The sequence below is a fragment of the Schistocerca serialis genome, chromosome 4, assembly GCF_023864345.2.
Source record: "Schistocerca serialis cubense isolate TAMUIC-IGC-003099 chromosome 4, iqSchSeri2.2, whole genome shotgun sequence".
In the NCBI taxonomy this organism is placed as follows: domain Eukaryota; kingdom Metazoa; phylum Arthropoda; class Insecta; order Orthoptera; family Acrididae; genus Schistocerca; species Schistocerca serialis.
In genome coordinates this window covers 796,648,400-796,792,578 of record NC_064641.1, presented here as the reverse complement: position 1 = coordinate 796,792,578, position 144,179 = coordinate 796,648,400, and the positions used below count along the sequence as shown (strand labels likewise).

Genomic DNA, 144,179 nt, shown 5'->3' with positions numbered 1-144,179 from the left:
CGACATCTCCAACAATCCGATGCCATGGATTCACTGTCGTCGATCATGCGCCAGACGGTCCCGGATTGGCTCAATCCGACTTTCATCTGCTTCCAAAACCTGAAGAGCACCTTCGAGGACTTCATTTCGATAGTGATGAAGCGGTGCAAGCAGAGATGAGGTTGTGGCTACGTCAACAAAGTAAAACATTCTACAGTGGCGACATCAACAAACTGGTCTCTCATTGGGAGAAATGGGTTCATCGCCAGGGTGACTACGTTGGAAAATAAATACGTAGTAAGCAGTATAAAGACGTAGAATGTTAACAAAGTTTATTTTATTTACTAATCTTTTAGAGTTTTCACGCAAATTAACCCGAAGCATCACTTTTCATCACGCCCTTGTATTTCATATTTCTGTCTGACGGGATGAGATTATCGTTAGTTAAAGTAACGTTTCAGGTGAAAATCTACTTTTTTTTCCATGATACACCCTTATTTAGGAAGTGAATATCGGAACTAGATATCTTCTGACATTTATTCACCAGTGGGAAGCCCTTTGGTCCACTCCTAGTTCCCTGGAACCTGGCAGTAAAGTCTACAATCCCCCTTGCCAAACTGGCTTGCCAACGAACAGCACGAAGAAAAAAATACGGTGGAATGCACTGAGATACACTTCAGTGCAGGTCGCACAAGTAATCAACGTTACTGTTTTCGCGCAAATCTACAGCTGTACGCACATACGCCATGCTCAGATACTTCTCTCGGGAAATGAATTGAAAAAGCGCGAACACAATACCTCGAACAAAATTTCATGGATTTTTTTCTCAAATGTAAGGGAAATTTCACAAATCGAAGTACTCTTCGCAAAAATTGTCTGTAGGGTTTTTTCTTTCCCAGTCTCGCTGAAACTAGACGGCTAACGTGAAGTGATTCACAAATACAACAAACGCCTCCTTTATTTTGTGAACTTTCATCCAGAATTTGCATTCAGCTTTTTAATCTTCGCGTGGCGTGGGTGAATTTGTTTTCAACTGGTCAGATCTAAATAACCACTAAGTGTGTTTCACATTCAGATCATTTTCGTATTCATTTACGTACAACTTTACTTTTCATCTATTCCTGTTATGGTTGTTATTGACTCGTCTTACGCTTCTATGTAATTTACGTGCTGATGTGATTCGTTCATTACTGCTTTGCTGGAATTGAACGTGACGCCGAGAATCTCCAATCAAGAAAAATGATTCAGTATATTTTCTGAAAAACTCTCCTAAAAATAATAACTCTACTGTAAAATGTACCATACACACAAACATTAATCCGAACCTACGGTTCCACTAATTGTGGCCATAAATAACGTCATTTATTAACAATAAGCAGTGCTCAAACACCTTCGCCCAAAAGTAAGATCCTTTTCTCCCCGATACTGAATAGTCGATTACACTGGTTTCTAATAGAACCTAAACAATGTTCTGAATCTTTGTCACGTGTTGAAAACTCATTTATCCAACTGTCTCTGTGTTCATCATCGTACTGTGTTGCGGTTGCGTGGACAATATGAACACAAACATCACCTCAGGGTGATCCACCACTGCTGAAGCCATGGTGTAAAAGGAGTTAGCAGGGACAGAATAGATAGGATATTCAGTGATATAAGTCCAATAGTTTGGGCCATGTTTGTACTTGCTGCTCAGTTACTCAAACGAAGCGCCCACTTAATTTGCAAAATCATTAATTTTTTTGTGGGCTTTTAATTTATTTGTTTTACGGTTGCTGAACTGGATAAACGGTAGCACTGTGCATCTTGACACACTTCGTTCTGAATGGTTTATTGACGCCAGAAATACATAAAAAGTTGGTTATGACTTCTAAAGACCGCGTCCTTTCAGTTTCAACCAAGAAGAAGTGGGTGATCAAATTTAAACGCGCTGTGCTTCATCTCCCTTATCTACATTCTAATAAAATTCCTTTAATATATTTTAGTGTCGTGGATGTTTCTGTGAGAAGGTACAATAAAGAAATCCATTCGTGTCCGTCGTCAATTCTTTTGTATCTAACTTCCAAGGGAATTCCTTTCCTGCAATTAAATGCAGTAGCTCGCTTGAATTTCCGCTACGATTCTCTTCTATGCGCTCGTTAATGAGTCTTCTTAATCACGCGTCTCATTTGGTCCTCTAATAAGCCTAAAAGCTCATTCCGTGCTCCACTTCCTGCAAAAATGCTTCACTGCTGATTGACAATGACTCAGTTATTTTGGGTCCAAACAGTAACGATTTCTTGAGCTATAGAAATTGTGGTTACAGCTAATAATCACATAGAAATAAGATAAGCCAGGGAACAACTATTGAGATTTATATTTTCAGCTGATGATATTGACAGGTTTAAGCTAGCGGTCCCGTTACAGAGTTCACAAGGTAACATACGAGGGTCGTTCTACAATCAATGCTCCACAATTTTTTTCTCAGAATACATTCATTCTTAGGAGTTAGAATTTGGTGTCAATACCAGTTAACATTTCTTTTACATGTCCTGCTTTTCTACGTAGTGTCTGCCACAGCCTATGATGTAACAGCTGCATTGTGTAACAGTATGTATTCTCGGTTGGTAAAAGCCGTTGACCTATGCTCGTAGCCATGTTTTCACTGCGTGAATTACGAACTCATCATCTTCAAAGCGTGTGCCACGTAATGAATCCTTAAGTGGTCCCAACTGCTGGAAATTCGAGGGCGCCAGGTCTTGCGTGTAGGGTGGATAAGGCAGCAATGATGTGCAATAAAACTTGGCGATCTCTTTACGGATTGCGACGGATTGTAAGATTTCTGTCTTGACGTTCTTTGTCATGTTAGAGCAAGTTTTCTTTTAATTTTTTGATTTTTTTTATTATTTTCTTTTACGCCAGGAACGGTTTCTGATTTTGTTCAGTGGTTTCGCATATGCCCCTGAATTACCGCTTGACGCTTTTGGCAACACATCCACGAGAATGACACTTTCAGTGTCTCAAGACAGTGCCATTATCGCTTAGCCAGCAGCAGCAGCAGCTGCCTAGAATTTCTTCCTTTCCGGTGATTGCGGGTGATGCCACTCCAGTGACTGCCTTTTTGTTTCCGAGTCATAGTGATGCACTCAGGTCTCGTCACCTGTAACAATCCTTGTCAGAATGGCCTGTCCATTGACTTCAAACAGCCCCAACAGTTCAGATGAAGTGGATTTTCTTTAAATCTTGCGGTCTGTTCTGAGCATTCGTGTAACCCATCTTGAGCACACATTTGAATATTCAAGGGTCTCAGTCATTGCACACACCTACTTACAATGCTCACCTATAGGTGTAAGGTCATTTGTCGAGTTGAAACGCGACTGTGAGCGCGAATGACGGCATCCTCACGATTCAGCTTGTTGGGAGGAGCGGCTGTGACACGACGACCCGAAGGTGACTACTAATCATGGAGCTCAGTTTCTGCACTTCCTCACGCTTTAAGACCCTTTAGCCATTGCCCAACCGTACTCCTGTCACCTACATCAAAACCATACACTACATTCAAACGTTTATAGGTCTTCTGTCTCCGCAACCAAGAATTCAATTACGGCACGTTGATTATAACAAGTGTCTAGCGTAATTTTTTAAGGGTCCCTATGGTTCTACCATCTGCCGGACTAAGTACACGTCCAGAGCAAACAACATATTTAAAGTACCTACATAGACGTGTTCCTAAATGTAGACTGATGAGCCAAAACATTATGACCACCTGCTTAATAGCTTGTCTGTCCGTGCTTGGGACGAAAACCATCATAGATTCTGCGTATCAGGGATCCGACAGTTTGTTGGTAGGTTTGTGGAGGTGTGAGACATTAGATGTGTACACACAGGTCCTATAATTCCCGTAAATAACGGAGTGCTGATTCCCGTATGCGCTGATGGCGCCCTATAGCGATCCAAATGGGTCCCGCAGAATTTTCATCAGGCGAATTCGGTCGCCGAGACATCAACGTGAGTTCACTATAATGATCCTCAAACCGCTGTAGCACGGTTCTTGCTCAGAGACATGGACAGTTATACTGCTGAAAGATGACATCGCCATCGGGGAAAATAACAAGCATGAAAGGACGGAGGTGGTTCGCAGCTGTACGCATGTCCAATGCAAGCGCAGAAGAATGTCTTCCATAACATAATACTGCTCCCATCACCCTGCGTCCGTGGCGTGCTACACGTTTCGAGCCACCGTTCACGTCGATGACGCTCTTTGTGGAGACGACCGGCGATCTAGTGTAGCAAAAATGTGACTCACCCTAAGAGCCGACACGCTTCCATTGATCGACGGTCGAATCCCGATTGCCCTGTGCCCACTGCAAACGTAATCGACGATGTCGTTGGGTCAACATGTGAACACGTAGGGGCGGCCTGCTGCGGAGCTCCATGTTCAACAATGTACGATGAACGGTGTGCTCCCAAACACTTATGCGTGCGCCAGTATTGTGCTCTTTCGGCAGAGATGCTGCAGATCACAATCTGTCCTACTTTACACAGCAGACAACCCTCCGAACCCGAAGTTCTGTGAAGAGTCGTGGACGTCCATCCATTTAGCGCCTAATGGTAGTCTCACTGTCCTTCTAGCTCTTCCCATAGATGCTCACGACAGAACCACATGAGCATTCGATCAGCTTCGCCGTTTTCGAGATACTTGTTCACAGACCTTGTGTAATAATAATCTGCCCTTTGTCAACGTCGCTTATCTCAATGTATTTCCCCATTTGCGACCCATATCTTCGCTAGGGTGATGCCCCGTCCGTGTCTGCCCAGCTTACATAGTTTTGATACCGCGTCACGTGCCTGCAAAACCAACAGGCGGCATCCAATGTCGCGGTGGGCGGTGGTCATAACGTTCTGGCTTATCAGTGTACTAGACTGTAAAAGAAATTGGAGCATTGTGTATTGAACGATACTGGTAGTAATTAAGGCAGTTGTTATTATAAGCTCACTACTCCTCCAAAACACTGATCACTGGTACAATCCATTAGACAGGAAATCGTTAGTACATAGGTCGGGCCAAAAATCACAGATATGTGCCATGTTATTAAAATTAATAACACTGCGGTAAAAACGTAAATAATTTTGACAGTAAAATATTAGCTGTATGCTGTCTCGATGATGTGGAACGAGTTAGTTTATATTATTTGGTTGTATTTACGGCTGTATGCTGGCCATTTAAAAAATGGTTCAAATGGCTCTGGGCACTATGGGACTTAACATCTGTGGTCATCAGTCCCCTAGAACTTAGAACTACTTAAACCGAACTAACCTAAGGACATCACACACGTCCATGCCCGAGGCAGGTTTCGAACCTACGAATGTAGCGGTCACGCGGTGCAAAACTGAAGCGTCTACAACCGCACGGCCACACCGGCCGGCTGGCCATTTACAAAATGTGTATCTTACATTGGAACTAGTATTTAAATACACTGTATATTTATATTTCTTGTATACTACACATGCTGTTTTTGTTGTGGTCTTCAGTCCTGAGACTGATTTGATGCAGCTCTCCATGCTACCCTATCCTGTGCAAGCTTCCTCATCTCCCAGTACTTACTGCAACCCACATCCTTCTGAATCTGCTTAGTGTATTCATCTCTTGGTCTCCCTCTACGATTTTTACCCTCCACGCTGCCCTCCAATGCTAAATTTGTTATCCCTTGATGCCTCAGAACATGTCCTACTAACCGGTCCCTTCTTTTTGTCAAGTAGTGCCACATACTCCTCTTCTCCCCAATTCTATTCAATACTTCATCATTAGTTATGTGATCTACCCATCTAATCTTCAGCATTCTTCTGTAGCACCACATTTTGAAAGCTTCTATTCTCTTCTTGTCCAAACTAGTTATCGTCCATGTTTCACTTCCATAAATGGCTACACTACACATGCTACAAGTGTTTAATTAAACATTCCTCTATGAATTACTTTTCTAGAAGAAATAATTTCAAATTAGGTTTAAGATTTGCTTCTGTACCGCTCAGATATTTTATATTAGTGGATAAATGTGTTGAAATCTTTGCGGAACCACTCACAGCTGACAGCTTTAGTCATGGGCAAGTAAAGTTATTTATTTCTCTAGCGTTGCCAATCTGGACGTTATTGTTCTTCTCAATCTGCAGCTGATTATTTATGACGAGTCTCATTATCAAATGTATGTTATTATCAACATAGTACGATTAAGTACAGTGCAAACGATTATGACAAACAGTCAAAATACTCGTTTCGGCAGCGATATACGGAACTGAAAGGCCGACGAAAGTATATTTATTATTGATACTTTTTATAGAACTCAGACACTTATGGAGCTAAGACTCACATTTTGTTTGTGTAATTTGTGTTATTAGTACTTAGGATTCCAGAGCTTAAACTCTGGATGTATTGCAGTTGCAATTAATCTGTATAAATATAATAGCAACTACAGAAACTCGGTATTACCTGATATTTAAGCGATAAAGACTTTTGAATAAAAAAATTTCCGTATTTTCACAACCTCTTCCGATCGTGTCACAAATAAAATAACATTTCATGGTTTCCAGGAGTTTACTGCAATTTCGAAACAATGATATTGCGCCTGAAGTCTATGAATAGACCGAGCTCCGGGAAACAAACCCGACGAATTCTTCAGTCTTTTCCTGGATTGTTCGACCAGAAATTAGCTGTCATGGAAATCCTGATCCGAAACCACAGAAACGTAGTCAGTGACAAAAGAAAATTTGCACAGTTATTAATTGCAGTATTGTAGTTTAAATTCACTTATGACGTCAATACTCTTGTGATGTGAAGACGTTAAATAGATTAAGCACCAGTTGGAACACTGTTCCTGGGAAACAGCGATCAAACAATTAGAATGAAAGCTTTTAAACACAGTCTAGCATTGCATGTAAGCTGTTAAAGTTTGAAATTTATTAATCAGGTGACCGGTTTCGATCTTGGTACTATTATCATGACATTATTAAAACTCTGTGAAAAGAGTAATGCAAAATTTCAGATGACAAGAGTTAGGTACAACATTAATAATGTAACTAATCTAAGGTACGATTCCATATTCGTTCAAGACAACGGCTTGAGGGATTGACGAGGGGCAGCCCGCTACGTAGCGATGATAAACACTGCTGACCAAGACACGCGGTCCTAGATTATTTGTGTTTTGAAACTTTTAGAGAAATAGATTGTTTTCATGAAACGTGTAAAATATGTTCCTGTTTACATAACTAATGCGTCAAAGCGTGTGAGTAATTCTGATTGTATACAGAAAGAAGATCGAAGGCAACCACTGAAACACAGACGTCATATTCCTTAAGTAAGCGAACAGACGCACGTTTCATGTAACCCAGATAGGTAGTGTGTCTACTGTCACGAATGTAAATATTTTATTAAAATTAGTGTCTGGTGTTATTTTCGCTCCATCGCGCTCACGTGAAGTGTCTAAACCTTGAAAGCATGGCACAGGTGCTACTCGCGATGATAAAGACCTTGTTGTTAATACGCTGACGATATGTGGCATCAGTGGAAAAACATTGTCTGTCCCATAAAATTGACATCGAAAAAGGAGAATGGCTTGGTTGCACCCACGAACAATCTCGGGTACAAAAACTTTGGTCGACTCGCTGTTGATTATCGCGTGTGTGGTTCCTTTTGTAAAGCATAATTGCTGAAGTCTGGTTGCGTAATTCGTATTGCGATTACTTTGATTACACAAGAGATGTGCGCAAGCCAGATGCAGCATTTTCCTGAAAGCTAACATTAAATTTTCGTGAAGTTTCCTTCAAATAGCTTTTTTTATCTTCTGATTACATACACTAATGATCCAAAACATTATGACCGTCTGCTTAGTAGCGTGTTGGTGTACCTTCAGAACGCAGTATATCAGCGATTTTGCGCGAAGTGGAATCGTCAAGTCCTTGGTAGCTCTCGTGAGGTAAGTGGCGCCAGCGGTCTACGCATAATACACGCAATTCCCGTACAGTGCGGCCGGTGCTTTGTGAGTGCAGAGCTGTTGCCGGATGTCGTGCCAGATGTGTTCCATCGGGTTCAGATCAGGCGAATTAGATGACCAAGATATCGACGTCGGTTCACTGGCAACCTCCTCAAACCAATTGCAGCGCGTCTCTGGCCTTGTGAAGAGAACAGTTATACTGCTGAAACATGCCACCGCTGTCGAGGAATGTATCAAACACGAACGGATGCAGGGGATCCGCAATATCATCATCATCGTAGTCTTCGTAATCTTCCAACTAGCCGGGTGGCGTGTTTATGAACAATTTGCTTCCATTTTGCTCTAACATGGTATAGGGGTAAGGTGGCCTAACATGATATAGGGGTAAGGTGGCCTGTTTTCGGCTACGTAAAGAAATCTAAGGGTTACGGTTAGTTAAAAAGCTCCTAAAAATGACTGACGTATGTACCACATAATAGATTCTCGGTATACATCGCCTTTTACAGCAAAAGCCAACAGATGACGTTCAATAATTCGTCAAAGAAACTTGTGCATTTTAGAGAGTGTATTAAAAGTGTGCGCATTTAAAGTAGTGTGGTTCCTAATTTCGGATAGAATTATTTCATAGGGAAAATTCAAGATTGCGTACCTATAAGAATATTGTTTGATTACAAAAAGTAATGTTGGCAAATTCCAATACGTTTACAATAACGACACATTTAATAACTACATTGAGGCTATCATCTGCAGCTTTCACATTTGTACACCTTCCAGCCATGTTTCTCGGTCCCAGCAGATAGTTCATGTACCCAAAGCAAACATCCTAAACACCGTATCGTCATGTTTTCCGCTGCCCAACACTTTCTTTTGTTCCCGGCGTTCACCTGAAAGGAAATAAAAACCGAAATCTGTAAGGGGGCCCATTTCTCAGATGGTCGAAGTTAGACACGTTAGCAATATCGGAAATTAGGCACCTATACCACTAGACAAACAAGTTTGAATTAGCGAAACATGTCATGAATTATTGCAATTAAAAGCTACTCACAAGTTTCAATAAATATATCACTAATAAACTAGACTAAAATATCGAACTAATTGCATTCGAAGTTAGGAACCTTAGCAATATCCGAAATTGGGCACAGGTACCACTTGAAAAAGAAGATTGAGCTACCGAAACATCTAACGAATTTTTTCATTTAAATGCTGCTCACAACTTTCATTAAATATTACATATCGGTGGTAAACAAGACTAAAATATCATTTAAATGCTGCTCACAACTTTCATTAAATATTACATATCGGTGGTAAACAAGACTAAAATATCAAACTACTTACCATGCAACTCTGACGCTTAAGCAGTGTCTACAAATTATTACATTCAAGTGTAAGTTCTTAAGAAAAAAAATCAGCTGCAAGCACGGAACGCGACTGGTGCGCTTGGTGGTTAGCGGAACGCTAAAATGGCGGAAGCACAAGGAATTCAGCCAGATTTCGAATGGGCAGCACTGTCCAGGGAGCAAATATCCACCAGTCTGGAATTCGGCCACCAGCCGAAAGTAGTGCATCTTGTCTTGTTATTGTTTCCCAGATTTTCCCTACAGTCTTAAGATTTTCCTTAATCTGATTCAGCCATCTTTTTTTTCGGTCTTTCTCCGTGTACATTTCTGTCCAACTATTATTTTGGCAAGCAGTTATCCTTCTTATTCTTCACATGTCAAGACCACCTGAGCTGTGCAGTACTCGGCCTCCCAGCCACTGACAGATCCACTTGCATCTCTGCTCTGGTGTCTCCGTTCCTATTTTTATATCTTCCTTTCTTCTGCAAGGCTGAACGCAGAGTGTTCATTTTGCATGCTTGTAACTTGCTCAGATCTCCCTTAATATTTACTCAACACTCCTAGCTGTATGTCGTAGTCACCAGGAGATACGTTTGCTCTCACAGGAACTGCCTTGTCCCAAAAAAGATTCCGCACTTGAAAAAAATTACATCACATTCTTACTCTGTTTCTTACTTCTAGTTTGGAAGTTCCATTTCTTGATATTGTACTTCCCAGGTACACTATTGGCCATTAAAATTGCTACACCAAGAAGAAATGCAGATGATAAACGGGTATTCATTGGACAAATATATTATACTAGAACCGACATGTGATTACATTTTCACGCAGTTTGGGTGCATAAATCCTGAAAAATCAGTACCCAGAACAACCACCTTGATACGCCTGGGCATTGACTCAAACAGAGCTTGGATGGCGTGTACAGGTACAGCTTGCCCATGCAGCTTCAATGCGATACCACAGTTCATCAAGAGTAGTGACTGGCGTATTGTGACGAGTCAGTTGTTCGGCCACCATTGACCAGACGTTTTCAGTTGGTAAGAGATCTACAGAATGTGCTGGTCACGGCAGCAGTCGAACATTTTCTGTATCCAGAAAGGCCTGTACAGGACCTGCAACATGCGGTCGTGCATTATCCTGCTGAAATGTAGGGTTTTGCAGGTATCCAATGAACGGTAGAGCTACGGGTCGCAACACATCTGAAATGTAACGTCCACTGTTCAAAGTACCGTCAATGCGAACAAGAGGTGACCGAGACGTGTAACCAATGGCACCCCATACCATCACGCCGGGTGATACGCCAGTATGGCGATGACGAATACACTCTTCCAATGTGCGTTCACCGCGATGTCGCCAAACACGGATGCGACCATCATGATGCTGTAAACAGAACCTGCATTCATCCGAAAAAATGACGGTTTGCCATTCGTGCACCCAGGTTCGTCGTTGAGTACACCATCGCAGGCGCTCCTGTCTGTGATGCAGCGTCAAGGGTAACCGCAGCCATGGTCTCCGAGCTGATAGTCCATGCTGCTGCAAACGTCGTCGAGCTGTTCGTGCAGATGGTTGTTGTCTTGCAAACGTCCCCATCTGTTGACTCAGGGATCAAAACGTGGCTGCACGATCCGTTACAGCCATACGGATAAGATGCCTGTCATCTCGACTGCTAGTGATACGAGGCCGTTGGGATCCAGCACGGCGTTCCGTATTACCCTCCTGAACCCAACGATTCCATATTCTGCTAATGGTCATTGGATCTCGACCAACGCGAGCAGCAATGTCGCGATACGATAAACCGCAATCGCGATAGGCTACAATCCGACCTTTATCAAAGTCGGAAACGTGATGGTACGCATTTCTCCTCCTTACACGAGGCATCACAACAACGTTTCACCAGGCAACGGCGGTCAACTGCTGTTTTTGTTTGAGAAATCGGTTGGAAACGTTCCTCATGTCAGCACGTTGTAGGTGTCGCCACCGCCACCAACCTTGTGTGAATCCTCTGAAAAGCTAAGTATTTGCATATCACAGCATCGTCTCCCTGTCGGTTAAATTTCGCGTCTGTAGCACGTCATCTTCGTGGTATGGCCCGTAGTGTACAAGGGCTGAGGCGGGAATATTCCGCTATGTCACACAGAAAATTTCGCATGTTGCCAACAGAAATTGGCAGTGAAAAAGTGTTACATTACTTATTGAAAGCCCCTCGTATCTCTGAAAATATACTGAATGTTAATTCGCAATTCTTGGGATAAATCAAACTGGAGCTGCTTTCTCCTGAGACTATTTCACTAGTAGCGTGGAGGAAATATTAATACTGTTGCAATTATCAGGGCTGTCGACGACTGTTCATCTGGTGATACTATGGCAAATAGATGCTGACTACTAATGTTCCAACTGTCAAGTCTCTTGTCGATATCGTATCTCAGACTACTTCTGCTTTCCACGCACACAACACATTTAAATAATTACCGGCGAAAAAAATTCGCATTTCTTCTCCGACTTTCGAATCTCCTTTTCTTATTTAATCCAGCATAATCCTCTTACGTTGGAGCTAACTTTTAATTTCACAGCGAACAGGCAGCTTGTTATCTCTCAAAGCGGGCATAAAACCTCCTGCATTCATTCTTCATTTTATGCAGTTATTTGACGTTTCTAGAATGCGATATGACCTGCAGAAGCTCACAAAAGATTCCAGAGAGCGGAGATCTCGCTTTAATGCACGTGATGTTCTGTCAAAACACTCGTTCGTTGAGAAATGCGGAGGGAAATGTACTGATTACGGTGGACCAAATCTGTTGTTCTAGCAACGCAGCTGACTGCATTACACAGAATTAGCACTTCCCCTACTGAAATAACAAGACTTTTCTGGTGGATTTTTTACATAAACTCTGCTGTGTGATGAAACTAAAAATGAACGCTTCACTCTGTGCTTGAATTTCGTGCTTTGTTATCAACGTCGTTCTTTCCTGAAGGAAAGGACAGCTAAAAACAATGCACGACGTAACGTGGTTAGACATTGGTAAACACAAAGGAAATTAAATGATGTAGATGAAAAAACTGATCGTTTTGTCATTTAGAAGTACCACTCAACGTACGGTAAAAGCTATTCACTCCCACGCCACAAATACACTTTCTTCGGCTCTTGAGGTCTCTCACTAACCAGTATTTTTCAGACTCCCAATGAGATCACTGTCATCTCGAAACTCTCACCCACGCAGATGACCATACATCTACATAAGTAAAAGTTTGATGGTGTTTCATCAGGTCTGTATGGAGTTGTAGTACCAGCGTCCATCTCCATTGGTCAATTATCTGAAGTATGCAGCTTGATAATTTGATGTCCCTTAAAGTTAAGCTCGGGACTCTTTCAGTACAACGGAAAATCAGTCCGAAAACGGAAATTTTAGGTTTTTTATTCACTTGGTGACTAGTTTCAGACCGAGACTCATTTTAAAATCAGCTTAACATAATCAAAAATGGTATTTCCCGAGATGTGGAAACCATGTCAAAAATAGGTAACGAACAGTTACAACGCATATAGTTTTATGTATGAACTGTAAGTTTTCGTTGCACAATTGTGACATGATTTCCACATCTTCGGAAATACTTTTTTTACTATGTTACGATGATTTTAAAATGAGTCATCGAGTGAATAAAAAAAGTAAAATTTGCGACTTTGGACTAATTTTTCGTTGTACTGATTAACAGAAGTTGCTGAACCACAGCTACTCCACTATGTTGGAAGTTCGTCGAGAATCTTTATCCGTAAGCTGGTCCTAAGACTAAAAATATAGCTTTTTTGGTCTATAAAACTCAGCCGCCACTGGAATCCCTGTAGCCATCAATTTGTTGCGTAACCTGGCCACTCACGGATTCTCTTCACGCGGTGGCCCTGAATGCCTGAATGACGATGATTTGAAAATGGGTCTCGGCCCAAAACTAGCCATCGACTGACTTTTCCACTCTGGATCGCAATGAAACATCACACGTAATGGATCAGTGAAAGCATAGTACCCACAGGAACTTCAAAAACCATCACAAACGTTCTTCCCGTCATGCGTCATGTCTCTTGTCAAGAGCTGCTCCGACTAGCCATCACAACCATTTTTGCACCAAAATCGTTCATTTACGCTTAACTCAAATCTTTCTGAGATAGCGCGTGATTAATTATCTTTCTTCCTGTGTTGCATCTGTCTCCTTGAGTGACTTCGTCAATGACTGCCCGTTTCTGCATCTAGTGGGATTTGAGAATGTACCTTGCTGATCACCGACGCTGCCGCTAATAGACCGGATCGTCTGAAGCTAACAAAATCCAGAGTAGCAACAAGTTGACTGCGCATTCATATTGCCGATTAATCACATGATTTGTCGAGGAACTTGTCTCTATACATTGGCTGAGTGCGGTGTCACGTCGTAAATCCATGGTGGCTTACCACGAACAACAGGAAACGAGAATGAAGTATCGCTTAGGTACTACTAAGCAACAGTAGATTGTGCGTTGCGTTTTAACCGACTGTCACAGATATTTTACAGCAATACTCCATCTTCATTACGTGATTTTCGCAACTCACAGCCGTATGTCCACTTTTTCCATTCGCCACTTAATTTGTTAGATTATTCAGTACAAAAATGAACTGTCGCTACATTACCACAATTCTTCCCCCGCCACTCTTACTTACCCCCCACCCAAATGAGTGACTTCCAAATGTGCTCTTGCTTAATGAATGCAGTATCTTTGTCTTCATGCAGAATTGTGACTTGTCAGTCGCTCTTGATTCGAACCTATTCATCCAACGAAATGTTATACATCTGGTAGCTCTAAACGAAGAATCACGTCATCTGCGGTAAAACTGATGTAAGTTCCCAGCTGCAAAACATTTTGAAAATACTCTTTTCTGCCTTCGATTGCTACCTGTTAAGAAAAAAATACCATAACCTGGAAATCACCTCGACAAAAACACAGTGCATGCCAAACTAGGTGCGTCGTAAATGAGGAGAATATTTTGGGCATAGTCTCAACCACTAAACTACAAGCACCTTTTTTTTCTCGTTCCTATGCCAATAAATGACGCTGTCAGCGAATTCCAAAACATGAAGGGAACTTCTGAGTGTTCCTCTGTGGCTGCTTAAGTCAGATGGGAAGAACAGTACCACTGTCGGCAATGGATGGTTTATAGCTTCGTATACGATTGCTCGTTCTCCATGTCGAGATGGGCCTTTCCCACAGTTACTCAGCGCAAAATGATACAAATTAGAACTCTGGTGTGTCATGCAGTTTATGTGTGAGACAATAATACGTCCAGAGCTTGAGGCTCTCTAGTACCTCGTCAAATGATGACTATTTTTCTATATTTTGTAAAAAATAAGTGCAGGATCTGACCTGTTGTGCATAACAACAACCAATTCTCGGAACATTATTCTTCATTTCACTCACCACGTGTGTGTATAGCGAAGTTATTCAATCAAAATATTTTTTATTGTAAGCTACAATCGGTGGCAAATATTCCTACAGTGTCTTCAGAAAACGTACATGTAGCACCAGTCTGTTGCAGCAGTCGAAAGTATTACGTAATAACTCTTTTTACTATCACCTGCTCCTTCAAAAACATATGGAAGCTATTTAATACTGAATTTCCGCTGTCTTCCCATGAGCCCCGTTTCATATATTCACTCCACCGTTATCTCTGGTCCTATACCTAGAGCATATTTTGCGTATCGGAGCTGAACGCTCTTTATGACTCTCTCAGCCGACCTGATTAACCCATCTTCCCTCTTTCGTCAGCTTCCATTTCTCTCTCCTTCACTTCCTATATCTTTCCTGAGAGTGAAATAGGCCGAAACATTTACGCTCGGTTGGGTACGCCCGCTAGTATTCCACAATCTCCGCTGATTTCGAGCACCTTAAATTAGCTGAACGGTGAATCTCGGCCCAGTGACACGGTCTATTTTTCTGGAGGCGATGTAGGACTAACGGATCTGCGGGTGAGTTCACGCCACTGCTAGATCACCACGGCTGCAAAATGCTATGCTCGCAGAGGACATCTATTCATTTAATTTCTTGGACTGTGATAACGGATATACAGTATATGTTAGTAAATACCGACTTTCCTCGATCTGTTCACTTATTTTGAAATCCGCAGCTGATATTACTGTACCTGACCATTAGTCTTAAGGTTTGTATACATTCTTCTTTTAACGCCATTGGCTACGCAGTCACAGAACCAACTGAACTTGTTTCTTGTACTACTTTCGAAGGTCACGTTAGTTGGACATGGTGTTTGAAAAAGGTTCGTCTCATTCCACAAGACTATACCTTCCATACGAATAAAGATGGAAACTTAATGTGAGTTTTAGCTTTCGCGTTAAAGCACAAATTTTGGATAAAAATGGAACTGCATTACCAGCAGTCCGCTTCTACCAGTGATGTAGTGAACATGCGGAAAACTAAGTAAACAACATGGCGACTTTAACGTCATACCATTGACGATATTTTGGAAGATAAACAACACAAACAGTTTTGATGAACGATGAGCAGTTATTTCAGGAAAAAATAGTTCACATTACAACTATTAAATCTTAGCTATTGGAAGTTTGAATTAATTATCGCTGTTGACAAAGATTGGGTAGTATTTCTACTAGTCCGACTGACGAACGACGGCGGTTCGAGCAGGTCAAGATATGGACGGGGATTGCATTATTGCCGGTTCCAAACGACAGCTGCGGTACGCACATACACGTGCTTTGTGGCTGACGAAAGCGCTTATCCTGCAAATTATGTCTCTCGCTTCCTTGTGTAGATTTTGATGCTTACCACCTCTATCAGCCATGACAAGTCTCAACAAATGGAATAAAAATTCACTAAATAATTCGCTACGATCAAGTATAATGCTGGTATTGCGTACAACATTCACAGAAGAGCGCCACGAACACTCCTGAACGCTCACTGGCTGTCGGAGAACACGTGACGTAGGTACGTAGAACAAGCCTTAACTCGACCCCCCCTCGTTCGTAGCTCCAGCTATAATGGAGCATAGCGGACAGCGACGCAAGAGCTGTTCGACAGTTGAAACATTAGGCTTTCAGGTCTATGTGTGACTTTCAACTGGAGTGAAAAGAACATACGTATTCAGTGTCCAGAAATGTCGAGTTTTGTACCTGCAATACAGCATTTGCGGGAAGCGTTACTCTTATGCTTCCATTTCGAGACAGCTGCTGTCGAAATTCATCGTTTGCTACTGGCAGCATACGAGGAACAAGCTCTGTCGGATACAAATTGCAGATATTGGTTTCGACGATTGAAAGACAACGATTTTTGGAGTGAGTGACAAAATGCGGCGTGGACGGTGTGGTATACCACGAGCAGCTGCAACCAGGACAAACGGTGAGTTCTATACTCTACGAAGCACAATTACTCATGGTCAGTATGAATCACGCACGTAAATACAAACGCCCGGAGTAAGCTCAAAGACATGACAAAAACATTGTGCTTCGTGACGACACCAAACCACGTGTTGTGCACCGAGTGAAGGAAACCTTGAAGGGACTTTGATGGAATGCTTTATCCCACCCACCATCGGCCCCTCCTAGTGTTTGTTTCGGTCCTTGCAGCATGGCCTTTCTCAGTGTTCCGGCGTAACGACAAGCGACGGCACGAAGATGAAGAATGCAAGAGCAGAGAAGGATGTGACACGACTTCAGCCAATAGTACGCTGGCTAGGACCGTACCACGACAGCACCCACTTGTCTCTCCCGTCCTTTGCCACCCCAATCCGCTGCCGCGCCTCTACTCCTGCATCCCACCCGCTTTCCATCTTACCACCATCCATACCTTTGCCCTAGGTGGATACCGCCAACTCCCCCTTTCGGATGATGCGCTCGTCCCCTCCATCTACCCCTCCTACCAGATTTGATCCTCCCCTTCCTCCTCCTGAGCTTTTCCTCCAGGGCTCCCTCTTTCCCTTCTCTCCCTCCTAACTTCCTTCCCCCTCCTCTCTCCCCCTCCTCACCCCACCCCCGGGCTTCCACGCCCAACCCTACCCTCTCCTTACCTCTCATTTCCTCTGTCCCACTGGCGTCCTCTCCACCTCCCTCCTACCCTCCCCTATTCCCTATGGCAGCCCCCCCCCCCTTTTTTTCGTGCAATAGTGTGTGCAGTGCGCCGAAGATCATCGTCAATGTTTTCTGTGCAGGGTTTCTCCATTCCAGTGCAATTGCGTCTCTTCAGTGTCCTCCACCGTTCGACAGTGTACTCATTGTGCCTTCGTGTACAGTTACACTTGCTTATGTAATTCAGTGTCTTCAGTTCCAACGCCTTCGTTATTATCATTATGTGTGTCACCTGTTGTTTCGTTTTCATATTTTCTGTATATATGTATACATTCTATCTGTTTTATGGTTTTCTGTGACCGAAGAGCGGCGTAGATAGCCCGCTGCCGGCCTATCTTTTGTACAAGATATTAAAATAACAATAAAGAATAAAATCCAGCCTAGACCGGAGATTAGAAGATGGACACCAGTAGACTCAGACTAGAAGAGAGCACTAGAAGAGCTGTTACTTCTGATCTATACCCATTACTTGCATGAACATTCCATGTAGAGAAAGACATTGATTATTTGCATGTCGCCAATAGCTTGCGACATGACATTGTAAACCAAAGTTAAATACTGTCGATCTACTTTTTTGTAATAAAACCCATTAATGTGATTTGTTTGAATTGTTGTATAGGTATCCGAGAAAGCAGCATTGTTTAGGACATCTATAAGAGACGAGTGGGCAGGACACCACACTCAGTAACATTAAACATCTTTTACGATTTCGAAAAGTGGGCCCATCAATGGATCACATCAAAAGAACCTGAATTTTTTAACGGGGAATCCATTTGTTGGCGGCAGAAAGTAGGAAAAGAATGTAGCTGCTGAAGAACACTAATCTCAGTAAGGGCTCTTATATCATTCTAGTAAAATAAACATGTGTCTTCTATCCATGGACAGCGCGAAATAATTCATGTAGCCAAAATATATACATGAGAAAAGGCGAGCTTCTTACCCAAGATTGCTTGTAAACGACCTTTATTGTTGATTACCGGTTTCGGTGAGCATGTTTGCCATCTTCAGATCTGTGAATTCATTGATACAATGTGAAATTATACAGAGATAAAATTCAGTATCCAATTGCAGATACCTTGTAACTGTGTTATATCTCGGTAAAAAGTTATTACGTGTATCCTCTTCTAGCTATAGAAGCATTCTTTCGGAACCATTGCCAGGTATGTGAGGAACGAGATGAATCATACTCGGCCAGTCAAGGTTAAAACCACACTATACAGGATAATTCGCCAAATACTCGTGTCTCACACCACACACTGCCGCCGACTTAACTGCAGCCACGGCACCGTTAGACGGGCCAGGGGGTGGCCGATACTAGCCGGAAAGTTGACAATTGCACCGACGGGTAAACTAGTGTATCCATGTGCTTTTCACTTAAATTATTAATTTATTTTAATTACAGCATGATTCCTGTTATTATGCGTCAATAAAAGATTCCTAAACACTTTTTTAACATTGTTGTTCAATAGTCACGAAAACAGAAATTAAAAATTATTCTCACAACGGTCACTTGCACAAGTGCGCTTATGTAGAAGCTGCTTCACAAGTTGGTGCAATTTCCACACACTGATATACGAGTCAATAAATTTCTATATCATAATATTTTGTAATTTATCAAGAATTGCAGCCATAATTGTAAAATTATTAAAACTACGATAAAAATTATAAAAATATGTAGTAGTAAAGTTACAGTTCACTTAGCAACCTATACCACGGACGACAATCTGAATAATTAAATAACAAAATAATTACAGTGATAGCAGCGGAGGAGACGGACAGAGAGGGAGTGTAGGAGATCGAAAGTTAGAGGGAGAAGGAGGAGATGAAGCAATAGAAGAGCGGAATAAATACATATCTGCGCAACGCTGGGTACTCAGTATGATAATAAATAGCGCTGTAATGAAATGCAATTCGAAATGCGCATCAATAGGTGACGTCACACCAGCCATTACCATTACATCATTGGCCAAAGCCGACCATTAGTATCGCAAAATCTTCTGGATCTCATTCTTTTTACTTACAACCGTTCACTTTTACAAGGATGTACCTTTCGCAAGCGGGCACGCGCAACCTTGAGGCGCGTTTTACAGTTCCCTTCAGGTCCGAAATATTCATTTATCTTTCACAGGTGTTCAATGTGTATGCCACCGGACACAATACATTCATTCAGATGATAGCCAAATTCATTTCATATTTTGGCCAATATGTCTGGAATCTGTGCACTCACTGTTGTTGCTGAGAGGCATCGCAATTCACCCAAAGAAGAGATGGTTAGACAGAGTGTTTAGTTAACCCCACAAAAAAGCCACATACCTTGGGGTCAGGAGACTTGGAGGTTAATGGTAGAATGCGAGACACGTACACTCTTAACGGGCGCTCGCTAGTAAAAAAGGAGGAAGGCTGGGTTTAACGTCCCGTCGTCATCGTGGTCATCAGACACGGAGCATAAGCTCGGATTGTGTCAAGGATGGGGAAGGATATCGGCCGTGCTCTGTCAATGGAACCGTCCCGGCATTTACCTGGAGTGAATTAGGGAAATAACGAAAAACCTAAATGTGGATGATGGTCGGACTCTGATTTGAACCGTTGTCCTTTCGAATGCGGTCCAGTGTGCTAACCACTGTTCCACCTCGCTCGGTGGCTCATTGGTTACAAAGGCACGCCGCACAGGTATCACAGAATTCCACCTGTTGAAACGGAGAATGCAAAACGTCACACACTGGCTAATCGACGAGCCGGTGGGGGAACTAACTCCACCATGTAGGCCTTTACCGGCGACAAAATAAACTTACAGTTTCGATGCGTAGCCTAAAATTCACCAACTTTCTACCTTCATTCTTGTGGAACTGGGTTATTCTTTTTGAAATCCATGAATAAAATTGACAAAAACAAAATCATAAGTTGAAAGGTATGTGCTAAGATCTGATCAGGGTAGATCCAGAAAATAAAGAAGTTAGTTGCCAACCGCAAGGTGGAATGAGCGTAACATCTTTTAGTGGGACTATCTTTGATGGTTAAGAGAGCTGGCTCTCTTAACCATCAAAGATCCTCCTACTCAAAGATGTCATACTCTTTCTACCTTGCGGTTGGCAACTATCGACTTTATTTTCTGGATCTACCCTGATCAGACCTTAGCACATACCTTTCAAAGTTATTTGTCATAAGGTATTTGCACACAGTTTATTTGACTATACACAGTGTCCTTACGCTCCAACAATAAACTCACCCACAGTGGACAACTAGTTTGCCACAGATGTGTTCTTGCGCTCCGCCGGTAGAAAACATGGGTAGAGCTGAAGAGCTTAGCACATCCAGGTTTTGAACAATGAAAGAAACGACTCTCGACGTGAATAGACTCAGTGTATGACTATCTGCCGGTTAAGAGACGTATTGCATCCTCGAGTAATGTAGCGCAGTGCAATATATGGTGCATACCGACCGGTGTTTGCCTTGAAACTGCAGCGTGCAGTCAGCAATGGGTCCCACCCCTTTGAGTATACTGGAATAAAAGGATCAGGGACGAGCAATGTAAATGATACCACCTCCAGCGAACGAGGCAGGAGCTACTGTTGCCCGTCCATTACGTGATGAGAATCCCGACTCATGTTACCGGAAGTTTGTTTTGTGAAACTACGGTTACACTTCACCGACGTCTGATACAAATACCAACTGCACTGTGAAAGACAGCTGAGAAATACGTACTGCTACGGCCGATACGCTAGCATGGAGGAGCAAATAATACACACGCGGCGAAGTGTGCTAAACTTAGTAACATGATACAAGAGTGAAAGGAGTTTCTCGAAGTGAATTGAACTCTTCTGAAAACGTGTCTCCGGTCTGTCAATGGAATTTAGTTATTGCGACTTCAGTTTCGAATGCCACCTACCTTTAGATAGATGAGTAATACTTGGAATAGCAGTCGTAATGAACAGAATCATGCTTGACAGCCATAAGTAGAAACGACCATGCTCAATAATTACATGAAACCTGTGGAACCATTCCATACCAGCCTATTGCATTTTTAATATCCCCCTTAGCAATGATGTTATACTTCGCAAAACCACCGTCCATCCTGTGCAACGGTGCAAGCCTCACGTGCAACTGATAACTATAAAGTAACCCCTTGTGCGCCTTCTCTGAAGATACACCGGCAGGGCAGACTATAAGTACGCACTTAGACTGTTAAGACAGAACAACAACATTAAAACTACCGGTATATTGAAACCGAAGTATAAGGGTAGATATTAGTGTCTGGGCCTTTCATCGAAAAACCTACGAGGCTCTTCAAACGAAAAGCATCTGGTGCTACAGTAAAGGAATTTCCATTTACTGAAAATGATCTGCAGATGATATTTCTTATACATGCGTAGTATACTTTCTGAATTTTCGAAATTATGGTCAAAAAACCGAAATTCTGATAATAAGCATCAAAACTGAACGAAATAAAGTAGAAATTTCTCCTTTATCACAACAGATGCAGTATGGCAGCCAGAAAGAATTACAACGAGTAAACGTGCTTCAGTGAACAGAGCCAATCTGTTTGATGCAGAAAAAAAATTCATTGAGACATTGTTGGTGCGAGTTCTTGTATGGCTGTGAAAGCTGGATACTGTTGAAGACAGACATAAAAGCGTGGAAGTGACGTGAGAGCGGCGCTGGAGAAGATTAACAAGTCCCTGCAGGATAAAATCCGATTTAGGGGTTCTGAAAAGACAAATGAGCAGAGAAATCTCGTAGAAACTGTCCCAAAACGAAGAACAAAACTTTTCAGCATTTATCGAGACACAATAATTATTGACAGACATGTTATTGTTGTGGTCTCCAGTCCGAAGACTGGTTAGAGGCAACTCTTCATGCTACTCTATCCTGCGTAAGCCTTTTCATGTCTGTGTAACTACTGCAACCTACATCCTTCTGAATCTGCTTACTGTATTCATCTCTTGGGCTCCCTCTACGATTTTTACACCCCACGCTTCCCTCCATTTCTAAATTGGTGATCCCTTGAGGTCACGTGGCGAAAGGTCCAAATTGTACGGAGGATGTTGTAGTGTTTCCCAAATAAATCGCTGAAGCGCAGTCTTCGTCCGATTGGTAGTGTGGGGACGGGCGTTACCGTACAGTAGGGTGATTCCGTTCGACAGCATTCCTGGGCGTTTTGGCTTTATGGCGCGTCGCTGTTTCCGCAAAGTGTCTTCAAAGCGCTACGCTTCAATTGTGGTTCCATGCTCGAGGACCTGGAAGAGCAGAGGCAGCATCTTGTTGCACGATAACGCCCTCCCCAACACTGCCAATCGGGCGAAGACTGGGCGTCAGCGATTTGGATGGGAAACACTGCTACACCCTTTGTACAGCCAGTGTTTCCATCGTGTGATTTTTACATCTTTGGCGACCTTAAGAAAGACAGGCGTAGGCGTCGACTTAGGTCGGACGAAGAAGTGGACGCGGTTCTGAATCCGTCAGCGACCGACCGCTTTCTAAAAAATGGTTCAAATGGCTATGAGCACTATGGGACTTAACTGCTGTGGTCATCAGTCCCCTAGAACTTAGAACTACTTAAACCTAACTAGCCTAAGAACATCACACACATCCATGCCCGAGGCAGGATTCGAACCTGCGACGTAGCGGTCGCGTGGTTACAGACTGTAGTGCCTAGAACCGCTCGGCCACTCCGGCCGGCGACCGCTTTCTACTAAACAGGAATTAATCGTTCCGGCTCTCAGAGGGATAAACTTCTTAACGCATGTTGCGATTAGTTTTGAATGGAACATTTCCATTGTGCCGCTGTGATGGGTGTTCGATTTTCATTCGACTACGCTTTATAGACGAAAGGGCAACAGTTTCTGTATCTTTTCAACCATTGGTGACGGGCAGTTTTATGTCACACTCTGACCAATGACGTTTTACGAGGCATCCAGCACCAGATGAAACATTGCATGCAGTTCCCTTCGCAAAGTTCTGCCGGAACTGGGTGAGATAGACCTGTATTCACTGGCAGCAGTACGTCATGTCAGGTTTGAAATAGATTCTCAGTGACATGATCTGATACTCGTCTCTGATCCCTGTCGTTTATGATCTCTTTAAGACCATTGTTCTCACGCCGTGTTACACGGCTGCTGATGGTACACGTTCCCCCGCAAAAAACGTTGGACACTGTATTGATGACCAAGTAACGGTCTACATCTACATCTACATTTATACTCTGCAAGTCACCCAACGATCTGTGGCGGAGGGCACTTTACGTGCCACTGTCATTACCTCCCTTTCCTGTTCCAGTCGCGTATGGTTCGCGGGAAGAACGACTGCCGGAAAGCCTCCGTGCGCGCTCGAATCTCTCTAATTTTACATTCGTGATCTCCTCGGGAGGTATAAGTAGGCGGAGGCAATATATTCGACACCTCATCCAGAAAAGCACCCTCTCGAAACCTGGACAGGAAGCTACACCGCGATGCAGAGCGCCTCTATTCCGGAGTCTGCCACTTGAGTTTGCTAAACATCTCCGTAACGCTATCACGATTACCAAATAACCCTGTGACGAAACGCGCCGCTCCTCTTTGGATCTTCTCTATCTCCTCCGTCAACCCGATTTGGTACGGATCCCACACTGATGAGCAGTACTCAAGTATAGGTCGAACGAGTGTTTTGTAAGCCACCTCCTTTGTTGATGGACTACATTTTCTAAGGACTCTCCCCATGCATCTCAACCTGGCACCCGCCTTACCAACAATTAATTTTATATGATCATTCCACTTCAAATCGTTCCGCACGCATATTCCCAGATATTTTACAGAAGTAACTGCTACCAGTGTTTGTTCCGCTATCATATAATCATACAATGAAGGATTCTTCTTTCTATGTATTCGCAATAGATTACATTTGTCTATGCTAAGGGTCAGTTGCTACTCCCTGCACCAAGTGCCTATCCGCTGCTGATCTTCTTGCATTTCGATGCAATTTTCTAATGCTGCAACTTCACTGTATACTACAGCATCATCCGCGAAAAGCCGCATGGAACTTCCGACAGTATCTACTAGGTCATTTATATGTATTGTGAGAAGCAATGGTCCCATAACACTCCCTTGTGGCACGCCAGAGGTTACTTTAACGTCTGTAGTCGTCTCTCCGTTGAGAACAACATGCTGTGTTCTCTTTGGTAAAAACTCTTCAATCCAGCCACACAGCTGGTCTGATATTCCGTAGGCTCTTACTTTGTTTATCAGGCGACAGTGCGGAACTGTATCGAACGCCTTCCGGAAGTCAAGGAAAATGGCATCTACCTGGGAGCCTGTGTCTAATATTTTCTGGGTCTCATGAACAAATAAAGCGAGTTGGTTCTCACACTATCGCTGTTTCCGGAATCCGTGTTGATTCCTACAGCCTCATTCATACCGTCACGTCCAGACACGATTTCTGCCATTTTGTCACGTCTCCACATCGAACCATCTCACAGTGCTGCTTGCCACTCTACTGTCAAATACAAACAATTTTATTGTCATGACAGCAGTGGAGGATCACATGCATAGGGAACTGGTACCAGATCTACACTTTTTCCAATGCTCCAAAGCGACTAGTGTGCTATTTCAATAGGAATGAGTAATATTCTGTCCGATGAGATTAATGGTCTAAGAGGTACGTGAATCCACGAGTTTCACATTACGAGATAGCAACGCCGTACAGCATAATCGTCCGATATGAGCTAGTGTTCTGTGAATCTAGGCGTCGACGGGAATTTAAAATCTGACGGCCTATCATTAATTTTTGTGCGTCATCGCGATCCGTCTTGCACGTACTGACTTTAATTCCACAAATTACGCATTGTCTCTTCACATCGGTTATCACCAGTGCCGTATTCTATACACTCTGTCTCGGGCTATTGATGATGTAGAGGCCCCAGTAGCTTTGACGTCAACGGAGTGAGAAACGTTTAGCGGCTGTCAACGCAGAGCTGCAGCTTTGGGAACGGACTCGCGCCTCGCAATTACGGTCGTTTTAGAGGCGTGGAGTACTGCGCTCCCGGGAGAAGGCTGCGCTCTTTAAGGCTCGAGCGTCGCTTGGAGGGCGGCCATTAGCGCCTCTCGTCAACCCCGGACCCACAATGCAGCGCGCGCCCGCTGCCCGCTGTTGTGGGCCTTGGTGCGCACCAGGGAGAAGCTAGGTTTCACCCGAAGCTTAGTGGAAAGTGCGCTTGTCCAGCATATTTTTGCACTGCCATAGAGTTTCCTGCTCGCATCGAGTTTTGTGGAAGTAAGGTGTGTGAAAGGGGGGCTTAAGGTTGTTTGAAGGGGGTGGAGAGGGGGTGTCGGGTTTTGCTCGAAGCTGACTAGGTACTGAAGTGGACTCTATTCGAACGCTAAAGGCACTGTGACCGTGTTGAAACACTGCCAGCTCGCAGGGAACATTTTCTACGGCACAACCTAGAGTCACTTAAAGCTTACAATTAAACAGCATACCTGTAGCAAAAGCCTTCAGGAGATGATAAGAAGCTGTTTAGGTTCATCACACCGTAGCAGACAAAGGAATGAGGTTTCGTATTCCTGCCATATTCAAATTTATTTTTTTTTACTCCTATATCCACATTCATAGGACGTAAGTAAATACGATGAAATGCAATATCGTGTCTCCAGATTTCTTCAGCTGACGACTGCTACCGAAATTCGTAGTCGCAGAAAAATTCGGAGTAGGAATTAAAATCCGTGGAGAAGAAATAAAAAAAAAATGGTTCAAATGGCTCTGAGCACTATGGGACTCAACGTCTGAGGTCATAAGTCCCCTAGAACTTAGAACTAGTTAAACCTAACCAACCTAAGGATATCACACACAACCATGCCCGAGGCAGGATTCGAATCTGCAACCGTAGCGGTCTCGCGGTTCCAGACTGCAGCGCCTAGAACCGCACGGCCACTTCGGCCGGCAAGAAATAAAAACTTTGAGGTTCGCCGATGACATTTTAATCCTGTCAGAGGCAGCAAAGGACTTGGAAGAGCAGCTGAACGGAATGGAGTGTTGAAAGAAGGGTATAAGATGAACATCAACAAGAGCAAAACGAGGATAATGGAATGTAGTCGAATTAAATCGGGCGATGCTGCGGGAATTAGATTAGGAAATGAGACGCTTAAAGTAGTAAATGAGTTTTGCTATTTGGGGAGCAAAATAACTGATGATGGTCGAAGTAGAGAGGATATAAGATGTAGACTGGCAATGGCAAGGAAAGCGTTTCTGAAGAAGAGAAATTTGTTAACATCGTGTGTAGATTTAAGTGTCGGGAAGTCGTTTCTCAAAGTATTTGTATGGAGTGTAGCCATGTATGGAAGTGAAACATGGACGATAAATAGTTTAGACCAGAAGAGAATATAAACTTTCGAAATGTGGTGCTACAGAAGAATGCTGAAGATTAGGTGAGTAGATCACATAAATAATGAGGAGGTATTGAATAGAATTGGAGAGGAGAGAAATTTGTGGCACAACTTGACTAGAAGAAGGGATCGGTTGATAGGACATGTTCTTAGGCACCAATGGATCACCAATTTAGTATTGGAGGGCAGCGTGATAGGTAAAAATTGTAGAGGGAGACCAAGAGGTGAATACACTAAACAGATTCAAAAGGATGTAGGTTGCAATAGGTACTGGGAGATGAAGAAGCTTGCACAGGATAGAGTAGTATGGAGAGCTGCATCAAACCAGTCTCTGGACTGAAGTCCACAACAACATCGAGTAGTTTCACGGAAGACACTTTCTGACGTCACACACCAATATTGTGCGACACAAACGGAAGTTGGTTGGCGTATTTCTACATCTGAAAGATGATGTCTATTCATTTAGGAGAATACAGAAGATCCAAAGCAGCGCGTTTCGATACCGGTTCATTTAGCAAGCGCGCGAGCGTCACGTAAGTCTTCAACCAAGGCCAGAGGCAAGCGCTGCAAGGGGGGCGCCGGCCGTAGTGGCCAAGTGGTTCTAGGCGCTTCAGTCTGGAACCGCGCTGCTGCTACGGTCGCAGTTTCGAATCCTGCCTCGGGCATGGATGTGTGTGATGTCCTTAGGTCAGTTAGGTTTAAGTAGTTCTAAGTTCTAGGGGACTGATGACCTCAGAAGTTAAGTCCCGCAGTGCTCAGAGCCATTTGAACCATTTTTTGCAAGGGGGCGTTCCGTCTCACGGCATGGTATACTGATAAAGTTCCGAGAGAGTACGCTCCTAGAAGAGTCAACCAATACACAGGGTGCTTCCATAAGAGCGTGTAAAAATTCAACAGGACATAGAGAATGCTCCACTGAACAATTTGTGGTAGGGAACCTGTGGTCGGACAAGCCAGCTTAAGGAGATAATAGGACTAAAATCACATTACTCGTGCTTTTTTACTTACATTAGTTACAGTTAACTGCAAATACCAACACTGACACAGTAAACGTACATTTGTAGTGTATCTTACAAAACGTGCTTTAACTGATGGCCGTCAACCTCAATGCAAGCGTAACGTCGGCAAATAAGATTCTGACGCACCCTGTCAAATATCTTTGGTGTGTTTCGAATCGCATCACAGACAGCTACAATTCTGGCAACTAGTTCCATCTCCGTATCCACTGGTGTCTCGTACACAGATGACTTTAGATATCCCCATAGAAAATAATGAGGGGGATTTAGGTCAGGTGATCTCGCAGGTCACGGATCTCTCTTTCCAGTTAAGGGACCAGGAAATACAGCACTGAGATGGTTGCGGACATCCATTTTGAAGTGAGGTTGTGCACCGGCATGTTCAGTCCAAATCCTCTTGCGAACAGCCAAGGGTATGTTCTCCAACAACTCAGGTACAATTCTTTGCACGAACCTCAAGTACAACTTCCTAGTAATCAGGCTCGTCCTAGTTGTTTCCTTGCCCGAAATAATGAATGTACACGTAAATAAACAGCACAGTTCGTGTAAACATGTACGCATGTCAGTTGAAAATAAGATGTAAAACAGTTTAGCAGTAATGCTAGATAAGTTTACTTTCACATCTCCCTAAGCTGGCTTCTCCGACCCCAACGTTCCCTACCTCATATTGTCCAGTGGAGTATTCTCTACGTCCTGTCGCATTTTTGCACGCTCTTACAGAAACATAGTGTGTAACTATCTCTGGCATAGACCTCGCGAAAAGTGCATGAAGGTAAAATAAGAGAGATTCGAGCCTACACAGAGGTTTACCAGCAATCGTTCCTCCAGCGAACTATTAGTGACTGTAACAGATAAAGGAGGGAAGCAACCGTGGCAACCACCATCATAGACGGAAAGGTGGCTTGCTGAGTGCGGATGTTAACGTAGATATCGAGAAAATCCCGCCAACAGTAGTAGAGGACTAAGGTGTTCTGAAGGGACCGTCTTTTGCTCCTACACTACTGGCCATTAAAATAGCTACACCAAGAAGAAATGCAGATGATAAACGGGTATTCATTGGACAAACATATTATACTAGAACTGACATGTGATTACATTTTCAAGCAATTTGGGTGCATAAATCCTGAGAAATCAGTACCCAGAATAACCACCTCTGGCCGTAATAACGGCCTTGATACGCCTGGGCATTGATTCAAACAGAGCTTGGCTGGCGTGTACAGGTACAGCTGCCCATGCAGCTTCAACACGATACCACAGTTAATCAAGAGTAGTGACTGGCGTATTGTGACCAGCCAATTACTCGGCCAACATTGACCAGACGTTTTCAATTGGTGAGAGATCTGGAGAATGTGCTGGCCAGGGCAACAGTCGAGTATTTTCTGTATCCAAAAACGCCCGTACAGGATTTGCAACATGCGGTCGTGCATTATCTTGCTGAAATGTAGGGTTTCGCAGGAATCGAGTGAAGGTCGTAACACATCTGAAATGTAGCGTCCACTGATCAAAGTGCCATCAACGCGAACAACAGGTGACCGAGACGTGTAACCAGTGGCACCCCATATCATCACTCTGGGTGATACGCCAGTATGGCGATGACGAATACACGCTTCCAAAGTGCTTTCACCGCGATGTCGCCAAACACGGATGCGACCATCATGATGCTGTAAACAGAACCTCGATTCATCCGAAAAAATGACATTTTGCCATTTGTGCACGCAGGTTCGTCTTTGAGTATACCATCGCAGGCGCTCCTGTCTGTGATGCAGCGTCAAGGGTAACCGCAGCCATGGTCTCCGAGCTGATAGTCCATGCTGCTGCAAACGTAGTCCAACTGTTCGTGCAGATGGTTGTTGTCTTGCAAACGTTCCCATCTGTTGACCCAGGGATCGAGACGTGACTGCAGGATCCGTTACAGCCATGCGTATAAGATGCCTGTCATCTCGACTGCTAGTGATATGAGGCCGTTGGGATCCAGCACGGCGTTCCGTATTACTCTCCTGAACGCACCGATTCCATATTCTGCTAACAGTCATTGGATCTCAACCAACGCGTGCACCAATGCCGCGATACGATAAACCGCAATCGCGATAGGCTACAATCCGACCTTTATCAAAGTCTTAACGTGATGGTACGCACTTCTCCTCCTTACATGAGGCATCACAACAAGGTTTCACCAGGCAACGCTGGTCAACTGCTGCTTGTGTATGAGAAATCGGTTGGAAGCTTTCCTCATGTCAGCACATTGCAGGTGTCGCCACCGGCGGCAACCTTGTGTGAATGCTCTGAAAAGCTAACCATTTGCATATCACAGCATCTTCTTCCTGTCGGTTAAATTTCGCGTCTTTAGCAAGTCATCTTCGTGGCGTAGCAATTTTATGGCCGGTAGTGTATATAATCAAAGGTACCCTACCGATTTCCTGTCGTGTAGCTGTCGGAAGGATGATACCATCGAGCACTGAGCAAATGGCTCGGAGCTGGCTTGTACGTGAGGCAGCTATCCACGCTACCACTACACCAGCGTACGAGTACGTTTTGGCTGACGTGTTGCCGAGAGCGAACAGAGCCAGTGGCAATCGGCCAAGGTGGTGGCGAGGGCAGCGGCGGTGGCGGCGACAGGTCGCTGCGTGGGCGGCGGGCGGCGGGCGGCACGGCGGCAGCAGGGAGTCCCGAGATCGATGCCGGGCTGGCCCGGGACGCGCCAGGGACGCCCTCCAGGAGGGCACCGCCTGCTGGCGCCGCACCTCTCCAGGCCCGTCCACCGCTGGAGGCTCCAGTCTAGGCTATATGACACCGCTGCGGCTCCTGTAGATCCGCGTATGTACTGGAAGAGAATGCTGCCACGTGCCATTTGGAGCACTCGGTTTCTCACACGCGTATCCCACGTACTTCCAAATCGCGGAGACCGATTTGCTGCCTCTTCTTCGTCGGATTTTACATCATCGTACTCGTCTGTAAATAATCTCGCAGCCTAAAGAACGCTGAATCCTAACCCCCATTCTTCTCCCTTAACTTTTTGTCTACCATATTGTTACCAATCCGTACAAGCCCGTCAACAGCCAGTCCAGTCACATTAATATAACTGGATAGTGTACGTATAACGCGATATGGTAAAGCATAGTCAGAAAGAGAATACTCACACTACAGGAAGAATATTTCACACAGAAGGCCATAAATAAAAATCCAACGGTGCTAAATGACAAAAAATCATACGAGAAGAACAATAACATTCTCTTTAGTTTTGAAAAAATCGAGACGCCCAGCCACACTCACACATACACACACACACACACACACACACACACACACACACACTCTGTAAGTAGGCTGTTTAGGTTTTTATGTTGGTAACGCCACATAGCGCTCTGTATGAAAATCACTGTGCTGTGTGCAGTCTGTGGCTGGTTGGAGTCATAGTTGGAATATTTGCTATTGTAGTGTTGGGCAGTTGGATGTGAACAGCGCGTAGCGTTGCGCAGTTGGAGGTGAGCCGCCAGCAGTGGTGGATGTGTGGAGAGAGATGGCGGAGTTTTCAGAGCGGATGATCTGGACGTGTGTCCATCAGAGAGAGTAAATTTGTTAGACTGGATGTCATGAAAAGATATATATGATGACTTTTGAGCACTATTAAGGTAAATACATTGTTTGTTCTCCATCAAAATCTTTCATTTGGTAACTATACCTATCAGTAGTTAGTGCCTTCAGTAGTTGGAATCTTTTGTTTTCCTGGCAGTATTGGCACACGCTGTATTGCAGTAGTCTGAGTAACGAAGATTTTTGTTAAGTGATTCATGAAAGGTATAGGTTATTGTTAGTCAGGGCCATTCTTTTGTAGGGATTATTGAAAGTCAGATTGCGTTACGCTAAAAATATTGTATGCCAGTTTAGTGAATGTCCGAGTACGTTCAGTTTTGCTCAGCTGTTTGAAAATCAAATAACGTAGAGGTTTTCCAGCACTGTCATTTATAAAATTTTTCTAAGGGGGTGTTTCAACACACACACACACACACACACACACACACACACACACACACACACACACAGTGGCCCTTTACCTTCCCTCCTTCGGTCCCCACCCAACGCCCCACTGTATAGGTCCCACGATCTTTCACTCAGCCCTCCTCCACATAAGTTAGAACATGTGCAGTTCACTACACGGTTATGTGCAGTGAAATGTTTGCATGTAACCTTTCAGTTGGATACCGGTACTATGTTCATCTAATACGTACAGAATAACATATGGATACATAAAAAGGGGATAAAAATGAAAGTAAGTGTAAAAAATAGCCATATATTTTAATTAGATAATTTAAGTGAGATGCCAAGAACCACTACAAAAATGATTCATGTGGCTCTGAACACTATGGGACTTAACAGCTGAGGTCATCAGTCCCCTAGAACTTAGAAATACTTAAACCCAACTATCCTAAGGATATCACACACATCCATGCCCGAGGCAGGATTCGAACCTGCGACCGTAGCGGTCGCGGTTCCAGACTGAAGCGCCTAGAACCGCTCGGCCACACCGGCTGGCAGAATCACTACAAATCACCTATCTAAACACGTACAGCTAAATAATTTTCTTTATATTTTAGACCACTGAAGATGCCTTGCGTGAAGAGGCGAAACGTGCTTCCTAGACACAAATGAAACATCCAGTGGCAAAAGGCGGCCTTTTTCTTATCTCCATGAAAATGCGTAACTGTAGTGGCAACTGAGGAAAAATGGCTTCAAGTGCTAAGAATATCACTCAGCAAAATTTTACAATCGAAAAGAAGGCTTATGATTCACAGCGACTGGACACACACAGAACAGAACAGAACAGTTCTTTTATTTTCTTTCTTACAGTTGCTACCAGAGGGAGTTTTCACCCTTTTTTTTTTTTTTTTTTTTTTTTTTTTTTTTTTTTTTTTTTCTGTCTATCCTCCTACAGCATCACGTTTCAAATATCTTCAGACGCCTGTTGTGTGCACCAATATTTCACTTTTCTGAATCTTACAACATCACGCTCGAGGCAAAGCTTTTCATGAATTTCTGTTTAGTCCTCACAGTTAAATTCCTGATGAAAGTAGCGCCTATTTATTGTAAAAGCCTTGCCAACACAGTTCCGCACTTTATGTCGACTTAACTTTTACCATCTGTAATGGTTCCACTTCCTAACTAGTTAAAGGTATTTGCTTGTCTACGTGGTATATTGTTGATTTTAATATCTACTGCAATATTTTGGTGGTTGCAAGCTGTAATTTCCGCCTTCCCTGTACAAATTTTGGCACTAAGTTTCTCTATATGCTGAATACTAGTATTGGTAAATACCTCCGCATAGCAACCAGTCACTCTTGCCACAGAGCTACGGAGGCAGACTCCATCTCCACTTAACAAATACCAGAATCTGTAACAAGTGTGTCCTGAAAGGTTGGCAGCACTTTCTTCTTACCCTCTCTATATGCGATCATTCTGTACACGATCAATTTCTGAATGAAACGAGAAGGAAACTTAATATGAAAATATCTTCTGAATTAAATTTTCAACGATTCGTAGAATGTTGATGTGTAAATTACAAACACTAGTTCAATAATTTGTTACTTTTTTATTTAGCCTAAGCAGATTAGGGCCTTAAGGCCCTCTCAATTAGGTGAGGAAACATGTCAAATGTGTTTCTTGGGAGGAGGAAATCGGCCGTGACATTTGTGGAAGAACCATCGCTTTGTTATGTTCAACTTATCTATCAAAAGAACAGTAAATCTAAATGAAGATGGTTGGACAGGTAAACAACTCCGCTCCTGGCGAAGAAAATTCTAGCGTCTCCAAGAACGCAACTACTTTTTGAATGAGCTAAATCGAACATATAATATTTAAAGTAGAAAAAACGTGCGCATCAGTACTACTTACTGTACCTCGTTAACGATCGTCTTATAGTTGATGCAGGCAGCAGAGAAGCGTTTAACAAAACGCCGACTACGTCTTGTAACTGAACGACAGCACACAACCTTTCTTACAAAGTCCAGCGTATTGAAATGAGACACGATGTATTTCAGTCCGGGTTTTAATGGATCCGAAATGGTCACGGATAAATCACTCAATTTGTAACGCAGCCAACAGGACGTAAATTCTACACCGAGAGTTCTTGCACGAGAATCCGCCATTTCATTTTTAGCGTCGAACAGCTGTGTCTGCAGGTCTGTAGCGCCTCGTGTTCCTTCTTATTGTGTACATCCCTCTTCGTTTGCTCCGTAACAAAGTAATATTATGACTTTCTCCTTTTAGAAAACCAAGCCTTGCGCAAGTTGTAACGAAATTCCGCGCTCCGTTTACGAATAGTAGCTGAAATGAAAAGACGCACCCTTCTTTACGCGAAAAAATTTCATAAAAAATAAAAACAAAAAAATTCGCAGAAACGGTACTGCGAAACTAAGGACTGCTACGTATTCTGAAAGCTGCCAAGCAATATTATCGTACTTTCACTATAAATCTGAAGAGTGCCATAGTGTCGAATGCCTCTCGCAAATCTAGGAAGACAGACTCTACCTGCACGGCTGAAAATGTTATTCGCTATATATTGCTGGTGAAAATAGCAAACAAGTTGTCACGGCTTCCAGTGTCTCCTAGTCGAAAGACTTAGTGACGCCGTAAATTTTTTTCGAATAATGTACACAATATTAAGTTTTACGTGTGCCTGTAGCAGAGTCGTTATTTTTATTTTGGCGCGGTACACTTTCTATAAGTGTACGAAGCTCGGATGAAATCTCAGATTTCTTGCGCGCCGTTTACCCTGTGTGGTTTCTCAGGCGAAAAGTCTCGTTTATATAACAGGTGCAGTCTGTCTCAGCTACAGTATTCCACCAAAGCAACAAGCTAGCCGACATAAGACTTAAAATCTACTTCTTTGGAATACCCTTAAACTGCAACATGTATCCTAAATATCTAGGCGTAATATTTGCTCGCTCTCTAACATTTAGGAAATATCTTGAAAAGACTGAGCAAAGAAACTGGAAACAAACATAACCAGAAACATGGCTGGCAGGAGCTGAGTTGTGCAAGCAGACACTTAACATGTACAGTAGTTCACGACCCCGAATATTGCGCGCGTGTGAGGGCAATAAGCAATCATATCAGCAAGATTCGTGAACAGGTTAACAATGCAATGAGAAATGTCACTGGCATGTTGAAATAAACACCAGTTCCATGGCATCATGAGATGTCTAATGTAGCTCCACCTGATTTCAGTTGGCCGACAATGCAATAAGATTTGCAATTGTTGTGTTCCATTCAAAAAAATCCTTTCTGACTTCGCAACACGCGAAGGTGCATGTTATTGTACCGGGCACAGTCAATGAAGTGAGTGGAATGGAACGGGATGCCCTCAGCCATGAGATACAAACGGAGGAGCTACTTGGATGAGGAACAGCAGCCCCCAGGTCTAGGAAGCCGAGAATGGTCGGGAGAGCAGTGTGCTGACATCACGGCCCTTCACGTCGCATGCGAATGACGACACTGAGCAGTGACAATCAATCATACTTCTACGGATCTCGCTGAGTCTGCGCCACCAGTAGCCATAACGGGGGTGATAAGCCTGAAGATGGTCTGAGGAAAGGGCCGAAACCGGTTGCTTATAAACGAAAAATCTGAAAACGCGATCGAGACTGTTTTTGTTGATTTTTAGCGTTTTACATCGGTCGCTGTGCTCCGATCAAGAATTCTTTCTAAAATTTTAGGTACATCATTGTCTCAACAATGCTGTGCCAATTCTTTGTGTTGCTCGCTTGTGACGGCATTGTTATTAAAGTAGGACTGATCGCCTTCGCCATTTTCTGTAATAACAAAAGATTTCAAAGCAATGCAAATTTTACGAACAAAAATTATTCGCTCTTTAAATCAGCTTTATATTATAACGAAAAACTTTAGCATTTCTGCTCTGGCTATCCGATATTTCGTATTTTTACGTGGTTACTAGTAGAATTTTTTTTTTAAAATCTTGGTTTAACTGTGACCGATCAAATACCTAAAAATACCGGTTATTCAGAACTAAAAGACTGGTATGGGTTTTAACCGACCGGTTTCTCCCATCCCCACCCCTGACCTGAAATACTGCGTTACGAGCCGTAAACCCACATACGACAGATTTTCAAGAACAATTACTAGCGTGACTACTCGCTCTTGCACCGATAAATCCCTTTCTCAGCGTTCATCCTTAACGCAGCCTTTCATTATCACATTTTAATCTACCACTTTGCCTGTGAATAAAACAGTACGTGTATTGCGTGTGTAGATGGACCGCTACGATGACAGACGCAAAACTCGATAGACGAAATTAAGTAGTTAGAACGACGAATATGTGACTGCAAGTTTTAAGAGCGTTGTCAGTATCAGGTCAGCTACCACCGCCTACGATATACTCAGATTCAAGCATAAAACATTCGGGCAGCAGTTGAGCCAGAGTTTATCTTGAAGCCAACAGAAAATTAATCATAAGTTTGTCAGGAACTTGCGAAGCGCAATATGAGCGTCATGACTTCATCACGTATACATGGCGCTCTCCCCTGACACTGGCGAAATTACCGTGTGACGCAGTAATTCCTACTGACGTCACGCTGGAGCGGCCCTGGGCGTGCATTAACATGGGCGTCTACTCCGCTACATCGTCAACTGCTAGACAGATAAGTAACCAAGCAGCTACGGCGGACAGCGACGCTAGCAGCAGAGCACTGAAGCCGCGACACGATTGCGACGCGGAGTAGTACTAGCAGTCCACCAGAAAGTAGGCAGTCTGGACGTGTCTGTCTGCGTTTGAAGCTTCGCCAGACTAATTATGGTTCCGAGCGTCTTTTAGGCGCCCCCTCCCCTCCCCTCCCTGATGCCCCTTCCCCTATAACTTATGCAGTGGGCCGCCACCTTCAATTCCAACTCCCCTGCTATCCACGCACCTGTCTTCCTCGTGCAAATACGACTCAGGTAACTATAACTTTAACTCGACAAACATCTTCAGTTTCAGTAAGCGCGTTAGGCCGTAGTAGTAATAAGCAAATCACAATTCATGGCGATATTGACACATACGTTTGCCGTTTCGGAAATTATATTCATTTAGAAAAGTGAACTCGTACGCTCACATTTTGTGGCGACATAGACAAATGTGTTTGTCGTTTCGGAAATTATATTCGTTTAGAAAAGTGGACTTGTGCGACGGGCAGAGACAATGTACTACCGCAGTGGCGACGATTATTATCTATGACAATGGGTATGCAAATTATCCAGTTAATGAGTTCTTTAAAAAAATAAAATGGTACTTCTAATTTGAAAAGGAAGTCTCTTATTCGTGATTAATAAGCTAGCTTCGTAAAATGCAGATTATAAGCTAGGCATCCATGATGTCCTTTTACCTCTGACAATTAAAAGTCCCTATTATGTTTAAATTTTCCATTAACGGCAAGTTTTATCGCGAAATCGGTATGTAATCACGAAGCCAGTTAAAAAACCTTTCTAACGATACCTGTACGATTAGTTGAGGAAAAGCGGTGTTGACTTGAGAAGTGATAAATATGACTGGGGATGTGCCCTGTTCGGATAAATAATTTTTAAATAATCTGTCATTTACGAAAACATACGAAAATCAAATGACACAATTTCAGAGACTTTATTACTCTCATAGAGATATGATTTTATGTATATACATTGCAGCAGCGAATGTAAATTTGTACCAAGGCCGGGAATCAAACCAAGGTCTCCTGCTTACTATGCAGGTGCGTTAGAGAATTATTATGGAGAAGGAAGAGGAGCCAGGTCAGCCGTGCAGATGTGTGAACAACGGTGCCAAGAAGTCTTAGTGGCTAACGTTGTTGTTGTTGTGGTCTTCAGTCCTGAGACTGGTTTGATGCAGCTCTCCATGCTACTCTATCCTGTGCAAGCTGCTTCATCTCCCAGTACCTACTGCAACCTACATCCTTCTGAATCTGCTTAGTGTATTCATCTCTTGGTCCCCCTCTACGATTTTTACCCTCCACGCTGCCCTCCAATGCTAAATTTCTGATCCCTTGATGCCTCAAAACATGTCCTACCAACCGGTCCCTTCTTCTAGTCAAGTTGTGCCACAAACGTCTCTTCTCCCCAATCCTATTCAGTACCTCCTCATTAGTTACGTGATCTACCCACCTTATCTTCAGCTAACGTATCTACCTAAAAAGGAGACCCTGGTTCGATTCCTGGCCTTGGTACAAATTTTCACTGTCCACTTCAAAAATCATATGAAAATCGTCTCCTATCAAATACATTTCATGATGCATACTCATGTGTCTACCTCAGAGCCTGTAATCACCAAGCTGTGTGCTGGAGTGCTATCTACAGCGCTCGGTGGAAACTGTTAGTCTCTGCATGTCGTCTGAGCTCTGACGTTAGTCAGTCGGTAGGGAAACATGAAGGCCGCGTGGTGGGCACATAAAGAGCCTCTTCAACTGGACGCACTCTTCTTTCGCTTGCTGCTGCGAGGACGTGCCGATCTGTTCAGTGTAGACGCTTTGCCTTCGGTAATAAAACTGACATATTGAACCGTGTATCAGAGTGAAAAGGTTGCGGTCTCGCACGTTAGCATTGCATCTACGGAAGTTACGTTATGTGTTTCTTTAAATTATGGAACATTATACGAGGGTAATCCCAAAAGTAATGTCTCCTATTTTTTTATAAGTACAGAACTCTGTTTGAGTGGCAGTTGCTCACACTGTCATGAAAGGTGCTTTACGCGCTGTGTGTAAACATGCGCACGCCGCTTGGCAGCCGTTGAGAATGGAGCTCCCGTTGGATGCCACGGCCAAGTGCGAATTGCGCGCAGTTATTCGGTTTTTGAACGCAAAGCTCACTGAGCCGATTGAGATGCATCGCCAATTGACGGTAGTGTATGGTGAGTCGTGCATGGATGTCAAAAATGTTCGTAAGTGGTGTAGAGAGTTTGCAGCTGATCGGAACGAAATTTACGACGAACAAAGGAGCGGGAGACCGCCAGTTTGTGAGGAGACAGTGTTGAAGGTTGAGCAAAGCAAGCGTGAAGATCGGCCGATCACCCTGGATGATTTCTGTACGTTGGTTCCTGAGGTTTCCCGAAGCACCGCTCACAGAATTTTAACGGAAACATTGAACCACCGGAAGGTGTGCGCAAGATGGGTGCCACGCATGCTGACTGAGGACAACATGCGGCAACGAGTTGATGCTTCCGGCGCATTTCTTCACCGCCTTGCAGCCGAGCAGGACCACTTTCTGGACTCAATTGTCACGGGTGACGAAACCTGGGCATACCACTTTACACCTGAGACCAAGCAACAATCACGCCAGTGGCGGCAACCTTCTTCGCCAAAGCCGCGGAAATTCAAACAAACACAGTCTGCCGGTAAAGTCATGACAACCGTTTTTTGGGATCGGAAAGGGCTATTGTTGGTCGACTTTATGCCCACTGCGACAGGTACTGTGAGACTCTGAAAAAACTCAAACGGGCAATTCAGAACCGGAGAAGAGGAATGTTGAGCAAGGGCGTACACATTCTCCATGACAACGCTCGCCCACACATCGCTCGGCAAACCGTTGGTCTTCTGCAACAGTTTCAGTGGAACTCAATGACCCACCCACCCTATAGTCCTGACTTGGCGCCCAGTGACTGTCACCTGTTCCCTAGGTTAAAAGAACATTTGGTCGGAAAGCGATTCAGCTCTGACGACGAGGTGAAAGAAGAGGTTCTTAACTTTCTGAAGAGCATGGCGGCGAGATGGTATGACATGGGCATACAAAAACTGCCACAGCGTCTACAAAAATGCATTGGCAGAAATGGTGATTATGTCGAAAAATAGCTGTAAACTCATGTAAACCATTGTAGAAATGAACAGGTCTATGTACTTATAAAAAATAGGTGGCCTTACTTTTGGGATTACCCTCGTATGTCTTTAGCTCGACACTTCGTAGCCAACGTTGGGTCTTCATTCGAGTTAACGACTTTCACAGAACACGTGGGAATCAATAACCAATTTTTATTCCGTCATCTGAGTTTGCAGGGTGCTTCTGTCACTTCTCTTCCATTCATCAAATAACGTTTCAGGCGTTCATGTCAATAAGTGGTGATTTTGTCTATTGCACATGGATTGTCGTGTAAACCCAAGTGATCCAGTGAAAGGGATTTGGGTATAAACACGGGATTTCACTGTAAGGGTGGACGATGTGCTGAGCGCACTGCTACAGCTCTACAACGACTTTCAGTTGTTCCCCTTACACAGCGTGACTAATATCGCCTGCATGCCGTTAAGACAAAGGCGGGGTGTATTGCCACTTGTAAACGTGAGTGTCAGCTTCAGAGAAGTTTAATTCTGGGCTATTTAGCAGCATTTGACAAAGTCACCCAAGGGTCTTCACTTCTGAGAACTCAGGCAGAAGGAGATGGTCACCTTCAATAGATTCAAGTCACAAATTGGTTCAAATGGCTCTGAGCACTATGGGACTTAACAGCTGTGGTCATCAGTCCCCTAGAACTTAGAACTACTTAAACCTAACTAACCTAAGGACATCACACACATCCATGCCCGAGGCAGGATTCGAACCTGCGACCGTAGCAGTCGCGCGGTTCCGGACTGCGCGCCTAGAACCGCGAGACCACCGCGGCCGGCTCACGTCACATAAAAACAAAAACACTACCTCAAATTATTACCTTAATGGAAGTCATTTTCCTGCTTAGGTTTTATTTTTAAATTACCATTTTATTTCAGTATTTAGCTTTCTCTCATACTAAATTAACTTTAAACAAAAACAGCTGATTCTTCTTTGAATTTTTTCTACGCTCTCCGTTAATCCTGGCTGATACGGATCCCAGAATGACGAGCAATAGTCAAGTACTTCTTAACTACATCGTTCGTGGCCGGCATCTGTGGCCGACCGGATCTAGGTGCTTCAGCCCGGAACCGCGCTGCTGCTACGGTCGCAGGTTCGAATCCTGCCTCGGGCATGGATGTATGTGATGTCCTGAGATTAATTAGGTTTAAGTAGGTCTAAGTCTAGGGGACTGATGACCTCAGATGTTAAGTACCATAGTGCTCAGAGCCATTTTTTACATCGTTCGTGGGAAGAGTGCATTTCCTGGGAATTCTTCCAAAGAATCTCAGTCTGGCATCTGCCTTACCTGCGATTAGTTTTATGTTGCCGTTCCACTTCAAACTGTTCTGCATGAGTACCCCCACATATTCTACAGATGTGACTGCTTCTAGTCTGCGATCATGTAACCATAGAATAAAGGGTCTTTGCGCTTATTTACAGGGTGACAATTATTGAACTACATGAAGTAAAATCCCCATAACTTCTGAACGGTGCGTTCAAACTGCACGGTTGGCCACGAGACATGACGAGAATTTGTATGTGGATATGGTTTGGCTTAGCGACGAAGCCCACTTTCATTTGGATGGGTTCGTCAATACGCAAAACTGGCGCATTTGGGGGACTGAGAATCCTCATTTCGCTATCGAAAAATCTCTTCACCCTCAGCGGGTGACTGTGTGGTGTTCACTGACCAGTCACAGAATAATTAGTGCGATATTCCTTGATGGCGCGGTGACTGCTGAACCGTACGTGAAGGTTTTGGAAGATGATTGCATCCCCATTATCCAAAGTGACCCTGATTTCGACAAGATGCGGTTCATGCAAGACAGAGCTCGACCCCATCGAAGCAGGAGAGTGATGTCCTGGAGGAGCACTTTGGGGACCACATTCAGGCTCTGGGGTACCCAGAGGCCACTGGCATGGGTCTCGATTGGCCGCTGTATTCTCTGGATCTGAACTCAACACATGCGACTCCTTTTTGTGGGGCTATATTGAAGACAAGGTGTACAGCAATAACACGAAAACCATTGATGAGCTGAAAGCAGCCATTGAGGAGGTCATCGACAGAATCGATGATTTGACACTTCAGAGCGTCACGCAGTATTTCGCTATTCGCCTGCGCCACATCATTGCCAATGGTGGAAGGCACATCGTACATGTCATAACCTAAATCCGAATATCTGCAGTGCCGTTTACATGTTGAATTAAGTGTGAGCACGCCATAGTTTGTAACTAATTTACATTTTGTTATATAGTTCAATAATTGTCATCCTGTACGCTCAGTGTGTTACATTCGTTGATGTTGAGGGTCAACTGTCTATTCCTGCATCAAGCGTCGACCCTAAGCAGCTCATCAGGTACAGTGAACCAAACACTTGCAGAATGATACAGTACACTTTGGCCACGATAAAATGACCCTTCTTGCCGAGGCTATCTGAAACCGTAGGAAGCGGAACTTAACCCTACATTACGACAGCCAACGGCAGAGGAGCGGCGAAGGGAAGGCGAAATGGTTCAAATGGCTCTGAGCACTATGGGACTTAACATCTGAGGTCATCAGTCCTCTAGAACTTAGAACTAATTAAACCTAACTAACCTAAGGACATCACACACATCCATGCCCGAGGCAGGATTCGAACCTACGACCGTAGCGGTCACGCGGTTCCAGACTGAAGCACCTAGAACCGCTCGGCCACAACGGCCGGCGAAGGGAAGGCACCGCAGACTCTTTCCCGCAGTGCTGGCACCATACCCGTGTTCTGTGCTTATACGGAGGCAGATGTGACACACGCGGGTATACTGGCAGCCCCCGCAGACAAATGAATATCTTCCAACTAGTGTCGATTTTCTCCGCTACTGTTAGCACCAGTGAAAAGAGTCAGTTTATAGTGGACAAACTTTACACACCTCTTAAATTGCTGCCTACGCCCTTTTTTAATACCTCGGTCGTCACAAGAGTGACGAGAATGAATCTACCCGCTATTGGGAGTATAGACTCTGGCACTGTAAGTCCGTGACGCCCTCAAAACACACACACACTGCGCTGCGCCTGACGAAGAGGGCGCTCGGGTTAAGTGCTCTTAAAACTCCGATACCCAGTGGGGCAATCGATCGCCGTCGGGCGCTCAGCCGTAGTCGAGTCACCACGCCCCCTGTCCCAGCCGGCCGCGGTGGTCTCGTGGTTCTAGGCGCGCAGTCCGGAACCGCGCGACTGCTACGGTCGCAGGTTCGAATCCTGCCTCGGGCATGGATGTGTGTGATGTCCTTAGGTTAGTTAGGTTTAAGTAGTTCTAAGTTCTAGGGGACTGATGACCACAGCTGTTAAGTCCCATAGTGCTCAGAGCCATTTTGAACCCCTGTCCCAACAGTCCAAGCTGGATATGAGGCCAGCGTCCGCCGCTACCTCTCCTACCTACCTGTCATCAATAAGTTCTGTCAGACAAAACAGTCACTGAATGCTATTCCAATGCTCCCAGTTGTCGCCTTAGGTTTTATTACTTCGCAGTACTTCCAAAGACTGGTGGGCGTGTAGTGGAACAGCTAGTGCGTTCCATTCTCCTTTTTCTAGTGACTGTGTCCCGCATCTAAGAAGGGTCGGCATGGCTATTAGCGGATATTGCATGTTTAACTTAAGACATAGCCGGATGTCCTTCATGTCGCCCCCCGTTACATCCCTGGAGCAGAATGAGTGTCCCCCAGCTGTCGGCGTGTAGTATGATTCAAGTGAAAGTGAGTGACAGGTTTTCTAATGTTTGCGAATATTGTAAATAACGCGAGTCTTTGACGCCAGCCCAGTATTCTCTTAGTGGGATGCGTGAAACCGCCTAAAAACCATATCTAGGCTCGCCAGCACACCGGCCATCGTCGTTCATCCGTCGGGCGGATTCCACCTAGGGTCGGCGCACCTTCCCGTCCAGAGCGGGTAAATAGTGCCGTGCCATTATGTCACAGTATCAAAGAAATTTAGTCACAAGACTATTAGTGACACCATTTTGCACAACAGGTGTAGAAATATTTGTTTTATAACTTCAAAACGCAGTTTTCTTGCTGCAATAAAATATTTATTTACATTATCCACACGTTTCACCTGTTATAATAATTGTGATGTCACCGCCAGACACCACACTTGCTAGGTGGTAGCCTTTAAATCGGCCGCGGTCCGGTAGTATACGTCGGACCCGCGTGTCGCCACTGTCAGTGATTGCAGACCGAGCACCGCCACACGGCAGATCTAGAGAGACTTCCTAGCACTCGTCCCAGTTGTACAGCCGACTTTGCTAGCGATGGTTCACTGACAAATTACGCTCTCATTTGCCGGGACGATAGTTAGCATAGCTTTCAGCTACGGCATTTGTTACGACCTAGCAAGGCGCCATTATCAACTGCTATTTATCTTGTGATGCATGTACCGTCAGACCGATGTTCACCAATTATGGATTAAAGTTAAGTATTCCAACAGCTACGTACTTTATTTGCTAGACTCAAATCCTTTAACTGTTCCAGACCTCACGCCAGCCTGCGTGAGCTTAAACGCGTGCCTTTCGGCTTCACCTCCTAGTGGCTTGGCTGTCTTGCCAAGTCACAACAATAATGGCATATTCATTCTATTTATTCTGGAAAGTACAATTTTGTTTTTACATATGATACAGATCCGAAACAGTTCATACATAATTTTTGCTACTTACAGTAAATCTCGTCAAAATGCGTGTTTCCTCTCTTCTGGTCTTGGGCTAGGCGGAGCAATTCAGCTATACATATCACAAATCGGTACATATCCTCTTCGACATTTTCGAACTGCAGTTTTCACACTTGGCGTCACCATCCCTGTCTCGTGTTAACCATTTCTTCTGTAGATATCCGCTAAACCCAACAACCTTGATAATCTGAGTTACTTACTACAATGTTTGCCAGAATCTATAGATTTGGCCCAGTACTACGTGTACTTCCATTGTAAATTAACTGACCTCACTTCCTGTTCATCAGTATATGTCAATAGAGAACGAGACAGCTGGGAAAAAGTAATCAAACTGTTTATGTAGTGTTGGCAGAAGAGCCAACACTGTGTTTCTAGAGGAGGCCGAAATGCACGCGTTTAATTACACGCTGACTGGCGTGAGGTCTGGAACAGGACAATATCTTGAGAATTGCAAATAAAGTACGTAGATGATGTAATACTTAACTTTAATCCACAATTGTAGAACATCTCTCTTGATGATACATGCTTCACATAATAAATATCAATTGAATACGGCGCCTTGCTAGGTCGTAGCAAATGATGGAGCTGAAGGCTATGCTAACTATCGTCTCGGCAAATGAGAGCGTATCGGTCAGTGTAGCTTCGCTAGCAAAGTCGGCTGTACAACTGGGGTGAGTGCCAGGACGTCTCTCTAGACCTGCCGTGTGGCGGCGCTCGGTCTGCAATCCTGACAGTGGCGACACGCGGGTCCGACGTATACTAACGGACCGCGGCCGATTTAAAGGCTACCACCTAGCAAGTGTGGTGTCTGGCGGTGACACCACAGTTTATTATTCCAAAAATTATCGCCACAACTTTTAATACATTTGTCAGACTGTGAACTACGACTGTTCCCAAAAGTGCACCTCTTCGCCCGAATCAAATCGACGGCCACGAATGTCTCTCTTGGGGGCTCCCAAAATATGGAAACCGTATGGGGAGGGATCAGGATTGTAACGGAGGGAAGGCAAAATGGTTCAAATGGCTCTGAGCACTATGGGACTTAACATCTATGGTCATCAGTCCCCTAGAACTTAGAACTAATTAAACCTAACTAACCTAAGGACATCACACACATCCATGCCCGAGGCAGGATTCGAACCTGCGACCGTAGCGGTCGTTCGGCTCCAGACTGTAGCGCCTAGAACCGCGTTGCCACTCCGGCCGGCGAAGGTATTAGATCCAAGTCCTCGGAAGCAGGATTCTGACAGCATGCAAAGAAGCAACTAATGTTGTAAAGTTAATACTCAGGGCCATACTGAACGGGGAGTACGGGAAGGTGGCTACGAAAGTCCCCCACCCCCCACCCTCGCCCAATCGTGCCCCCAAAAGTCGGAAGTAAAACTATTTCCAAACTGTACTCGCATCTTGTCCAAATAAGCACACAACCTTACCAGTTGAGTAACCGTTTGAAGGAAACTGGCACATGTTATGGATACTGACTATTAGCACTGTAGCCAGACTCACTTGTCTCAAAACTACTTCGCCATTCACCGCGAAGCAGAATTGCCTACCGCCCACCTAGCTCTGGTGCTGGGTTCGCTCTTGTTAACACTTCTAACTTTTTCATCTACAGAGGTATTGAAGCAACGTTTTTATTTATTTATTTATTTATTTTGAAAAGAGTTACTCAGTATATCTTAAAAAGAGAAGGACAGTGAGGTGGAAGATGGCAAACTTTACGAAGAAACGTTTCGCAAAAAAAAAAGATAGGACATTCGTTAATTATGAAGGCCAGGATTAACGACAGAGATCAGTTTATGTCAAGTTAGACACGCCAACGGAAGCAAAAAATGTATGACGGATCACTTTTACTAAATTTCTTACCTTCTTTGCAAAACGATTAGCAGTGAAATTTTCGAAAAGTAATCTCCTTACACTTCTCTTTTTAAATGCTCTCGAAAGTAAATTTTTTTGTGTGACCCTAGTGCTTTAGTACCTTTCTGAATAAAAAATTTACGAGCAGCAAAACATCCTCCTCTTAACTCTCCACCACTTGTCGAAACACTGGAGTGTTTTTACAGGCACTCCTACTGTCGTTACATCGGATAACTTACAATGATCAGCAAGAACATTATGGCCACTGGCCTACTATCGATATAAACCCGTCCAGGAGATAGCAGCTTCACCTGGCGAGGAGTGACTGCTAGTCAGACACACGCACGGTGCATGTAGTATCGGCGAGGGTGCTGTCCGTGTATAGAGTGGGGAAGGCGCGATCTATGTGAGTTTCACCGAGGGCAGGTTGTAGTGGCCCAGAGGCTCGACATGAGCATTTTGGAACCTGCACGACTTGTCGGGTGTTCGAGGAGTGCTGTGGCGAGTGTCTTCAACGCATGGCGAAACCAAGATGAAACAACGTCCAGACGTCGTGGTGTTGGGCACTCATATCTCATTACAGATGTTGGTCATCTTAGACTGGGTAGACGTAAAAACATGACAGGCGGCGAACTGTGGCGGAACTGACATCAGACATCAATGCTGGGCAGCGTACAAGTGTGCCTGAACACACAGCGCAAGGAAATACTCCTAACGATAGGCCTCTGCAGCAGACGACCAATGCGTATGCCAATGTTAACACCACGACGTCGGCAACTACTGCTGAAATAGAACACTGAACAGCGGCACTCGACAATGGCGCAGTGGCAGGGGGTTCCGTGGTCTAATGAATCCCTATACTTTCTTCTTCATGCTGATGGGAGGGCACGAATCAGTCATCTTCGTGGGGAACAGCTCCTTGATACGTGTACTGCGGGGTGGAGACAAGCTGGCGGCAGCTACATCATGCTCTGGCGAACATTCAGCTGGGTATCCATGGGTACAGTGGAGCTCGCGCAAGGCACCATGAGGTACCCTGATCGCGGAGACTTCAGGACAACGATGTTTTACGACGGCAGTGGCTTTTTTTTTTTTCAGCACAAGGCCAAGAATGAGATGGGATGGTTCAAGGAAGACAGCGGCGGGTTCCAGTTGATGTGCTGGCCCCCCAGCTCCCCAGATCAGAACCCAATGGAACACATCTGGGATGTGACTGAACGTGGCGTCAGAGCTCATTGCTGACTCCCCACCCCCACCCCACACTTGAAATTTACGGGAATGTTGTGTACATAGTTCCGCATAGTCAGCACATACACAACTTTCCCAATAGAGCGCACCCCGCTAAGCACAACAGCGCAGGCGCAGCGCTCGTCCGTCTCCGCACTACAAGATGGCGCTGCCTAAGAGACGGACCAAATTCTGCTTCCACCGATCCGCTTATTAATATGTAACGCAGCCAATGAGATTGCTGCTAACGTAGAACCTTTTCTCTTCGCGTATCACACTCGCGCAGTGATACCTGAACGCGCGAGGTATTATAACGAGTGTACAGACCTCCGATTAGTCAGTCTGCATTTGTCTGCATCAGTCTGTACCAGTCTGCATTAGTCTGTACCATAGTCAAGTTTCAGTCTGCGACTAATAAGATTACCATATTCCTGTACATAGCCATGAAGATAAATGAATAGACACTTTGTCAAGTATCAGAGATATGTGAGAATAAGATTAACGTACCAAGGCCAAAGGACCTTCAGCTTGTCAATTGTAAATAGCATCCAGAATCAAGTTAAGTAATGTTCATGCTTATTATTATTTTAATAAATGTGTGTGAAAATGAATCAAGTTCTGTTTAAAGTTGGTCACCGTCAGTCTGCTACTCTAAGCGTGCAAGTGGCATTTCTATCGTCTGACCTAACGGCAGAAGATAAACACGCCACGATAAGACCACGAGACATATTGCTGACACTCGCCTACTTAGCTAGAGCGACAAGTCAAATAATCAAATAATCTGATGGTGTGTGTACCGAAGGTCTTACAGTGCGCACACCACAGGGAATTAGTTGACTTGTTTGTGCAGATGTGGTACCTGCTCCCTCCAGCGACCTACCAAGGCCTTATTGCTTAGATGGCAAGACGCGCCGCCGCTGTCATCCGTACCAAAGTGGACATCCCGGCAACTAGGCAGGTGGTCATAATGTTCTGTCTCATCACTATGTACATATCGTTGCACGTTCAGTCTCGACCCATGTAACGTCTGGCAGAGCAGTGTTCCAAAACCACATCTTGTTAGGTGTACGTTTGAAGTTATGGGAGCACATAACACGGTTAACAGTTCATGTTCACTTAGAGGCATCGCATTTCTCGCTCCGAAGTCCCGGTGGTCGCTTTTGCGTGTGAGCAAGTGCGTTGCGAACCTCACGGCGGAGCATAATGTAACGCAATCGCGCGGCGCACAAAAGCCCCTTTGAGCTCCGCCGCTGTTAGACGACGCCAGCACCGTGCTGTTCCCCTCACTTAACTGCGGCGCAGCAGTACCCTCTAACAGCGACATGTCTTTCAATCCGTCCGCGCAGTAAACAAAGTTACGTTTACCCATTTTTCTGCAGTCTCCTTTCCCTGCTTGCAGTCAGATATCTTTTGTACACGATACACACCGCAACTTCAGCCAAGTATTAATTTGTTTGACAGCTACGACGTTCAAGAAAAAGTTTCGCTTGACTCATGTCGTCGCTGCAAATTTAAAGTTCCTGAGAGCTCAGTTTCAGGCACTGCATTCAATATTAGCGTTTTGTTTTTGGTAGTTTCAGTGCGAAGACTGGCTTGGTGTAGCTCTTCACGCTAGCCTATTCCGCGCAAGTTCTTTATCTCTCGATGATTGCCTCAACCTACATCCATCTGTACCTGCTTCTTCCCCCCACCCTTCCGCCACAACTCCACAGCTCCCACCGAGTACTCGATTATCAGGCGGACCATTCCTTGACGCCTCACAATGTGTCCTGTCAACCGATCCTTTCTTCTACTCAAGTTGTGTCACAAATATATTTTCTCTTCATTTCTAGAAATTATACCCCCCCCCCCCCAGCTATTAGTTATGCGATCTATCCATCTAATATTCAGCATTCTTCTGCAGCACGACATTTCAAAGGAATCTATTCACTTCTTGTATGAATTGTTTATTGTCCACGTTTCACTCCCGTTACGAGGCTACACTCTACACAAATACCTTCAGAAAAGACTTCCTAACATGTAAATTCATATTCCACTTTTACTACTTTTTCTTCTCCAGATATGCCTTTCCTTCTGAATTATGTATATTCTCTACTTGGGCCATCGTCAGTTGCTTTGTTGCTCACATAGCGCAACTGATCTACTACACGTATTTCCAGGGTCTTATCTTCTAATTCGATTTGCTCACATTCATCTGATTCGACTAGACTAAATTTCACTACTTTTGATTTACTTTTTTTCCAAATTTTTCACTGTCTCTTACAGAATTACGATACATTTCCAAACATTCAAGTGCTTTGTTCTCCTCGAATTGTAACTCATTTTCCGTATTTATTCTTGGTTTTGTTGTTGTTGTTGTTTTTGGGGAAGGAGACAAGACAGCGAGGTCATCGGTCTCATCGGATTAGGGAAGGATGGGGAAGGAAGTCGGCCGTGCCCTTTCAAAGGAACCATCCCGGCATTTGCCTGGAGCGATTCAGGGAAATCACGGAAAACCTAAATCAGGATGGCCGGACGCGGGATCTTGGTTTTCTTTACTGCTTGCTCAGTGTACAGATTGAGTAACATCGGGGATAGGCTACAACCCTCTCTCACTTCCTTTACAGCTATTGATTCTCTGTCATGTTCTTTGGCTCTTATCATTGCAGTCAGGTTTCTGTACAAGTTATATATAACTGTTCGTTCCTCGTGTTTTATGCCTAAAAAAACTCCTCCCGAACAGGCTATGAAGGCCCAACGGTGCTGACCGGCGGATATGGAGGGGCACGTGATCAGTACACCGCTCTTCCGGCCGCAAGTCAGTTTCCGTGAAAGTAGCCGCTACTTCTCAATGAAGTAGCTCCTCAGTTTGCCTCACAAGGGCTGAGTGCTCCCCGCTTACCAACGGCGCTCAGCAGACCAGATTGTCACCCATCCAAGCGCTAGTCCAGCCGGACAGCGCTTAACTTCGGTGATCTGACGGGAACAGGTGTTACCACTGCGGCAAGGCTGTTGGCAATTTATGCCTGCTACCTTCAGAATTTCCGATAATTTATTCCAGCCAATATTGCCAAAATCTTTCTCTATAAACGTAGGTTTACCTTGCTACAGTCTTTCTTCTAAGATAAATCGTTGGGTCACTATCGCCTCGCGGGTGTCCACATGACTCCGCAACTCACGCTGTTCTGTCTCGAGGTCGGCTTCTACAAGTCTTCCTAGACTTCTGTAAATAATTTGTGTCAGTAGTTTGCATCTTATCTTAGAGTGTAAAGACTTTATTAATGCTTAACGCAAATAGTAAAACTCCGTACTATTTGCATTGTCTGTGTTTAACGGTCTACTATGCAATGTCCTTGAGACGTGCATGCACCTTTGAAGCACACTGTATGGTGGACCATTAAACCAGTGTCCAAATACACTCCTGGAAATGGAAAAAAGAACACATTGACACCGGTGTGTCAGACCCACCATACTTGCTCCGGACACTGCGAGAGGGCTGTACAAGCAATGATCACACGCACGGCACAGCGGACACACCAGGAACCGCGGTGTTGGCCGTCGAATGGCGCTAGCTGCGCAGCATTTGTGCACCGCCGCCGTCAGTGTCAGCCAGTTTGCCGTGGCATACGGAGCTCCATCGCAGTCTTTAACACTGGTAACATGCCGCAACAGCGTGGACGTGAACCGTATGTGCAGTTGACGGACTTTGAGCGAGGGCGTATAGTGGGCATGCGGGAGGCCGGGTGGACGTACCGCCGAATTGCTCAACACGTGGGGCGTGAGGTCTCCACAGTACATCGATGTTGTCGCCAGCGGTCGGCGGAAGGTGCACGTGCCCGTCGACCTGGGACCGGACCGCAGCGACGCACGGATGCACGCCAAGACCGTAGGATCCTACGCAGTGCCGTAGGGGACCGCACCGCCACTTCCCAGCAAATTAGGGACACTGTTGCTCCTGGGGTATCGGCGAGGACCATTCGCAACCGTCTCCATGAAGCTGGGCTACGGTCCCGCACACCGTTAGGCCGTCTTCCGCTCACGCCCCAACATCGTGCAGCCCGCCTCCAGTGGTGTCGCGACAGGCGTGAATGGAGGGACGAATGGAGACGTGTCGTCTTCAGCGATGAGAGTCGCTTCTGCCTTGGTGCCAATGATGGTCGTATGCGTGTTTGGCGCCGTGCAGGTGAGCGCCACAATCAGGACTGCATACGACCGAGGCACACAGGGCCAACACCCGGCATCATGGTGTGGGGAGCGATCTCCTACACTGGCCGTACACCACTGGTGACCGTCGAGGGGACACTGAATAGTGCACGGTACATCCAAACCGTCATCGAACCCATCGTTCTACCATTCCTAGACCGGCAAGGGAACTTGCTGTATCAACAGGACAATGCACGTCCGCATGTATCCCGTGCCACCCAACGTGCTCTAGAAGGTGTAAGTCAACTACCCTGGCCAGCAAGATCTCCGGATCTGTCCCCCATTGAGCATGTTTGGGACTGGATGAAGCGTCGTCTCACGCGGTCTGCACGTCCAGCACGAACGCTGGTCCAACTGAGGCGCCAGATGGAAATGGCATGGCAAGCCGTTCCACAGGACTACATCCAGCATCTCTACGATCGTCTCCATGGGAGAATAGCAGCCTGCATTGCTGCGAAAGGTGGATATACACTGTACTAGTGCCGACATTGTGCATGCTCTGTTGCCTGTGTCTATGTGCCTGTGGTTCTGTCAGTGTGATCATGTGATGTATCTGACCCCAGGAATGTGTCAATAAAGTTTCCCTTTCCTGGGACAATGAATTCACGGTGTTCTTATTTCAATTTCCAGGAGTGTAGTATTTACATCCCTAGGCAAAGACCGCAACAGTAATAAGTAAGTCTCTTCCTGTACGGAATCAAAGCGATTGTGCGAGTTCAGCACTTTATCCGTCTTCAGTAACTGTAATCGTATATAATGAAATAATTAGCAACCAGTTGCACAAAAGAAATGTAATTTCTTTACTGGTTTCGGGCACTTAGTGCCCGTCTTCAGAAGGCTGTACAGGAAATACACCGGAAATAATTAGATGTCAATAAGAATATTAAAATTAGGGGCGAAAAGTTTAAAAATATTTTAAAAATTAAAAGATAAAAAAATGGTACATTCTTATTTATGCCTATCGCATTATTTGAGAGCGACAGTAATAAAGTTCAAACAGCAAAATGTCAAAATGCAGGAGCAATAAGTAATGCAATACTGAATCCGTTAATACAATAACAGCTCTTAGATTCGTACACGTAGTTCACAGTGTCTGCATAAAACTAGAACAAAGAAGCAAAACAAAAAGTGCAGCCATGACGCCAGAACATGAGCCAATCAGTCAATGACATTCATGTCTTAAAGTTTGTCTCAGAGTGGGGGTGAAAGTACGATAAAATAGTAAAACAAGTAACTATAGTCATAAGGCATAAACAAAATTGTAAGTTGATACTAGCAGCGTAGTAAATGATATAAAAAAAACCTAACGATAAATCAAATAAGTTAATATCGACAATAAGCGGCGCTATGGATGGGAAATTTGGGAACTAATCTCCATATAGCTGTAGCGGGGTCAGTAGCATGCTTGTAGGGAACTTGTCAACAAAAACAAAGTGCGCAGCGTATCATGAGGCTGGAACATGTGACTGGAGCAGCTGGAGAGAATATTTTCAATCATTAGCTAAGATTAAGTACCGGAAGGTGATTGAATAGGAAAAGCGAGTGTTGGACGTGGACACACGGTGACATATGGAACTTCGGATCGGTCCGGAAGCTTGCTTAGATAGCCGAATTCGTTAAGGCGACCGCTCGTGTAGAACGAAAAACTCGGGCTCGATTCCCGGCCCGGGACAAATTTGTATAATATGTTGCCAAATAATTCTACAGGTGTAGTCTCGTCGTATTCGCATTTTCGAATACATTGTGGAGGCTACTTATATCTGAGTGTGGGGTTTGGCTCAAATATTACAGGCAAATTGAGTGGAGAAGTCTTACTACTTTTGCGGGGAAGAAACTTTCTTTCGACAGAAATTTCGTTTGTGTTTTCGTAGTAATGCTCACCGCAAACGAAATAAAGATATACAGGACAAAATATTTCGTAATTTTTCCCTTACAGGAGAAAAAGAGTTCTTAAAGTACGTCATTACATCTTAACTCGTGAAGCATTCGCCAAAGTTGAGTTATAACGTGTGCACTATGATTCCACTTTTATTATTAATGCTTTTGAACTATCATAAACTCAGTGTTCTATCTTAATATGTCACAGTACATATAATAATCCGCAATACCTCGGAGATACATAATGTGTCTATGTAAAGAACAGCTTAACTAACTGTTTAAGTTTCGCTTTTGGGTAGCTACGAAACGAAGTTCGGTCTGACGGGGAAGAACTTCCAAAGTTAACGAATCTCAGTGTTATCAAAAGTGCATGGGAAACTCTGCACAGAAGTATAAGATAAAAGACCATTTCTTGAAGGGACGAACAAAAGAGGTTGACGAAAGAGGAACTACTCATCAGGGTGGATGTATTGTTAGGACGCTGACCTCGCAGCAGCTTCAGATCCCCTTTCAGCAACGCAGAAAAAAGTTTTCCGTCGTTGCTCTAAATGATTAGGGTGACTGTCACATTGTTGCCTTTCAAAAGGTCAATGCTGATTATCTGCCGCGTCGTTACTCATTTCGAGCTTGCGCTATGATGACCTATCTGAAGATAGTCGGTTGTGTATCTACGGCGGTCAACACCGTGGTCATTAGTACCCTTACTAAAATAATTTGAGACGAATGTGGCTTAAATGCTTAAAATTACGGTTTAGAAGATGAAATGTAAAAAGAAATTTCATCCACTCTACTCCACTCCCACTCACTTGCGCACACGCACTCACGAGGGATCATAAACTCAATGACTCATTCTACAGTCAACATGTAAAATCCTTCGCTAAACTACACAATAGGTAGAATAATGTGATACGGAACTATGGCTAGCTGATCAGTGGGAAAAGAATAGTATGGTCCAGCCACCCTTAAAAACACAGGAATAGTATCTACCTAGTAATCTATGTAGGTCACTCGCTACACATCATCTTGAAACATAGATGACATTCGTTTCATTGTGTGCTAAAACACAGGGCAAATCAATTCACAAGCCAGATGTAGTCCTCATACCGTGGTATAAATGCTGTAACATGTGTGTACACTTGTGTACAGATCCCGGTACACCTCAAGTACAGTAATCTTGTGAGTCCCCTCATCTGAGGAGAAATCCTTACGTCAGAGGACAATGTCCTGTTCGGAGCAGCGTTAAAAAGTATGTTGTAACATTTCTGCGATCGAAAGGAGGACCATCACGATCATGTTATTTGCTTCACCGACTACTGCCAGTTGTTCCTCAACTTGTTCGCCGGCCGGGTTGGCCGAGCGGTTCTAGGCGCTATACTCTGGAACCGACGGACCGCTACGGTCGCAGGTTCGAATCCTGCTTCGGGCATGGACGTAAGGTGTTAATTACTACAGGTAGCTCGTTATCTGCAACCAAACGATGCTGATGAGATTTTTTTTTTTTGCTGGGAGTTAACCTATCTTCTAGAATGTAATTCAGTTTTTCGCGATGTTTTCGCGCTTTCATTAGTTTCTATGTACTTTTTCGTGTGGCAAGTACTTCCATTCTCCGCATAATGCTGAGGTGTTGTGATGCACACGTAACTATAACAAGTATTTTTCACAAATAACGTAGTAAAACACTTTTCACTTCACCAGAACGCAGTGTGATCGTGGTTTGTTATGTGTTCCAGCCCAGTCAGTGTTCATTTGTTCACCAGAGAGTTCCGCGCCAAGTTTGAATTTTGTTTGCATTTTATCTTTGCGTGTGTGTGTGTGTGTGTGTGTGTGTGTGTGTGTGTGTGTGTGTGTGTGCGTGTGTGTGCATGTATGTGTGTTTTCTGTGCGCTTCTTAGCTGTGTATGTTGACTTTTATACGGTATTCCTTTTGTGTGTAAATGCATAGTTACAAAATTTGGCTGAAAGTGCTGTAGACGTTCCTGGGTTACGCAGCTGTGTCACTGCCTTTCCACCCCCGCCCCCAAGACTATGAGAGTAGGCGGTTCATACCCTTCAAAAATCTGCGCGTGGGTGCGCGCACTTCACCGAAGTTTCATCGCAGTTGTGTGAATGGTACAGGTATGCATAGAAGATGAGCAAACAAATATTCATTTTATATATTAGATAGGATGGATAAATATTGGGGCAGATTTCCCTGTCTGAGAGGTGGAGGGGGAACCGGTTGGAGTTGCTTTGCGATAGGGTAACGAGTGTTTGTGGGTGTAGGGACGCTGGGATGTGCTGGCGATGGCGCGGCAGCGCACCAGGATTTTTGAATAGGGGGGAAACAACACTGCTGTCTAAATCAAATCCATCGATTACCGGTCAGCTGGGTATTTACCGGTACGGAACGGCCTGCCAGGCAGAATTCAGTCTGCTTCCCGGAGAGCAGTCTGTTCCGTAGCAGCCACGTTTGTTGCCTCAGCAGCGGGCCGGTGCTGTTGGGTAGCTCGCGCGCCGAGTTACAGCAACAAATGTCAATTCCCGTGAAGATCGTCTGTCGATGCGCTCCGCGCAAGTCGCCGGGGTTCGTGCGTGGGCGGCTGATCAAAGTCATGCGCGAAAACACACACACACACACACACACACGTACAGGAGTGTTTGTTTCCCCTCTGCCGGAAAAAGACGTGCTCGTTTACGTCCGCGTCCTCGCCATTGGCATTGGAAGAGAAACAGGCGGCTGCTATAGATAACAAGAGCGAGTCTACGTCTCAGCCAGTGCTTGCTCGAACGTCTGCAGTGACGTAATCACTTTTCTGGTTCTTGCGGAGAACGACCCGAGAATAATCCACAGTCCGTCGTTCACCCTGAGGTTCCAATTAGTACCGTTTGGGTGGGGGTCGTCTTTGTTTTCGACGTCGTACTGCGTGTCGCCCATGTTTGTCAGAGGTAATGAAATTAATAATCACTTTCAAAGCATTATTTCTCAAAAACCTGAAAATATACAAAACTTATACGATCGTAAAAGAATGGCGAAATCTCAATCGAGAATCATAGAATGAGGCTATTTCGTCACAGCTCAGTTAAAATATCCGTTTGGTTAGACACTTATTTCCCGTATCGTACTTTATAAAAATCGTTGGGCCCAATACACTAATTTCACGACAATCGTAAATGAACTCTTACGTTAAAACGATGACATTATTCCGAAAATAATGTAAAGTCTATCAAGGTTTCCTGCTATTCTACGAAATTTATTTATTTGTTCACGAACCAACTTTTACCGTTCTTGGGGTATCATCAGGAAACAGGTGAATGTCGCAAACAGAGATAAAGCGATGTGTGGCTTACACAGATATTACCATAGACCGAATCCTGCCTCGGGCATGGATATGTGTGATGTCCTTAGGTTAGTTAGGTTTAACTAGTTCTAAGTTCTAGGGGACTAATGACCTCAGAAGTTGAGTCCCATAGTGCTCAGAGCCATTTGAACCATTTGCACCAAAGATAACAAAGACTGCACATGACGTCATCTTACTGAGACCAACATCTATCTCACGTGACTCGGGGCACGAAGCCGAGTATGTCATTACGCATTTATAGTGCACAGTTTTTAATATACTTTTTACCGCTCAAATATTGTGCTTTGAACTAGAAGCGGAAGTAATGACCTTCACATATGCTCAGATAAGTCTTGTTTTGTATCTTGCTGATTAGGTAAACTGACCAAAATCTCAGTTGTGAAAGTAACTACTTTAAAATACTAGCAGAGATGTTTCCATGATTTGAAAGTTCGAATGTATATTGATCCTTAGATGTAAAACTCGATAAAAGACTAACGTTTTAAAACGACAGGACGATAATATATAACACGCTACAGGAATTCTCTACAATAGTTTTTAATATATTATGTCCACTGTTTTGGAATCTGTACTGGATTAAGAAAAAGTTATAAAATACAAACGCTTATTATGGATGTAAATGTATCTAATTTCCTATAAAAGCGTAATAAAACATTTCACACATATTGCTGAGCAATCGTCAGAAAATTAATGCTGCCTGCCAAACCAATAATTCGTCTTCTACTCCTGTGGAAGCGGTGAATTGCGATTGATAGTGCAACGAAAACAGGCATTCACCAAATAGCAGTAATTCTGTCGTTTATGAAAAAGAACTGTCAATGGCCACATGTAATAACGATAAGCGTCGCATTAATATTAGGCATTTCGGAAAATTCAGTTAATTGTACTAGTACTCGGCGTATAATAGCACTACGACAAGTCGTTTTATTGTTAAAAGTGTATGCTTCATTCCAGGCACAAATGAGAAAATTGTCAGCTCCACTTGGCATAGCGCATAATGACTGAGATTCGGCTTGCTGCAACGAGTCACGTGACTTACATGTTGGTTTCAAACGTCAACGCGGCAGAGATTGTTATCTTGGCTCTGAGCACTATGGGACTTAACGTCTATGGTCATCAGTCCCCTAGAACTTAGAACTACTTAAACCTAACTAACTTAAGGACATGACACAACACCCAGTCATCACGAGGCAGAGAAAGATTGTTATCTATAGTCTATGGATATCACCATGGAGGTAGAAGAAGAAGCAAGGTGTCATTATGTCACAAACTTGAAGACGATCTCCGCCATCTTCACTAGCCCCAGACATTAGGTTCACCGCATTCACACCTCCGTGGTTCACCGCGGTGATACTTCCCCGTGTCGTAACTCTGACGGCCCGTGCTCAGTTTCGACCGTGTTGGGTGCTTTGACTGTGTGGAGACGTCGTTGTTTCATCAAAAATGCCAGTTTGCGTTGTTTACGGCTGTACTAATCGATCCGACCATAATCTTAAGTTTAAAGGAATCACGTTTCATTCGCAAGTGGAGCAATTTAAGCAATACTTTCTTTTGTATACATGAATTATTGTTGCAATGTTTACTTTTATTGTTATTTTTTAAATGGCTCTAAGCACTATGGGACTTAACATCTGAGGTCATCAGTCCTCGAGAACTTAGAACTACTTAAACATAACTAATCTAAGGACATCACACACATCCATGTCCGAGGCAGGATTCGAACCTGCGACCGTAGCAGCAGCGCAATTCCGGACTGAAGCGCGCCTAGAACCGTTCGGCCACAGCGGCCGGTTACTTTTATTGTCATGGTTTTATTTCTGTCATTTGACTTTCGATTTGCAATACTTTACTGACTTTCGATTTGCAATACTCTACTCAGTTGTCGTTCTTTCTCTTCTTTCCTGGATTTTTAATTGCTTCCAAATCGCAAACGCTCCGATGTACAGGACACAATCTGTCAGCGGTCCCGTCCCAGCACCACACACGGCTACGTTACAGCGCCCATTGTTGGGGCAGCATCTGATGCCCTAAATTCCTCTCGCCGATAATTATTATTCATTGTTCACATCTCCTCACCCTTTAAAAAAGATTCTGGCTAGAATAGCTTTAGACAGCGGTCGTGTGTGCGTGACTTTTGTGTGTATGACTGTATGAATGTGTATGTGTGCTGTGGTTCCTTCCTGAATAAGGCGTTGGCTGAAAATTTATATGAACACTCTTTGTGCCTGCCGTGTGCCTGGCGTGTGAGTATCGAGCTATCATGTTCACAGTATAGTTATTCCCTCATGAAGAGCCGGCCGAAGTGGCCGCGCGGTTCTGGCGCTGCAGTCTGGAACCGCGAGACCGCTACGTTCGCAGGTTCGAATCCTGCCTCGGGCATGGATGTGTGTGATGTCTTTAGGTTAGTTAGGTTTAACTAGTTCTAAGTTCTAGGGGACTAATGACCTCAGCAGTTGAGTCCCATAGTGCTCAGAGCCCTCATGAAGTTTGTTATAAATAATCCACTGCACTTCAACAGGAACAATGATGTACATAATTACAATACCAGAAGAAAAAATTATATTCATTAGGCCACATTAAGGTTGTATGTAGCGCAAACAGGGGTTCACAATGCTGCAACCAAAAGTATTTATGGCTTACCCACTGATATAAAAGTCCCGACACACAGCGCAGTAAAATTTGAAAGTAAACTGAAAACGTTTCTTTTTGGTAACTCCTCCCATTCCGCAGTAGATTATCTGTTACCGTAATGTGTAAATGGTGTTGGGTCGGAATTACTAGCATCTGTGTGTCTTTAATTAATAAACGTAAAAACTAATAAATTATCAGCAAGGAGGCACGTTTAGAAAAAAAATGATGGCAGTATATAGTGACTCGTTCCATATCATTACGATTTATCGTGCAAATGATACATGGAACATGAAACTAAATAACTATCTGTTGGTATATTACGAAGCATGTTATAGACTTATATACTTTGGAAACCTCAAAATGAAATTCAAAAGTAAAATCAACCAGATGAGCAAAGTAGACGTGCGTTTCAATTGTTCTGTATTTTGTTATTCCCGAAAAACTGACAGAGTTATTGGCGAGAAATATTCTGGGAAAAGAAGCAAGTAAGCTGTCATTACTAAAACGTTACTCACATACATGTCCAAGCAAAATAAGTATTTTAAGGGGTCTTAAGAGTTTTTTATATTTTCTATATTTATTTAAATTAGCCTATAGGCGTGAGCTGTGTTGTGTTATTGTAAATCCTAAGTAATTTTTCGCTTTGAAATATCTGACTTCGCTTATGTAAGAATACAGAATGGAAAAAAATACCCACGACTACGTGGAACATTTGCAATTGTCACGAAAACAAAGGATAATAATAAAAATAAAAACAAAAAAACACGAAATCGCGATATCCACTCGTGTAATATGAGTGACTGCGGCGAAAATAGGTAACTTATGATGCTAGCAGACGACGATGCCGTCAAAGCTTTCTACCCGAGAGACCTCAACGTGCCGTGTTGTCAAGAGACGGTCAGCTGACGGCCTGTGTGAAGGCTGCCATTTGAAATGCATTGTGAAATATTTCTACGTGACATGAGTTGACGTGGCGTGACGGCCATTGTGAAATGGCGTTGAACAAACAACTTCGTCCCGAGATCACATTACAATTCGAGTTTAATGCTGTCAATATGAGCAGAGCACAATCCTCTCTCCAGAGGTGTTTCTACTCTGAGGTGTGGTACACTGTGTTTTCCAAGAGAAATATTACATTTTACAATTAACAATTAACAATGGATGAAAATTAAAGTTGAGTTACCTATCGTAATTTAACACTTTTATACCAGAAACGTAGTTTAGTAGAAGGTAAAAGAAAATTGTGTTTGGTTATTTAAAAACCAAGCTGGCATTCCGTGCCATATATTTATTGATTTCGTTACTATACCTGTAGCTATCTTTGATTGCTGTGTAAGTGGCACGTCATCTCGTCTGTGGTTTCAACATTCAGTTGTCATCTGACATTGGCCTAAGAATCCGAAAGTTGGCTCGTTTTTAAATAAATGATATTTTGCAGAACATCAAAAAAGTGCTCCCAATTTAATATTTTTGTCGTGTTCTGTCAAGCACCACTGGGAAGTTCAGCAATTAGTTCATAGTAGCAACAACAACAATGATCTTTTTTGTATAAAATTTCAAGTATTTCACAGGATGTTGCGGTTCAGAAGGAAAAATACGTTTGCCAGGGACGCCTTAAAAAGGGTAGCTATAAAAATTCAAAGGGCAAGTGTACCAAATTCCTCAAGCTGCCATTAGAAAATGGCGCTCTAGGATGATTGGGACGCAACCTAAGTAAACGCCATTCGACGAGTACCGTAGCTAATGGCATTATGGATTTGGACTCGTTTGTGCAGAAGTCCTAAATAATTGCAGATGCGAGTCTGAATGTCGAGATACTAATCTAACTGCTGCGCTACCCGTAAAATTTCGTTTATACGATGGTACTGACAAGTACTTTAAGGAGACATTTAAAGCTAAGCGATTTTGTGTCAGATGTTAAGTGAGTGACTGTTATGATGTAAAATAAATAACTAGAAACCGATCACCCTAGTATCGTCACAGTAAGTGAACCATCATTATTTAACCGACCGTTAACTCTCTCAATTCAAGCATTACTGACATGTCACAAGTGGAATAATCAGTCTCTTTAGTATACGTTCCATACAGAAAATACTCATTTTTATATTCTCTCATTTTTCATTTTGCCTGAGAGCACAGAAAGACACACGTGAAACGGCATCGAAGGAGATACCTCACGATGTGTCAATGTTATGTTCGAGGAACGTACAGGTTAACCAAGTTAGGCTCTACGCTGTACCTGATCCTACGTTGTAACAAATAACGCAACACCTGTGGTACTGAGTCCAAACTACGTTCAGAGTTCGACAGCATAATTTATTCGCACTTAGCGTTAGTGGCATTAATGAGACGCGTCTTCAACAGTTTTGTTGAATGTAGTGTAAATGTAGGTCATTGAAGCATTTCCAGCGCTGACAAACAGCGTATTCAAGATAACACTCCGCTTCATCGTCCGAGTTGCAAATAAATTGACAGATAATTCAATGAAGTGCGGAAATACTGCAGCGTTGCGCTGAAATAGAGCTCTCAGCAATAACAGACCATCGATATGGATATTATTTGCTACAGATTAAACTACCTCCTATCTAAATTCTTCCAACATTCTATAAATGAAAAAGCTATGAGGCTATCTGTTGGAAAATGTCCAGTGATTACAGAAATGAAATACTATTACATTGGTCTACGCTTTAAAGACAAGATTCAGACGAGAGTCCATTCCGTATTTGCAAAGAAAAGTATAGAAAATAGATATGTAGGCTTCTGAGTGTAGCGTCAGTGTCAGTAAAATTCTTTAGTATATGTATCGAAATTCTACAATATTAACGCAATCGACGCCTGAGGGGGACTACTACAGTACCAAAGCTATGTAATTGTATATTATACACTGAAGCGCCAAAGAAACTGGTACAGGCATGAGTATTCAAATACAGAGATACTTAAACAGGCAGAATATGGCGCTGTTGTCGACAACGCCTATGTAAGACAACACCTGTCTGGTGCAGTTGTTAAATCGGTTACTGCTGCTACAATAGTAGGTTATCAAGATTGAAATGAGTTTGAACTTGGTTTTATAATCGGTGCACGACACAGCATCTCCGAGGTAGCGATGAAGTGGAGATTTTCCTGTACGACGATTTCACGACTGTGCCGTGAATATCAGGAATCCGGTAAAACATCACATTTCCCAAATCGCTGCGGCGGAGAAAGATCCTGCAAGAACAGGACGAACTGAAGAGAATCGTCCAACGTGACAGAAGATACGTTGCTTCAGATTTCAAATGCTGGGCCATTAACAAGTGTCAGCGTGCGAACCATTCAACGAAACATAACTGATATGGGCTTTCGGAGCCGAAAGCCATATCGTTTACCCTTGATGACTGCAAGCCTGGGCCCGTCAACACCGACATTGGCCTGTTGATGGCTGGAAACCTGTTGCCTGTTCGGACGAGTCTCGTTTCGAATTGTATCGAGCGTATGGACGCGTACGGGTATGGATACAACCTCGTGAATCCATGGACCCTGCATGTCAGTAGGGGACTGTTCAGGCTGGTGGAGGCTCTGTGATGATGTGTGACGTGTGCAGTTGGAGTGAAATGGGACTCCTGATTCGTCTAGATACGACTCTGACAGGTGACACGTACGTAAGCATTCTGTCTGATCACGTCCAGAATTGTCACAGAGTGGCTCCAGGAGCACTCTTTTGAGTTTAAACACTTCCGCTGGCCACTAAACTCCACAGGCATGAACATTATGGCGCTTATGTGGGATGCTTTGCAACGTACTGTGCTCAACCCCCTCGTACTCTTACGGATTTATGGACAGCCCCGCCGGATTCGTGGTGTCAGTTCCTTCCAGCACTACTTCAGACATTAGTCGAGTCCATGCCACGTCGTGTTTCGTCACTTCTGCGTGCTCGCGGGGGCCCTACAAGATATTAGCCAGATGTACCAGTTTCTTTGGCTCTTCAGTGTATAATTATATATCGTTTTATTCTATTCTAGTACCCATTCTAATTATTTTATTCGACAATGTGCCAGCAGACCCAGAGGGATTTAAATGTCGTCTGCAGATAGTTCTCGGGATTCCTGGAACAGTGTTTCTTTCAATTATGTGCCGAGTTGTCTCTCATCTCCAACAGATGCCAGATTCCTGCTGCTAGAAGAAATGCAGTCTCTTCTTTTTTTTTATTTCTTCTTTGGACTTCGGTTTATTTAACCATGCATGGCATGTGTGGTTTGAATGGAATGTATCGCTAAAGAATTCCAGTTTAGTCCGACGCTAAATAAAATCTTCTCCGTTTTCAAGCCGCGTCGTTTCTAATAAAATCCTCGAGCTTCGACAACCGTCTCCATCATCGCCAATCAGACGAAAAACCTGCAGACCGCAGGGACTGGTACGGTGTTCGGTTTCTATAGGCGCGGCAACAGCATCGGGAACCTTCGAGAGGAGGGCCGAAATGCGCAAGCGCACGATGGCGAGTTGGGCAGCCTCTGGCAGCATCGGCCACTGCGGGTGGCTCGCTCCCCGCCTGAGACGTTGCTGCAGCTCGTAAGGACCTGTGCTGCCACGTGCTGTTATGCAAGCCACGGTGCTACAGCTTCTGTATTACAGGCTGCATAGTCCGAGATGTTTTCTCCAACCTAGTTAACCTATTCAAGCAACTTTTTATAGTTCTTATAAAATATTTGATATTGCATGTAAGAAGTGTACCGAATGGCTCAAATGGCTCTAAGCACTATGGGACTTAACATCTGAGGTCATCAGTCCCCAAGAACTTAACTACCTAAACCTAACTAACCTAGCCTAGAACCGCTCGGCCACAGCGGAGTGTACCGAACAGTAATTAATTTGTTTAGAGGTATTTATAATGACCTTTTCATGTAACAGAAAAACTGAAACGTAATACTACACCGCTGTAGAAATGCAGGCTCGGAAATTGTGTGGTAGTTCGTCAAAACACCAACTGTAAATTTTATGTATCTGGAATTCACGCTGTTATTAAACGTCTTTATCATCACTGTAAAAATAAACAACATAATTTGTTGCCTGTTGAGCTATAACCAAAATTTTAGTCGTTAGTAGTTTATGTTACTTGTGTAGATTCCCTCCCAGTGACCGATCCTCTACAAAAATATCTTAATTACCTCTCGTCCTACCGCACCTGTATAAAAAACAGAGTAAAGTATTATTCATTTTGTGTATGGATGATTATGATAACGAACTATAAATGTAAATGTCGTGTGACTAGGGCCTCCCGTCGGGTAGTCCGTTCGTCGGGTGCAAGTCTTTCGATCTGACGCCACTTCGGCGACTTGCGCATGAAATGATGAAGATTAGGACAACACAACACCTAGTCCCTGAGCGGATAAAATCGCCGACCCAGCCGGGAATCGAACCCGAGCCCTTTTGTTTTACGTCTATTCATTTTGCTCGGAACTGTTCGTTGCGTTTCGTCTGGGCGGACGTCACAGGACATCCGTTCAGGTTGATCGTTGATTCATTGACTCAGTTTGTTTTTTTTTACTACAGAGAGCACGCAGACCTCTGACCGAACACACTGAGCTACCGTGCCGGCGGGCCCTTAGGATTGACATTCTGTCGCGCTGACCACTCAGCTACCGGGGAGGATGACCTATAAATACGCCATGATAAATACTCCCCTCCACTTTGCCAATTGCGAAACTATTTCAGGTATCCAAAAGTTTTGAGGCGGACTGTATCAATACAGTTTTCGACTGGGGGAAGAAACGCAATTGTATACAATTGGTTTCATGTTTATAACTACTTTTATTGATATACACTCCTGGAAATGGAAAAAATAACACATTGACACCGGTGTGTCAGACCCACCATACTTGCTCCGGACACTGCGAGAGGGCTGTACAAGCAATGATCACACGCACGGCACAGCGGACACACCAGGAACCGCGGTGTTGGCCGTCGAATGGCGCTAGCTGCGCAGCATTTGTGCACCGCCGCCGTCAGTGTCAGCCAGTTTGCCGTGGCATACGGAGCTCCATCGCAGTCTTTAACACTGGTAGCATGCCGCGACAGCGTGGACGTGAACCGTATGTGCAGTTGACGGACTTTGAGCGAGGGCGTATAGTGGGCATGCGGGAGGCCGGGTGGACGTACCGCCGAATTGCTCAACACGTGGGGCGTGAGGTCTCCACAGTACATCGATGTTGTCGCCAGTGGTAGGCGGAAGGTGCACGTGCCCGTCGACCTGGGACCGGACCGCAGCGACGCACGGATGCACGCCAAGACCGTAGGATCCTACGCAGTGCCGTAGGGGACCGCACCGCCACTTCCCAGCAAATTAGGGACACTGTTGCTCCTGGGGTATCGGCGAGGACCATTCGCAACCCTCTCCTTGAAGCTGGGCTACGGTCCCGCACACCGTTAGGCCGTCTTCCGCTCACGCCCCAACATCGTGCAGCCCGCCTCCAGTGGTGTCGCGACAGGCGTGAATGGAGGGACGAATGGAGACGTGTCGTCTTCAGCGATGAGAGTCGCTTCTGCCTTGGTGCCAATGATGGTCGTATGCGTGTTTGGCGCCGTGCAGGTGAGCGCCACAATGAGGACTGCATACGACCGAGGCACACAGGGCCAACACCCGGCATCATGGTGTGGGGAGCGATCTCCTACACTGGCCGTACACCACTGGTGACCGTCGAGGGGACACTGAATAGTGCACGGTACATCCAAACCGTCATCGAACCCATCGTTCTACCATTCCTAGACCGGCAAGGGAACTTGCTGTTCCAACAGGACAATGCACGTCCGCATGTATCCCGTGCCACCCAACGTGCTCTAGAAGGTGTAAGTCAACTACCCTGGCCAGCAAGATCTCCGGATCTGTCCCCCATTGAGCATGTTTGGGACTGGATGAAGCGTCGTCTCACGCGGTCTGCACGTCCAGCACGAACGCTGGTCCAACTGAGGCGCCAGGTGGAAATGGCATGGCAAGCCGTTCCACAGGACTACATCCAGCATCTCTACGATCGCCTCCATGGGAGAATAGCAGCCTGCATTGCTGCGAAAGGTGGATATACACTGTACTAGTGCCGACATTGTGCATGCTCTGTTGCCTGTGTCTATGTGCCTGTGGTTCTGTCAGTGTGATCATGTGATGTATCTGACCCCAGGAATGTGTCAATAAAGTTTCCCCTTCCTGGGACTCCATTTAGTCACTGTGGCAATTTATGGTCCACCTTTTTCTTTGTTCGATGTGGCTTGGAAATGTAAACGTGAAAACCATTTTTTCAGTGGTTATCGCACTTAACAGCTGAGCAGCCATCCATATTTTCGACGAATTCTTCATTACATTTAATTAAAACTTTGCACTCACTCTGTGTCTCACATGTAAACTAGTTGGTTGGTTGATCTATTGATTTGGGGGAGGGATCCGAACAGCGAGGTCCAGTCCCATAGAATTAGGGAAGGATGGGGAAGGAAGTCGGCCGTGTATTTCTGTGGCTGGATTCTTACTTCCCCAAATCATATGTGAACCCAATATAAATTACTTCCGCTGCACGAATGAAGCATTAGATACAATACTGGCCATTAAAATTCCTACACCAAGAAGAAAGTCAGATGATAAACGGGTATTCATTGGACAAATATATTATACTAGAAATGATATGTGATTACATTTTCACACAATTTGGGTGCATAGATCCTGAGAAATCAGTACCCAGAACAACCACCTCTGGCCGTAGTAACGGCCTTGATACGCCTCGGCATTGAGTCAAACAGAGCTTGGATGGCGTGTACAGGTACAGCTGCCCATGCAGCTTCAACACGATACCACAGTTCATCAAGAGTAGTGACTGGCGTATTGTGACGAGCCATTTGCTCAGCCACCATTGACCAGACGTCTTCAATTCGTGAGAGATCTGGAGAACGTACTGGCCAGGGCAGCAGTCGAACATTTTATGTATCCAGAAAGGCCCGTACAGGACCTGCAACATGCGGTCGTGCATTATCCTGCTGAAATGTAGGGTTTCGCAGGGATCGAATGAAGGGTAGAGCCACGGGTCGTAACAAATCTAAAATGTAACGTCCACTGTTCAAAGTGCCGTCAATATGAACAGGAGGTGACCGAGACGTGTAACCAATGGCACCCCATACCATCACGCCGGGTGATATGCCAGTATGGCATACACGCTTCCAATGTGTGTTCACCGCGATGTCGGCAAACACGGATGCGACCATCATGATGCTGTAAACAGAGCCTGGATTTATCCGAAAAAATAACTTTTTGCCATTCGTGCACCCAGGTTCGTCGTTGAGTACGCCATCGCAGGTGCTCCTGTCCGTGGTCCAGCGTCAAGGGTATCCACAGCCATGGTCTCCGAGCTGATAGTCCATGCTGCTACAAAAGTCGTCGAACTGCTCGTGCAGATGGTTGTTGTCTTGCAAACGTCCCCATCTGTTGGCTCAGGGATCGAGACGTGGCTGAACGATCCGTTACAGCCATGCGGATAAGATGCCTGTCATCTCGACTCCTAGTGATACGAGACCGTCGGGATCCAGCACGGCGTTCCTTATTACCTTCCTGAACCCACCGATTCCATATTCTGCTGACAGTCATTGGATCTCGACGAACGCAAGCAGCAATGTCGCGATACGATAAACCGCAATCGCGATAGGCTACAATCCGACCTTTATCAAAGTCGGAAACGTGATGGTACGCATTTCTCCTCCTTACATGAGGCATCACAACAACGTTTCACCAGGCAACGCCGGTCAACTGCTGTTTGTGTATGAGAAATCGGTTGGAAACTTTCCTCATGTCAGTACGTTGTAGGTGTCGCCACCGGCGCCAACCTTGTGTGAATGCTCTGAAAAACTAATCATTTGCATATCACAGCATCTTCTTCCTGTCGGTTAAATTTCGCGTCTGTAGCACGTCATCTTCGTGGTGTAGCAATTTTAATGGCCAGTAGCGTCGATTCGACGAAAAAGTGGAATTACTCCCTGCGATCTTCGTCTATTATCAGTACAACAGATTACAATACAAATCGCATGTGAGCATGGTATAACATAAGGAAAATAGAAGATAGATATTCGTCTTCAAACTACTCTCCATTAGTCACAATTAACATTTAACAACGTTTATAAGAGCTGACTGAAACTGTTGACAAAACGTGCTTTGTAAGCGGCTGAAACAATGCTCTCACATTTATCAGGATGACAGCCGAAATGTGGGTCATACAGCTGCAATCTGCAACCATGATGTTTGTCCGTCCTCTCCAAGTAGAGTTTGTAGCACGAGATCTAACCCTGTGTGATGACGACACGTAGAAAAAAATGGATCTCAGTCTAAACCAACAATGAAATCACCACCAGTACCTATTCATTTAGCTTTCTTCCCGCCAGTCAGTTTTTGCTGCATCTATTGGAAGTATTTCCGAACTAAATCTGTGCGAGTCAAATTGTTAATACTATCCTTGTTGATCCCCAAATTACCGAATAAAATAGCGCAGTGATTTTCATATCGGTTCGCATACGGGAAGAGAGGAATCGAATCCTCAGTAAATCTTATTTGCATTTGTGTTTCTTGTCGTTTCTCTAAGTTGATTAAGTCGAATACCGAGAAGGTTCCCTTAAGAAGCGACCTATTTGAGCTTGTGCATTACCTCTAATGACCTGGTCCTCGATTGGGCATTAAGCGTCAATCCTCCTCCCTTTCCTAAATATTCCTGTATCAGTCTCAGAGATGGTCGTTGCTGGTGTCCCCCGTATTACGACCTGTAATGTACAATTCACGCTATTAATGGCCATGGGTGGAGCGGCCGAAGTTCCTTTTGACGTTGTTTTAACAATATAAACAATATCAATAGCATTGTCGATATCGTGAAGCATGAATACAGTTGCTTGAAGTCGATCGTTAGAATGCTCCAAATCGTCTGGCTTCTTTACTGGATAGCTGTGGTGACATGATGTTTCTGGAAAAATTTGATTGCAAGAGTCTCTGACTCAATTGACACTTTCAGTGATTAAGATGGGCGTTAGCTCATTCTTCGACGAGTTAGCTTTGTGATGATTACTAAGAGTCGAAATCGATAAACTGTTGTAAAGTCTATTCAGTGCGACCGAGACAACTGTAAAAACAAAGAGAAGTTTCAAAATAGTTGGCTGCTCCAATTTGACAGTGTCAGATTTCATTGTCTGTATTCTAGTTATGATTGTTATGATTCACTTATCTGGTTCTGATGGTGTAAGAGTCGAAATCGGTTAACTTTTATGAAGTCCATTCAGTGCGATCAAGACAATTGTGTATACAAAGGGGTGTTTCAGAACAGATGGCGTGCTCCAGTTTGACAATGTCAGATTTCATTTGTTTATCACGGTCATTGTCGTTTTTCTGAACACATAGCAGAACAGATACTACAAATAACACACAGAATTCATTAAAGATTGCAGCAGTGAGCATGAAACACTAATCTTTGTCATATTTTTCATGAAACTAAACTTAGGTAAGCTAACTTCCATGTATGGTATTTAATCAAGTATCAGCTGCTTCACTTGCTGACCTGCTTTCTGCGCTGTCGGACCGGCCGTGCTGACGTCACACGTCACAATATGGGAGGGGTGTAGGACCGGGGCTCGGAGGTATGACGTCAGACTGTGACGTCATCCTTGTATCGATCGCGGAGTGTGTTGGCAGCGCCGGCCGGGGGTTCACCGGACGGGCTATATTTAGACGGGGACCGCGGAGTGCCAATTCGCAGGCTCTGCCGCGCCCCTCACACCTGTCCAACACAAGTTCCGGATAGTACGCCAAAACCAGATTCCAGAGCCGCTTAATCTGAACTCATACGAAGTCCTGGCCGCAACTCGACCGCAGGTCGGCGGGACTGTTTCTGACGTATCTCAGGTGAATACAGTCACCATCAGCATGCTTTTTTCTTTCATATATCATAAGCAAGGTCCTAACGAAACAGTAGTAGGTCCTATGGTAAAACAGAAAAAAGTGGATGGTTTCAGATACCTAAGTCGAATAGTACAGATAAAAAGAAGCGAAAACGAAGTCAAAGGTAATTTCAAGAAAAGCTAATCTCAGGAAGAATAGCACAGTGATAAAAATCTAATGTCTACACATAATCATATGTGTCATAGGAAAGACTGGACGGAGAGAAACCGAGAGGTTTGAGCGCAAGATCCTTCGGAAAATAATGGTTTCCAAGATAATAGACTTACCACACAGGCTAAGAGGAAGAGATAACGAACAGTTGATGGAACCAATGAAACGCCGATTAAAAGTTCTACGGACACCTGTTCAGAATGTATGCAATCCCACTTCCGAAGGCTTTTTTAATGTAAATGACAATGGATCTAATGTCTCCGATAAATACGTCAAGTAGGTAAGAAAGGACCTCACTAGAATTGTACTCAAGCATGAAGCCATCTCTGACCGATCAAAGAAAAAGGCACTGATTAAAAAGTTTAAGGGGTTGCACGATGAGTAAAAGTAGAATAGCGGCTGGACAGACGAGAGAAGGCAGGCGGCCAGAGAATGAATGCTACGCTTGTGGACTGCAATAAGGGCTGACTTAGCTACATCCTCCATAGGTCATATGAACGGTTCTCTTATCGAAACGAAATGGAACGAGTCAGTTTACAGGATGTATGTACACGATTACTCTTAACGTTAATGAGCATACCAGTTTTTGTCTTAGTCGTGCTCTCTTGCAGCTACACTTAAAAGTAGGTGATGCTTCTTTTTTTTTTACACTAGCAGAGCTTTAAATGAAAATTCGTCCTTGGAATAGAAGTAGTTATCCTGGAGAGATAATTTTAAATTGGATTTAAAACTTTCTATGCTGACTAACAGCATTTTCTGTTATTGCGCAAGTAGCAAACCGTTTTTGTTGAGCATAAAGAATTTCTTTCTAAGCCACTGACAGCTTCAACAACCGGTGACAAAGGTAATTTTTTCCTGTATTATCTGAGGTATGGACATCACTAGTCTTCTCAAATTGTGATGGATTGCTTATGACTCTAAAACGAGAAAAAAAGTTCATACACAGTAAAATACTGGAAAAAGATATTCATATACGCTATTCGTTCTCAGAATTCTTGAACTTTGCCATTAGGAAAGACAAGGACAACTGCATGTTTATTGTACCGTCATTTACGTAAAAAATCACATCTGAAAAATGAGATAATCTCCTCTCATTTTACTGAACGTGTAGACTTTTACGCTCACTATTCTAGGTCTTTTTATCGCGCTGCTGATTGTTACTACAAGAACTCGCGTGAAAGTACTGAAGAGATTTCAGAGTTAAAATAGTGTATTCCAGTCAACATCGTGATCCCTGTCCCTAGGACGAGTGTGTTGCTACAACCCTGGTGCATTTCTAGCACGGGTAGCAGCCCGTACCATCTGTACTAGGTAATTGTCAGAGAAACGATAGGATAGTTGAAGTCATGGTCGCAGGACTAAACAGATATGTTTGTTTTGGATGAGAAGGAAAGACCAATAGAAGCTGGATGGAGCGAACAGCCAAACGACATTCGCGTGGCAGGATGAGTAGGGCCATTGCGTTTTAGGTGCGAAGAATGCAGGAGGGATGCACGTTAGAGATTATTCTTATGCCCAAGGAGTATCTTCGGACAAAAGTGCCATCGGCTTTACGTGTTGTCGGGGGTTTAGTGCGTGATATTACTGGTGCGTGCACAGAAGAGGTCTGGGAAAGGGTTTGTAGCTCAACCAGTGGACAGAATGCTAGAACTGCTAATTTGGAAAATGGAGGTCTGAGCATGTTGACCGGATGCTACCTTCTCTGAAGGGACTCATTTCCTAGCTGTCTGATGCAATTCACTACATTTTGGGTATATGCTGCTACACTTACGTGGTCGTTAGAATTGACTTCTTGATTATCAGTTTGATCTTCTTGGTAGCATTTATAAAATTATGCTTGCCTTCATCTTTTGGCCATACCGCCTACGCAGTAGAGCCACTGGTCGCCCGTGGCGGTCTGCTTATTAATTTCACCCTCCGAGGCGGGATTTTGTGGGTTTGCAGGAGGTAGTCGCTGTACAGGATTTGGACGCATTCCAGGGAACAGGCTACGAAGTTACTTGGTACGTAATGCCTTGTTTTGAAAGCCGTTGTAGTTTTACGATGAGAGTGTTTGGTGCTTCACACTAGAGAAGGTAGGCATAGTGCATCACGGGCCGAATATTGGACTTGCAAATTAACAGACCACGTTCAATGGACAGAGACGATTTTTCTCTAGGGTGATACAGTGCTCTTAGGATATGGCAGGCGGTGTTCCAGAATCCATCAACACACTGTCTTCCCGCCAACCGCCGATCAAGAGGCTGTTCTTCATCGGTGAATTGAGTGTCGTTCAGTCGTCTCTTGGCGAGTAGAAGTGCTAGATCTTTGGCTCCATTGAATCCCACTCCCGATCTATAGTCGAGGTCTCGACAAGAAATGAACTGCAGCTGGTGATTGGCTTCAGAGCATTATGGCGGTTTCGGCTGTTATTTCTACTCAGGGGATTAATGTAAAAAGGTTTCCGTCGTGATTACGTCCGCCCGACGGGAATTTACAGACTTTGAACGCGGAATAGTAGTTGGAGACAGACGCATGGGACATTCCATTTCGGAAATCGTTAGGAAATTCAATATTTGGACATCCACAGTATCAAAAGCGTGCCGAGAACACCAAATTTCAGGTATTGCCTCTCACCAGGAACAATGCAGCGGCCAATGGCCAGCAGTTAACGACCGAGAGCTGTTTCTTTTGTGTAGAGTTGTCAGTGTTAACAGAGAAGCAATAATGTGTGAAATGACAGCACAAATCAATATGCGAGTTACGACGAACTTATACGGTAGGATAGTGCGGCGGAATTTGGCGTCAAGTGTCTATGGCAGCAGATGATGGATGCGAGTGCCTTTGAAAACATCACGACGTTCACCGCAGCGCCTCTCTTGGGCTCATTCCATATTGGTTGGAACCTAGACGACAAGAAAACCATGGCCTGGTCATGCAAGTCCCGATTTCAGTTGGTAAGAGCTGACGGAAGATTCGAGTGTGGCTCAGACCTCACGAAGCCATGAACCCAAGTTGTCGACAAGGCACTGTGCAACCTGATAGTGGCTCCATGCCGGCCGCTGTGGACGAGCGGTTCTAGGCGCTTCAGTCCTGCTACGGTCGCAGGTTCGAATCCTGTCTCGGGCATGGATGTGTGTGATGTCCTTAGGTTAATTAGGTTTGAGTCTAGGGCTAGGTTTAAGTCTAGGGCTAGGGCACGGAGCCATTTGAACCAATTTGGTGGCTCCATAACAGTGTGAGCTATGTTTACGTGGAGTAAACTGGTTCCTGTAGTCCAGCTGAACCGATCATAGGCTGGAAATGGTTACGTTCGGCTACCTGGAGACCACTTGCAGCCATTCGTGGACATTACATTCTGGACAATTTAGAAGCGAATGGTTTGGCCATCCACATTGCCTGATAGCAATTCCAACGAACATTTACGAGACATATTCGAGAGGTCATTTTGTGCACAAAGTCCTGCACCGGTAACACTTTCGCAATTATGGACGGCTATAGAGGCAGCATGGCTCAATATTTCTGTGTGGGCTTTCTACGACTTAGAATGAGATTTTCACTCTGCAGCGGAGTGTGTGCTGATATGAAACTTCCTGGCAGATTAAAACTGTGTGCCCGACCGAGACTCGAACTCGGGACCTTTGCCTTTCGCGGGCAAGTGCTCTACCAACTGAGCTACCGAAGCACGACTCACGCCCGGTACTCACAGCTTTACTTTGGAAGGTAGGAGACGAGATACTGGCAGAAGTAAAGCTGTGAGTACCGGGCGTGAGTCGTACTTCGGTAGCTCAGTTGGTAGAGCACTTGCCCGCGAAAGGCAAAGGTCCCGATTTCGAGTCTCGGTCGGGCACACAGTTTTAATCTGCCAGGAAGTTTCATATCAGCGCACACTCCGCTGCAGAGTGAAAATCTCATTCTGGAAACATCCCCCAGGCTGTGGCTAAGCCATGTCTCCGCTATATCCTTTCTTTCAGGAGTGCTAGTTCTGCAAGGTTCGCAGGAGAGCTTCTGTAAAGTTTGGAAGGTAGGAGACGAGATACTGGCAGAAGTAAAGCTGTGAGTACCGGGCGTGAGTCGTGCTTCGGTAGCTCAGTTGGTAGAGCACTTGCCCGCGAAAGGCAAAGGTCCCGAGTTCGAGTCTCGGTCGGGCACACAGTTTTAATCTGCCAGGAAGTTTCATTTCTACGACTTGTTGAGTCCATGCCACAGCGACGGACGAAAGGAGGTCCAACACGATGTAGACATTAGGAGACATCCCATGACTTTTTTCACCTCAGTAAACGCACTTGGTGATGCATCGTGAAGATAGGAGCTCAGTACTGTTGACATTTCAAAATTAAAATAGTGTATTCCAGTCAACATCATCAAACGTTTTTGGTATTCCGCAAATGGTATTAACACAGTTTTGCCTACTTCAGTCTTAGATAAGTCACAAGGTCAGTATTGCGTTCCCTGTGCCTACATTCCTCGGTAACCTACCTGATTCTCCCAGGCTACTACAGGCCATTGCATTCTTCTGTAAGTATCCGTGTAAATATTTTGCAGCCATGAGATACTAATCTGGTGGAATTGCAATATTCTCTGTCACAGAGTGCGCGGTCCCTCCCGCCAGAGGTTCGAGTCCTCTCTCGGGCATGGGTGTGTGTGTTGTTGTTGTTAGCATAAGTTTGTTTAAGTTAGTTTAAGTAGTGTGTAAATCTAGGGACCGATGACCTCAGTAGTTTGGTCCGTAAGGTGTTCACACACATTTGAACATTTGTAATATTCTCACATGCGACAGTGGAGCAAAAAAAGGGGACAAATGCGAAGGAACTTCCTTTTAGTTTTGTTATAACAGGACTTTCACCCGGGTTCTTTTTTTTTTTTTTTTTACATAGAAATCTGTGCTCTCGGAAGCAGGTGAGAGTCCTGATTACAGATCTGTACGCCTGAAAGCGTTCTAAAAGCCTTGTGAAGTTCCCCTTAAGTTTTAGCAGCGCCGAGAAAGACGAGAGAGGAAAAGGCAAGTGGGCAGAACAGGAAGAGACGTGTGTAGACGCAACGACGGGGTGCAGCGAGAGGGTGGGGTCGGTAATCACAAGGAGGCGGGCCGCGCCCTGCGAGAGGCCCATCGACCTGTGTACACAGCGGGGCCCGGCGGGGCGTAATAAGCCAGAGAGCCGGCCTAGAGAGGGGCCCGCCTCCGCTGTACCGTAGTCTAGCCCGTAGTGTACCGGTATGTACATCGCGATGCGACAAGACAGCGCGCCACGCTAGAGTGCCCTCGACGGTTAGCTCGCCTCGCTAACGGAAGCCTCAACATGCGACAGTTCCGGACATGCGCTACTAACAAACATGTCTCAATTATGTTGCGGCATTTCTTGTACGTTATTCTTTGTACGCGGGGCGTTATTTAAGTAGTGCAGCTTTTTTTTCTCGGACAGTTTCGATTGAAAAAGTGCGGAATTTATTTTGAAACGTCGTGGAATATACCCGCTTCAGCCATTACAGTTTCACGAAGTTGCATTAGGAGGCGTATAAAATTACGTCTTAACGAAGGTGCGTTCCAAGCGGAGAGCGGTCATTGAGTTCTTTTCTTTTCTTTCTATCTTTTTTTTCATAAAAGCAGATATTTATAGGCGCTTGCAGGACTTTTACGAAGACCTTGCAGTGAACAAAAGCACGGTGAATCGTTGGGCGTGGCGTCTGTCATCATCGCACAAGGTCGTGCAAACGTGTCCGGTCTCCCGCGTGTAATGGTCGAACGTGCGGACACTCTCATTTCAGGCGATCGACGGATCAGAATCAAACACCTCGCTGCTCAACTGGATGTCTCTTTTGGTAGTGCTGACACATTCGTCCACCAGTTGGGGTACTCAGAGGTCTGTATCGCCTAACAGACCACGAAGAGCAACCAAGGACCGTCTGTGCGGAATTGCTCCAGCGTTACGTGGCTGATCGTGACAGTTTGTTGTCGAACATCGTCACAGGCACTGAAATGTGCGTTTATCACTTCGAATAAGAAACGAAACGGCAATCCATGGAGTGGCGTCACACCACTTCTCCTCCGAAGAAAACAGTTCAAAACCCTCAGCCGGTAAAGTCACAGCGATGGTCGCCTCAGACAGTGAAGGGGTTATTTTGTTTGACGTCCTCCCTCATGGTGCAGTGATCAGTTCTGAAGTGTATTGTGCTACCCTCAGGAAACTGAAGAAACGAATTCAGCTTGTTCGTCGCCACAAAACTGCAAACAAACTTCTCGTTCTCCATGAGAAGGCATAACTCACTCAAGTGTGTGCACTCGAAAGCGCCTCACAAAACTTCGTTGGGCTGTTCTCCCTCATCCACGGTACACCCCAGTCCTCGTCGCACTTTCCGGCTTCTGACTGGCCCATTGAAGGACCACTCCGAGAGGAGCAATACGAGAGGTTATTGACGCAGTAAGACGTTGGCTCCGACGTCGGCCAATAGTGTGGCGGCATGCGGGCATATAGGCTCTCTGAATAAGGTGGCGTAAGGCCGTCGCACTGAGCGGAGATTATGTTCAAAAATAGGGTTTTGTAGCCAAGAGTACTGAATAGTACGATGTGTTGGAATCCTGAATAAAACCAACCTGCAGTCAGACAAAAAATTGTTGCCTTACTTATTGAATGCCCTCGTATTTTCATCTACATCTATAGCCCGCAAGCCACTGTAAAGTCAACAGAGCACGCTCTTAGCGCTACTTCCGCTTGCTAAATAACTAGAATTGACCTGTTACGCAAACTTTCCTGTCGCGTTTCGGACAAAGCCAGACAAAGTGCCATGTCAAATTGTAACTCAACTAGAGTAGGATATTCTAAGGAAGGGCATGCTCGAAACCTGTCAATAAACGTTTTGTAACAAGTGGTGTCTTGAAACTTCCTGGCAGATTGAAACTGTGTGTCAGACCGGGGCTCGAATCTGGGATCTTCTCCTTTCACGTGCTCTACCAACAGAACTACTCGAGCACCACTCACGATCCCTCCTCACGACTTTAAATCCGCCAGGAACTCGACTCCCACATTCCATACTTGACAGGAGTTCTCCTCCGCGACTTGCGGGTGCAGCAGTCCCTGCAGAAAGTATATTGTGGGGACATGGCTTAGCCACAGCAGCATGGGTGGGATTGTTTCTAGAACGAATATTCACTTTGCAGCAAAGTGTGCGGTGATATAAAATTTCCTGGCTGATCCCGGTCCGTCACAGACGTTTAATCTGCCGATCACAGAAGGGATGTTTCATATCATCGCAGTCTCCACTGAAGAGTGAATATTAAAAGAAATAAAAAAAAGGGGGACCAAACTGCTGAGGTCATCGGTCTCTAGACTTACACACTACTTAATCTAACTTATGCTAAGAACAACACACACACCGACGCCCGAGGGAGAACTCGAACCTCCGGCGGGAGGGGCCACGCAGTCCGTCACATGACGCCTCAAACCGCGCGGCCACAACGCGCGGCAGTGAATATTCATTCTGGATATGGAGTCCTGCTCTTTAGCAAACTGAAAGAGAGTGCTTACATAATCGGACAATACAGTGGTCGTAAGTATGAGCGACCTTGTGGTCACTTCAACCACTTCCCACTGTACCACGTACTAGAAATACTTCCAGTGCCAATAGCGTAAAGAGTGCAAGAAGAATGAATGTTTACGTGACTCTGTGCTCACTGTATTTAGTCTAATCCTGTCTTCGCGGCGCCTACGTGAGTGATACGTAAGGGAGTTGTACTATATTCGTAGAGTCTGCACTTAATACTGGTTCCTACAGCTTTGTAACGAGGCATTGGCGGGTGGTTGTGGACTGTTTCAGCAGTCTGCCAGAAGACGTTTTACAGCATTTCAGTGACGGTCTTCCGTTGGTCAGACAAACCAGTGAGGATTCGTGCTGCCATTTTTTGTCTACGTCCAGTATCCCTTGTTGGTCTTATTTGGTACTGGTCCAACATGCTTGAGCAATATTCTAGAATGGATCGCACGGGTGATATTGAAAAGCTGCAGTTTACTCACAATTTTCGTTCAGAAAGTTGGATATAAATCAAAATAGTTAATAGTGGATTCGAAGTACGAAGAGGGAATTTAAAGAAGAATAGACATGAGAAAAAATAAATGAAACTGTCAGTATCACAAATACGTTATATTTCGATCACAGGCGACTTCCTATGAGTAATGGGAATCACGAGAGGATAACAGCTTTGGATAGTGCTGTATATATCTGCGTTCACAGTATGCGAGCCACTTTATGATTTGTGGTGGAGGTTATCTAGTGTGCCATTGTCACTTCCATCATTTCCTGTTCCATTCGAGAATGTTAGGGGGATGAACGGGGCTGGTAAACCTCCATGTGAGATCTAATCAATGTCATTTCATCTTCAAGACTCTTCAGGAAGCAATAAATTGTTTGACTCTTTTAGAAAATACGTTCACTGAATTTTAGCAGTGAATGATGGCGTGACGTTTTTATAACGTCTGCAACTGGAACTGGAAGGGCATCATCGTAACGCGTTCGTGTTCACGAAACGAATCTGCGACGAAACATACTAATCTTCTTTGGATCTTCTCTGCTTCCTCCATCAAGCTTTCCTGGTAGAGGTCTCAAGCTGACGATCAATATTCAGGTATCCGTCGAACAAGAGTTTTGTAAGCTACATCGTCCGTGGGTGTACTACGCTTTCTGCAGATTCTCCCAACGAATCTTAGTCCCGCATCTTCCTGTACTGAAATTTGTTTTATGTGGTCTTCCGCCTTTAAATCGCTCTTTATGCATATATACTTGATCTACAATCGGGTAAACACGCGATAATAGGTCTTTCCGCTCACTTATGTGCAATAAGACACCTTTGTTTATGTCGAGTGTCAAATGCTAATCCGTCCACGAAGCACTGATGGTCTCCAGATCTTCCTGAGTTTCGCTAAACATTTGTACCGTAGCAACATTGCTGTATACAACACCATAATCCACGCACAGCGTCATGAAGCTTCAAATCTTACCTAGCAGTTCATTTACACACAGAGTTGGTAACGGTGCTGTAACAGTCCGTGAGCTACTTTTACGTCTGAAGATTTTCCTCCGTTATGATTAACGTGCTACATTGTATATGCTAGGAACTCCAACCACAAAGCTGATATGATGTTTCGTACTTACGTATTTTGTTCATTTCGCAACAATGCGAAATGCCTTCCAGAAGTCAAGGAACACTGCGTCATTTGGGCGCTGGCACGTAGGCTGGTGATGGATTCCCTGACTTCCCACAGACTCGTTCTGTATTTCAGTTATCTTCTATCTCGTTTGCGAGAACTGTTCTATTAATTGTGCCAAATAAGTACTTCTGTCTAGCAGGTCACTCACTCTCACACACCAATGATTTTAAGAACTCAGTAACTTTCTTTGCTAACGAGTGGCAGCAGCAACAGGAATGTACCTTTAGACAGTTCTGTCCCGTATGCATGTTGTCTGATGCCGAGTAAGGAGAACTGTTCTGTTTAGAGTACCAGATGATTTTCTTACCTCAATCTAACCGGCAACTCTCTCGTGCAGACTCTGAATTTGATGAGCTTGCTGCATTTCTTCACTGAGGAATGGCGACCCTGCCAGAAAAATAGCTTTTAAATAGTGCCACTCTTTTCGTTTTCCAGTGCTTTAGTACTATGATGTCTCATTAGTGAGAACTGCTCTGTTACGAGTGCCATATAATTTTATTCCTCTCTGTCTAGCAGGTCACTCCCTTACACAGAATTTGAAGCACTCGCTGTATTTCCTCGTGGAAGAGTGGCAACTGAGACAGAAAAATTACTATAGATGGTGCTTGCTGTACCTTACCCTTTTGGCATGATGTCTCAGTAGGGAGGGCTGGTCCATTGATGGTGCCAAGTGATTTGTTTTCCCTCGGTCTAGCAGGTCACATCCTTACACAGACAAAATTTCAAGCACTCTCTTCACCTAGGAGTGACAACCGTGACAGGTAAATAATGTTAGATTGTGCTGTCTGCTAATGTCTGAGTAGGAAGAACTGTTGCATTAATAGCACCACATAATTTGCTTCCCTCCTTCCGGGTAATCACTCCCTTGTGTAGACTTAGAACTGGAAGCACTCGCCAACTGTCTTCGCTGAAGAGTGGCGACCGTGCCAGGACAGGCACTTGTGCGGCGGCTACAGAAAGGAGATACAAAGGAGCCTCCATCACGGCCCTCGCGCTAATCGGCAGCAACGGGCAGCGACAGCCCCCCTAAGGTCAGGGGTGACGTGCGATGGCCGCTATATTTAGCGCATGAATTGCCAGGGGTGGAGGGAGGCGAGCGAGGGGGTGAGCTGCGCCGCGCGGCTGCCCTGTCTCTGTTGCAATTTCACGGCCCGTGGACCCGCTCCATGCGCCGCCGGGAATGCAGCAGACTGGATACACTATCACTGGCACACTTCATTGAGCAGCAGGCGGCGCGTGGCGCGATACTTCACGGCTTCGCAAGTGTGCTGACGTGGCTATTGGCCCTGGAGATTGGTGCATTATTTTGGTGGCTCTATTATCGTAGCAGTTTAGATAAGTTTGTCCAAGCCCGCAAACAACTCTGCTTCTTATTAACAAAAGAAACAAGTTCTTGAAATCAGTTGGTGATCGCTACGAGCTTATCTACATCTGTACTGAATAAGTCACCTTACGGAGTGTAGCAGAGGGCACTTCTGTTACCGCTGCCATTTCGTCCCTTCCCTCTTCTACTCGTGAACGGACCGTGGGAAGGACGAGCGTGTAAAAACTTCCGTATGAGGTCTAATCCCTCTCATTTTCTGGTCGTAGGCTTTTCACGAGTCATATGTAGGAGGAGGTAACATGGCACCTGACTCCTCTCGGAACTTACAGTCTCAGAACTGAAAACCTCTCCGTGATGCACAAAACTTCCCTTGTCATCCAGTAGAGTTTGTTTAGCAGTACTCAAGAATCAGTCGAACACGTGTTTTATAAGCCACACATTTTGTGGATGAATTACTCTTGTTTCAACTCTTCCGATGAATCTCACCCTGTCATTTCCTACAATTTATTTTATGTAGTCATTCCACTTTAAGTCACCCCAGGTGGTTGTTTCTAACTGGCTTAGAATTATTACTATTTGCAGTCCACTTTTCGCCATGAGCTTAATCAAACATTAATGAATATTTTTGCCTATTTGTGGACAATACGTTCGGTTTATATGCTTTCAGGGTCAGCTGCCAGACTCGACGTCCATCTCCAGTCCTACACAGATCTCCGTACATTTCCCTGAGGTCTTCTGTACTGAAATCTTCCAAAAGACAACAGCATCGTTTGCGATCAGCCTCCTGGAGTTGTGTGCCAACTATGTCAAAGTGGAGCTTAGGTTTTATTACAACCGATACTGATCTTTGTTCCACTAGTTCCGAGATGGGGTCTGATAATGAAACAATGTAACAAACAGAAAAAAACAGTATTAAGAAAGTACACAGTATTATTCGCAAAAATTCTATTTATTTTCAAGGTGGACCACTTCTGTTCATTCTGGACTCTAAACAATCTAGCCGCGCCTAGCAGACATCACGTCCATTTCCTTCCGTGAAGTCTTTGTTGACACCCCGTATTGCAGTAACCTCCTTTGTAAACTCACAACATTATTTTATCGAAAGGCCTAAACAGTGGTATTACGCTGGAATGAAATTTTAATGAAAATAGCAAATACAGTCGAATGATCGATAAAATCAGGTTTCAACTGCGTAGTTTGTTAAAAGACTACAAACAGATGTAGATGTAAATACATTGACTTCACTTTAGAATACAACCGAGCAATATCTCGGTCGAAAATTACGGTGCCAAGACAATATGTTTTATGCTGATGGAATCCCACAGCTCGTAAATATTTGAATACTTTCATATTTCAGAACGACCAAGAGTTGCTGATCAAACAATATGAGGTACCATATATGTTGCCTCGTGATGATCGGTTAATCGAAAGCCGTGGTGAGAAAAGGTGCCGGCCGCGGTGGCCAAACGGTTCTAGGCGCTTCAGTCCGGAACAGCGGGGGTGCTACGGTCGCAGGTTCGAATCCTGCCTCGGGCATGGATGTGTGTGATGTCCTTAGGTTAGTTAGGTTTAAGTAGTTCTAAGTTCTAGGGGACTGATGACCTCAAATGTTAAGTCCCATAGTGCTCAGTGCCATTTGAACCACTTTTGAGAAAAGGTTTTGGTCATCGGCAGCTTCTGGTAGTACTGAAATACGATTTTTTTTTAAATTATCAGGATAGTTACAATGAGAGTGTATCGGTGTTTAACTAAGCCTAAGTCCCAACATGACTATGACGGCACTCACAAAGTGTAGAGACAGTGAACTGCGGGCAAGGATTGCTTTCTGAGACCACGACGTGGGCACTTGAGGACACCTCTGTTTTCCAGGTCGCAAAATATCTCATTAGTTGCCAATTTATTACTTTATTATTCTTGTCACTTAACTTGTCTCACTATGAAGATTTCGAGTGTTTACTCCCCAGAATAAGACGCCACCCTGTCGCCGCCCATTAGAGGGGATGCCTCTTCACAGCCTTGAGAAATGCTGCCAGTTACACATACTATCATGAAACGCATTCGTAGTTTAGAATACGAAAAACAGTCAGCTGTATATGGGAATAACGACAGTGAAAAATTGTGCCAGACCGGGACACGAACACGGATTTTCCGCTGCACGCTAGCGGTCGCCTTTTTCTTAATCTCATTTTGTTCGCTTTCGTTCGTTGCATCTGCTCGGAGCGGACGTCGTAAGATGGCGGCTTAAGTTCGTCGTTCATATACTAACCCAGAAAATATATATATATTGTTACAGAGAGCAGCTAACCCTCTGACCGAACACGCTGAGCTACCGTGCCGGCTAACTTCCATATACCGTTGTTCATGCGTTACAACCTGCACTCGTACAGACATTATGTAATTCCCGTACAGGGGACGTCGATTGTCGTGTCCTGACATAGGTGGGAGAGAGAAAAAGGGGTTGCTGGTCATTCTGCGCTCCGGAGCGGTACAGAGCAGAAAGTAGAAGGACAATCACAGTGAAGGCATTTACTAGAAATGTAGGTGGTGAGACTCGGTAGAGAACTCGTTGTGGAGACTCTAGGACAAACAGGGTTTTGAAATAGCTATTTATTCCAGACGGGACTAACTAATACACTGGATGCTAGTTCTAGGGTTACAAAAAGCATGAATAACACTGTCACAACAGAAGCCAGTGCAAAAGTCCTAGGAGTGAATGCTAGCCACAGTAGCAAACACTAGCAGCATCTTAAGGCAACAACTTAGTTGCAAAGCAAAACATAATGAATGTGACACTGTTCACTGAGGCACTCCAAGTGAGAGAGAGCAGACTTACGTGGAGCTGGACCGAGGCTGGAGTCGACGGACGCTGATTCGGCGCGCAGATCGTCTGACTGAGAACTCTGCCAAAATGCAGGATCTAGGGGTTTTAAAGAGTCGCGTGGGGGCACTGTTTTTCTCACTTAAAGTCACCCAGCCAATCCCGTAGGTCTCTTGCAGGCGCCTGCCAATCACGTTTTAGTTAGGTCCCATCAACTGCTCTAAGGCGAGGATGTTAACGCAGCTGCACTAAGTCCTTATTTGGTATCAACATTGTTCAGCTGAAAGCTAAACGTAACTGTTCTGCCAAATAAGGCTTGCAACATTATTATTATACGTCATTTAGCCCCACCCCTCGGGCTCCCCGGAGTAGGGACTGCGGGGTCAACAGTTTTTGGCGTTTTCGCTCTCTTTCTAACCCTTGTAAGTCTATTGACGTTGCTCAGGGCTGGCATCAAGCTGGGTTTATACAATAGTACGTGCCTGTTGGTTACAAAGTTCTACTGTGACAACCTATTACAGCGTCTAGACGACATATGTAGTTACATGTTAATTCCTTGAAGAGTAACTAACGCCCTGCGACCGCGTCTGGGGGCGTCTGCATTTCGCAAGGCTCTCCCCTTGCTGTTTACTTCATGTAACAATATCTCTCCCAGTTTCGTCTGCCCTCAGCATCGTCTCTGCTTCCGCGCCTTGGAACGCCTGTCCTCCGTTCTCACAGCTTCAAGATAACACTACAGTAGCAAGGAATAATCAATATATTACACGATACCAGGCAGAGACTTTCAGTTAAAATGTCCTCTCCTGTACGGGAATTACATAATGTGTACGAGAGCAGGTTGTGATGCATGAACAACGACAAATGGAAGTTAGGGTCTGCCCTGGAGAAGTGCAGGGATAGCCAAATCGATTATGGCGACCGCTGGCATAAAGCGGAAAATCCGGGTTCGTGACCAGGTCCGGAACGAATTTTCACTGTCGTGATTCCCTTGTACAACTGATGGTTGTTCGTATTCACAACTGCGGATACGTTTCGTGTATTTCGTAACGCCTGTATTCACCACAGCGTTCTTCTTAACAAAAGATGCACTGCAGAATCGTAATTGTACTATTCCTAATTGGAGGGCTGCGTCTTCACTGTTCTTGTGATTCATCGCTGATGTCTTGACGCTGTTACTCTCGTCTGGGCCTTCCATATTTATGTCCTCTGGAGAGAGGTTGTTTCAGTATTGTTAAGCAAACCAACAAATTGGCTGCTTGCTGGTCCACAGGCCTTATTATGTATTCGGTTCACCCATTCATATCTGATGGGATCCCTCATCCGCTACTCGAGGGACGAGCCTGATACGGGTAACAAGGTTCCTCATTAAAAGAATTCTAGATAAAATACGCGAAGTCATTCTACAAACACAGATTGCTTTTATTGACTTCGGGAAAGCTTTTTACTCGCTCGCCACAAACATAATATGTAAAACAATGGAAGAAAGAGCATATCCCATGCATCTTACACCGACAATCAAAAACTTATATGAATATTATAAAATAATCATAAACACAGATAGTTCAAGAAACCGTAGAGAGAATAATAAACAAGGAGTCAGACAAGTTTACAGCTTGGCACCGACAATATTCAACACCTGTAACGAAGAAAGAATAAAATAAATGAAGGTGCAAAATTGGAAGGAAACTATCATCTAAACACTGTGCTCTGTGCAGATAATGTAGTCTTAATAGAAGAATGAAGTAAACTTACATTTGGTGTATGGGTCATATCAATTAGGAAGACAATGCTATAAACTGAAAATATGCAGCACGAAAACTAAAGTTACGGCTCACTACGGAAAACACCCAGTCCGATCAGAAATTGTTATTGAAGACAAGGCACTGGAACATGTTTCAGGTTTTAGATATTTTGCGTGCGATAATAAGTTTGACTAACCACAATGGGGTAGAGAATAAAATCAATAAATTTCGGCACACATGTGGAAGTACAAATAAAACCGTAAAGAACAAGGCGAGGAGAGACACAAGATTAAGTTTTTACAAAACAGTGGCTGTGCCTCTCTTGGGCTACGGCAGTGAATCTTGCACTGAACAATGGAAAAACGAAAACACCGTATAAGAATCTGAAGAGAGATTTTTAAGATCTGTCAAAAGCTGCTCGAGGAGGGATATTATAAAAAAAAACAGGTATATTCGAGGACAGTTAGAAATATATAACTTAAACGACAAAGTGGAACAATACAGGGAGAAATGGAGGCAACAACTTACACGTGGCCGGCCGGGGTGGCCGTGCGGTTATAGGCGCTACAGTCTGGAACCGCGTGACCGCTACGGTCGCAGGTTCGAATCCTGCCTCGGGCATGGATGTGTGTGATGTCCTTAGGTTAGTTAAGTTTAAGTAGTTCTAAGTTCTAGGGGACTGATGACCACAGTAGTTAAGTCCCATAGTGCTCAGAGCCATTTTTTTAACTTACACGTGTTTGTAAACAAGTAAAAGCGCCGAGGAAAAACAAACAATAGAGGACGGAAAAAATGGTATTACAAATGTGAAATCGGGACAGGAATAGTGCCTAAATATTGGAGGAAGAAGAAAAAGAAGAGTAAAAAGGAGGGCACAGTTCGCGACCTCTCCCTGCTGGTTGGAATCTTCTGGTTTTTCCTTCCATTCAATATGTATTTGAGATAGGGTACTAGAGGTGCCACGTATTCAAGGTAGTTCTTGGATGTCGTTAATCACGATCTTTCCGTGACGCCCACAGTAATTCGAGGAAGGACGTTTTCTTCCTCTTTCTCTACTTTTCTGGTACTCTATTTCTTCTATTCCAAGAGAAGTGCAAGCATGTGCAATTTACTACACTATAAGTAATGCACAAAGAAATATTTACTGGAAGAAACTTACCCTATGCACCTTTAGCACACATAGAACAACAAATGGCCGCATGAACAGGGCACAAAAATGAATATCACTGAAGATGCCTAACGTGAATACGAGGAAGAATAAAGTTCAGGTGCAAAAATCGCAAGTTTTCTTATCTTTATTGTAGAAAAACGGTAAAAAATTCTAAGACCAAGAAGGAGTTGTGCGACATAAACGAAAGCTGCTGGGTGTACTTTTATATGTGAAGGATAGTGTCTATTCAAATTTCTCATGAGCCGCATAAGAGTGGCGCAGTAGTGCCACTACGAGGATGCATGTCAGGTTTGCTTTAAACACACACTGTAACTCTCGTAACTTTGATATTGGGCGTGATGAAACTTTGATATTGGACGTGGTGAGTTATTGTTGGTGAAGAACGCCTTTATGGCGACAGACACCATTATCAACGCCACTGAGTTTGAATGAGGCAATGTAATAGGGCTACTAGATGCTAGATGTTCCTTCTGCGATATTGGAGAAAGTCTTGGCAGGATAGTAATCACTGTATATACACACATCAAAAAATGTTTTGCATCACCCAGAACTCCTGAAGATAGACGTTGACTGTGGATTTTGTATCACAGGCGCAGCCCCTTCGACTGTTCAGAGATGTCACTAAACCCGCCCAAAGATGTAAACAACTATGCATGAGTAGTACCTGAATCGCCGTTGAGGAGTGGGACAATCTGGACCAACAGTGCCTTGATGAGCTTGTGGATAGTATGCCACGACGAATACAGGCATGAATCAATGCAAGAGGACGTGCTGCTGGGTATTAGAGGTACCGGTGTGTACAGCAGTGTGGACCACCACCTCTGATAGACTCGCTGTATGGTGGTACAACATGCAATGTTTATGTTGATCTCTGTTACAACTTCCTGTATAGGTTCCGGAACTCTCGGAACCGAGGTGATGCAAAACATTTTTTGATGTATGTAATTCATGGCAGCGGTGATCATGATCATGATCATGTATGGTTGCAAGAAGACCGGTCACCAGATGGCACTACCGAGAGCGAAGACCATCGTGTTCGGCGTGTGGCTCTGGCGCGATATACTACATCTGCAGCAGAAATGCGAACAGCAGTTGGCACCACAGTTATACAACGAACCGTTACAAATAGGTTATTTTAAGAACAACTCTAAGGCAGACGCCTTGTAGAGTGCATTCCACTGACCCCAAACCACTTCCATTTACGACTTCAGTGGTGTCAAACGAGAGAGAGCTCATTGGAGGGCAGGTTGCATTTTCTGATGAAACCTGGTTCTGCCTCGGTGCCAGCAATGGTCATGTGTGGGTTAGAAGGAAGCCAATAGAGGACCTACAACGAACCTATCTTCTTGCTAGACATACTGACCCTACCCCCCCCCCCCCCCCCCCGCATCCTACGTTATGGTCTGGGGTGTAATTTCTATGACAGCAGGAGCACTCTCACGGTTATTGCACTCACCCTGACTGCAGGTCTGTACGTCAACCTGGTGATTCGACCTGTTGTAGTGACATTCATGGACAGCATTCCAGGCCGACTGGAGTGGTCGAGCGGTTCTAGGCGCTAAAGTCTGGAACCATGCGACCACTACGGTCTCAGGTTCAAATGCTGCCTCGGGCATGGATGTGTGTGATGTCCTTACGTTACTTAGGTTTAAGTAGTTCTAAGTTCTAGGGGACAAATGACCTCAGAATTTAAGCCCCGTAGTGCTCAGAGCCATTTGAGCCATTTTTGGCAGCATTGCAGGGGGTGATTTCCAACAGGATAACGCTCGCCCACACACCATTATCATAACCGAGCATGCCTTACAGAGCGTCGGCATGTTGCCTCGGCCTGCTCGATCCTCAGATATCATGTGAGACACCATTGGCTGACAACTCCAGCGTCATTCACTACCAGAGCCGGCCGAAGTGGCCGAGCGGTTCTAGGCGCTACAGTCTGGAACCGCGCGACCGCTACGGTCGCAGGTTCGCATCCTGCCTCGGGCATGGATGTGTGTGATGTCCTTAGGTTAGTTAGGTTTAAGTCGTTCTAAGTTCTAGGGGACTGATGACCTCAGAAGTTAAGTCCCATAGTGCTCAGAGCCATTTGAACCACTACCAGAATTAACTGTCCCTGTATTCACCGACCAAGGGCAACAGGTGTGGAACTCCACACATTCCCACAAACTGACATCCGGCACCCATACAGCACAATGCAAGCACGTCTCCATCCTTCAATTCAACATTCTGACTGTGGTGGTTTTTTTTTTCCTTTATTGAAATTCGATTCACCCCCCACCTCCCCCCCCCCACCCCCCCCCACCCCCAATGGGCGGGCTGGCAGCAGCTTAGTACGCTGCTCTTCAGCCTACAGAATTTGTAAAACGTAAGAAGATAAGAAACAATAAAAGCAAGCGATAAAACGATGACGTGTATTGTAAAATGGCATAAAATTGTGGAAAACAAAGGGCGGACGATGCTAATAATATACACACGAAGCAGACAGGTAAAATAGTAGACAGACAATTAAAAAAACACGGCGATAGTCTGGTTTCTGTTCGCAAGAGATATAAAAATTACACCCAGCGACAGCATGATGTCTGTTTGCAACACTTCAGAAAAGACGTACAACACTTAACAATCACTGGAAACACCACACTAACATCTACACCTACATCCATACTCCGCAAGCCACCTGACGGTGTGTGGCGGAGGGTACCTTGAGTACCTCTATCGGTTCTCCCTTCTATTCTATTCTCGTATTGTTCGTGGAAAGAAGGATTGTCGGTATGCCTCTGTGTGGGCTCTAATCTCTCTGATTTTATCCTCATGGTCTCTTCGCGAGATATACGTAGGAGGGAGCAATATACTGCTTGATTCTTCGGTGAAGGTATGTTCTCGAAACTTTGACAAAAGCCCGTATCGAGCTACTGAGCGTCTCTCCTGCAGAGTCTTCCACTGGAGTTTATCTATCATCTCCGTAACGCTTTCGCGATTACTAAATGATCCTGTAACGAAGCGCGCTGCTCTCCGTTGGATCTTCTCTATATCTTCTATCAACCCTATCTGGTACGGATACCACACTGCTGAGCAGTATTCAAGCAGTGGGCGAACAAGCGTACTGTAACCTACTTTCTTTGTTTTCGGATTGCATTTCCTTAGGATTCTTCCAATGAATCTCAGTCTGGCATCTGCTTTACCGACGATCAACATTATATGATCATTCCATTTTAAATCACTCCTAATGCGTACTCCCAGATAATTTATGGTATTAACTGCTTCCAATTGCTGACCTGCTATTTTGTAGCTAAATGATAAAGGATCTATCTTTTCTAAAAAGTCGGCACGAAGATGACACGCCACAACCAAGGTCAGTAGGGGGAGGGGGGCACCTGGACAGATGAGGGGAAAAAAAGTGGGGAGGAGAGGAAACAGAAAAGGAGGATGGGGGATCCGACGGAGGGCGAGGACTCATAAGGGGGAGAGGGCCCAGGGCAGATGCGAGAGGGAATGGGGAAAGGCAGAGGAAGGAAAACGAAAATGGACTTGGGGGAGAGAAGGGAGGCAGAGAGAGGGTAGGCGGGGAAAAACAGGATGGAAGGGGGTGATAGGGGGCTGTGGTGGTGTTGTGTACATACTTCCGCGTAGTCAGCGCGTACACAACTTTCCCACTAGAGCGTGCCCCGCTAAGCACAACAGCGCAGGCACAGCGCTCGTCCGTCTCCGCACTACGAGATGGCGCTGCCATAGAGACGGACCAAATTCTGCTTCTGCTGATCCGCGTATTAATATGTAATGCAGCCAATGAGATTGCTGCTAACGTAGAACCTTTTTTTTTCCTCGCGGATCACACTCGCGCAGTGATACATGAAGGCGCGAGGTATTACAACGAGTGTACAGACCTCCGATTAGTCGGTCTGCATTTGTCTACACAAGTCTGTACCAGTCTGTATTAGTCTGTACCAGTCTGTACGAGTTCTACATTTGTCTGTACCAGTCTATAGTCAAGTTTCAGTCTGCGCCTAATAAGATTACTATATTCCTGTACATAGCCATGAAGATAAATGTATAGACACTTTAGTCAAGTATCAGAGATATATGTGAGAATAAGATTAACGTACCCAGAACAAAGGCACATCAGATTGTCAATTGTAAACAGCATCAAAAAATGGTTCAAATGGCTCTGAGCACTATGGAACTCAACTGCTGAGGTCATTAGTCCCCTAGAACTTAGAACGACTTAAACCTAACTAACCTAAGGACATCACACACATCCATGCCCGAGGCAGGATGCGAACCTGCGACCGTAGCGGTCGCGCGGTTCCAGACTGTAGCGCCTAGAACCGCTCGGCCACTTAGGCCGGCTTAAATAGCATCCAGAATCAAGTTACGTAAGGTTTATGCTTGTTACTATTTTAATAAATGTGTGTGAAAATTAATCAGCTTCTGTTTAAAGTTGGTCACCGTCAATCTGCTACTCTAAGTGTGTAAGTGGCATTTCTATCGTCTGACCTAACGGCAGAAGATAAACACGCCACGATAAGACCACGAGACATATTGCTGACACTCGCCTACTTCGTTAGAGCGACAAGTCAAATAATCTGATGGTGTGTTTACTGAAGGTCTTACAGTAAGCACACCACAGATGGTTACACTGGTTATTAATGTACCAGCATTTCACATTTGGAATGGCTTATCTCGCGCTTATAATAGCCTGTGATCTTGCGATGTTAATCACTTAGGGATGTAACCTACGAATGTATTCCCGTAATGTCATCATTCTACATTAATTATTTTTGGTGTTGCGTTTTTGTTCCGGCAATGTGTATGTTGTGCTCGGCTGTACAGCGGGTATTTTGCCGCCAGGATGCGCGGCGGTCCGCGGTCGCAGGCGCAGCAGGCGGCGGCCGAGTCGATGCACCGCGTGCAGGAGGTGGCGCTGCCCGAGCTGTCGCTGTCCGCCGAGTACTCGGTGTCTCGCACGCTGGCCGAGGGCTGCTTCGCGCGCATCCTGCTCGCCACGCACCGCCGCACCGGCACCACCGTCGTGCTCAAGGCCGTCCACGCGGAGCTCACCAGCGTCGCAGACTTCCAGCGCGAGTTCCACTACAGCTACCGCGTCAGCCCACACCCCGCCGTGCTCTCCGTCTACCCCGTCGCCTTCCGCGCAGACGGCTGCTACGTCTTCGCCCAGGTACGTTGATGCGCCTTGTTACTGCATACTCATCATACTGATGCTACTGGTCCTGGTCTGCAACGCGTATCCAATTACTAGGGACAGGAAAATATCTACATCTACATCCATACTCCGCATGCCACCTGACGGTGTGGCGGAGGGTACTTCGAGTACCTCTATCGTTTCTCCCTTCTATTCCAGTCTCGTATTGTTCGTGGAAAGAAAGATTGTCGGTATGCATCCGTGTGGGCTCTAATCTCTCTGATTTTATCCTCATGGTCTCTTCGCGAGGTATACGTAGGAGGGAGCAATATACTGCTTGACTCCTCGGTGAAGTTATGTTCTCGAACCTACAACAAAAGCCCATACCGAGCTACTGAACGTCTCTCCTGCAAAGCCTTCCACTGGAGTTTATCTATCATATCGCGATTACTAAATGATCCTGTAACGAAGCGCGCTGCTATCCGTTGGATCTTCTCTATCTCTTCTATCAACCCTATCTGGTACGGATCCCACACTGCTGAGCAGTATTCAAGCAGTGGGTGAACAAGCGTACTGTAACCTACTTCCTTTGTTTTCGGACTGCATTTCCTTAGCATTCTTCCAATGAATCTGTCTGGCATCTGCTTTACCGACGATCAACTTTATATAATCATTCCATTTTAAATCACTCCTAATGCCTACTCCCACGTAATTAACTGCTTCCAGTTGCTGACCTGCTATACTGTAGCTAAATGATAAAGGATCTTTCTTTCTATGTATTCGCAGCACATTACACTTGTTTACATTGAGATTCAGTTGCCATTACCTGCACCACGTGTCAATTCGTTGCAGATCCTCCTGCATTTCAGTACAATTTTCCATTGTTACAACCTCTCGATATACCACAGCATCATCCGCAAAAAGCCTCAGCATCCGATGTTATCCACAAGGTCATTTATGTATATTGTGAATAGCAACGGTCCTACGACACTCCCCTGCGGCAAACCTGAAATCACTCTTACCTCAGACTTCTCTCCATTGAGAATGACATGCTGCGTTCTGTTATCTAGGAACTCTTCAATCCAGTCACACAATCGGTCTGATAGTCCATATGCTCTTGCCGCGCGGGATTAGCCGAGCGGTCTAGAGTGCTGCAGTCATGCACTGTGCGGCTGATCCCGGCGGAGTTTCGAATCCTCCCTCGGGCATGGGTGTGTGTGTTTGTCCTCAGGATAATTTAGGTTAAGTAGTGTGTAAGCTTAGGGACTGATGACCTTAGCATTTAAGTTGGTTGGTTGGTTGGTTTGGGGAAGAGTCCAAACAGCGAAGTCATCGGTCTCATCGGATTAGGGAAGGATGGAGAAGGAAGTCGGCCGTGCCCTTTCAAAGGAACCATCCCGGCATTTGCCTGTAGTGATTTAGGGAAATCACGGAAAACCTAAATCAGGATGGCCGGACGCGGGATTGAACCGTCGTCCTCCCGAATGCGAGTCCAGTGTGCTAGCCACTGCGCCACCTCGCTCGGTAGCATTTAAGTCCCATAAGATTTCACACACATTTTTTTGCATATGCTCTTACTTTGTTCATTAATCGTTTTCTTTCATGACAAAATCCGGTGTTTTTGTATGTCCATCCTTTTTACTGGAGGTGTGGGGGACTACGGCCGTCCTCTACTGTAAGAAAACGAAACGCCTACAGCTGTCATTATTCTGTCATTTGTTGTTTAGCTACCAGTTTCGGCGCTTCAATGCACCATCTTCAGACCTCAGCTGATGCTGAAGGGGTTATCACGAAACAGGTAGCTACACAATAAATGTCATCATAAAGACGGCTGTAGCTCATTTTCTTACAATTCGGTGTTATTTTTTGGCAAATTTCGTCCTGTTTTTAGCCAAATTTAATGTCTTTTTTCCGCCAAATTTTGAGTTGTTTCTTGTCAAATTCGGCGTTTCTTGCCAAAATCCGTGTTGTTTTCGCCAAATTCTGTGATGATTGTTTGTTTTTTCATAGTTCAGTGGTATTTACCAGATTTTCTCAGTGTTGTCTGGTTTTTGCCAGATTAGGTGTTTTTCTTCAAATTCGGTGTTATTTATGTTTTTGCTAAGTTTTGTGTTATTTGGCTTTTTGTCAAGTTCGGTGTTATTCGGTTTTTTACCAAATTCAGTGTTGTTATTTTTGTCAAGTTGCTGCTTTTGCGAAATTAATGTTGTTTTTACGAAATTCTATGTTGTTTTTTGCCAAATTCGTTGTTTTTTTTAACCAAATGTGGTGTTGATTTTTGACAAGTTAGATGCTGTCTCTTGACAAATTCAGTGGTGTCTCTGTGGGAAATTCGGTATCGTTTTTGGGCCAAATTAGTGGTTTTATTTTGCCAAATTGGTGGCGTCTCTTTGCTGATTTCGGTGCTGTTTACATCGTCAAATCAAAGTCAGTTACACAGAAATGAACAGTTAGTTTAAGATCGTACACGAACCCCCAGTTTAGAGGAGATTAGCAGCCAAAATGCAGCTCTGGCATTCAATAGCATCACCTACGGATATTAGCCAAATGCCGTCCTTGTTTTTATAACAGTTTTATACATTGCAAAATTACAGATTTAGCAATATGTCATAAAAGTCGCTGATTTCCCTAAAAACCGCTAATTTCGCGTTATTGTTTTCGCGAAATTTTCCTCTCCTTACCATTAAGTTATCAGTAAATACGAGGCTGTTCCGAAAAGTAATGCCTGCGAAGAATTTATTCTGTTCTAAATATCGGCTACATGTCATGCACATCACTCGGTCCACTTTCCCGTTTCGCTGACGCGGTGTATAACGTAACAACGTATGTCGGTGCGTGAGAAACAGTATGCTGCAGTGGAGTTTCTAGCCGCAGAAAACTTGCCTCCAATTGAAATCCTTAGAAGGTGTTAATGAACTCGTCAGACAAAATCGTCGGTTACTACACAGCTCACAGGTGTGTGTGGCATATCACGAGAGTGTGTACTGGCTGTCACTGCACAACTGCCATACAGAAAACTGTATGCTTCGTGGATGCCTCGAATGCTCATTCCTGACATTAACAGAGGGTACTGGATATGTGTCGACAATTTCTTTTGCGTTTTGAGCGAGAGTGTGATGGATTCATTAGCAACATTGTGGCAAGCGACGAAAGAGAGCATCAGTGGAGTTCCGCCACAGAGGGTCGCCGACGCCAAGAAAAAGTTCAAGACCGTGCCATCAGCAGGCCAAGTCATGTTCAAACAGTTCTGGGATATTAAAGGTGTGTATTTGAGAGTCATGCCTATAAGCACCACCATAAACACTGCAAGGTGTGCGAGACCCTCAGAAAACTGAAAGCAAGAATTCGAAGAATTCCGATGACATAGAGTACCTTTACCCTCAGCATGACAACACACGAGCACTGCGACATCTGCAACAATCCGACACCTTTGGTTCAGTGGCATGGATCATCCTCCATAGAGTCTCGACTTCTTCCCATCCGATTTTCATGTCTCCCGACTCCATACAGTCCCGACTTGGCCCCATCCCATTTTTGTCTGTTTCCAAACCTTAAAGAACACCCCCGAGGACTTAACCTTGATAGTTATGAAGCGGTGCATGCAGAGGTGAGGTTGTGACTCTGTCAACAAAGTCAAACGTTCTGGTCTCTCGTTGCAAGAAATGTGTTCGTCGCGCCGCGCGGGATTAGCCGAACGGTCTTAGGCGACGCAGTCATGGACTGTGCGGCTGGTCACGGCGGAGGTTCGAGTCCTCCGTTGGGCATGGGTGTGTGTGTTTGTCCTTAGGATAATTTAGGTTAAGTAGTGTGTAAGCTTAGGGACAGATGACCTTAGCAGTTAAATCCCATAAGATTTCACACACATCTGAACATCATCTGTGTTCGTCGCCAGGGTGACTATGTTTATAAATAAATATGTAGACACGCGGGATAAAGACGTATTAGAGAGCCTCTAACATTCTGCGTGGTGTCTGTTGTTCTATATCGTGTCTCCCTACCACTTTCGCGCAACGACGCTCTGAGCGTGTTTTTTGGGGAATTGACTAGTTTGAACCTGGGACCTGTTGCTGGTAAGGAGACGTCAGACCACACATGGCATGTAGAATTCAGAAGAGTTCAGTGAGACTAGCGATGATATAACCAAATACTTAATGATTTCAGCGTCAGCTCCACTGCATTCCCTGTAAAAGAATCTTAATACTAAATAAATTTAGTGGAAGGGGTTGAAGGCTTTCCTATTTTTAGTTAGCTGGTAAAATAACGCCGAAAAAGCAGTTAAGTTTACCATTGGAAATTTTATTCTACTCACAAAATATTGCTTATAAATTGCACTATTGATAAAAGGAAATGTTTTAATACAGGGTGGTAAAAACCATCTGCGTTCAACAAAAATGTGAACGAATATTCCCTGAATGGGTTTCCAAGTTCTACAATGGATCGAAGGATGACCTATGCCATATCACATCTATAATCTAGGTTTAAATTAAGTTTCACAAAAGAGAAAACTATCAAAATGGTCTACAGTGACCCTCAATTATCTTTAATTACTTATCTAACTTGTCGTAAATTACAGTGGCTGATGTGGCTTCTCAATAACTATATAACAGAAAAATCATCGCGTTTCAGATTTTTACTTCAAGTGACAAATGTGAACACCATGAGCTTTAATTGACGATCGACACTAGTATTACGCAAAAAGGGGGTGTAACAGATGAGACTTCTGCAGTTCTGAGTGAAGCTTTACGTGCTGTTATGCGGCATCGCGTGCGTTCATTACCTTGTCGGTGTTCGTCAGGGGGGCGGCGGGCAGCACAGCTCCGTTCACCTCGCCGTCTCGGAGGCAACTCTCTCCTAACTTCTCCTTACTACAATTTACCGAAGTTGGTTTAAAAAAACTATCTGGCTGTGTTTTCATCTGACCAATCAGGGTCTCAATGTTAACCTTAAGCTCCGCCTACAAAAATTCTGTCTATCCAATGAGAAACGTTATACTTTTCGTGGTGGGGCAATGTTTTTAAAGTTTCCAGCGTAACAGAGACGCGAAAAAGTCTCACGCTAAAACTTGCAGCTGGTGTGGTCCTTTTAGCGTTATCGTAAGATCTATACTGTTCTTCTGGAGGGCTCTATCTTTTGACATGGGCTGGGGGTGGTCCTGACGTAACAGAGACGCGAAAAAGTCTCACGCTAAGGCTCTAGCTTTTAACATGGGCTGGGGGGTGGTCCTAACGCTTAGCTGGCGACGTGGGTGTCCGTCCCTTATCGTAGGACCTTCTAACTTAACAAGGTTCTGCTCTCGGCTTCTGTTCTCGTTTCTCCCCTCGGAACTGCGTCTGTCTTACGGTGGGAAGGTATGACATGCATTTAGGAATTCTTGTGTTAGTCTGTGGTATACCATTTGCTCACTCGTTACTCGTATTACTGTGGTTAATTTAATGTCACGATTTATTCGGAGCTATGTGACATACTACTGGATTTGCTTATTATGTCAGGGTTTTCATGGAAGGTGTTGGATTTGCCTGACACCTTACAAGCGCTTGATAGGTTCCCGAGAATTACGCCGGATAATACTGTAGAAGCAAAGCCTGGGAGCCAGCCTTTGCGGCACTAAGGAATCGTCAGCCGTAGATTAGCAACTGCACCGAGTCAACGCAGATGGGAAACCTTAGCGCAGATGCTTAAATCGCGCGCCAACACCTCGCGCGCGCGAACGGGGTCCGTCGCTCCCGCGCTGCGGCGCGCTCCCGCAGACCGCGACCCGTTTCTCCAGCAGAGGGCTCTAGTATTCGACGCCGTCTACGATTGGTCTTCGATGACGTTATGCCCCCGCTGGCGCCTACGCTGTTCTAGAAAGCTAACATATAAATTGGCGAGCTCCTCAGCGACGCGACAGTAGCACCTGAAGATGGGGGGGGCAGTTGTCTCGCTGAAATATTGTGCGGTTTTTACAATATTATCCGGCGTAATTCCCGGGAACCTATCAAGCAGATGCAGCGTCGGGAAAGCCTCAAACAGCACACGTATTACAGAGCTTTAATAGTTTGCACATAAAAAATTCGGAGGTATTTTCAGCTCACCCGCGAAGAAATACGTACGTAAGGTGTTCATATTTTGTTTGGAGCTTAATGTTCCAGTATCAAATTGGAAAAGGCTCCTTTTGTATCTAACAGTTATTCAGATTCCCACCCAGCCCGCGTATCGATAGATATGCGCGGTCAGAGATCGTTTGGGCTCTGTAGGTATCGATTTGGCACTGAATCCCCCAGAGGATGTAGCCGGCATGTGAGATGGACGTGCCCACTGATGCGGTACCTCTGACAATTACTACATCTACATACATACTCCAAAAGCCACCGTAAGATGCATGGCAGAGGGTACCTTGGACCACTCGCAAATGGAGGGAGAGAAAAACGAGTCTCTACATGCCTCTGCACGATCCCTAATTTATCTTGCCTTCGCGCTCCTTAGTGGATTTTACATTGGCAGCAATATCCTCAATTGTTTGTTGGATGTATTCCAGTCTCTGTCTTCCTCTACAGTTTTTACCCTCTGTGGTACCACAGAAGTAATTTCCTGATGACGTAACATATGTCCTGTCATCCCATTCCTTCTCCTTGTCAGTGATTTCCATATGTTCGCCTTTTCTGCGGACAACCTTACGTTACCAGTCCACCTAATATTCAGTGTACTTCTATAGCAACACATCCCAAACGCTTCGACTGTTATCTTTTCCAGTTATCCCACACCCATGATTCAGTACCATGATTCACTCCCATTCAATATTATGCTCAAAACGTACGTTCTCAGCAATTTCTCCCTCAGCTGAAGACCTACACTAGTGGCCATTAAAATTGCTACACCATGAATAAATGCAGAAGATAAACGGGTCTTCATTGGACAAATACATTATACTAGAACTCACATGTGATTACATTTTCACGTAATTTGGCTGCATAGATCTTGAGAAATCAGTACCCAGAACAACCACCTCTGGCCGTAATAACGGCCTTGATACGTCTGGGCATTGAGTCAAACAGAGCTTGGATGGCGTGTACAGGTACAGCTGCCCATGCAGCTTCAACACGATACCACAGTTCATCAAGAGTAGTGACTGGCGTATTGTGACGAGCCAGTTGCTCGGCCACCATTGACGAGACGTTATCAATTGGTGAGAGATCTGGAGAATGTGCTGGCCAGGGCAGCAGTCGAACATTTTCTGTATCCAGAAAGGCCCGTGCAGGACCTGCAACATGCGGTCGTGCATTATCCTGTTGAAATGTAGGGTTTTGCAGGGATCGGGGTAGAGCCACGGGTCGTAACACATCTGAAATGTAACGTCCACTGTTCAAAGTGCCGTCAATGCCAACAAGAGGTGACAGAGACGTGTAACCAATGGCACCCCTTACCATCACGCCGGGTGATGCAGCGTCAAGGGTAACCGCAGCCATGGTCTCCTAGCTGATAGTCCAGGCTGCTGCAAACGTCGTCGAACTGTTCGTGCAGATGGTTGTTGTCTTGCAAACGTCCCCATCTGTTGACTCAGGGATCGAGACGTGGCTGCAATATCCGTTACAGTCATGCGGATAAGATGCCTGTCATCTCGACTGCTAGTGATACGAGGCCGTTGGGATCCAGCAGGGCGTTCCGTATTACCCTCCTGAACCCACCGATTCCGTATTCTGCTAACAATAATTGGATCTCGACCAACGCGAGCAGCAATGACGCGATACGATAAAGTGCAATCGCCATTGGCTACAATCCGACCTTTATCAAAGTCGGAAACGTGATGGTACGCATTTCTCCTCCTTACACGAGGCATCACAACAACGTTCCACCAGGCAACGCCGGTCAACTACTGTTTGTGTGTGAGAAATCGGTTGGAAACTTTCCTCACGTCAGCATGTTGTAGGTGTCGCCACCGGCTCTAACCTTGTGTGAATGCTCTGAAAAGCTAATTTTCTTCCTATCGGTTAAATTTCGCGTCTGCAGCACGTCATCTTCGTGGTGTAGCAATTTTAGTGGCCAGTAGTGTATATGTGGCATTACCAAATTTCTCTCGGTCATGAAAGCTCTTTTTGTGTGTGTTAATCTGCTTTTTATGACTTCTTTGCTTCGCTCGTGATGTGGTACTTTGCTTCTAAGGTAGCAAAACTTCTTCATTTCGTCTGCTTGATATTGCCGATTTACGATGTTAAGTTTACCGCTTACCGTATAAATAATATGCGATTGCGACTGACAAAGTTATTATATTTCAATGAAATGAACACCCTTAGCTGCTAACAGTCGTTGACATACGTCAACGGGGACAGATGAAAATGTGTGCCCCGACCGCGACTCGAACCGGGACCTCCTGCTTACATGGCAGACGCTCTATCCATCTGAGCCACCGAGAACACAGAGGATAGTGCGACTGCAGGGATTTATCTCTGACACGCCTCCCGCGAAACCCACATTCTCAACGTATTGTCCGGCACTACATTCGTAGTGCCCCCGCCCATTATACTCATTACTCGCGGCGCGCTGCCGATTCCCGTAAGAGTTCGGGTACTGTTCGTTCATTCGCACAGAAGAAGAAGATGGTCAAGTGGCCGGTGAGCCTTAACTATATATATATATTAAGATGGTATCTGTTCTTTCGGACATATAAAGTTATTATAGACTGACTGGCGCTCTCCGTGGTGCTGCCATCCAGTAAAAAATTTAGTATCCCTCTCTTGTCCACGCAGTCATTATACATGTCTCATGCCGGTAGGTCTATTAGCGCAGCAGAATTCTGCCAGGGACGTCTTCTCGACTACGAGCGGTGTTGCGAATGCCCCGTCGTCGCCAGAGCCCCGGTACATTTCGCTCCACTCCCTGCCACGACATTGTTCCCAGCGAGCATTCGCGGCACCCTGGTTTTCCTGAAAGGAGGGACGACGAGCGAGCACCTTCTACTGTTTCTTCCGTCATTCTCCTCCCTTGTTTCCCCCCCCCCCCCCCCCCCCGCCGCCACCCACCCCTTCCTCGATTTTCCGTTCCCCAGCTGGTAGCACCGAAGAGGTGGCGTGTTTAGTACACAGACTTACGTTGAATATTAGTAATGTTCGAATCCCCGTCCGGCCATCATTATTGTAGTTTCCCTGGCTTTCCTAAATTAATTAAGGCGAGTGGCGGGGTGCTTGCTTTGAAAAGGGCACGACCGAATTCCTTGCTCATCCTTGTCTGTTACGAGACTGTGTTCCGTCTCTGATGACCTGGTTGTTGACAGTAGGTTACAAAACTAATCTGACTTTCTTCTTCCCGTCGGGAGCGTTGCGTTTTCTTTGGAAGTCGTTCAGTGCTTATCTTCTAGTAAACAGCTAGCAGATTTTCGTGCGTTACAACACTTTTTCTGACGTAGTTATGAGGCAAGGCCGTGTATCAGCTATAATATTTCAGTTCGTTGTATGGTATCCTGACGAAACATACGGAACATTCTTTGTTCTTTGGTGCTCTACACCGAGATGACCAAAATCACGGGATAGCGATATGCACATATACAGGTGGCGGAGTACCACGTACACAAAATGTTAAAGGGCAGTGCGGTTCAGGCGCTCGGTCCGGAACCGCGCGACTGCTACGGTCGCAGGTTCGAATCCTGCCTCGGGCATGGATGTGTGTGATGTCCTTAGGTTAGTTAGGTTTAAGTAGTTCTAAGTTCTAGGGGACTGATGACCACAGATGTTAAGTCCCATAGTGCTCAGAACCATTTGAACCATTTTTGTTAAAGGGCAGTGCATTGGTGGAGACGTCATTTGCTCTCAGGTAATTCATGTGATAAGGTTTCCGATGTGATTGTAGCTGCACGACTGGAATGAACAGACTCCGAACGCGGAATGGTATTTCGTGCCAGACGCATGGGGCATTCCGTTTCGAAAATCGTTAGGAGATTCAGCAGTTCGAGTTACACAGAACAGTATGGCAAAATTTGGCTTTAATGGGCTATGGCAGCACCCGCAGCACCTCTCTGGGCTCGTGGCCATATCGGTTGGAACCTATACGACTGGACAATCATCACCTGCTCAGATGAATCCCTGTTTCGGTTGATAAGAACTGGTGGCAAGGCTCTAGTGTGACGCTGACTGCACGAAGCCATGGACCGAAGATGTCAACAAGGCGCTTTGCGAGCTGGTGGTGACTTTTGTAGTGTTTTGTTACTCCTTTCTCACGTGAGGAACGTGTCCACGAATTGAACCACGTTAACGGAAACGACTACACTGTAATTAGTCATGACGTTGTGGTCTGTGTTTACATGTGACAGACTGGGCGCTCTGTTCCAGCTGAACCAATCATTGACTGGAAATGGTTACGTTCGGCTACATGGAGACCGTTTGAAGCCATCAATGGACTTCATGTTCTCAAACGACGATGCCCCAGGTCACCAGGATACAACTGTTCGTGATTCGCTTGAATAACATTCTCGATAATTCTATAATTGTAAAGCATGATTTGGCTACCCAGTTCGCTCGACATGAATCCCATGTGGCATATATGGGACGTATTTGAGAGGACAGTTCGTCCACAAAATCCTGCACCGGCAACACTTCCGCAATTGTGGACGGCTTTAGAGGTAGCGTGGCTCAATATTTCCGCAGGGTACTTCCAGCTACTTGAGTTCATACCTTGTCGACCTGCTTCACTACACCGGCAAAAGCAGATCCGACACGATATGAGGAGCTATCCCACGGCTTTTGCCATCGCAGTGCGAAGCAGCTGTGTCTGCAGAAAGACTCACAGGAATGGAATCTGTTTGTTTCTGCAAAAGTAATATTCTTCTCAATTCCTTTATCCATATATATCTCACCACGTCCGTGCCAGTAGGGGTGGGACATTAGTTTTATTCTTCCCATTTCTTCTTTTCCCAAGCATTTATCACTCGTAGCACTTGGTTCGCTTTTCAGGATTTGGCAAAGTTTATTTAATGATTCGCGGCCGAATGTCCTTCGTCAAGGAAGGCAAGTCGTGTGTACAAAGTTTCACACCTTGTATAGCCCCAAATGAATGTATTCTTGCTACTTTCGTGTATGAACAACAAGCAAAATTTCGTTAGAATGTTAAGCAAGGTTTGCAGCAGCAACTGTGCAAATGTAATATATGAAATAAAAACAGCCGCCAGTTACGGAAGGTAGTAGTCAAAAGTACTTGATCTACGTTTCAACCCACATATATTGGCCTTCTTCAGAAGTCTTATTACGTTTTACGTGCTGATCCTGATGTTCTGCCGAAGGCTTAGTCGTAATTAAAATTGACAAGATGGCTGTTTTTACGATTGTCACATTTAATTATCACTAAGCCTTCAGCACATTAGGATCAGCATGTAAAACGTAATAAGACTTCTGAAGAAGGCCCATTTATGTGGGTTGAAACCTAGGTCAAGAGCTTTTGACTGCTTCCTTCCGTAACTGGTGGCTGTTATATTGCATGTATCAAAATTTCGTTATTTATTATCTATCGGGGTGCTGCAATTTTAATGGTCACCAATGTGGAGTGGCCAGAAAGTGTAATTATTTCATTAACGCTTACCACTTTTTGTCCGAAACGTCCATATGTACACCACCATGCTAATACACTCCTGGAAATTGAAATAAGAACACCGTGAATTCATTGTCCCAGGAAGGGGAAACTTTATTGACACATTCCTGGGGTCAGATACATCACATGATCACACTGACAGAACCACAGTCACATAGACACAGGCAACAGAGCATGCACAATGTCGGCACTAGTACAGTGTATATCCACCTTTCGCAGCAATGCAGGCTCCTATTCTCCCATGGAGACGATCGTAGAGATGCTGGATGTAGTACTGTGGAACGGCTTGCCATGCCATTTCCACCTGGCGCCTCAGTTGGACCAGCGTTCGTGCTGGACGTGCAGACCACGTGAGACGACGCTTCATCCAGTCCCAAACATGCTCAATGGGGGGCAGATCCGGAGATCTTGCTGGCCAGGGTAGTTGACTTACACCTTCTAGAGCACGTTGGGTGGCACGGGATACATGCGGACGTGCATTGTCCTGTTGGAACAGCAAGTTCCCTTGCCGGTCTAGGAATGGTAGAACGATGGGTTCGATGACAGTTTGGATGTACCGTGCACTATTCAGTGTCCCCTCGACGATCACCAGTGGTGTACGGCCAGTGTAGGAGATCGCTCCCCACACCATGATGCCGGGTGTTGGCCCTGTGTGCCTCGGTCGTATGCAGTCCTGATTGTGGCGCTCACCTGCACGGCGCCAAACACGCATACGACCATCATTGGCACCAAGGCAGAAGCGACTCTCATCGCTGAAGACGACACGTCTCCATTCGTCCCTCCATTCACGCCTGTCGCGACACCACTGGAGGAGGGCTGCACGATGTTGGGGCGTGAGCGGAAGACGGCCTAACGGTGTGCGGGACCGTAGCCCAGCTTCATGGAGACGGTTGCGAATGGTCCTCGCCGATACCCCAGGAGCAACAGTGTCCCTAATGTGCTGGGAAGTGGCGGTGCGGTCCCCTACGGCACTGCGTAGGATCCTACGGTCTTGGCGTGCATCCGTGCGTCGCTGCGGTCCGGTCCCAGGTCGACGGGCACGTGCACCTTCCGCCGACCACTGGCGACAACATCGATGTACTGTGGAGACCTCACGCCCCACGTGTTGAGCAATTCGGCGGTACGTCCACCCGGCCTCCCGCATGCCCACTATACGCCCTCGCTCAAAGTCCGTCAACTGCACATACGGTTCACGTCCACGCTGTCGCGGCATGCTACCAGTGTTAAAGACTGCGATGGAGCTCCGTATGCCACGGCAAACTGGCTGACACTGACGGCGGCGGTGCACAAATGCTGCGCATCTAGCGCCATTCGACGGCCAACACCGCGGTTCCTGGTGTGTCCGCTGTGGCGTGCGTGTGATCATTGCTTGTACAGCCCTCTCGCAGTGTCCGGAGCAAGTAGGGTGGGTCTGACACACCGGTGTCAATGTGTTCTTTTTTCCATTTCCAGGAGTGTATATTTAAGATTTGAAGCTCCCATACAGATCATTGATATGCCTATAGTGCTCCTCACGAGAACTGCAAAGTGACTGCCGCGGAAGTGCCAATTGACTGTCGAGGACAGTGACCAGTTCTTTGCTTGTCTTTCCGTGTGTTTGGAGAATAACAGTAAAAGATACCAGCGACTTCACTTTGGTGGAGCGCTTATTGACTAGTGTGTCGATCTTTGAACGGAAGCACAACAAAAACATTGCGTCCGTTTTCAAGTGGAGTTGCACTGTGCCCCTTTTAATTCCAAGTTCTGCAGCACGCCTTACCGCTGACGCACTAGCTTCAGCAGACGTTTCCCTTCAGGTTTCTGGACGAACAAGGGTGGCAGGAGGGGGGGGGGGGGGAGAGTAAGGGATGCATCCAAAACACTTTATAAGCTGGAATGAGATTTTCACTCTGCAGCGGAGTGTGCGCTGATATGAAACTTCCTGGCAGATTAAAACTGTGTGCCCGAGCGAGACTCGAACTCGGAACCTTTGCCTTTCGCGTGCAAGTGCTCTACCAACTGAGCTACCGAAGCACTACTCACGCCCGGTCCTCACAACTTTACTTCTGCCAGTATCTCGTCTCATATCAGCGCACACTCCGCTGCAGAGTGAAAATCTCATTCTGGAAACATCCCCCAGGCTGTGGCTAAGCCATGTCTCCGCAATATCCTTTCTTTCAGGAGTGCTAGTTCTGCAAGGTTCGCAGGATAGCTTCTGTAAGTTTGGAAGGTAGGGGACGAGGTACTGGCAGAAGTAAAGCTGTGAGTACCGGGCGTGAGTCGTGCTTCGGTAGCTCAGTTGGTAGAGCACTTGCCCGCGTAAGGCAAAGGTCCCGAGTTCGAGTCTCGCTCGGGCACACAGTTTTAATCTGCCAGGAAGTTTCACTTTATAAGCTAAAAGATTTCTTCCCACATTACAAAACGTGGGAAGAAACGTTAGGAAACCTATCCATCGACTGTGTAATGTTTTCGTTGTGCTTCCGTTCACGGATCGACACACTAGTCGCTAAGTGCTCCTCCAAAGTGAAGTCGCTGGTATCTGCCACCAAACACACGGAAAGACAAACGACGAACTGATCAAAGCAACGGGCTGTGTTGTCCTCCCTGAGCAGTCAGTTGGCAGTTACGCGGCAGTCACGTTGCTGTTCTGGTGAGGAGCACTATAGGCATATCAATGATCTGTATGGGAGCTTCAAATCTTAAATATATTAGCACCTTACATTGTTACAAGTATTTAGTTCAGGTGTAAAGGGAGCTCCTGGCCACCCTGCACGGAGTGACCACGGAAGACCGACGGCTTTGATTCGCTACTACTGAGAGCGCCGTGGTGGGAGAAGATCGTAGTGAGGGCTGCTCTTCTCCACACAACACGCCGTTTCAGTTACAATGGGGCAGTGGGACTTGCAATATCGTTTGTTTGCCTGACACTTTCGTTACAAGTGGTGAGTCGTTAAGGCTACGCAGCGAATGTTTCGTGTACAATTCAATCTCGCTCGACATGGAGTTATTCCGAGTCGTAATACAATCCTCAGGTGAATGGAACATTTCAGAAAAGCTGGGAAGGTAATGGATAACAAGCGTACTGGCCCGACACGCACTGTAGTGACGTGGAAATATATCGCTAGGGTAAGAGAAGCGATAGTCAGAAGCCCAGAACGGCGAGCTAGATGTCATGTGAGTGAGCTAACAATCAGTTGTGAATCGGTTGGACGAAATATGCATACATTAAAATTTCGTCTGTACGAACATCTTATTGTGCAACAACTAAAGCCAACTTGTTTTGCTGTACGCGAAGACTTTGCCTGCTGAATGAAAGTGATTTTGATTGATAATGTGATTGACGAGCGATGAAGCTCATTTGCATTTAAAAAGGACAGTCAATAAACCAAATTTGCGTTCTTGGGCTCCTGAGCATCCACACCTTATACACTCCCAAAAGGGTATAGTCTGGTACACTCTCGTATGATTCGGTATTATTTGACTGCTAATTTTTCAAGGAAAAAGGGGCTACAGTCACTTTTAATTCTGTTCGATGCATTCATACGCTTGAAAAGTTCTTGCAGCCAGAACTTAGAAGATGAAGAATCCCTTTAAAAGATGTTTAGTTCATGCAGGACGGCGCTACATCACACACCGCGAACGCTTCAGTGGCAGTTCTTCGACGCATGTTTCCTGGACAGCTTACCTCACGTTCTGGCAATGTTCCTTGGCCTCCCAGATCTCCAGACTTATCGGCGTGTGCCTTTCTTCTGCGGGGTACCACAAAAGCTGTGTGTATAACAAGAAACCGCGAAATCTCGACCAGCTGAAGGATGCGATCATTCGTGAAACTGCTGCCATCCCCGCATTCGAAATGATGAACATCACCACGACGACATTATTTGTTACAAATCGGCCTGCATTAAATGCCAAATAATGAGCTTTGATTTTACGGTATATTGATAATTTTTACTTATGGACCGTCTGACAGCAACTGAATAAAACGCAATTTTAGTGCCTTACGCGTTTCGCCTTTGTTTTCTGCAAGGCATCATTACTGGCCTGGAATATGTACATATATTTGCTATTTAATAAACATTTTTGTCACTGTACCTATAGGTTATAAACAGTTCTGGTTGTTGGTATTTCCTATTAAGTAGTAATGTTTTGAACTGTACTTACAGGTTGCGTGAACAATTTCTTACATATTACGCTTCTGTTGCATATTTGGTGTTGTTCTTCTTCTTATGAATGTCAATTTGCGGTTTTTTCCCACATTTCACAGCCTATGAACTTAACGCTTGTTTCAACGCAATGTTTTGGTTTCTGTTGCTGACTGTCAAATGTTTTTGCCAAAGATCGAATGTTATTGCCAAACTTTCGAGTGTAATTACTGAAGTATCTGTGATCTGTTCGTGTATGCATTTGTGTTTACGTTTGTGTATGTGTGTGTGTGTGTGCGCGCGCGCGCGCCCGTGTGTGTGTGTGTGTGTGTGTGTGTGTGTGTGTGTGTGTGTGAGAATTCGTGTGATATAATTTTTTTGTGCTCTGTGTGTGTGATTTGGTGTGGTATATATATACTTTTTTTGTGGGCTCTGCTTGTGTGTGTGTGTGTGTGTGTGTGTGTGTGTGTGTGTGTATTTTTTGGTGTGGTATAATTTTAAAAAAAATTGTACCACACCAAACTACACACACACACACACACACACACACACACATACACACACATACAAATGCACATACAAATGTACACACGAACAGAACACAGATACTTCAGTAATTACACTCGAAAGTTTGGAAATAACATTCGATCTTTGGCGAAAACATTTGACAGTCGGCAACAGAAACCAAAACATTGCATTGAAACAAGCGTTCAGTTCATAGTGCTGTGGAATGTGGGGAAAAAACCGCAAATTGGTATTCATAAGAAGAAGAACAACACCAAATATGCAACAGGAGCGTAATATGTAAGAAATTGTCCACGCAACCTGTAAGTACAGTTCAAAACATTACTACTTAATAGGAAATACCAACCACTAGAACTGTTTATAACCTATAGGTACAGTGACAAAATGTATATTAAATAGCACACATATGTACATATTCCAGGCCACTGATGATGCGTTGCAGAAAACAAAGGCGAAACGCGTAAGGCAGTAAAATTGTGTTTTATTCGGTTGCTGTCAGACGGTCCATAAGTAAAAATTATCAATATACCGTGATATTACACGCAACTGATGAAGACTGGACTGCAAAAGTTGAAAATGAGCTTTGACTTAATGTGAGTAAACGTACATTAATTTTAAGATCTACCAAGTATCCTCTGTTTAACAACGCGCCTGTGTGTCACCATGTGCGGCACAATTTGGAGATGCGGAACGAGGAAGATAACAAACGCATGTTGTGCAGGTGGTGGGGATGGATGGGGGATGGAACTGAAAGCTGTAGTTGAATGACACCGGAGTTACATTCATATCGTTCGATACATAGTAAATCTGTAGCACACCCCAGCACTCACTTTTATGTCTCTGAAGCAGTATTGGCCTGGCAGCTGTGATGAGAGCACAATGTTACGACCTGTGTGACGTTTGCTGGCAGGAGTACGCGCCGCTGGGAGACCTATCCGGGGCGGTGAAGGCGGGAGGTCTGCCCGAGGAGCAGGTGAAGCGCGTCGCCTCGCAGATCGGCTCGGCGCTCGACTTCCTGCACTCCAAGCAGATCGTGCACCGCGACGTCAAGCTGGAGAACGTGCTCGTCTTCACCGCCGACATGACCAAGGTAAGCGGCGCCCCGTACTGCCATTCGTTGTGATCACTGTGTACAACACACCGCTGCAACACGTGGCCATGGTCAGCCTTTCAGTGTACTCACTTTTCCTTGTTATTTATTTTACTTTTATCAGACTTATGGCTCTGTCACGAAGAATATAATAATACCAATCCCAAAGAAAGCAGGTGTTGACAGATGTGGAAATTATCGAACTATCAGTTTAATAAGCCACGGCTGCAATACTAACACGAATTCTTTACAGACGAATGGAAAAACTGGTAGAAGCCGACCTCGGGGAAGATCAGTTTGGATTCCGTAGACATATTGGAACACGTGAGGCAATACTAACCTTACGACTTATCTTATTAAATAGATTAAGGAAAGGCAAACCTACATTTCTACCATTTGTAGACTCATGGAAAGCTTTTGACAATGTTGATTGGAATACACTCTTTCAAATTCTGAAGGTGGCAGGGAGCGAAAGGCTATTTACAATTTGTACAGAAACCAGATAGCAGTTATAAGAGTCGAGGGGAATGAGAGGAAAGCAGTGGTTGGGAAGGGAGTGAGACAGGGTTGTAGCCTATCCCCGATGTTATTCAGTCTGTACATTGAGCAAGCAGTAAAGGAAACAAAAGAAAAATTCAGAGTAGGAATTAAAATCCATGGAGAAAAAATAAAAACTTTGAGGTTCGCCGATGACATTGTAATTCTGTAAGAGACAGCAAAGGACAGTGTCTTGAAAGGAGGATATAAGATGAACATCAATAAAAGCAAAACGAGGATAATGGAATGTAGTCGAATTAAATCGGGTGATGCTGCGGGAATTAGATTAGGAAATGAGACGCTTAAAGTAGTAAATGAGTTTTGCTATTTGGAGAGAAAAATAACTCACGATGGTCGAAGTAGAGAGGATATAAAACGTAGACTGGCAATGGCAAGGATAGCGTTTCTGAAGAAGAGAAATTTGTTAACATAGAGTATAGATTTAAGTGTCAGGAAGTCGTTTCTGAAAGCATTTGTATGGAGTGTAGCCATGTATGAATGTGAAACGTGCACAATAAATAGCTTGGACAAGAAGAGTTTAGAAGCTTTCGAAATGTGGCTCTGAGCACTATGGGACTCAACTGCTGAGGTCATTAGTCCCCTAGAACTTATAACTAGTTAAACCTAACTAACCTAAGGACTTCACAAACATCCATGCCCGAGGCAGGATTCGAACCTGCGACCGTAGCGGTCTTGCGGTTCCAGACTGCAGCGCCTTTAACCGCACGGCCACTTCGGCCGGCTTTTCGAAATGTGGCGCTACAGAAGAATGCTGAAGATTAGATGGGTAGATCACATAACTAATGAGGAGTTATTGAATAGAATTGGAGAGAAGAGAAATTTGTGACACAACTTGACTAGAAGAAGGGATTGGTTGGTAGGGCATATTCTGAGGCATCAAGAGATCACCAATTTAGTATTGTACGGCAGCATGGATGGTAAAAATCGTAGAGGGAGACCAAGAGATGAATACACCAAACAGATTCATAAGGATGTACGTTGCAGTAGGTTCTGGGAGATGAAGAAGCTTGCACAGGATAGAGTAGCATGGAGAGCTGCATCAAACCAGCCTCTGGACTGAACACATGGCTCTGTCTACCTAGACTTTCCCGGCCTATTAACTGATGATAGTCTTGTTAGGTCTGCTGTCGGATCATGCGGTAATCTGGACGCTATATTTCAGCGGTCCACCTGGCCACCATCTTTTGAAGATTACGCTGTTTCCTAATGTCACTGTAACTGGTTCCTGTCGTTAAACGGAGGCCCTCTCCTACGCCGCAGAATGCCAAAACAAAAATCGTCGCTGCTAATCTCTATTAAAAGTCTAGGTACGGGAGCCCCGTAGATGAGATGCGGCAAAACCGATAAATCACTATACAGTACCAACGTTGGTACATTCTGCCGGCTGAGTCAAGGGTCGGTATTGTTTAATGTCATACAAAACGGGGTTTCAATAGTTACTTAACGGGTAGCCCCTGTCTATATTCGTAATATTATCTGCTTGTCTAATTCCAATGGACTGTTTTAAGACACAGTCCCTATAACAACATGCATGGGCAACAATTTGTGTCTTATCATACAACAGTTTGCGTTCCTCGTTAACGCAATACTCTGCCACCATAGATTTCTCTGGCTGCAACAGTCAAAATGGTTCAATTGGCTCTGAGCACTATGGGACTCAACTGCTAAGGTCATTAGTCCCCTAGAACTTAGAACTAGTTAAACCTAACTAACCTAAGGACATCACAAACATCCATGCCCGAGGCAGGATTCGAACCTGCGACCGTAGCGGTCTTGCGGTTCCAGACTGCAGCGACTTTAACCGCACGGCCACTTGCTGCAACAGTCGTGCGTGGTGTTGGTGCTCAGTAAATCTATCGTGAATGGTGCGAATAGTGTGGTCAATATACTTTTCCCTACAATGGTAAGCGATTTGGTAAAAATCGACTTTCCTCAAACCTAGGTCGTCTTTTACCGTACCAAGAAGCGCTCAATCTTGCCTCATGGACAACACTTTTCATATCAGCTTTGAAATCTCACGGGTTAGCAACCGAGTGGCGTCGTCTTCTTGTCGCAACGTTTCAATAGCTTGCATATCCATCATCTTCGCCTGAAGATTATGGATACACAATCCATTGAAACGTTGCGACTAGAAGACGACGCCACTCGGCTGATAACCCGTGAAGATTTCATAGCTGACATACGTCGAGAAAGCCTGCAGTCGCATACTTTTCATATCTTTTGTAGATATGCCCCCAAAATATGGAAGGAAACTAAGTGATCTACAAGCAGCGAAGATCCCTACTCAAAGGCACGACGGATGTGTTTGTCTGAGAAGCCTTTCTGCCTCAACACGACAGTAAGGTGTTTCAGCTCTGGTGTCAAACTATATGGGTCTGAGACGGTGTAAACTCTCTTTGCAAAATCCACAGGTGCGACACACTGGGGTCTTCTTGGCTCGGTAAAAAATGACCTCGCAATGAGGACTCGCTGTTTTGTGGGAAAAAGTATATTGGTCAAACTATTCGCACCATTCGCAGTAGATGTACCGAGCACCAGCGCCGCAAACGACTGCAGCAGTGGCGTACCACTAGCTTACCGAGGGGCACAAAATGTTATAAAAAGCAAATGGATGCCTGCTACTGCGACAGTATTTTAAAAGAATCCTTTAAAATTAAATTAGCAGATTCCATTATAAATAGAACCCGGGTCTACCCGTTAAGTAGGCTAAAACTTGCAATCATGTTTTATCCGACAAAAAATAATGCTCGTTGACTCGTGCTACAGAATGTATCGCCACTGGTACTCGAAAGCGATTCACCAGTTTTTCTGCTTTCACCGCAGGTGGTGCGGTACGTTCACTTGCGGTGACGGGCATCAACGACGATCTCTGGCGCACGAGCTGTTCGCCTTCCATGGTGTATAAAAGGGCCGCCGCTTCACGGTTTGAATCAGTCGCAAGGATCAGTTTTTGCCCTGATCTTGTACATTCTGTACACACCGAATCTGCCACGCACACTAAACGTCCAACTGTCAATATATGTAGACGACATGGCTTTATACATAAACAGTCGTGTCTGACACATCGTCCAGCGTAGATCAGACAGGCTAGCGACAGTCTCATAGAATGGGTTTTCCGACCATTACCTGGACCCACTCGTTCCGGTTACTGTGAACATGAACCGGAGCGTTTATTTTAACATCCCAAGTCATGAAGTTTTGACCTCTCTCCGACATATTCATGCCGTGTTGACACATATATTCCTTGTTGGAGGAACACAGTCATCCTATTCTACTTCGTTACCGTGTCATACCCAATCTGAAATGCCTGGGACTGTTTGAAACAGTGAGCGGAACAACAATCAAGTTGCTTTCACTTTAGTAGCTTCACTGAATATGTGGCGTCGTCCTGCTATGGCATACCCCAAATATCTTGTAGACTCTTTCTCTTCGCCGAAATGAGTCCACTATTAAGACTATCGGTACTGTTACATCGTTTTGGGATGATAATTCCTACGAATAATTGAATTATTTCCTCCGGATTGCTTATAAATCTGAGGAAACAAAACGGTTGTGATAATTCTTCAACTGTAAGATCGGTACCAGACAGATACCAGTGCAGTCAACAGCTGACAAGAATGTACGCGGCAGAAAATTCGACTGTGAGTGTGTGACAGGACAATAAAAGCTGTTCTAAAACCATTTTCAACAAGAAGAGGTTCGAGCGACGTAAACATACTGGATCGTTTAGCCGCTGCACTGCACTGATATATCCGAAATAGTATCGATCAAGTTCTCCACTTGCGTGTACGTAACATTAATACTCGTACTCTGCAAGCAGCTACCGAAATGTGTGTTTTCGATGGGATATAAATTTCGTTTCATTCAGTTAAATCATCGCCAAAGGCAGGAGTAATTTGTCCGATTATTGTTTTTGATACAGATGTGATGCCTACATATACGTTTCACAGTTTAACACAATTTTCCGCTTTGGCACTGGTGCTTTAGATGAAATGCAGTGATCGTATGGCATTTATTGGCCGGGATATCCCCCTCGGAGTTCGGCCACCGTATTGCAAGTCTTTTTAGTTGACGCCACTTCGGCGACTTGCGTGTCAATCATGATGAACATGATGATGGACACACAACATCTAGCCCCCTGCCGGGATTCGAACCCGGGCCCCTTTACGTGGTAGGCGGTAACGCTACCGCTGCGCTACGCAGGCGGACGGTGCTTTAGATAAAAAATGAGTGAGGTCATAAAAGGCGAACAGTGAAATAAAGGGTGTCTCATAAAGCATGCAACTTTTCAGCGCGTAATAACAAACAACTTTATTAATGGAATTAAGTAATTTACGTATTACTGCAGTGTATATCTGTGTTTATGTGTGAAATATGATATTGCTGTCAACCCTTGTAGCTGACTGGTCAGCGAGGGTTCGATTCCAGTTACTGGTGGCAGCATTGGTATTGGGTACACTCAGGGACTGTTGATATTTTTAAAAATATTGGGAATCCAATATATCGATATTTGAAAAAACACCGTTATCTGCACTCGATACATCGAAAAAGTAACGATATATCTACGGATAAAATATCGACGGATCGGCCAATAAAAATATCGGCTAACATTGTAAATACACTGCCGATTTTAGATCTGTATATTTAAGTATTGATTTCTTATTAGATATTCTGTACGTCAAAAAGCTAGTAGCCAGCTTATCCCCCTTAGAGCGAGAATTGGAGCGAAAACGATGCAAGTTTACTCTTGGCGATAACCACTTTTCTAACAATGTTAACTTCATGTAAATGACACAATAAAAGGTGTCCCATGGGTCCGTCCTTAGGTTTCTTCAAATATCGGATTTGTCCGAAACACTTAACCCAGATAGTCCTGAATTATTTGTTTTTCAAAATTGATTTATATCTTATCAACGTTGATTCACAAGGTTGTAAGGAAGGAAGTAAAAACAATTTTGGGTAATTATTTTTATTTACTATTTCCAAAAATGGGCGTCCTTCCAGAAGGACGTCAGGTCAATAAGGGAACATGATTTTAAAGTCTATGACATTGCACAATTAACTTGTTTTGATTTTTATACTTTCAAATAAACATAAATAAATTTGAGTTATGGGCTAAAACAGCTAATAAATATAAAAAACAAAGAAAATAACCTATACGCATATTTTATGCACTAGTATGATAAGACATGAAGTGGTTCGTCACATTTTACGCACATAGTAGTAGTTCTTTTGTGGCAACTTCGACATTTCAGCTGCTTCTTCTTTTTTGTTCTCTCGTCCGTTGGTAATTTGGCAACCTAATGTTCTCTTCCATCAAATCTAGAATCTAGTTTGGCCCTCTTACTAGGACGTCCACTGCTGGTAGTGACTCTTTTGTTACTTTCAAGAACTGCAGTGACAATTCGACGACGAAATGTCAGATGATCTATGGGTTCTTCGTTGTGCGTGTAAAGATCCCAGGCATTTTGCTCCGCGATGTCTATAAAATGTGCAATGATTGGGAAATACCACTTTTTCCCTCTTACAGAGCATCTATATAGGGATACATTTTGGTCAGCTCGATCTATACCTCCCATATGAGTATTGTAGGAGTGTAATAAGTTAGGTTGAGGCACGCTAATCCTTTTCTTTTGTTCCCTGGAAAATCTTGCTACAGAGCGTAGTGGTTGCACTCCGTCAAAGTTGGTGACTACAGCAACAACATTGTTGTTATTCCAACGTACAATGGAAATCCCGGATGCTGAGTCAGAACAAACTTCATATGATCCTCTATTTTCTTTTATCATTTTATCTACAGATGATAGAGTACAATTCTTAGCTCTGTTTCCTCTTATTGTTCCTGTTGCTTCCACGCCCCTCTCTTTTACGTCATGTAGTAGTTCAACGGTGGTAAAGAGGTTATCAAAATATATTCGATATGGAACATGTGGAAGTAACTGGTCAACATAAGTCATTACCACACCGTACCCCATACTTTTCGTTTCATAATCCTTACTACATGTGCCAGCATTAGGTATTTCCTCGTCTTTTGATTCTAACATGTCCAAAAATTCCATCAGTGTACATCGTTTTCTGTGAATACAAAATGACAACATATTACCCTGACGTCCTTCTGGAAGGACGGTTGAAAACATTATTGAACTACAACTGACGAAAACTTTCAATCGTAATATGAACCTGTAAATAATTTAGGTTAATTCTTGAAGATATTATATGACAAGTTTCAGAATTATTGATGCAATATGAAAGAAAATATACATACACATCGATGACAAGGTCAGTCAGTTAGTCCATGGTAAAATAGGCCCTATTTTCAAGACAGTTTCTCACTCACTATAAACGACAGCGTCAAACTGACTGTCGCAGCACGCAACTGACTCTGCCTACTTCATATAACAATGCGTCACAGGCCGTTGCAAAAATGTGTTATTCGTAAAAATAAATAATTTCAACAGTGAGTGACGCCAATGTCAACTTCCCTATTCTTCCATTTCTGCAACCGCTAGCGAACTAGCAACTGTGGTGTCAAAACTACGTGGTGAAGTTAAACGTTGGAGTTTCTGTTAGTAGCGCCGAGCGCAGATTACGTCACTATTTTCCCTCAGACATCTCCGTCCACTGCAAAGGACAGTCTTGTCATTTAGAGTTTCGTTCATCACTTTAAACAACTGTTCCTGAATAATTCCAATGTGAAGAAATAGCTCACTAGTTACGCTAAAAATTGTTCTATTGGTTCACGCAGCTGGTGTGCTATTTCTTTGCCTTAAAATCTTGTTATTCCATTCACACCGCCACCCGTAGTGCAATCGGACTTATACTTGCTGCCACCTACACTTGCTTCACACACTCAAACAGAAAGACTGGAAATGATGAAAGCTGTAAAGCAGTAAGACTCCTTCACACAGTGAAAGTAAATTTATGTTGCACCACAATTTCAAAAGAACACTTTCAAATATTCACCGAAAATTGCGAAAAAGTATAATTTAAAATAAAAAATATCGGCACGCTATATTGCCATTTCAGTATCGATATGTTGATATATCAGGAGAAGGAATATTATCGGTACGTATCGGTATTTTTGGCAGAAATGTCGATATATCGATACAACAATATTTTGTCAACAGCCGAAGTGCACTCAGTCTCGTGAGGTCAACTGAGGAGCATCTCTACCGAGTAGTAGCGGATTCAAGCTCAATAGAACCGACAACGGCCGGGGGAGCTGTGTGATGATCACATCCATTTCCACACACCACCACCTAGCTCCATACCGCGTCCAATGACGCCATTGGCAGATGATTACACGGTGCTCGGTGTGTCCTTAGGGGCCCGTATAGGACCAGAACGCAGAATTTTACCTTTTACTTCTTTATAATGTGACGCAAATACCCTCCACGATCCTGCAAGCACAATCTCTTTATTTCGATGACGTTTTCCACAACGTTTCGGCTTACTTCGGCTTCTAGCTCTCGCCATTGAGCTCTCAAGGCAGATATACATGGTCTCATATCACGAGATCTCGCTGGGCAAATCATGTCACCGTTGCAAGAACTCACCCGGCAAGGCGGACACCAGCCGCATGCGAAACTTTCGCATGCCTCCTTGTGCGTGAGCTGAGGGTGCACAGAGATTTTGCAATCGATGTGTGACAAGTTGCACTCTCTTGTTGAAACAAAAACTCCTCGGCACTTACACATACAGTTCAGACCACTAAAACTGTATTTAACATTGCGGTAACTATTCCCCGTCCATTGTTAATGCGTTTCCGACATTATCTTCGAAGAAGTACGGCCAAATTACGCCCACAGCCCTAAAGCCACACCACACAGTCCATCATTGTGGATGTAATGACTTCTCCTTTACTACTCGAGGGGTTTCTGCGCCCTGCATTTCCAAATTTTGCTTCTTCTCGACGTCATTCAACAGCAAAATGCGCCTTATCAGTAGCTATCAACGGTTTTGATGAAACTGTTGCTCGTTCAATGTTTCGCAATCACCAAAAGGGCACATGCTCTAGGCGTTTTATGTGAGTACTTTTCGTTTCAACTCTTGTGTAAGTTGGATTTTATAGGCACAAAGGTGCAGATCGTCTTTGAGAATTTGTTGCACGCTGGTTTTGGGAATATCCAATCTTGAATGTCGGCGAACAGATTATACCGGACTCTCAGAAACTTTATCAGCCACGACGACGATGATTTCCGCACAACGACTGACACGAGGACACCCCAAGGATTTAATGCCCACAACTGAACCGGTTTTACTAATTTAGCGGTCGGTTTCATCACATTCGACTTGCAAGCTGCGACCTGGTCGCGAATCGAACAGTGACCCGAAAATGTAGAATAAATTTCTTTTATTTGAGGTCTGTTGTTACAAGTGCTATGTCTGGCTTACGACAGCGTCAAAGTCTCCTTAAAGTGAAGCAGCAAATCAGTACCAAGATCTGAAGAAGGTCACTGCTGACCGAAACTGGTGGTCTGAGGGCCTACAAGTTTGTGACCGCAGAGGTGAAATAAAATAAGTTTATTCTACATTCATGCTCATAAATTAAGGATGGTCAAACAACGCTCTGGTGGGCGGTTTGCGTGCTTAAATCACCTCGGGGTATGACCATGTGGTGTATTTGATCTGCAGTCGTCGCACGGTGGCGCTGGCAGCAGTCCACATACGCAGAGGTGTGTTGGTGCATGTCAGAGTACGGTGCAGCGAATAAGTGTGCAAATGTTTTCAGATGTGCTAATGGTGACTGTGTATTGCAAATAGCTGAAAGAACACATACTTATGACGTCATGAGGGGTAGAAAACAAGAGCTACTGGAGCCTGGTCAAACACAGCAGGTCGTAGCACGGGCCCTCCATCCGTCACGAAGAGTGAAGATTATGGCAACGATTCTAGGAGACAGGAAACGTGTCCAGGCGTAACAGTATGGGACGTCCACAGTGTACAACACCACAAGAAGGCCGATATCTCACCATCAGTACCCGCAGACGGCCACAGAGTACTGCAGGTAGCCTTGCTCAGGACCTTACCGCAGCCACTGGAACAGTTGTCTCCAGACACACAGTCTACAGACGACTGAACAGACATGGTTTATTCGCCTGCAAGGTGCATTTTACTGAACCCTGGTCACAGGAGAGCCCGTACAACTTGGTGTCACGATCACGGTACCTGGTCATTGGAACAGTGGTCCCAGTTTATGTTCACGGACGAGTCCAGGTATAGTCTGAACAGTGATTCTCGCCGGGTTTTCATCTTGCTTGAACCAGGAACCAGATACCAACCCCTTAATGCCCTTGAAAGGGACCTGTATGGAGGTCGTGGTTTGATAGTGTGTGGGGTGGGATTATGATTGGTGCACGTACACCCCTGCATGTCTTTGACAGAGGGTGTGTAATAGGTTAGGTGTATCAGGACGTCATTTTGCACCCCTTTTCAGGGGTGCAGTGGGTCCCACCTTCCTCCTGATGGATGATAACGCACGGCCCCACGGAGCTGCCATCGTGTAGGAGTACCTTGAAACAGAAGATATCAGGCGAATGGAGTGGCCTGCCTGTTCTCCAGACCTAAACCCCATCGAGCACGTCTGGGATGCTCTCGGTCGACGTATCGCTGCACGTCTTCAAACCCCTACGACACTTCAGGAGCTCCGACAGGCACTGGTGCAAGAATGGGGGGCCATACCCCAGCAGCTGCTCGACCACCTGATCCAGTGTATGCCAACCCGTTCTGCGGCCTGTGTACGTGTGCATGGTGATCATATCCTATATTGATGTCGGGGTACAGGCGTAAGAAACAGTGGTGTTATGAAGCGCATGTGTTTCGTGACGGTTTTCTCAACTTATCACCAATACCGTGGACTTACAGATCTGTGTCGTGTGTGATCCCTATATGGCCCGCATCTCGTGGTCGTGCGGTAGCGTTCTCGCTTCCCACGCCCGGGTTCCCGGGTTCGATTCCCGGCGGGGTCAGGGATTTTCTCTGCCTCGTGATGGCTGGGTGTTGTGTGCTGTCCTTAGCTTAGTTAGGTTTAAGTAGTTCTAAGTTCTAGGGGACTGATGACCATAGATGTTAAGTCCCATAGTGCTCAGAGCCATTTTTTTTGTTCCCTATATGCCTATGCCATTAGCGCCAGTTCTGTGTAGTGCCACGTTGTGTGCCACCACATTCTGCAATTATCCTTAATTTATGAGCGTGAGTGAACATTTTCGGGTCACTGTGCCACTCGCGACCATGTCGCAGCTTGTAGAACTAGTGCCATGTCTGGCTTACGACAGAGTCAAAGGTATATTAGCCAGGTGTACCAGTTTCTTCAGTGTATGTTAACAGGTTGCAGTGAGGCACCGTGTCAGACGTTTTATGGAAATCTAGAAATAAGGAATCTGATGCTCTTCTGCCCTTCATTCCCGATCCACACATCAGCTCCCTCGTGCAGTCTTGTGAGTTGCCTCCTGTACTACAGACTCTATCGCAGTAAGCACCAGAAATGCCAGCACGTTCGGTAGACTGAAGCTGCTGCCTGTGCCGAAGGTGAAGCTGTGCGACTTCGGGTCTGCGCGGCGCGAGGGCTCGCTGGTGTCGCGAGCGCGCTGCACGTGGCAGTGGTGCCAACCGCCCGAGGTGTGCGCGGTGCTGAGCCGCGAGCGCTACCACTGCCGCACGGCGGGCGATGCGTGGCAGCTGGCCGTGCTCGTGGTGGTATGCCTGGCCGCGTCGCCGCCCTGGCAGGCGGCCGACCACATCTCGGACACGGACTACGCCGCTTTCTCGCGCTGGCAGCGCCGCCGCTCCACGCGCCTGCCGCCGCTCTTCCGCCGCTTCACGCCGCGATTCCTCAGGCTGCTCAGGTACGATAAATAACACCAGTAACCTTCCTCGGCTATTAGCGCCAGGACAAACTACTAACGGCTGGTTAATTTCACTGTATCGCGTCCACAGCTAATATTCGAAGTAGAGGAACATGAAGAAAACTCCAGAATGAGATTTTCACTCTGCAGCGGAGTGTGCGTTGATATGAAACTTCCTGGTAGATTAAAAGTGTGTGCAGGGCCGAGACTCGAACTCGGGACCTTTGCCTTTCGCGGGCAAGTGATCTGCCAGCTGAGCTACCCAAGCACGACTCACGCCCCGTCCCCACAGCTTTACCTCTGCCACTACCTTGTCTCCTACCTTCCAAACTTTACAGAAGCTTTCCTGCGAACCTTGCAGAACTAGCACTCCTGAAAGAAAGGTCCCGAGTTCGAGTCTCGGTCCGGCCCACAGTTTTAATCTGCCAGGAAGTTTCATATCAGCGTACACTCCGCTGCAGAGTGAAAATCTCATTCTGGAAACATGCCCCAGGCTGTGGCTAAGCCATGTCTCCGCATTATCCTTTCTTTCAGGAGTGCTAGTTCTGCAAGGTTCGCAGGAGAGCTTCTGTAAAGTTTGGAAGGTAGGAGACGAGGTACTGGTAGAAGTAATGCTGTGGGGACGGGTCGTGAGTCGTGCTTCGGTGGTTCAGTTGGTAGAGCACTTGCCCGCGAAAGGCAAAGGTCCCGAGTTCGAGTCTCGGTCCAGCACACAGTTTTAATCTGCCAGGAAGTTTCATAAAGAAAACTATCTGCTGTAGTGCACAGACAAAAAGAGTTGACAACCCAGAATAGGATAAGCAACGAAATGAAACGGCCTGTGACAGTATATCATATTATCGCGTGATTACAAAATCTAGTCAAATTTAAAAAGAACTTCGTAGTATGAGTCAACTTATCACTATGACGTTGCATCTACCTCTGGCCTGATTCGGTTAGGAAGAGTGTCATAAAGCCGTTGTATCCTCTCCTGAGGCAATTTGAGCCACAACTGTTGTAACCGGTCATTGGTATCCTAAAGACTGGCTCTGGGGCGGAGTTGATATCTGAGCTGGTGTGACGAATGCTACACTACTGGCCATTAAAATTGCTACACCACGAAGATGACGTGCTACAGACGCGAAATTTAACCGACAGGAAGAAGATGCTGGATATGCAAATGATTAGCGTTTCAGAGCATTCACACAAGGTTGGCGCCGGTGGCGACACCTACAACGTGCTGACATGAGGAAAGTTTCCAACCGATTTCTCATACACAAACAGCAGTTGACCGGCGTTGCCTGGTGAGACGTTGTTGTGATGCCTCGTGTAAGGAGGAGAAATGCGTGCCATCACGTTTCCGACTTTGATGAAGGTCGGATTGTAGCCTATCGCGATTGCGGTTTATCGTATCGCGACATTGTTGCTCGCGTTGGTCGAGATCCAATGACTGTCAGCAGAATATGGAATCGTTGGGTTCAAGAGGGTAATACGGAACGCCGTGATGGATCCCAACGGCCTCGTATCACTAGCAGTCCAGATGACACGCATCTTATCCGCATGGCTGTAACGGATCGTGCTGACACGTCTGGGTCCCTGAGTCAACAGATGGGGACGTTTGCAAGACAACAAACATCTGCACGAACAGTTCGACGACGTTTGCAGCAGCATGGACTATCAGCTCGGAGACCATGGATGGGGTTATCCTTGACGCTGCATCACAGACAGGAGAGCCTGCGATGGTGTACTCAACGACGAACCTGGCTGCACGAAAGGCAAAACCTCATTTTTTCGGATGAATCTAGGTTCTGTTTACAGCATCATGATGGTCGCATCCGTGTTTGGCGACATCGCGGTGAACGCACATTGGAAGCGAGTATTCGTCATCGCCATACTGGCGTGTCACCCGGCGTGATGGTATGTGGTGCCATTGGTTACACGTCTCGGTCACATCTTGTTCGCACTGACGGCACTTTGAACAGTGGACGTTACATTTGAGATGTGTTACGACCCGCGGCTCTACCCTTCATTCGATCCCTGCAAAACCCTACATTTCAGCAGGATAATCCACGACCGCATGGTACAGGTCCTGTGCTGGCTTTTCTGGATACAGAAAATGTTCGACTGCTGCCCTGGCCGGCACATTCTCCAGATCTATCACCAATTGAAAACGTCCGGTCAATGGTGGCCGAGCAACTGGCTCGTCACAATACGCCAGTCACTACTCTTGATGAACTGTGGTATCGTGTTGAAGTTGCATGGGCAGCTGTACCTGTACACGCCGTCCAAGCTCTGTTTGACTCAATGCCCAGGCGTATCAAGGCCGTTATTACGGCCAGAGGTGTTTGTTCTGGAATCTGATGTCTCAGGATCTATGCACCCAAACTGGGTGAAAATGTAATCACATGTCAGTTCTAGTATAATATATTTGTCCAATGAATACACGTTTATAATCTGCATTTCTTCTTGGTGCAGCAATTTTAATGGCCGGTAGTGTACTAACGGCTGGCGTAATTTCACTGTATCTTACGTCCTGTAACAGTATGTCATGTTATCGCAGTGATTACAAAATCGACTCAGATTTAAAAAGATCTTCGTAGTATGAGCGTACTTATCACTATGACGTTGCATCTGCCTCTGGCCTGATTCGGTTAGCAAGAGTGTCATAAAGGTGTTGTATCCTCTCCTGAGGCAAGTTGACCCACAACGTAACTGGTCATTGGTATCCTGGAAACTGGCTCTGGGGCGGGGTTGATATCTGAGCTGATGTTACGAATTCTATATGTGGGACAGGACTCAGCATCCTAAAGGCAACATGAATACCTCGAAAACACACAGACAGTTTGTAACGTTCTTTAGATATTATTGAATAAATGCAAGACTGAGGAACGGATACTTAATTGGAGTTACCGTGTAGCGTGTTGTAACTGCAAGTGGTGTACTTACTCTGTGTTATTGTTAACAAAAACTTTATACGAATTGATTTGGCAGTGGAACTCCCAATACCAGTAACGAAATACAGTCACTGCAAAATACATTCAACCCCTTAGGCACTAAATCCTCTGGCCACGTTCAAAACTGATAACTTTGGTTCCTGTGCACATAACAAATAAATTAAACTGTCTTACCTCTAAAGCAGCAACGGTGGAACGCGATATATTCTCGTCTCTCATGAAAAAAAATAAAAATATGCCAGCTACAGGCTCAGCAGTGTGCAATGCTGGCCGTAATACTTTCAAATGTACATGAAATGCTTTTGGCTGATAAATGAAAACATTTAAGAACCGTCATTGAAAACCATATGACCTGAACAGGGAGTTGGTACTGATTGTAGGGAATTACTAACACTGACTTTTTAGTGAAACTGTTTTCCAAGTTAGGCTTGACTTTGAAACAAGAGACAGTCAGAGGAAGAGAGAAAAGAAACCAGATGCTGTCAGAGCCCGTTTAGAAGCATATCCATAAAAACTTCATTTTAGCTACCATTTGCAACAAACCGCACAGCTTGAACTAGCAGAGTTCCTTAGAAATAAATGTCTGTAATCAGAAAAGTCCTTGTGCTCACGCTGCATACAGCGTGTGTCAAAAGGTATGTTATAAGGCAAGGTGGTAGGTAGATGGGTACAATGTGAGCATACTGTACTAATTAATTGCGTTCGAAAACACTTCATATGCGTGTTTAATTCACTTAAAGAAATTGCTCAATATGGCAGCCACTAACTTTGATACATTTTGTGTATCTCCTGATGATGCCTTTCCAGACCCATGGAAAGACTCCTGCTATATCACGGACGAGTCCAGCTGATACTTGAATTCGTGCCACAAGATCTTGTGGGGTCTCCTTTCGTGTAGCGTACACCACGGTTTTAATGTACGTCCAAAAGTGGAAATCCAATGGTGTCAGGCCCGGTGAGCGATGGTGCCAGGCAATAGGGTCTTCTCGTCCAATCCATGTGTTGCCAAAGGTGTGGCCACATTCCACGCTATCGAAATGTGCTGGAAGGCCATTCTGGTGGAACGCATGGCACGAACAATGTCCAAAGGCACCGCGAACAACAACCCACATGTGATCTGTCACTGAAATATAAGGTAATTGGGGCCGTCACCATTCACAGGTATGAGGTACGAACCTTTGACGTGATCATCAGTGAGATCTGTCCACGCATCGAGAGCAAAGCGATGTTGGTGGCCTTGGATATGCAGCCCATGAGGAATTTCATAAGCTGTCCGTTTCACGTAGACGCTTCTCTAGTCCAGCAAACATGACGTGGGCTGGGTGATGCCTGTTGGAATAACCTTCCTCATAGAGCCGGTAAGTTTCTCTCGCATTGCTTTGGGCTTCCCCGCACTCTGCAGCCGCCATTGTTCATTCTCGTTTTACAGTAGTCATACGAATGACGGAAAACTACGTACAGTATGAAACTACGGAACACAATACAGTACTATACACTAGTGTTGTCTGCGGAAGTCTGTGGAGTGCTGTGTATGTCATGTAACAAGTGAAGCAGTATCACTGGTAAACAAACCAACCAACGGTACACACAGTATTCCCTCTGCTGCTTCTCTGTGTTGGTTTGTTTATCCACTGTCCATTTCAGGTGCCCTAGCACGTCAACAGTCACAGAGGGATTACAATTGCTATTATCTCCTTTACTCCTTGCCTAGATTGTGTGGTCTAAACTGTCTACATTCTACTCTATATTTCAGAGACGCTCAACTACCTCACCTTGTAACATACCTATTGACGCACTCTGCATTAACCACACACTGCACATGCTACCCATACTGTCGCAAGCCAGAATCCATCGTAACACTACGAAAATATGTATGTAACTTATGCACTAATGATCAATTTAAAAGTCTTCTAAATCTAGTTTATGGACTTAAAAAGCTGTTTGAAATGGTATACAGTTTCCTATATTTGTGTTTAACCTGTAAAGTATTTAATGACAATGATGTTATATGTTGATAATTATTACTTTGGATCCGTCTGATTACCACTCAGAGTAGCAAATGTTACGTACGATGCTTGTTTCGCGGTCATTTGCAAGGGATCTTTAGTCACCTGAAATATATACATACATGTGTTTCTAACATTGTGTTTTACGAACTAGACGTTATACGCGGAGATCTAAACAGTTCTGGTTATTTATATTTTTCAGTGACGTATTAATAGTTTAAATTTCTACTTATAAATTTCGTAGGTGATCCTCTACATGAGTTCTTTTTACGATTTTGCTGCTGTCTTTCTGTTTATTGCCGTAGTACGGTTAGGTTTCTGAATGAATGCTGTTTTTCATTTATTGTACTAGGTTTATCAGAGGGTCTGTGTTGATATGTGTCTGGTTGTTTATAGCCTGTTTGTTCTGTGTAATGGGTTTCTAAATATGGTAATGTTCCTGCATTAGTATAAAGCATTTGTTGCAGTTTCCTAAAGTTGGTAGGAAGATGATTTTGCTGCTTTAAGCGCTCTGAAAATGTGCACAAGTTTGTTTCACACTTCCAACAGTTGATGTGTTCTTTGTAACATGTTTTCAAATGACTGATGTCATGTCTATGTCTACTGATGGGTAATTTTAACATTCATATTTGTATATTACCCATCCCTGAAATTTCTTTCTACTGATTGATGGTTAGTTCAAGTTGGTTTTTCCAGATTACATAGTTTTATATGCCGTTTAGAGACCCCATTCTTTAGTACTTTCATACTCCGTGTGCTAGTGTATATGTGGAAGTTATAATGTACATTGTTTCTGTGCGATTTTTTAATTGTAAATATATCAGTTATTGGAAGAGTGAAACAAACCAGTCTACTTTTGCGGAATGCTTAAAGCATCCTAACTGTCATCCTACCAGCTTAGAACAAGACACGAAAATCGTCAAGATAAATAACCCTGACAAATGTCTTATACCAATGCAGGAAAACAACCGTATCTAGAAAGCCATTGGTGAGAAGAAACAAATGAACGACCAGACACATATCAACACAAGCTCTCTGCTAAACTTAATAAAAGATATGAAAAAAGTATTTTATCCAACACCAGCAACTATATTTCATTTGTTGGATTAATCATCAATCAGGCGCACAAAATAAATTTTATAGTTACTGCATTATTTGCGACCCGCAAATGACCAGGTGCCTGAAATCTGTAAAGGAAACAGAGTTTCTTTTGTGCGACTCGTTACTGACTATTTCAATGAATACGAAGAAAGCATCCGTTTACACAATCATGCTATGGCCTTGAGCAGAAGAAGAGTAGCATTAAACCCCGAAAAGAATATCAAGTGCAGTAGCTTTCATGAAATTCGTAAGTAGAAACTTAAACTGTTAGTACGCCATAGAAAGGCGAAAGTGCCAGACACGTTTGTCAGTGACCGATATAGAAAACAAAATAGTAAAAATAAGCATCTGTATAGACTTGGGTTGGATAAAACGTAGTTGCAACACGGCCATAACATGAGGGATGTGCGGCCCGTGGCATGCCCGATGTCTGTAGCTGATATTAAGTCAGAGGAAGTAGTGTGGTGAGCAGTAACGGCTGTGTTTCAGTCAGTCGCTGTCTCTACTGTCTGAAAGTGCGGGAGACCAGTTCAAGCGCCCTAACAGTATGTTTAGGAAACACGATCAACGTTCGTAGATGAAGACAGAAGTGGCACGTGATCTGAGTGACCAAAAATGTTTCTTTCTGGCACTGCATACCAACATCTTTCATAACAATGTACACTGCTGGCCACCGTAAATGCAACACCCTGAAGGAAGCATCCGAATCAAGTGAAATTTACACCATGGGTTTGCAGCGATGAGATATGCAACTGATTAGAATTTCAGCGCAGACGCACATCACGCGCGCCTGTGGCACCACCTCATAGCGCCATTTAAGGCTTGGCGATTTCGACGAGTGTACGTTCGGCACGTGTGTTTACCTTGTGGTTGTTTCACAAGACGACCAGTTATGCCTCGTAGACAACAGCGAACATCGTTTGATCAAGTATCCGAGTTCGACAGAGGAAGGATAGTGGCTTACCGAGATTGTGGATTATCATACAGAGAAATCGCTAGTCGTGTTGGACGAAACCAAACAACTGCAATGCGGATATGTGACCGACCGTTGGATGCAGGAGGGTACGACGGACCGACGTGGTCGATCGCATTCACCTCGGTGCACCACTGCACGTGCTGATAGGCAAATTGTGCACATGGCAGTGACGGATCGCTCAGTGACATCCCGAACCACAGCACAGCACATTGCGTCTGTAACGCATCATCCAGTGTCTGCGCGTACCATTCGACGCCGTTTACAGCAGAGTGATCTGTCCGCAAGACGTCCATTGCTTCGTCTACCATTGACGCAGAACCACAGACGTCTCCGTCGCCAATGGTGTGATGACAGACGGATGTGGACGGCAGAATGGAATGACGTTGTCTTTACTGACGAGGCACGCTTCTGTCTGCAGCACCACGATTGTCGGATTCGATTGTGGAGACACCGTGGAGAGAGTATGCTGGGCAGCTGCATTATGCACCGCCACACTGGTCTTGCACCGGGTATTATGGTATGGGGCGGTATTGGATATTACTCTCGCACGCCTCTAGTACACATTGCCGGTACTTTAAATAGCCGGCACTACATATCCGAGGTGCTGGAGCCAGTTGTCCTTTCTTACCTTCAGGGCTCGGCCACAGCCATATTTCAACAGGATAATGCGCGACCACACGTGGCACGCATTGTCCAAAGGTTCTTCGTCAATAACCAGATTGAAGCGCTTCCCTGGCCGGCTCGCTCTCCGGATCTTTCGCCGATAGGAAACATGTGGTCCATGGTTGCTCAACGAGTGACCCAGATTACATCCCCAGCTGCCACACCATATGATCTTTGGCAACGTGTGGAAGCTGCTTGGGCTGCTGTACCCTAGGAACACATCCAACGTCTCTTCGACTCAATGCCGAGACGTGTGACAGCGGTGATCTCCAACAATGGCGGCTACTCTGGCTACTGATTCTGGCAGGAACCACATGTCACAGACGTCTGTAAAAGTAATCATTTGACACTTGGTCAATATGTTATCTACAAAATAAATTTTGTTGTGCTACCTCTTGTCTTTCTTGGTGTTGCATTTACGGTGGCCAGCAGTGTACCATGGCACACGGGTAACGCCGTGCGGGAGCTCCTTCGTGTATGAGAGTGAGAAATACTGGAATATCCACCGTATTCATCCGATATGAATCTGTGCGATTAGGACCCGTTCGCCAAAATGAATGAACCTCTCACGGCACCTGCTACAATACATCTACATCTACGATTACATACGAGGGTTGGAAAGTAAATAGTGGCAACTATTTATTCACAACCGATACAAAAGAGTTAAATGTTTGCAACTGTTTCTGTCATTCAAAGTAGTCACCAGCGTTGTGAAGAACTCGTAGCCAGCGATGTGGAAGGGATAGTATACCGTTAGGAGAGCCTCTTCTGTTGATGGTACGAATGGGGCGGTCGAAAGTTATGGTACTTTTCGTGTACATCTGCAATGGTGTTATCCTAACGCATTACGTTCCTACACGGCAGACCGTCAATGCACAGTATTACTGTTCGTTTTTGGAGCATCCCCTGCGACCAGCTTTGCGAAAGAAGCGGCGACACTTTCTGCGCAGCCCATCCACCATTTTGCACGACAATGCTCGGGCGCATAGGGCGCAAGCTGTGGTTGCTCTGTTCGGTCGGTGGGACTGGGAAGTACTGTACCATCCACCATACTCCCGGGACTTATGTCCTTGTGACATTGATTTGATTCCGAAGGTGAAGGAACCACTTCGTGGCATTTGCTTCAGAACTGCTCCAGAGATTCGACAGGGAATAGACCACCCCATTAGCAACATCAACAGCACAGACTCTGCTTACTACGTCTTCCACAACGCTGGCAACGGGTTCTACACAACGCTGGTGACTCCTTTGAAGGACAGTAACAGGTACAACAGGTACAAACATGTAACTCTTTTCTATCGGTTGTGAATAAATAGTTGCCACTATTTAAGTTCCAACCCTTGTAGATACTCCGCAATCCTTGTACCACAATTTCTGATTTCCCCTCCTGTTCCACTCGCAGATAGAGCGAGGAAAAAATGACTGCACGCCTCTCTGTGAGCCCTAATTTTTCGCATCTTATCTTCGTGGTCCTTAGGCGCCATGTATGTTGTCGGCTGTAGAATCGTTCGGCAGTCAGCTTCAAATGCCGGTTTTCTAAATTTTCTCAACAGTGTTTCTGGAAAAGAATGTCTTTTTGTCTCTGAGGATTCCTATTTGGGTTCCCGAAGCATCTCCGTAACACTCACGTGTTGTTTGAACCTACTAGTAACAAATGTAGCAGCCCGCCTCTGAATTGCTTCAATGTCTTCCTTCAATCCAACCTGGTATGGATCCCAAGCACTAGAGCAGAACTTGAGAACAGGTCGCACCAGAATCCTATATGCGGTCACCTTTTCAGATGAACCACTCTTTTTTTTAAAATTCTCCCATGGTAAGACAAGTGAAGACATCTTCCGTGCCCTAGGGCGATACTTCAGAGACATCGACATAGGTGGACAGTGTACAATGCCTTCCATCTCTGTGGGGGAAGGTGATCGACATGCTAGGCGATTGTATTGAGAACATGTAATATGATGATCGTCTGTGAGTAAAGTCTAGTGCGGTTTATTACCGTGTTGCCACAACTTTTTATCGAACCCATGAATTTAGCGCTACTAAAGATGCCTTGCAGATAATAAGGGCCAAACGGGTATGGCATGATAAATTACACTGCTGGCCATTAAAATTGCTACACCACGAAGATGACGAGCTACAGACGCGAAATTTAACCGACAGGAAGAAGATGCTGTGATACGCAAATGATAAGCTTTTCAGAGCATTCACATATGGTTGGCGCCGGTGGCGACACCTACAACGTGCTGATATGAGGAAAGTTTCCAACCGATTTCTCATACACAAACAGCAGTTGACCGGCGTTGCCTGGTGAAACGTTGTTGTGATGCCTCGTGTAAGGAGGAGAAATGCGTACCATCACGTTTCCGACTTTGATAAAGGTCGCACTGTAGCCTATCGCGATTGCGGTTTATCGTATCGCGACATTGCTGCCGCGTTGGTCGAGATCCAATCACTCTTAGTATAGTATGGAACCGGTGGGTTCAGGAACGCCGTGCTGGATCCCAACGGCCTCGTATCACTAGCAGTCGAGATGACAGGCATCTTATCCGCATGGCTGTAACGGATCGTACAGTCACGTCTCGCTCCCTGAGTGAACAGATGGGGACGTTTGCAAGACAACAACCATCTGCACGAACTGTTAGACGAAGCTTGAAGCAGCATGGACTATCAGCTCGGAGACCATGGCTGCGACTACCCTTGAAGCTGCATCACAGACAGGAGCGCCTGCGATGGTGTACTCAACGGCGAACCTGGTTGCACGAGTGGCAAAACATTTTTTCGGATGAATCCAGGTTCTGTTCACAGCATCATGATGGTCGGATCCGTGTTTGGCGACATCGCCGTGAACGCACATTGGAAGCGTGTATTCGTCATCGCCATACTGGCGTATCACCAGGCGTGATGGTATGGGGTGCCATTGGTTACACGTCTCGGTCACCTCTTGTTCGCATTCACGGCACTTTCAACAGTGGACGTTACATTTGAAATGTGTTACGACCCGTGGCTCTACCCTTCATTCGTTCCCTGCGAAACCCTACATTTCAGCAGGATAATGCACGACCGCATGTTGCAGGTCCTGTACGGGCCTTTCTGGATACAGAAAATGTTTGACTGCTGCCCTGGCCAGCACATTCTCCAGATCTCTCATCAATTGGAAACGTCTGGTCAATGGTGGCTGAGCAACTGGCTCGTCACAATACGCCAGTCACTACTCTTGATGAACTGTGGTATCGTGTTGAAGTTGCATTGGCAGCTGTACCTGAACACGCCATCCAAGCTCTGTTTGACCTAATGCCCAGGCGTATCAAGGCCGTTATTACGCCCAGAGGTGGTTGTTCTGGGTACAGATTTCTCAGGATCTATGCACCCAAATTGCGTGAAAATGTAATCACATGTCAGTTCTAGTATAATATATTTGTCCAATGAATACCCGTTTATCATCGGCATTTCTTCTTGGTGTAGCAATTTTAATGGCCAGTAGTGTAGTTTTATTCAGTTGTAATTAGACAGATCCAAGGTAATAACTATGAACAAAGGACAAGTGAGGACGACAACGAGAGTTAAAGTTGGTGCGCGGTGTGGCTTGCAGGCGGCTGCTGGAGCACAAGGTGGAGAAGCGGGCGCCCGTGTCGGAGGTGGAGAAGTACCTGAAGGACACGTGGCTGGTGGGCGGCGCCAGCGCCAGCGCGGGCGGCCACGTGGCGACGGCGTCCGGCGCGGACACGTCGTCGAGCGCGGCGCTGCACGGCCGCGGCCAGCAGCCCAGCAGCGCCCTCATGGAGGAGGACGAGGGCAAGGGCCGGCTGCGCAAGCTGCTCTCCAGCTACGGGCTCGAGACCACCGTCGACCAGCGGCTGGTGGCGCGCCGCGTCTGGGAATGGGTGCTCGCGTGCGAGCCCGCAGAGACGGCTCTCGACGGGGTCTGAACCAGGTGCTCCTCCGTTTAGGAGACCCCCCTGCCCCGCTGCGCTCGCGCAGCGACGACTGAGCGCCACCCTCTCGGCGCAGGGCAGACCGTTCGGTGGTCTGGTGCAACGTGTGGCGTGGCTAAACGGAGTGAGGCAGCGGTTCGACGGTGGGCCAGCTACAGTGCCGTGTGTAGAATGGTCTGGTGATCCCTCACACCCCCTGAACTGTGATATACGCGCTGTGAAACAATATGATGTGTAATGTGATACTGTGGGGAGAGGGTCTGGTCTGTGTCAAGTGCAATATTTAACTTAACCGTACAGTGCAAATGACCACAGATTTTTGCCCTGTGCGAGAATCTGTATTACATTCCATTGGCTTCATGTCTGTCCTTTCAAATATTGTTTCACTTAAAAGATTCGTCGCTTGAAAGCAGAACTCTACGGGGACATCTGAAAGTATAGTTCACGTCATGTCAGTAGGCGTCTGTGCATACATAGAGAAACAGAGAGATGGGGAGAGAGAGACCCTTTCGGGAAGCGAGGAGAGGATGAGTTTTACTTCCGTGGCGCGCTAGATTGGGCGCATACACCTTCCATTCTGGAAGGCCTTAAAAAGTGTTGCTGCGGACAGTTAAGACTAAAATCACATCGCTTCTGAAGTGTGACGTCGTCCCAGTCAGGAGAGAAATGTTAATCGTCATCCAACGTTGTTCTCTCCAAGGTGCCCTGGGAAGACTAAATCTAATTGGCGGCCAGGCGTTAGCAGCAGGTTCAAACCCGGGCCCCCTTCCGACGTAACTCGTGGTATGGTACTCTCTTATAGTAATTCGGGTGCAAACAAATTCAGATGACAAATCGACACTGAAGGCAGCTAGCAAACTAACTGAATGGTGTGAGAAGGGAGAGAGAAATGGACGACATCATGTGACGAGTATGGCAGGTGGTGTCATGTACGAAAAAAAAACACCATATAATTATGACGATGAGAGCCAGTGATCCCTTCAGTAAAGATGCACACTAAGCTCTAACTCTTACAGGAATCGGCGAGATGCTGCGAGTTACGAGTCTAATGAGCGGGGGTGCTGATCAGTAGTACATGGTGTAAGTTGAGAAATTGGGTCAGACGGGAGGGATGCTAGGGTAGTCCGTGCACTCGTGACCACTGCGTCTGGATCAATGCATGTGCCAAGTAAGCAGGAGACCTGGGTTCGATTCCCGGTCCAGCACAGATTTTCAATTTGTCCCATTGATATACATCAATTCCCACTGGCAACTGATATTAATTCCTTTGTGTCTTTCTCCATGATACAGCACCATCACTACACAGCTGCTGTTTACCACAGTAGTAAGATTTGCATATTTCGGAGGCTGTACAGAGATGTCTTCCGAGTATTTTGGTATAGGGTATTTGTGATCTCCTGTACCTCGTTACAAAGTACGTTTCTAATTTTCTCTGAGTTTGTTACTCCTGTTACCTTTGCTGCTGTGAAAATACCTACTCAATAATGAAAAAGAGTGCAATATCCAGTCACCGAAACGCGCAATACTGAATACAGAGTAAAGCAATTACCCTCGGATGCATACAAAAGTACAGTGGTGTGGATGCCGTCGCTATGGGAACAACCCAGTGTAGCGTTACAGTGCAGTTCTTCCATTGCATTCAGTTAATCTTTACACGAGATACGTACCAGTAAACCTATCCGTACCGTTGTGTGTATCACTGTAAACGTAGAACCGACACTGCTGGAAAAGACAAACCTGAGGCAAAGCAAAACCGAGCAGTACTTAGATGTTCAGCGTGGGTTCAATTCCCGGTACTGCCAGCGTATTTTCATTGTTGGGAAGACTGGAATGAGGTCGAATCAGCCTCCTGATACCACTTCCTTGGTTGAGAAATAGCGGCTCCAAGCTCTACAGATCCGGCAATGGTCGAAAGAGCGGTTTGCTGACCCTACGTGCCCCATGCCGCTTCCTAGTCACTCCATTGTTTGCGGATGACACGGCGGTTGGTCGGTCTCGATTGAAACGTCTAGGCCAAAACGGCCGAGCGCTGTTGTCAACAGCAAATCTTGAGTGAGTGGAACAAATTTGTTTTAAAATCAAAATATGCCAGATACTGTCGACATCTGCATTCCTGTGCAGATGTTTTCAATGCAACACACATACATAGATAAATGGGGAAAGAGTAGAAGACGAAATGCAACCACTTTGTACCGAGCTATCGGTCATCATGCTTTCTTTATACCAAAATAATTTCAAAGCATTCGTGCATAGCCTCAGAGACATCGGTGGTGTTCAGTTCACAGTGTACCATTCAATTACGATTATTGGGAAGTAGTACATTGGTGAGCGTAACTTACAAGCACGCTATATGTACACTAGCTTCTGAGTCAGTGTTAAAAATACATTAAAACGAGCTGATCCAGCAGCCTCCAGTACCTCAGGGGTGACGCCATTTCAGCGTCATAAATCCCAGTCATTACTCAGTGGTAGAGATTCGACTAACGAGGTGTCGAATACAAAGCTTCGTAATGCTGATTAAGTAATCCTGTCATCAAGCGCTGATCGCTACTCAGTGGCGATCAGCTGATGCTTCGTCTTTTCCTTGCGTATCATGTTGGGAGTCAATGATCCTTTCGGTGCAGATGCACACCAAGTTCGAACTCTTAAAGGATCGCCGAGATGCCGCGAGCAATGAAGCTGATGAGCAGTAGGGTGTGGTACAAGTTGAGAATTTGGGTCGTACGGGCGGCGTGGTAGGATAGTCCGTGCGGACCAATATGTCTGGGTGGCGTAGTGGTCTGCGCATCTGCCAACTAAACAGGAAACCTGGGTTCGAATCCCAGTCCGCCACAATTTTTCAACTTGCCGTCCACTAGCAGCTAATGTCTTTAATTCCTTTGTGTCTTGGAGGCAGATGTGTTAGTACAATGCATTACTGTGTTTCTTAACATCAGCATTCGAAACTGGAGCAGTTACATCTGTCTGACGTAGCTACTCAGTTGTCAGCTACTGCGAGGGGACGATTGGTCTCAGTGATCCTCCCGCCTCCCCCCCCCCCCCCCTCCCCCTTCACCGCCTACGTTTCTGAGTTGTACCAGGTTTCGAACCCCGTCTTCGAAGTGGAATACTGGTTTAATGATAGCTCAGCTACAAAAACGTCAAGCGAAAGTCCGATGGATGCAATTAATTTTCCTCCGATTTTTTGCTTCTTCAGATGGTTTCGAGACTCGGCATTTTCAGCCATGTCACACAGCTGTCACGTAGGATGAGAACAGCCAACGAGAATCCCGCAGAAACCTCACAGACTTTAGACCAACCGGGGTAGCTAGAAAATCGTGAAAAATTTAAATAAACCTCTGACGTGAGTGTAATTAGAAATGTGTATCGCTATTAGAGAATGAACCATTGTGCTTAACATGCAACATGTATGTTGAGCTGAGAAAGATACTCGAAATGCTAGCAGATATAAGAATCACCTACAAAAGGCACGAGTTGCCGTTGATTCACAATTAAAGATTCAATTCCGAAAAACTTAGTCCGACATCTGAATTGCCGTATCCGCAAACAAGCAGAGTTTCAGGAACAAGCATGTAAAGTAGTTGGCAAGGCGCATACAGAGACAGACTAATACACTATTTCGTGTGATGGCACTGCTTTCATAGGGATGAATCTTTGAAAAAAACCTGTGTTACTCGAATACCTTCATCGAATGAGCTGTTCCTTCCCGACAGACCACTTACGGAAATCAATTACATTTCGAGAAGGCATTTTTTCCTGAATGTAAAGTGAATATTTCTTTTTTTTTAATTTTGGAACCATGCTATATCTGTTTGGAACAAGAGAATCTTATCAAACGATGTTCGTTTATCAGATACAGTCGTTTTATTTTTCATTTCAATGAGCTGACAATGGCATTAATGAAGAAAGGGAGCTCTATTTACTCCTTGCTTTTTACGATCAAGAGAATGTAGATTCTCTGAACCACTGTACATATTTTCATTGTATTTTATACAAGTATGCATTTTATGACATCGTCATATAACTTGGCAATTCTGCATATACACTGTATACTTAAAACAACTGATAAAGTGTTAGCGAAAAAACTTTATATAATATTATATAATATGAGAAACAATGTAAATAGAAAATCTTGCTCACGCTATTAGATCCAGTCCACGTGAAAGATGTATATTTGTAACAGAACCTGTTTCATACAGATCTGTTTATTGTAGATTTCTATACAAATTTGTACCGTTATAGCTTTGTTACGAACTTTGTAATGGAATTTATGCCATGTAATATGTATACAAGCACCCATTCAACATCGTGCTCACGAACACTGTAGGCTCATATTAGAAATGTATTGATTACTTATACTTCGACTGGCTCGAACTGAAAAAAAAGATGGGAGAGTATTTCGATAGCTATTTTGTAAAGCAAGAACTTTTAATGGTTTTTGAGACAGAGACATTCGTCGACCTCAGACGTGTGTTGTAATCTGTGGAAGTCGCCTAAAATCTTTGATGTACTTTTCTGTAGATGGTTATATTCTGATGAACGTTTTGTCCATACCATTTGAGGCAATATAACAACTGATAGGATTATAATCTTATGGATTTCTGTGACTGAATGAGAAGAAAGATTTAGTTTAATTTCATCATAAATGGAAACCGTTAAAGTAGTGCAAATATAATTATTTGTACGCAAATCAATGCTACAACGGGATCAAGCGCAGTCTGCTAAGAGATACATTGCTACAGAGCTTTATATCTACTTAATTCAGATTGCTGACTTGTGAATGAATATCAATATTTCATTTCTATAAATGTTACAGTTTTCCTTCTAGTTTTAATGAAAAGAATAACATTTTAAAAGAGTAACCAGCTCATAAGCTTCAGAAATAACTTTCTCTTCCATTGAGTTCGACAGTCATATGCTCACAAACTCTTATTATACATCCTACATACTGAGTCTTCAAATGAGTCCGACAGTCATATGCTCACAAATTCTCATTATACATTCTACATAATGAGTCTTCAAATGTTTTGCGCCCATACGAGCAGCTACTTACAGCGAATTGTGTTGCAGCCACATATATTCCGCCAATGTTCAAACGGACCATAGATTTACTCTAACGACAATACTACTGTAATTATTCAGTTGAGCTAAATAAAGCCACATTCCGCACCAACATTCTTTCTCGAAGTGGCTTAGGAGAAGGTTTCATGAATGTTGAGACTAACTAGGCGTCAATTTTGTGCATGCAGACTGCGAGGTTGATATTAAACAGGAGCCTCTGTTCTTTCAGTGTCTTCACTGTCTTTAAATGCATAGTTTTTATATAAGTTTCTATCCTTCCATTTTGTATACTATTTAATAAGGAAAATTTGCGCATCTAAACTATTCTGGACGCAAAATCCTGTATGGTACTTGAAAGCACAGGAATGAGAGTAAGCTGATCTCAAATAGTTAATGTTTTCTGTGATTCTCCACGGCAATTCCATAACGGAATTGAATCACCGGATACTGTAGGTAAAATATCATTGTTGTAGCAATATTTTTTGTGTGATGTATGGTAAGTGGTTCAATGGCACATAGACATCAACGTTATTTTTAGATACAAAACTATTTAAGCACCATAGTCAGCAGCATCGATCTGTTAATAAACTAGAATAATTTATAGGCTGCATAGCGTTTCCACGGTTGATAGTATTTTTGTAAAACTTCTTGGAAGGAACAAGAACAGAAAAATGTATTAGCAGCCCTCTGTCCCACGTCTTCCTAGATATGTATTGTGCGATGTGAAAATGAAATGTACATTTGTGGAATAAAGCGTGAATGATTTCATTTAATGTGAACCTCATTATTGTAACACCTTACAACAAAAGAACCGACCATTTCTCCTTTGTCCGAATAGTAAATCGATCAAATTATAACCTTCCTTTTCTTTCATTATTTTTGATGAAGCTGATATCCCACTGCTAATCTTTATACTTGAAATGAAATTCAGAATACACATATAAAATTCGTCCAAATACGTACCTTTGACACACACAAATTTTACTCAACAGGAAACAGTTACAGCGAGTAGAATTGTAATGCTACTGCTAGTTAAAAAGCTTCATCATTAGTGTATTACCAGCGGTATCCGGTGATTTCTGCACACAACCGGTTAATGGAGAAATTTACTTGGTCTGAAAGGATGGGTGCACTATCTCCCTCCTGCCTCTCGCTCGACGGAAACAGTTCCACAGTAGTAGCGCGTAAAATTCACGACAATCTCACGAAATTACACAAATCAGTAAGAAATTTGCTCATCCAGCTGTATCAACAGTTACGCTTTGATCTAAATCTAAATATGTATATTTTGAAACTTCTTTATTTAAATTTGTGTGTCTGTACTTAAATTGCTGAACGACTGAGAAGATGAAACTTCTACGTTATTTGATTCTGAAACAGTTGAGTAAAACTGAACGTACTGACAAGGGGAGGCCGCCAATTGTGAAATTCAGATTCGATTCATACTGCGCATAATAAAAGCTCATGGCCAGAAGTATAATGTGGCAAAGCACCAAGATGCACTTCACAGCCATTGTCGAGAAAATCGACAGTTAAAAGAAACCGTTGCGGTGAAATACTCTCGATGATTAGTAATTTTCTACAGCGTCGTGGCGCAGCGGTAAGCGCTCGGGTTCGTAATCCGAAGGTCGCCGGAACGAATCTCGCGCCATGTAATTTTTTTTATTATTAGTTTTTTGTGTATATATATATATATATACTAATGAATTGCTTATGCATGTTGGTGAAGGCGGCTCGCTCTCCAATTGTACCGCCTCCATTTTTCCGTTTTTTTTTACAGGGTGTACCAAAGCTCTCCCGTCCGCACTGATTTTCGACAATGCTATAAGTTGCGCTAGGGACCGCATCTACCTTCTTTCGAAGTTAGCAGGCAACTACGCTGTTATGCGGCGGCTCGTTTCGGCCATTCAACATCTGTCATTCAAGTGTAACGAGCGAGTAACGGAGTTTATATTTCATACCTGCCACAGCAAATTTGTGTTCGTGGGGTCTCTATTCTAATTCGAACGTTTGACTTACGCTATACGTATTCGTTTCGGAATATCGTTTCTACGTCTTCCGTTAACTATGCGTGGTTAACATCATGAAGACAATCAATAACATTTGTGAAATACAACTTTGTTTGCGGAAAACATAATGATGTTCGAAGTCGCCAGTTTTTCCACGACAAACGACTTTCAACAACTTATTATATGCATAATTGTTGCAACTGATTGCCGGGAATTATATATACACTCCTGGAAAGTGAAATAAGAACACCGTGAATTCATTGTCCCAGGAAGGGGAAACTTTATTGACACATTCCTGGGGTCAGATACATCACATGATCACACTGACAGAACCACAGGCACATAGACACAGGCAACAGAGCATGCACAATGTCGGCACTAGTACAGTGTATATCCACCTTTCGCAGCAATGCAGGCTGCTATTCTCCCACGGAGACGATCGTAGAGATGCTGGATGTAGTCCTGTGGAACGTCTTGCCATGCCATTTCCACCTGGCGCCTCAGTTGGACCAGCGTTCGTGCTGGACGTGCAGACCGCGTGAGACGACGCTTCATCCAGTCCCAAACATGCTCAATGGGGGACAGATCCGGAGATCTTGCTGGCCAGGGTAGTTGACTTACACCTTCTAGAGCACGTTGGGTGGCACGGGATACATGCGGACGTGCATTGTCCTGTTGGAACAGCAAGTTCCCTTGCCGGTCTAGGAATGGTAGAACGATGGGTTCGATGACGGTTTGGATGTACCGTGCACTATTCAGTGTCCCCTCGACGATCACCAGTGGTGTACGGCCAGTGTAGGAGATCGCTCCCCACACCATGATGCCGGGTGTTGGCCCTGTGTGCCTCGGTCGTATGCAGTCCTGATTGTGGCGCTCACCTGCACGGCGCCAAACACGCATACGACCATCATTGGCACCAAGGCAGAAGCGACTCTCATCGCTGAAGACGACACGTCTCCATTCGTCCCTCCATTCACGCCTGTCGCGACACCACTGGAGGCGGGCTGCACGATGTTGGGGCGTGAGCGGAAGACGGCCTAACGGTGTGCGGGACCGTAGCCCAGCTTCATGGAGACGGTTGCGAATGGTCTTCGCCGATACCCCAGGAGCAACAGTGTCCCTAATTTGCTGGGAAGTGGCGGTGCGGTCCCCTACGGCACTGCGTAGGATCCTACGGTCTTGGCGTGCATCCGTGCGTCGCTGCGGTCCGGTCCCAGGTCGACGGGCACGTGCACCTTCCGCCGACCACTGGCGACAACATCGATGTACTGTGGAGACCTCTCGCCCCACGTGTTGAGCAATTCGGCGGTACGTCCACCCGGCCTCCCTTATGCCCACTATACGCCCTCGCTCAAAGTCCGTCAACTGCACATACGGTTCACGTCCACGCTGTCGCGGCATGCTACCAGTGTTAAAGACTGCGATGGAGCTCCGTATGCCACGGCAAACTGGCTGACACTGACGGCGGCGGTGCACAAATGCTGCGCAGCTAGCGCCATTCGACGGCCAACACCGCGGTTCCTGGTGTGTCCGCTGTGCCGTGCGTGTGATCATTGCTTGTACAGCCCTCTCGCAGTGTCCGGAGCAAGTATGGTGGGTCTGACACACCGGTGTCAATGTGTTCTTTTTTCCATTTCCAGGAGTATATATATATATATATATATATATATATATATATATATATGGTCTAGTGCAGCAGGGGATACAACCCGTCGGCTTTGAACAATGACGTCACAAGTCGCCAGAGACCATGTATTACAAAGATGAAAGAGCTGAGGAGAATGTTGAGAAACAAAGGAATGCGAGAGAGATAAACATTGATCTTGTCAAAAGCCGAGAAGCGATTCTTGTTAGTGTTGTAGCTCCCTTCAGTACCTAATAAGTGTTTTTTGGCTTTTTTAAAAAAAAAATCTCACGAGATAGTTTAGTTTTTTTATTGATTGCTTAATAAAGTAGGATCAGTTTATTCTATCTCGTGAGATTTTTTTTAAAAAAAAAGCCAAAAAACACTTATCAGCTACTGTGAGATTTTTTTTTAAAAAAGCCAAAACCACTTATCAGCTACTGAAGCATCTGTATCTTAGGATCAGGTTATTATTAAGTACCGGCCGAATAAAAAACAAACAATTAAGTTAATTAAATCACACGTTTAATGATGTACCGAATATCAAGCGATCGCTTTTAGATTAACATTCAATTATTTTAATGATAGTGCTTATTAGAACACAGAACTGCTTTATTATCTATGCCTCGAAGTGAAGACATTACGATCTATGACTAAGGGATGACGTCATTGTTCAAAGCCGACGGGTTGTATCCCCTGCTGCACTACACCCTATATATATATATATATATAAATTATAAAAAACAAATACTAAAAAAAAAAAGAAAGGTTGCATAGCGCGAGATTCGATCCGGTGACCTTCGGATTACGAACCAGAGCGCTTACCGCTGCGCCACGACGCTGCAGAGAATTATTATTCGTGGAGAGTATTTCACTGCAACGGTTTCTTTTAACTGTCGATTTTCTCGACAACGGCTGAGAAGTGCATCTTGGTGCTTTGCCACATTACACCTCTGGCCATGAGCTTTTATTATGCGCAGTATGAATCGAATCTGAATTTCGCAATTGGCGGCCTCCCCTTGTGAGCCTACTTTCTCTTTACTTTTCTATTATCATGTGGACACTGACCCACAATATTCTAGCGCAACGCAATCTGACTGCTCAAAAAAGTAGCAACCTGATTTCAAATAATTAATTCAAAAGAATGGCCCTAACTAAAAAGAAATCTTTACAATAATCTATACATTTCATTAAGCACTTACCTCACAAAAATTTTCATTACGCGAACTACTGCAATACTGTGAGCGTCAATACTGCCAGCTAAATAAAAGATTCTAACTACTGAAGCCGCTAACTACTAATAGGTATGTGGTTAGCAAAGAAAAGATTTTGTTGCAAACGAAATAATATATTTTTTACCTTAATAATGTGACATCCAGTTCAGACACGAATCTAAATCGTCATTGACATCCCGTACAGAGATATATAATCATGAATAATTTTCAATTTCCAAGTCGGATACTTCCAGGTCGTTAGCCTACGCTAACACGTAAGATCTCTACCCTCCACCAACGCTAACTTCTCACATTTAACATCCTTCACTGCTGGCTGTTCACCTCCAACTGCCCAACAGTGCTTCCATCACTGCTGGCGACTAACTTCCAACTGCCCAACACTACTGGCGATTAACTTCCAATGAGTCCGACCAGCCACAGACTCTCTTACAAAGATAGAGCAGTCAGAGATACAATGCAAAGCGCTACACAGCGCTGCCAACACATAAGCAGCCACACTAACAATTTCTAAGACTTTTATCTCCATTCGTTTGCATTTGCATATTACTCCGCAGTAGCACTGATCTTCATCCTATATGAAATAACAATCAAAAAGAACAAAAAACGTTTCTTTTATTTAACTAAGTAATATATTAGTGCACGACATACATAACTGCTTTGCTGGTTTTCTTGACAACTGTACTGCTGGATTTTGCTGATATTTCACGCTAAACATGACTCAAATGACTTTCCTGTCGCCAGAAATTGTAGTTATTCCCAATCTTTTTCCAACCGCATTTTTCTCTACAATTGCCGTGTTTTCTTTCTCTGTTGTCCGGTGATACCATTAATAAAAATGGTTTTAAATGGCTCTGAGCACTAAGGGACTTAACTTCTGAGGTCGTCAGTTCCCTAGAACTTAGAACTACTTAAACCTAACTAACCTAAGGACATCACACACATCCATGCCCGAGGCAGGATTCGAACCTACGATCGTTGCGGTCGCGCGGTTCCAGACTGTAGCGCCTAGAACCGCTCGGCCACTCCGGCCTGCGATACCATTAATAATTTTTCTTAAGCCACAAGAGACACCAGATTCCAATGAGCAAGTGGAGTGTCCCATTGCTTTATTCTCAAATATTCATCTATCTTTTGTTTTAGTTGTTGCATTTTGACAGTCTTAGTTAATGAAATGGCCACAAACGCTTAACCGTTGTTCGACATCTTGGCTTCTTGAAATAGCATTGCTAAATGAAAATGCTCACATAACTATTTATGTTGCGATGGTGGTTTCAGTATAATGAAGGACTTATAATATAGTACTGTTAATAAATATCGAATATGTGGAAGCCCCGTATGTTCTGGTGGTGTCGGGGAAAATGCGGGCACTGCAGTTTGCAAGCGAAGATTTGCGGACACCGCCAGCTCGAGGAAGGTTCAAATGGTTCATATGGCTCTGAGCACTATGGGACTTAACATCTTAGGTCATTAGTCCCCTAGAACTTAGAACTACTTAAACCTAAGGACATCACACATATCCATGCCCGAGGCACGATAGCTCGAGGAAGGCCTTCCCTCGTCTCGAGGAGGTGCTCAAGCCACCTGACAAAGACGCTGTTCACATATCGCTGTGCCCACATTTCTCCTGCATTCCTAACAGCTACTACGTTGTATGGTGATTCTCGATCTGCATATTTACCCTTAAGTCTCGTGCGCTCAACAACGTCCAGTGTATAGCAAATGCTCATATAATTCCGCTTGGATGCCGAGTCACGACACGACTCAGGGATCCACAAAACGACGAAACTGAAGTTTACACTGGTGTCACCGTGTCTACAGTCATATATGGAACCATTTGCGTGTAACTCATTCCACGCAACGAGTGGCGCAACCCAGTGTCGTCGTGTAAACTAGGCTTTAGCGATGACCTATGGAAGACCGTTTGTGGACGCGTTCAGCTAGAGATAAGTAATGTTACAATAGAAGACATTAAAATTTTACAGTCTTCCAAAGGCCATCGCTAAAGCCTAGTTTACTCGACGACACTGGGATGCGCCACTGGTTGCGTGGAATGAGTTGCACGCAAGTGGTTTCGTATATGACTGTAGAGACATTAAGGAAAGTTCTC

General features: G+C 44.8%; 1 protein-coding gene across 1 annotated transcript; it reads left to right on the top strand.

Annotated features, from left to right (window-relative positions):
• Positions 1–30,424: 30,424 nt before the first annotated feature.
• Positions 30,425–132,137, top strand: LOC126474774 (serine/threonine-protein kinase meng-po). Its single transcript, XM_050102250.1, has 5 exons — positions 30,425–30,498; positions 91,556–91,883; positions 108,954–109,133; positions 120,219–120,535; positions 131,801–132,137. Exons 1-5 carry the CDS (start codon positions 30,425–30,427, stop codon positions 132,135–132,137), a joined length of 1,236 nt encoding a protein of 411 aa, XP_049958207.1.
• Positions 132,138–144,179: the final 12,042 nt, after the last annotated feature.

Bases quoted from the DNA above. Each gene is read 5' to 3' on its own strand.
- LOC126474774 (XM_050102250.1), top strand. From the start codon at position 30,425: ATGCCGGGCTGGCCCGGGACGCGCCAGGGACGCCCTCCAGGAGGGCAC. The intron at 109,134-120,218 runs GTAAGCGGCGCC...CCTGTGCCGAAG, and splicing joins TCACCGCCGACATGACCAAG to GTGAAGCTGTGCGACTTCGG. The intron at 120,536-131,800 runs GTACGATAAATA...TGTGGCTTGCAG, and splicing joins CGATTCCTCAGGCTGCTCAG to GCGGCTGCTGGAGCACAAGG.